The sequence below is a fragment of the Bos mutus genome, chromosome X, assembly GCF_027580195.1.
Source record: "Bos mutus isolate GX-2022 chromosome X, NWIPB_WYAK_1.1, whole genome shotgun sequence".
Classification (NCBI taxonomy): domain Eukaryota; kingdom Metazoa; phylum Chordata; class Mammalia; order Artiodactyla; family Bovidae; genus Bos; species Bos mutus.
Window position 1 is genome coordinate 115,580,871 of NC_091646.1, and position 137,290 is coordinate 115,718,160.

General features: G+C 41.4%; 2 protein-coding genes across 3 annotated transcripts; one reads left to right on the plus strand and one right to left on the minus strand.

Annotated features, from left to right (window-relative positions):
• Positions 1–53,476: 53,476 nt before the first annotated feature.
• On the plus strand, positions 53,477–75,028 carry RBBP7 (RB binding protein 7, chromatin remodeling factor). Of its 2 annotated transcripts, none has more exons than XM_070366221.1 (12): positions 53,477–53,795; positions 54,600–54,744; positions 59,462–59,607; positions 63,160–63,306; positions 64,341–64,456; positions 68,399–68,559; positions 69,302–69,428; positions 69,547–69,624; positions 70,445–70,521; positions 72,028–72,085; positions 73,766–73,876; positions 74,586–75,028. In XM_070366221.1, exons 1-12 carry the CDS (start codon positions 53,780–53,782, stop codon positions 74,652–74,654), a joined length of 1,251 nt encoding a protein of 416 aa, XP_070222322.1. In that variant the 5' UTR covers positions 53,477–53,779; the 3' UTR covers positions 74,655–75,028. The 2 variants fall into 2 exon arrangements, with proteins under 2 accessions (XP_070222322.1, XP_005910003.1); XM_005909941.3 differs by having other exon boundaries at positions 53,479–53,795; positions 63,133–63,306.
• A 1,208-nt stretch (positions 75,029–76,236) lies between these two features.
• On the minus strand, positions 76,237–120,050 carry TXLNG (taxilin gamma). The gene is made up of 10 exons (XM_005909943.3): positions 119,892–120,050; positions 99,837–100,140; positions 97,299–97,390; positions 92,972–93,142; positions 91,532–91,726; positions 88,903–89,022; positions 87,211–87,285; positions 81,925–82,017; positions 80,292–80,387; positions 76,237–79,435 (listed from the first exon to the last, which is right to left on the minus strand). Exons 1-10 carry the CDS (start codon positions 119,991–119,993, stop codon positions 79,145–79,147), a joined length of 1,539 nt encoding a protein of 512 aa, XP_005910005.2. The 5' UTR covers positions 119,994–120,050; the 3' UTR covers positions 76,237–79,144.
• Between the last annotated feature and the right edge of the window lie 17,240 nt (positions 120,051–137,290).

The following is a 137,290-nucleotide window of genomic DNA, read 5'->3' on the forward strand; positions in this document are numbered from 1 at the left end:
TGCTGGAGAGGGTGTGGAGAGAAAGGAACCCTCTTACACTGTTGGTGGGAATGCAAACTAGTACAGCCACTATGGAGAACAGTGTGGAGATTCCTTAAAAAACTGGAAATAGAACTGCCATATGACCCAGCAATCCCACTGCTGGGCATACACACCAAAGAAACCAGAATTGAAATAGACATACATACCTCAGTGTTCATCGCAGCACTGTTTACAATAGCCAGGACATGGAAGCAACCTAGATGTCCATCAGCAGATGAATGGATAAGAAAGCTGTGGTACATATACACAATGGAATATTACTCAGCTATTAAAAAGAATGCATTTGAATCAGATCTAATGAGGTAGATGAAACTGGAGCCTATTATACAGAATGAAGTAAGTCAGAAAGAAAAACACCAATATGGTATATTAATGCATATATATGGAATTTATAAAGATGGTAATGATGACCCTATATGTGAGACAGCAGAAGAGACACAGAGGTAAAGAACAGACTTTTGGACTCTGTGGGAGAAGGTGAGGGTGGGATGATTTGAGAGAATAGCATTGAAACATGTATATTATCATATGTGAAATAGAGCATCAGCCCAGGTTTGATGGATGAGACAGGGTGCTCAGGGCTGGTGCACTGGGATGACCCTGAGGGATGGGATGGGGAGGGAGGTGGGGGGGGGGTCAGGATGGGGAACACATGTACACCCATGGCTGATTCATGTCAATGTATGGCAAAAACCACTACAATATTGTAAAGTAATTAGCCTCCAATTAAAATAATTTTTTAAAAAAAGAAAGATACAGTCTCTATAAAATAGATAACCAACAAAGAGCTACTGTATAGCACAGGGAACTGTACTCAATATTTTGTACTAATCTATAAGAATTATATATATTCTTTCTCTGATTCTTCACATTCAGAATATATATATACATATATATAAACATACACATATATATAAACACACACACATATATATGTATAACTGAATCACCATGCTATATACGTGAAACTGACTCAACATTATAAATCAACTATACCCCAATACAAAAAAAAAAAAAATAGAAAAGAAAGATATAGTCTCCACATTTGAGTATCTTAAGAGTCTACAAAAAGGGAAACAGGTTCCAGAAGAGGGACTGTTCAGTTCTATTCGTGGGGTGGGCTTCTCTAAGACAGTACACCTTTGTTGTCTTGAAAGATGTTAAAAAAAAGTCCACTGAACTTGCCAGACTAGATTACTGAGTTACTGATGCCAGCCTATGACTGTCTTTGAAATAATGCAAGAGGAAGAAATCAAGATCCTAACACTTTTGTTTCTCATCACCAGCTCCTGACTGTGAGCCTTCATCTTATATAAGCCCCTAGACTCCTTGTGGAGGAGGTCACAGTTCTTGAAGCATGAGCCTACAGCATTCCCCTCTCCACTGGCTGAGAATTAAAGCCAATTTTCTGTTTCCTCCAAACTCTGTCTCCATATTTTTTATTCAGCTAAGTGGGCAGAGAAAGCCAAGATTTTGGCCAGCAACACTATCTCCTGATTTTCCATCTTTTTAAATAATTGGATCAAAGAGCAAGAATATCTTGCTCAATACATATTATCAACTTTTTTTTTTGGCTGTGCTGCATGGCCTGTGGGATCTTAGTTTCCTACACAGGGGTTGAACCCAGGCCCCTTGCATTGGGAGTGCAGAGTTCTAGCCACTGGACCACTAGGGAAATCCCAGGGCTAGATGATTTCTTAAAGTAACTTTCTTCATATAATCTACACAATGGCTGCTTCCAAATTCTATATAGGGAAGTATCTAGAAGTAGTTATCTGTTTGAATCTGTGTTTGCACAGCAATTTACAAATACTAAGATGTCAGTTGTCCAAATCTAAGAATGGGTCAAGATTGCCAGGAGAAATATCAACAACCTCAGTTATGCAGATGACATCACTCTAATGGCAGAGTGAAGGAGAACTAAAGAGCCTTCTGATGAAGGTGAAAGAGGAGAGTGAAAAAGCTGGCTTAAAACTCAACATTCAAAAAACTAAGATCATGGCATCCATCCCATCATTTCATGGCAAATAGAAGGGGAAAAGTAGAAACAATGGCAGATTTTTTTCTCGGGCTCCAAAATCACTGCAGACAGTGACTGCAGCCATGAAATTAAAATATGCTTGCTCCTTGGAAGGAAAGCTATGACAAACCTAGACAGTGTATTAAAAAGCAGAGACATCACTTTGCTGACAAAGGTGTATGTAGTCAAAGCTATGGTTTTTCCAGTAGTCATGTATGGGTGAGAGAGTTGGACCATAAAGCTGAGCATTGAAGAACTGATGCTTTCGAATTGTAATGCTGAAGACTCTTGAGAGTCCCTTGGACTGCAAGGATATCAAACCAGTCAACCCTAAAGGAAATCAGCCCTGAATATTCATTGGACGGTCTGATGGTGAAACTGAAGCTCCTGTACTTTGGCCACCTGATGGAAAGAGTCGACTCATTGGAAAATACCCCGATTCTGGGAAAGATTGAAGGCAAAAGGAGAATAGGGCAGCAGAGGATGAGATGGTTAGATAGCATCACCGACTCAGTTCAGTTGCTCAGTCGTGTCCGACTCTTTGTGACCCCATGAACTGCAGCACACCAGGCCTCTGTCCATCACCAACTCCCGGATCTTACTCAAACTCATGCCCATTGAGTCAATGATGCCATCCAACCATCTCATCCTCTGTCGTCCCCTTCTCCTCCCACCTTCAATCTTTCCCAGCATCAGAGTCTTCGTCAATGAGTCAACTCTTCGCATCAGGTGGCCAAAGTATTGGATTTTCAGCTTCAGCATCAGTCCCTCCAATGCACATTCAGGACTGATTTCCCTTACAATGGACTGGTTGGATCTCCTTGCAGTTTAAGGGACTCTCAAAAGTCTTCTCCTACAACACAGTTCAAAAGCATCAATTCTTTGATGCTCAGCTTTCTTTATAGTCCAACTCTCACATCCATACATGACTGCTGGAAAAACCATAGCCTTGACTAGATGGACTTTTGTTGGCAAAGTAATGTCTCTGCTTTTGAATATGCTATCTAGGTTGGTCATAACTTTCCTTCCAAGGAGTAAGCGTCTTTTAATTTCATGGCTGCAGTCACCATCTGCAGTGATTTTGGAGTCCAAAAAAATAAAGTCTGCCACTGTTTCCACTGTTTCCCCATCTATTTGCCATGAAGCGATGGGACCGGATGCCATGATCTTTGTTTTCTGAATGTTGAGCTTTAAGCCAACTTTTTCATTCTCCTCTTTCACTTTCATCAAGAGGCTCTTTAGTTCTTCTTCACTTTCTGCCATGAGGGTGGTGTCATCTGCATATTTGAGGTTACTGATATTTCTCCCAGCAATCTCAATTCTAGCTTGTGCTTCATCGACTCAATGGACATAAATTTGAGTAAACTCCGGGAGATAGTAAAGGACAGGGAAGCCTGGCATGCTGCAGTCTGTGGGGTCACAAAGAGTGCACAGGACTTAGTGACTAAACAACAACAAAGAATTGTTCACATGAAGATTGCTGGCTGGAGGCCTAAACATCCCTCAAACTACTCCTTAGGGTTATCAAGGAAAAACCAGAGCTGGACAGTAAAGAGATTAAAAAGAAGAAGGAGGAAGAGAATAAAAAGGAAAAAGATTTTATTCAAGGCTACTACAATAGAGAAAAGAGACTTCAGTATAGAATGAGGTTAATTCTGAATACAGCATGAGCAAGTGGAAACCTATAGCCAAGAAGCATTCTGGGGGCCAGTGGATAGAAAATGACTAAAAACAAACAGCAAGGGGGTTAGGGAAATTGTAGCTAAACTCACCTAACAGGATTCTTTGCTGAAGACAAGCCTGGGTAATCAGACATTACCTGAGGGACAGAAGAGGATGCAGAACCAGTCAGATATCAAAGGGGACCAGATATGGAGGATGAGGAAAGTAAAGTGTTAGTCAATCAGTCATGTCCAGCTCTTTGTGATCCCATGGACTGTAGCCACCAGGATCCTCTGTCCATGGAATTCTCCAGGCAAGAACACTGGAGTGGGTTACCATTCCCTTCTCTAGGGGATCTTCTCCACCCACCCAGGGATCAAACCCCAGTGTCCCGCATTGCAGGCAGATTCTTAACCGTCTAAGCCATGAGGGAAGCCTGGAGGCTATAGGTTAAATTAACAAAGCAGGGTTTCTGCTAAAACTGGAAGTACACAGATGGGCCTAGGAGAAGGTTCAGGAGCTTGACATCAGTTTGGTGTGGTGATCTTCACCACCATCAACAGGAATTCACATAATATTGTTCCAATTCAAAGATGATTATTCAGAGCCTTGGAGATTTTAAGCAACTTGCTCTAGAGTCTCATGGATACACAAATGTCAGAGACCGAAAACAGAAATATCAGGGCCCAGTGAATGGGATTCCTCAGTTCATAGAACAAAAATCAAAAGAAGTAGCAAGAAGGATACTACGTCATTAGTCATTACAGGAGCTTTCTTGTAAGTCTCAAATATAACCACTTCTCACATCTCTACCACTGCCACCCTAGTCCAAACTACAGAGCAACTCAGCACAAAGACCACAGTCCCTCGACCTCACCCAAGCTCCTCCACAGTCCATGTTCCACATGTCTCCCAAACATTTTAGCAGTCTTCATGCTCCTTTGATTCATTTGGTAGACAAGAAAATAATTTTGGTCAGCCTCCTCTCATAACCCTTTAGTCCAGGTCCACTGCCCTCCCCCCAACCACCCCCCAGCACACAAGGGAAAGAAGAACTGAAAGTACCTGAGCTGACCTGTTTCCCTCCTGTAGACTCTGGGTCTTGCCCATGCCTGGGTGGGCAAGGTAGCCTGACACTGTCTCAGCCACCTTAGATAATCTCCTTCACTCTCCTTGTTCAATTCCCAGTCTGCCACTTGGAGGAGAAAAAAACCTTCACTTCAGTTTTCATCCCATCTTGAGTATCTGCTATGGAAGAGGTGCCACGCTATTTCCTAGGGACAGGATAGTGAAGCAGACACATATGGTCCCAGTATTTTGATACTGGGATACTGACAAACCAAGTCAATAAATAAATACAGAGAAAGTTCACCAGCCTGAGAAGCACTAGGAAGAACGTGGGGTGTTAGATTAGAGAACAGTAGGGAGGGAGCCAACTTAGATTAGGTGGTTGGCAAAAGTCTCTCTGGGAAAATGACATTTAAGCTAAGACCGAAGGGAGGGTGAGGTTGGGGGTGTAAAGAGGCAAAAAGAGAACTTAATAAGTTCAAAGGCTCTGAGACTGAACAAACAATTGGCAAGTTCAGTAAACTGAAAAAGACCAGAATGCTCTTGCTGCACAGTGAACATGAAATTTCTTGAGAAAGAATCAGGAGTCCAATTAGATAAGGCCTTAGAGACAATGAGGTGGCTTCCCAGGTGGCTCGGACTGTAAAGAATCCGCCTGCAATGCAAGAGACGTGGGTTTGATCCCTGGGTTGGGAAGATCCCCTGGAGAAGGGAATAGTAACCCACTCCAGTATTCTTGCCTGGAGAATTCCATGGACAGAGGAGCCTGGTGGGCTGCAGTCCATGGGACCGCAAAGAGCCAGACACGGCTGGGTGACTAACACACTTTACAGACTATGGTAAGGAGTCTGGATTTTATTCCAGGTATTAATATAATGGGAAGGTACTGAAGAGTTAAGTAGGGAAGAGAAATAATCAAATATTTCTTAATAGTTTGTGGGAAATGGATTTGAATGGTTAAGCGTAACACTGGAAGACCAGGTAGGAGGCTGTGGCTCTGGTCAAGTGAGAGATAATGCTGGCTGGGACTGGGCTGGTGGCAGTGAAGAAGGAAAGAACTAGAGAGATCTAAAGATATAATGTGGAAGAAGAATCAAATAAAAATGCTGTTTTAAAAAATCCACCTTTTTCAAATAGCAATAGACTCATTTATTTTGTTAATAAAAATTAAATATTCTCAGATACAAATGGCAATATATATATATAAGTAAAGAGTATTCTGGAGAAGGCAATGGCACCCCACTCCAGTACTCTTGCCTGGAAAATCCCATGGACAGAGGAGCCTGGTGGGCTGCAGTCCATGGGGTCGCTAGGAGTCGGACACGACTGAGCGACTTCACTTTCCCTTTTCACTTTCATGCATTGGAGAAGGAAATGGCAACCCACTCCAGTGTTCTTGCCTGGAGAATCCCAGGGATGGGGGAGCCTGGTGGGCTGCCGTCTCTGGGGTCGCACAGAGTCGGACAAGACTGAAGCGACTTAGCAGCAGCAGCAGCGAAGAGTATTCTAGGATTTTAAAAAAACAGAGACTCAGACTTAGACAATGAACTTACGGTTGCGGGTGGGTAAGAGACAGGGACCTTGGGATGGACATGTACACACTGCTATATTTAAAAAGATAATCAATAAGGACCTACTGTATAGCACATGGAACTCTGCTCAATGTTATGTGGCAGTCTGAATGGGAGGGGAGTTTGGGGGAGAATGGTACATGTATATGTATGCCTGAGTCCCTTCACTGTTCACCTGAAACTGTCACAACGTTGTTAACCAGCTCTACTCCAATATAAAATAAAGTTTTTGAAAATAAAAATAGAGTATTCTAGGACTTCCCTGGTGGTGCAGTAGATAAGAAACTGCCTGCCAGTGTGGGGGACATGGGTCTGATCCCTGATCAGGGAAGACATGCCTCATGCCGCATGCCTCAGAGCAACTAAGTCCATGCAACACTACTACTGAGCCCTTGTTTTAGAGCCCTCAATCACAACTACTGAGCTTGTGTGCTGCTGCTACTGAAGCCCACATGCCTAGAGTCTGTGCTCCGCAACAAGTGAAGTCACAGCAATGAGAAGTCTGTGCACTGCAATGAAAAGTAGTCTCTGCTCAACTAGAGAAAGCCTGTGCAAAGAAACCAAAGTCCAGCACAGCCAAAAATAAAAAAGCGAGAGTATTCTAGACAGATAAAGTATCCACCTGCAATGCAGGAGACACAGGAGACGTGGGTTCGATCCCTGGGTCGGGAAGATCCCCTAGAGAAAGAAATGGCAACCCACTCCAGTATTCTTGCCTGCAAAACCCCATGGACAGAGGAGCCTGACGCGTGACAGTTCCAAGTGTCACAAAGTTGGACATGACTGAGCAACTAAGCATGCACCTTCTAGAAAGAAAAGTTATATTTGCCATTTGTGATTTAAGTTTTTCTGAAGGTACTTAGATGAATTATGATATTTAAAAAACATTTGAACCTTTGTATGTATAAGTGCCACCAGATTTGGGAAAATATCGTTTTAATTCACCTGAAATAGAAAAAAAAAAGTTATATTCTGGCACTTAAAAGTGGATGACTGTTGAGTCACAAATTATTTAATCATTTAAAAACATTTTGAAAAAGAAATTGCTGATGGAGTAGATGGAGAAGGTAGAATCAAGAATGGTGCCAAAGTTTCTGGTTGAACAATCAGTTGGTTGGTATTTACTGTTTATTTAGTTTTTTTTAATATATCTGCTTTATTAACATATTGTTCATCATTTTCTAAAGTCTGAACATCAATAGAACAAGCTCTGATTTGTAGTGTTTATCAATCTCCCTGGTGTAAATACTCCCTCCATGACCCATCTCAAGATTTTTTTGTTTTTGTTTTTGTTTTAGACCATTTTTAAAGCCTTTATTGAGTTTCTTACAATATTGATTCCATTTTATGCTTTTGGGGGATTTTTTTTTTTTTTTTTGCCACGGGTATGTGGAATCTTAGCTCTCCGACCAGGGATGGAACCTACACTCCCTATATTGGAAGGCGAAGTCTTAACCACTGGACCGCCAGGAAAGTTGGTATTGGCTTTGAATGAGATAAGGACAACTGAACAAGATACGAGGTAAAGTTGTACAAAAGGATTAAAAGTTCAGTTCTGGACATGTTAAGTTGGAGATGGGCTTAGTCTTCTTGACTCTGGATAAGGTAAACCCAAAATGGTTTTGATGAAAACAAATGTGTCTTAAACTGACACAACAAATTAATAACGAAGGGAAATGTGTATAAAACTTTGCAAAACTTAAAGCATCCAGAACGGCTGTGTTTCTTAGAGATTTTATTTATCTAAAACTTGCAACTAATGACACTATGATGTAGGTACACGATTTTTGCTCTCTTATAGATGGGTAAACAAAAGAATGAAAACTTAACTCATCCAAACTATACAGCTAATAAGGGTAGGACTTACTATGGTATAAATTATAATAACATGATAAAGATAGAAGATTACCTTATTATTCTATGACCTTATGTCAGAGGGTATTTTTCCCCAGCTCCAAACCTGACCTACACATATTCTGGCTGATGATGCCAGAGAATTGCAACTCTGCAAACCACTTCTCTACCAGTAGGGGGAGCTAGCGAAACTGTAAATGAACAAGGAGGAAGAAACTCCCTCTCGCTATCTGTTCTCTACATCCTGGCAGCAGCAGCTCCTTTACATTACAGCATCTGAACCCAGCTGGCAGTTTTTCCAACATTTGCAGAAGAACCAGTTTCATCATCACTGCATCTCAACCCCCGAATAGCAGCCTCAGTTGGCAATGCCCCTCTTTCCTGAGGTCTGGGTCCCAGTTCTCTCCTCTCAGTTTCTAAGTGTAAGCAATTTTAACCTCTTTATTTTGGTCAGCCATGACACCTCAGAGTTCTTTTTATCCTTTAATAGTTAACAATTCTTTATATGACATTCTTTTAAAAACTCATAATCTGTTATAACCTTTTATTTTTGCAGTGAATACAGTTACAGGATGTCCTTTTAACAGTGACTTTCCTAGGCCTGCTTAAAGCTAAAGAGATAATTACAATTTTTCAAGAATATTCTTTGTATAAAAACTGTCCTTTGCCTAGAAGAAAGACTAGAGAGCTCTTCAATTGATATCATACAACTCAATTTGGATTTCATACACAGAGAGAACGCTCTTCCAGGTGAACTTTTCTTTTCCCTCCAGAACTTATTTATTTTGCATAACTGAACTTTGTACCCTTTGACCAAAACCTCCCATTTTCCCCTCCCTCTGCCCCTGGTAACCACCATTTTACTCTCTCCTTCTATGTTTTTTACTATTCCACATCCCACATGATTGAAATCATGAAATATCTGTCTTCTGTTTTAATAACTAGTGTGGCTTTTTGTGGAGAAGGCAATGGCACCCCACTCCAGTGTTCTTGCCTGGAGAATCCCAGGGATGCGGGAGCCTGGTGGGCTGCCGTCTATGGGGTCGCACATAGTCGGACACGATTGAAGTGACTTAGCAGCAGCAGCAGCAGTGGCTTTTTGTCTCCTAACTGTCCCCGGTTGATACAGGACTGAAAGATAAATATTACCAGTCAATGTCACTTGTGAATACAGATGTTAAATTCTAAATAAGACTTTAGTAAACTTAGAAACAAAACAGTTAGAGGCATAGCCTGCAGCCACAGAATGGATCAACAAAGAGCAGCAGGTCTAATAACTAAACCATTCATTTAATACTAAATTCTGATGGAGCACAGCCTATACATGCAAGACTCAGTCAGGAACAGGCCACAAGACTGGAAGAAGACATTTGCAAATCAGATATCAGATAAGGGATTTGTATCTAGAACACATAAATAACACAGCTCAATAATAAGAAGCCAAATAACCCAATTTAAAAATGGGCAGAAGATCTGAATAGACCTCACCAAAGGAGATAAATGAATGGCCAACAGGCACATGAAAAGATGCTCAACATCATTAGGGAATTCAGACTGAAACTGAAGAACATATGGAAAACCACTAGGCCATTCAGGTATGACCTAAATCCCTTACGATTATATAGTGGAAGTGACAAATACAGTAAAGGGATCAGATCTGATAGACAGAGTGCCTGAAGAACCATGGACGGAGGTTCATTACATTGTACAGGAGACAGTGACCAAAACCATCCCCAAGAAAAAGAAATGCAAAAAGGCAAAATGGTTGTCTGAGGAGGACTTACAAATAGCTGAGAAAGGAAGAAAAGCGAAAGGCAAGGGAGAAAAGGAAAGATATACCCATCTAAATGCAGAAAGCGTTAGTCGCTTAGCAGTGTCTGCCTCTTCGCGACCCTATGGACTGTAACACGTTAGGTTCCTCTGTCCATGGGATTCTCCAGGCAAGAGTACTGGAGTGGGTTGCCATTTCCTTCTCCAGGGGATCTCCCCAACCCAGGGGTTGAACCTGGGTCTCCCACATTGCAGGCAGATTCTTCACCATCTGAGCCACCAGGGAATAACAAGGAGATATAAGAAAGCCTTCTTAAGTGAACAATGCAAAAAAAAAAAAAAATAGAGGAAAACAAGAGAATGGGAAGGACTAGAGATCACTTCAAGAAGATTAGAGATACCAAGGAAATATTTCATGCAAAGATGGGCACAATAAAGGACAGAAACAGTGTGAACCTGACAGAAGTAGAAGAGATTAAGAAGAGGTGGCAACAATACACAGAACAACTGTACAAAAAAAAGGTCTTAATGATCCAAATAAACACAATGGTGTGATCACTCACCTAGAGCCAGACATCCTAGAGTGTGAAGTCAAGTGGGCCTTAGGAAGCACTACTACGAACAAAGCTAATGGATGATGGAATTCCAGCTGAGCTATTTCAAATCCTGAAGGATGATGCTGTTAATGTGCTGCACTCAATATGCCAGCAAATCTGGAAAACTCAGCAGTGGACACAGGAATGCAAAAGCTCAGTTTTAATTCCAGTTCCAAAGAAGGGCAATGCCAAAGAATGTTCAAACTACCGCACAATTGCACTCATTTCACATGCTAGCAAAGTAATGCTCAAAATTCTTCAATCTAGGATTCAACAGTATGTGAACTGAGAACTTCCAGATGTACAAGCTGAGTTTAGAAAAGGCAGAGGAATCAGAGATCAAATTGCCAACATCCACTGGATCACAGAAGAAGCAAGGGAATTTCAGAAAAACATCTACTTATGCTTCGTTGACTATGCTAAAGCCTTTGTGTGAATCACAACAAACTGGAAAATTATTAGAGTGATGGGACTACCAGACCACCTTACTTGCCTCCTGAGAAACCTGTATGCAGGTCAAAAAACAACGGTTAGAACTTGACATGGAACAATGGACTAGTTCCAAATTGGGAAAGGAGTACGTCAAGTATTGTTACCCTGCTAATTTAACTTGAATGCAGAGCACATCATGCAAAATGCCAGGCTGGATGAAGCACAAGCTGGGATCAAGATTCCCAGGAGAAATATCAACAAGCTCACATATGCAGATGACACTGCCCTAATGGCAGAAACCGAAGAGGAACTAAAGAGCCTCTTGATGAAGGTGAAAGAGGAGAGTGAAAAAGCTAGCTTAAAACTCAACATTCAAAAAACTATGATCATGGCATCTGGTCTCATCACTTCTGGCAAATGGATATGGAAACAAAGGAAACAGTGAGAGACTTTATTTCCTTGGGCTCCAAAATCACTGCAGATGGTGACTGCAGCCATGAAATTAAAAGACGCTTGCTCCTTGGAAGAAAAACTATGACCAATCTAGACAGTGTATTTAAAAGCAGAAACATTACTTTGCCGACAAATGTTGGTATAGTTAAAGCTATGGTTTTTGCAATAGTCATGTAGGGATGTGAGAGTTGGACCATAAAGGAAGTTGAGCGTTGAAGAATTGATGCTTTTGGACTGTAGTGTTGGAGAAGACTCTTGAGAGTCCCTTGGACAGCAAGGAGATCAAACCAAGCCATTCTAAAGGAAATCAGTCCTGAATATTCATTGGAAGGACTGATGCTGAAGCTGAAATTCCAATACTTGGTCACCTGATGCAAAGAACTGACTCAGTGGAGAAGACCCTGATGCTGGGAAAGATTGAAGGCAGGAGGAGAAGGAGACGACTGAGGATGAGATGGTTGTATGGCATCACTGCCTTGATGTACATGAGTTTGAGCAAGTTACAAGAGTTGGTGATAGACAGGGAAGCGGGGCATGCTGCAGTCCATGGGGTGGCAAATAGTCGGACATAACTGAGCAACTAAACTGAATTGAACAAATGTTCACCAACTGATGAATGGAGAGACAAAATGCAGTTTTCTGAGGTACAGGTCACTGAAGAAAGCTGGATAAATGATTGGTTCTTTCCCTTTATTTACCAGCCTTAAAAAATATCATTTGATTGTCTAACATTTACCAAAGATGACCAATGAAGTTTTGTCAGTTTTTTTTTTTTCAAGTAATTGTAATGAGCTTATTGATTGATGAATATTTGATACGTTTTGCTTCTATTCTTGATATTTTCAAATTGATACATATTCATGTAAAATACAGAAGAAAAAAGTCATCCCAATCATTTGCCTGTATATGCATGCATGTGTGTGTCAAAGTCATTCATAACTGTATGAACCTCTGTTGACATTTTGGTTTGTTTCCTTCTGGCCTTATTTCTATGCATATAGTTTTATCAGATAAAAATGTACTAGATTCCAAATATCTCAGCATTTCTTCAGCACGAGTGTGAACACTGACATTGCTAATGAGCAGTAGGGAAAGAGCTAAAAGCCAATCTCTGGCCTTCTGAGAGCTCAATGTAGTGGTCCTGTTCTCTTAACTTGACAGTTAAGATATCTTAATGTGACACAGTAATTTTCCTATGAATTCCAGGAGTCTGCAGTCTAACAAGCAGAAAGTACAAATAAATAACTATAACTTGAGGTAAAAATATTAAGTGGTATGAAAGGAAAATTCTATGGGAGAGACGATTTCTACTGATCCTCTTGCCTTCCTAGGGTATTGCTCTGTGGCTTCTCTTCATATGTTACTATGATTATCTAAAAACAAAAAGAAGGACTCTAAATCAGGTCTTCTTGGCCACACATTAGAATCATCTGGGGGTACTTTTAAAGATCTCATGCTGCACCACAGACCAATCACGTCCAAATTTGGGAAGAGAGACTCAAGTATCAGCATTTTTAAAAAATTCCCCAGAGAATTCCAACATGCAGTGAAGGTTGAAAATTGCCAAATGACTACTGTATTCAAAACTCTATGCCAAATTTATACAGTACCATAAAATCCATTAAATATATGTATGTATATGGAAGCATTTCACATTTTTACAACATGCTGTTCTTACGTCAAGTCATTTTCCTTGTACATTTGTGTCCATTCAAGCAATTAAAGATAAAGGGGTTAGCCATTTGAACTCATAACTAATTGTACCTTATTAATTGCCCACTCTAACAGTACTAGTGAACTTAAGATGCTAATCAGAACTGCAAGTTCAAAGTCATGAAAAAGTTAATGATCCATCCTCCTTTCTGTTGTTGCAGAAAGATAAGTATTTGATAACCCTCATGTTTATTCTGGAAGCAAAGGAGATGCCTACTGTAAAGAATGACCCCAATTTCCATTCTAGATTTAATCTAGAAGTCTAGAATTGTAGCTGCCTTTTTCTAAAATTTAAGTATAGTTGACTTACAATATTGTGTTACTTTCAAATGTAAAGCAAAGTAATCCAGTTATATTTTTTCAGATAATTTTCCATTATAGGTTATTAAAGGATATTAAATATGGTTTCCTGTGCTATACAGTAGGTCCTTGTTATTTATTCTATATAGAGTATTCTATATAGAGTATATATTCTATATAATGTATATCTGTGAATCCCAAACTCCTACTTTATCCCTCCCCCTCCCCCTTTGGTAACCATAAGTTTGTTTTCTATGTCTGAGTCTTCTGTTTTATAAATAAGTTCCTTTGTATCATTTTTTTTTTAGATTCCACATATAAGAGGTAACAAGTAATGTCTGTCTTTCTCTGCCAGACTTACTTCCCTTAGTTTGATAATATTTAGTTCCATTCATGGTGCTGCAAATGGTAATATTTCATTATTTTTTATGTCTGCAATTGCCTTTAAAACTTTTTATTGTGAAATAATTTCAAACTTACCTAAAAGTCGCAAAAACAGTATAAAGAAACCCCTCATATATGCCCTTCATGCAATTTCATCAATTGTTAACATTCTACCACCTTGGCTTTATCATACGATGGATAGATAGATAATAGCTAGATGTGTAGAGAGATACAGATGGATAGTTTTTATGCTTACAAGAGTAATCATAACATTATCATGTCCTTAATCCCCTAAATATTTAGAGTGTATTTCCCCTTAGAATAACCCTTAGAATAAAAACATTCTCTTACAAACCACAAATCAATCACAAGAATCAGAGAATCTAGAGTTTATAATCAAATTTTCCCCACTGTCTCAATCATGTCCTTCAGTTCAGTAGCTCAGTTGTGTCTAACTATTTCCACCCTATGGACTGCAGCATGCCAGGCTTCCCTGTCTATCACCATCTCCTGGAGCTAGCTCAAACTCATGTCCATCAAGTTGGTGATGCCATCCAACCATCTCATTCTCTGTCATCTTCTCCTCCTGCCTTCAGTCTTTCCCAGCATCAGGGTCTTCTCCAATGATTCAGTTCTTTGCATCAGGTGGTCAAGTATTGGAGTTTCAGCTTCAGCATTAGTCCTTCCAATGAATATTCAGGACTGATTTCCTTTAGGATGGACTGGTTTGATCTCCTTGATGTCCAAGGGACTCTCAAGAGTCTTCGCCAACACCACAGTTCAAAAGCATCAGTTCTTCAGTGCTCAGCTTTCTTTATGGTCCAACTCTCACATCCATACATGACCACTGGAAAAACCATAGCTTTGACTAGATGGACCATTGTTGGCAAAGTAATGTCTCTGCTTTTTAATAGGCTGTTAAGTTGGTCATAACTTTTCTTTCAAGGAGCAAGTGTCTTTTAATTTCATGGCTGCACTCACCATCTTCAGTGATTTAGAGCCCCCCAAAATAAAGGTTCTCACTGTTCCCATTGTTTCCCCATCTGTTTGCTGTGAAGTGATAGGACTGGATGCCATGATCTTAGTTTTCTGAATGTTGAGCTTTAAGCCAACTTTTCCACTCTCCTCTTTCACTTTCATCAAGAGGCTCTTTAGTTCTTTGCTTTCTACCATAAGGACGGTGTCATCTGCATATCTGAGGTTCTTGATATTTCTCTTGGCAATCTTGATTCCAGCTTGTGCTTCACCCAGCCTGGCATTTCACATGATGTACTCTGCATTCAAGTTAAATAAGCAGAGTGACAATATACAGCCTTGACATACTCCTTTCCCGATTTGGAATCAGTCTGTTGTTCCATGTCAAGTTCAAACTGTTGCTTCTTGACCTGCATACAGATTTCTCAGGATGTAGGTCAGGTGGTCTGGTATTCCCATCTCTTGAAGAATTTTCCACAATTTGTTGTGATCCACACAGTCAAAGGCTTTGGCATAGTCAATAAAGCAGAAGTAGATGTTTTTCTGGAACTCTCTTGCTTTTTAGATTATCCAACAGATGTTGGCAATTTGATCTCTGGTTCCTCTGCCTTTTCTAAATTCAGCTTGGACATCTGGAAGTTCATGGTTTATGTACTGTTGAAGCCTGGCTTGGAGAATTTTGAGCACTACTTTGCTAGCGTGACAGTGAGAGCAGCTGTGTGGTAGTTTGAGCATTCTTTGGCATTGCCTTTCTTTGGGATTGGAATGAAAACTGACCTTTTCCAGTCCTGTGGCCACTGATGAGTTTTCCAAATTTGCTGGCATATTGAGTGCAGCCTTTCACAACATCATCTTTTAGGATTTTAAATAACTCAACTGGAAGTCCATCACCTCCACTAGCTGTATTCATAATGATGCTTCCTAAGGCCCACTTGACTTTGCATTCCAGGATATCTGTCTCTAGGTGAGTGATCACACCATCATGGTTATCTGAGTCATTAAAGATCTTTTTTGTATAGTTCTTCTGTGTATTCTTGCCACCTCTTCTTAATAGCTTCTGCTTCTGTTAGGTCCATACCATTTCTGTCCTTTATTGAGCCCATCTTTGCATGAAATGTTCCCTTGGTATCTCTAATTTTCTTGAAGAGATCTCTAGTCTTTCTGATTCTATTGTCTTCCTCTATTTCTTTGCATTGATCATTGAGGAAGGCTTTCTTATCTTTCCTTGCTATCTTATCTTATCCTTCTCCATCAGAAGGCAGACAGAATGAAAACCACAATCACAGAAAATTAACCCATCTGATCCCATGGACTGCAGCCTTTTCTAACTCAATGAAACTATGAGCCATGCCATGTAGGGCCACCCAAGGTCATGGTGGAGAGTTCTGACAAAATGTGGTCCACTGGAGAAGGGAATGGCAAACCACTTCAGTATTCTTGCCTTGAGAACCCCATGAACAGTATGAAAAGGCAAAAAGATAGGACACTGAAAGATGAACTCCCCAGGTCAGTAGGTGCCCAATATGCTACTGGAGATCAGTGGAGAAATAACTCCAGAAAGAATGAAGAGATGGAGCCAAAGCAAAAACAATACCCAGTTGTGGATGTGACTGGTAGTGAAAGTAAAGTCCGATGCTGTAAAGAGCAATATTGCTTAGGAACCTGGAATGTTAGGTCTGTGAATTCAGGCAAATTGGAAGTGGTCAAACAGGAGATAGCAAGAGTGAACATTGACATTTTAGGAATCAGAGATTTAAAATGGACTGGAATGGGTGAATTTAACTCAGATGACCATTTTATCTACTACTATGGGCAAGATCCCTTAGAAGAAATGGGAGTAGCCATCATAGTCAACAAAAGAGTCTGAAATGCAGTACTTGGGTGCAATCTCAAAAATGACAGAATGATATCTGTGCATTTCCAAGGCAAACCATTCATTATCACAGTAATCCAAGTCTATGCCCTAACCAGTAATGCTGAAGAAGCTGAAGTTGAATGGTTCTATGAAGACCTACAAGACCTTCTAGAACTAATACCCAAAACAGATGTCCTTTTCATCATAGGGGACTGGAATGCAAAACTAGGAAGTCAAGAGATACCTGGAGTACCAGGCAAATTTGGCTTGGAGTACAAAATGAAGCAGGTCAAAGGCTAACAGAGTTTTGTCAAGAGAACGCACTGGTCATAGCTAACACCCTCTTCCAACAACACAAGAGACCCCTCTACATGTGGACATCACCAGATAGTCAATACCAAAATTATATTGATTATATTCTTTCCTACCACAGATGGAGAAGCTCTATACAGTCAGCAAAAACAAGACCAGGAGCTGACTGTGGCACAGATCATGAACTCCTTATTGCCAAATTTGGACTTAAATTGAAAAAAGTAGGGAAAACCACTAGACCATTCAGGAATGACCTAAATCAAATCCCTTATGATTATACAGTGGAAGTGACAAATAGATTCAAGGGATTAGATCTGATAGAAAGAGTGCCTGAAGAACTATGGATGGAGGTTCGTGACATTTTACAGGAGGGAGTGATCAAGACCATCCCCAAGAAAAAGAAATGCAAAAAGGCAAAATGGTTGTCTGAGGAGGCCTTACAAATAGCTGAAAAAAGAAAAGACGTGAAAAGCAAAGGAGAAAAAGAAAGATACACCCATTTGAATGCAGAGTTCCAAAGAATAGCAAGGAGAGATAAGAAAGCCTTCCTGAGTGATCAATGCAAAGAAATAGAAGGGCCTTGCTCAGTAAATCTTTAATCCAATTTTCTGTTGATGGGCGGGGCTGTGTTCCCTCCTTTTTGTCTGACGTGAGACCAAACTATGGTGCAGGTAATGAAGATAGTGGTGACCTCCTTCAAAAGATCCTTTGCATGCATGCACTGCCGCACTCAGTGCCTCAACCCTGCAGCAATACACCGCCAACCCACGCCTCCACCGGAGACTCCTGGACACTCACAGGCAAGTCTGGGTCAGTCTCTTTTCAGGTCCCTGCTCCTTTCTCCTGGGTCCTGGTGTGCACAGGGTTTTGTTTGTGCCTTCCAAGAGTCTGTTTCCCCAGTCCTGTGTAAGTTCTGTAAACAAAGGGACAATAATGTCCTTTCTAGCACTCTTTTCTGATCCAGGACCCAATTCAAGAGTATTATGCATGACTTTTAGTTTCATGTCTCTCCCATATCCTTTCATCTGAAATAGTTCCATGGCCTTCTTTGCTTTTCTTGCCATTGACAGTTGTGAAGAGTACAGGCCACTTGTATTATGGAAGGTCCCTCAGTCTGGGTTTGTGTCCAGTTTTCTCAGGATTAGATTGAGTCTTGTGCTTTTGTTTGTTTGCTTGTTTGTCGGCCATGGTGTTTGGCTTGTGGGATCTCAGTTCCTGGACCAGGGGTTGAATTCAGGTCATGCAGTGAAAGCCCAGAATCCTAACCACCAGATCATCAGAAAACTCCCTGAGTTCCACGGTTTTAGAGGAGGATACCAAATAAGAGCTCCTGTCTCACTGTCAAGGTACCACAGTAAGAGCATCATGAAGTTGGCTTATTTCATCACTGGTGAGGTTAACTTTGATCACTTGGTGTCTGCCAGTTTCGTCCACTGTCAAATTACTAATTTTCCCCTTGCAATGTCATTTTGAGAGACCTGCAGGGCAGATATTAAGATGAGGTGAGCAAGGCACTTAGGGCACAAAATGTTGAGAAACTCACTCTCAAGAGGGAGTGCAAGTGCAGGTCTAGCCCCTGATAGGAAGATCTATTATCCCTTTTCTGCAGTGAAAGCAAGGAGTCCTAAGCACTAGATTGACAGGGAATTTCCCGACTGTCCCTTTTAAAACTACCTTGTTACATAAGCAATTCCTCTGCCATCTCTTGGGGGGTTCAGGTGACAACTCCGCAAACTTAATGTTATGATATCAAATTTGAAAAATAAAACTGAAATAAAATTCTGGCATCAAATTTAGTCTCAATAAGAAAAGGAATCCAGGTGGATAGGGGTTAAAACAGCAAAAACAAAGCAAGTGGGAAACAGGATGTTGAGAAAAACCACTGGTGTGAGGAGCAGAGCGTAAGGATCCCATTTACTGCGCCTGTCCCCAGGCTGGACCCTTGAGTCCATCCTAACAGAAATACCTGTTGTGCCTTCAAAATTCCAAGGGCCATCATGTGAATCCTCTGCTCTGGGAGTGAAAGGTCAATTGCTTAGCAGGCTGGGTAGGAGCTGCCCCCACTCATCTCTCTGACCTCATCTCCCACCTCCTGCTACAGCTCAGCAGCTCTGCTAGAACAAAGTCATCTGGCCTCAGGGACTTCATGCTAGTTTCCTAGCACAGCACATTATGTTCCAGATCTCCATATGCCTCCTGCAGATTTCTGCTCAACCTGGTCAGTGAGGCCTTCTCTGAGAACCATCAAAGTTACTGCCCACTCACCCCTACTCCCTGCCTCCCTCCTCTGCTTCACATTTCTTCAGAGCACTTAGGACCACATACTTACAAACATGTTTCTTTGTTTTATCTATTTCACCCCTGCTGGAATAGAGAGTTTAGGCAGGATAGGCATTTTTGTGAGTTTTGCTCACTTCTGGATCCCCAGTGTCTAGAACATGCCTAGTACATAAGAGCTCACCAAATATGTGTGAGTGTGTCTGTGTGTGTGTGTCAGAGATAGGAACAGAGAAACAGAGAGAAAGGGAAAGGTCCACAGATAATGTTGAGAGGTAAGTTGGAACTGATGCTCTTGCCTCTAATAGGATGGGTTTATCGTGAAGCTAATAAAGCTTAAGGAAACGTCCTAACATATTTACACAGCCATATGCTGAAATTTGTAAAAGTAAAATGCTTAAACTTCAGTTAGTTCAAAATAGCATCTCTCTCCACTCTGGCACCCCCACTCTCACACTTTCTGTAGTGGCTTTGTCCTTCATCAGCTTAGCTAAGCTGGAACCACATTCTCTTTTCCACATGCTTCCAGGTTAGGCATAGAGACATTTTGTGGGAGGCAGATGTGAACCAGATCAGATTTTTGAAGCTCCAAAGGTGAGTTCAGGGTGCCAGGCACTGTAACAGCTTGCACTCAAGTCACTGATCGGATCTCCACTTAGATGGCACTAGGTAACACTCTGCCACTAAACCTTCTTCCACATAGCCAGTCCCACTGACCTACAGCAACTTTGGGCTCAACAGCAGACACAGGGACAGCAGTCCACACGATAATCAGACCCTATTATGAGTCCCTCACTCTATGTCACTCATGGCAGTTCTGCTTCTTTGATGACCCCTGACTATTACACCTCCTATGGGGCTCAGTGACACTGGAGTGGTCAAAGGAACTCCAGTGGGGGCCAGCTGAAGGAAAATTGAGTTGGGTACATATTTCACTAGGATTCAGAGAATTATACTCACAATGGTTTACAATCACTTCCTTGAATGGTTGGGTCATTTATAGCCACCCTAAATATGAATGGCTCCCAGGAACACACTGATGGTCTGCTGTCAGAAGGCATATGGCAATATGATCATGTCTTAGGGCACCTGGCATCAGAAGCATGTGGGGTGTGGACAAGAAATGAGGTTTAAAATGTATAAAGCCAGAAGCAAATCTGTGGGAAGTTCTTTCGATCATATTATGCAATTTTTTCAGATTTTGTGATACTTCTGGCATTTGTGAGCTTTTTAACAATCTTACTTTGCTATAATTTCTTTTCTCATTCCAAAGAATTGTCCACTTTTGTACCCAATGTTGTATTATTAAGTTTCTATTACAGTTGCATATATTGGGTTAGCCAAAAAAAATTGTTCAAGTTTTATGAAAAAACTCAAATGAACTTTTTGGCTAACCCAATAAATTGAATAAATTAGGACACACCCTCTCACTATACACAAAAAGAAATGCAAATGGTTAAGTTAAAGACTTAAACATAAGATACCATAAAACTCCTAGAATAGATCATAGGTAAAGCATTCTCTAATATAAATCAGACCAATGTTTTCTTAGGTCAACCTCCTAAGGCAATAGAAATAAAAACAAAAGTAAACAAATGGAACCTAATCAAACTTACAACCTTTTTCACAGCAAAAGAAACCATTTAAAAATGAAAATACAACCTACAGAATGGGAGAAAATATTTGCAAATGATATGACAGACAAGGGCTTAATTTTCAAAATATACAAATAGTTCATATACCTCAACAACAAAACAAACAAACAACTCAATGAAAAATGGGCAGAAGACCTAAGTAGATATTTCTCTAAATAACTACAAATGGCCAATAGACACATGAAAAGATGTCAACATCACAAATTATTAGAGAAATGCAAATCAAAACTACAATGAGGTACCACCTCACACTGTTCTGAATGGTCATGATTAAAAACTCTACAAATAACATCAACATGAATTAGCCATAAATGTACATATGTCAATGCTTCCCTGGTGGCTCAAATGGTAAGGAATCTGCCTGCAATGCAGGAGCCCTGAGTTTGATCCCTGGGTTGGGAAGATACCCTGGAGAAAGAAATAGCAACCCACTCCAGTATTCCTACCTGGGATATCATATGTCCCCACCTTTTTGAACCTCACTCCCACTTCTCACCCTTTCCTACCCTTCTAGGTTGTGTATCCTTCAATTAAAAATAAACAAAACAAAAAAAAACCTCTACAAATAACAAATGCTGGAGAGGATATGGAGAAAAGGGAACCTTTCTCCACCATTGGTATGAATGTAGGTTGGTACAGCCACTGTGGAAAACATTGTGGAGGTTCCTCAGAAAACTAAAAATAGAATTACCATACAATCCAGTAATACCATTCCTGGGCATATATCCAGACAAAACAATAATACAAAAAGATATTAGGTTGGTGCAAACTAATTGTGGGGCTTCCCTGGTAGCTCAGATGGTAAAAGCGTCTGCCTACAATGCGGGAGACCCGGGTTTGATCCCTGGGTCGGGAAGATCCCCTGGAGAAGGAAATGGCACCCCACTCCAGTACTCTTGCCTGGAAAATTCCATGGACCGAGGAGCCTGGTAGGCTACAGTCCATGGGGTCGCAAAGAGTCAGACACGACTGAGTAACTTCACTTCACTTTACTTCAAACTAATTGCGGTTTTCCATTGTTGAACTTTGCTGTTTGATATTGGAATACATTCTCAAATAAATATGGTTAGTTATACATCATTTTAATGCACATTTCTCACTCTATGCTTTTGCTAATAACTTATTGTTATTTTTTTAGCTGCTCAGTCATGTCCAACTCTTTGCAACCCCATGGACTGTAGCCCACCAGGTTCCTCAGTCCATAGGATTTTTCCAGGCAAGAATACTGGAGTGGGTTGCCATTTCCTTCTCCTAGGGATCTTCCTGACCCAGGGATCAAACCTGTGTTTCCTGCATTGGCAGGCAGATTCTTTACCACTGAGCCACCAGGTAAGCCCAATGACTTTTTACTTGCTGTTTATTTTATATTTTAGACTAGGGAAAATGATGTTAGACAAAATGCAAATTCGAGCAATTTTCTTAGCCAAGTTCAAAATGGGTGGTAAAGCAGCAGAGACAACTTGCAACATTGACAAAGCATTTGACCCAGGAACTGCTAATGAACGTACAGTGCAGCAGTGGTTCAAGAAGCTTTGCAAAGGAAACAAGAGCCTTGAAGATGAGGAGCGCCAAGGCTGGCCATTGGAAGTTGACAACGACCAATTGAGAGGACTATCAAATCTGATCCTCTTATAATTATTAATACACAGAAGTTGCCAAAGAATTCAAAGTCAACCATTCTATGGTCATTTGGCATTTGAAGCAAATTGGAAAGGTGAAAAAGCTCCATAAGTGGATGCCTCATGAGCTGACACAAATTAAAAAAAAAAAATCATTGTTTTGAAGTGTTGTCTTCTCTTATTCTTTTCAACAACAATGAACCATTTCTCCATCGGATTGTGATGTGTGATGAAAAGTGGACTATATACAACAACTGGTGATGACCAGCTCAGTGGTTGGACCAAGAAGAAGCTCCAAAGCACTGTCCAAGGCCAAACTTGCACCAAAAAAGATCATGGTCACTGTTTGGTGGTCTGCTGCCCATCTGATCAACTACAGCCTTCTGAATCCAGGAGAAACCATTACATCTGAAAAGTATACTCAGCAAATCAAAGAGGTGCACTGAAAACTGCAATGCCTGCAGCTAGCACTGGTCAACAGAATGGGTCCAATTCTTCTCCACAACACCACCTAACCACACGTGGCACAACCAACACTTCAAAAATTGAACGATTTGGGGTACAAAGTTTTGTCTCATCCACCATATTCACCTGACCTTTCACCAAATGACTACCACTTCTTCAAGCATCTCAACAATTTTTTTTGCAGGGAAAGTGCTTCCACAATCAGTAGGAAGCAGAAAATGGCTTTCCAAGAGTTCCTTGAATCCCAAGGCACAGATTTTTACACTACAGGAATAAACAAACTTATTTCTCACTTGCAAAAATGTGTTGATTGCAATGGTTCCTATTTTGATTCATAAAGATGTGTTTGAGCCTAGTTATAATGATTTAAAATTCATGGGCCAAAACCTCAATTACCTTTTCATCAACCTAATATATGCACACCTATATTCATAGCAGAACTATTCACAGTAGCCAAGATATGGAAACAACCTAAGTATCCATTGACAGATGAACAGATAAAGAAGATATGGTACGTATATACAATGGAATACTACTCAGCCATCAAAAAGAATGAAATAATGCCACTTGCAGCAACACAGATGCAACTAGAGAGTATCATACTAAGTAAGAAAGACAAAGACAAATACCATATGACATCATTTATACATGGAATCTAAGATATGACACAAATGAACTTGCCTATGAAACAGAAACAGACTCACAGACATAGAGAACAGACTTGCGGTTGCCAAGGGGGAGGCGGTTGGGGGACGGATAGAGTGAGAGGCTAGGGTTAGCACATGTAAGCTATTATACATGGAATGGATAAACAACAAGGTCCTACAATATAGCACAAAGAACTATATTCAGTATCCAATGATAAACCATAATGGAAAAGAATATTTTAAAAAAGAATGTATATATACATTGTGTGTGTGTGTATGTGTGTGTATAACTGAATCACTTTGCTGCACACCTGAAACTAACATGACATTGTAAATCAACTATACTTCAGTAAAAAGAAAAGTTTGTTCTGTTGTTCTTAAAGAGGGACTCCAAACTGCACAGGCTTCAGGACCCATGACACCTGGACCATCCCCTGCTTCTAAATATGAAGCTGATGAAATTGGCTTTTATCCTGAAAGCAATCAGGAACCACCACAGGATTGCGGTAGAGGACCTGTATCAATAATCAGACCTGTGCCAACTGGTGGTGTACTTGGAGCAGGGTCACACCGGCTTGTGAGAGCTAACTTAAATTTTCAGAAATTTCACAAAGTGGTTGAAATCATAATGGCAGCTTAAAATCATCCACTGTGGTAGTATTTATAACTACACAAATTGGCAAATGCTACAAAGCAGGCCTTACTCTATCCCCACCCCCAGGGAACCCAATTTTAAACTTATACTGCTGGTATCAAGGGATTTCTTGGTCATAAATCCTCATGAGAAAATATGACCATAATTAATCTACTCTCAGGTGTAGCTGAGATACAGATTAGATGAAGAGTAATAAAGGAAAAGGATGGAAAACTCTCTCAAGACAAACAAAACTGTACCTACCCATCCACTTTGAACCTTGCTTTTAAGATTAACCCTGCTGATATTCAGTTCTATGGGAGAAGGGTTGGGGTTCACTAAAGTGGAGATTTTTGAGTTTGTGTGTTGCATGCCATGCCTCAGTTATGTCTCAGCCAAGCACTGATTATGACAAATACTATTTAATATTTTAAATTGGATTTAGAATCATATAGAAGGTCATTGCTTTTGCTTCTGGGGGGATTTCAAAGTGTATATTAAAATAAATATAAAGATAAATATTTTCATTGATAGTCTAAAATTACACAGACTATATTTCATCTAGTCTAAAGTATCATGAATTTAAGACATTTTATATGTACAACTAAGGAAAAATGCTGCCAACTGTGAAGTGCCACTGTCAGTCAATTATGTTAAAATGTGAAGAAGTGTGAGTCTCAGAATCCATGAAATATGAAATGGCCATTGGCGATTTCCTAGGCTAAAAGCATTGTTTAAGAAATGAGGAAATTTAAATAAGGCCCTACTGTATAGCACAGGGAACTATATTCAATATCCTAAGATAAACCAATAATGGAAAAGAATATAAAAAAGAATATGTGTGTATACATATATAAGTCATTTTGCTGTACAGCAGAAATTAACACAATATTGTAAATCAACTATACTTCAACTTAATAAATAAATAATAACAGAAATGAAGACACTCTAGCTCTGGAAGGGCAAACCATCTACTTAAGGTCATAGGCTTGCTGCTGCTGCTGCTAAGGCGCTTCAGTCGTGTCCAACTCTGTGCAACCCCACAGACGGCAGCCCACCAGGTTGGTTACTGACAAAAGTGGAAATGGAATCCAGTTACCTCCTGCCTAGATCAAAGCTCGCAGTGATAATTTCATACATCAGAGACAACACTAAGGGTTAGTCTTCCAACTCTAGGAACATGATGTGCAAAAATGTATGAATCATCCTCAGATAAATCAGAAAATGCCGGGCACAGTAGCTGGCCAACGGCGAGAATATCACTGTTAGTGTCCTTTACCTCTTAAGTTATTATTGTTAGATTCAAAGTTGTTTAAATGCCAACATAATAAAGCCATTCAGAAAAACCAATATTCCTATAGAGACTAGTCTTCTAGACTTGCATGGACCAACATGGCAGCCACTAGTCACATGTGGTTATTTAAATTTATAATTAAACTAAATAAAGTAAAATTAAAAATTTATTTCCTCGGGCACAGTAGCCACATTTGAAGTGTTCAATATCCACAGGTGGCTAGTGGCTGATCCACTGGACACCACAGCCACGGGACACTAACATCACGGCAGAAAATTCTATGGGACAGTGATGGTCTACATTCATAACAAGAGTACTATATTGCTCATGTTTTTTTGGTTTGAGAGCTTTTTTTTTCCTCAACCCAAGTAAGGCTCTTCCCAAAATGTTTTACCAAACTTAACTTGATTAATGTATTTGTGCGCCCTCCTGTGGCTAGAGATGGAAACGAGTTTGCTTTAACTGAGGTGAAGCTGCATATTTATAAAAGGGATAGTTTAGAAATCTTTAGCAATCTCTAACACAATACTGGGGCTTCCCAGGCAGTGCCAGTGATAAAGAATTCACTTGCCAATGCAGGAGACACAGGAGACTCGGGTTCAAGCATTGGCTCAGGAAGATCCTTTGGAGGAGAATATAACACCCCATTCTGACATTCTTGCCTGGAAAACTCCATGGGCAAAGCCTGGCTGACTACAGTCCATGGGGCCGCAAAGAGTCAATCTGAGCACAACACAATATTGTAAATCAACTATAATTTTTTTAAAAATTTAAAGAAGTCTTTAGTAATCTGACCACTAGCAAGAAATGTTACATAAAACAGTATATACATTTTGAATTCACTAGAGACTAAAGAAAATCTACTACATTTGAGAAGGTCTGAGCCTCAGCCTGAGAAACCTATATGCAGGTCAGGAAGCAACAGTTAGAAACCTATATGCATATAGAAACCTATATGCAGGTCAGGAAGCAACAGTTAGAACTGGACATGGAACAACAGACTGGTTCCAAATAGGAAAAGGAGTACGTCAAGGTTGTATATTGTCACCCTGCTTATTTAACTTCTATGCAGAGTACATCATGAGAAACACTGGGCTGGAAGAAGCACAAGCTGGAATCAAGATTGCCAGGAGAAATATCAATAACCTCAGATATGCAGATGACACCACCCTTATGGCAGAAAGTGAAGAGGAACTCAAAAGCCTCTTGATGAAAGTGAAAGTGGAGAGTGAAAAAGTTGGCTTAAAGCTCAACATTCAGAAAACGAAGATCACAGCATCTGGTCCCATCACTTCATGGGAAATAGATGGGGAAACAGTGGAAACAGTATCAGACTTTATTTTGGGGGGGCTCCAAAATAACTGCATATGGTGATTGCAGCCATGAAATTAAAAGACGCTTACTCCTTGGAAGGAAAGTTATGACCAACCTAGATAGCATATTCAAAAGCAGAGACATTACTTTGCCAACAAAGGTTCGTCTAGTCAAGGCTATGGTTTTTCCAGTGGTCATGTATGGATGTGAGAGTTGGACTGTGAAGAAGGCTGAGCGCCGAAGAATTGACGCTTTTGAACTGTGGTGTTGGAGAAGTCTCTTGAGAGTCCCTTGGACTGCAAGGACATCCAACCAGTCCATTCTAAAGGAGATCAGTCCTGGGTGTTCTTTGAAAGGAATGATGCTAAAGCTGAAAGTCAGTACTTTGGCCACCTCATGCAAAGACTTGACTCATTGGAAAAGACTGATGCTGGGAGGGATTGGGGGCAGGAGGAGAAGGGGACGCCAGAGGATGAGATGGCTGGATGGCATCACCAACTCGATGGAAGTGAGTTTGAGTGAACTCTGGGAGTTGGTGATGGACAGGCAGGCCTGGTGTGCTGCAATTCATGGGGTTGCATAGAGTCGGACACGACTGAGCGACAGAACTGAACTGAACTGAACTGAGCCTCAGCTTGTGAGATAGACACTCCCTGTTTAAACAAAGGATAGTACTATATAACTGCTTAAAAATGAGGAGAGACAGCCAGAATTATTCGATGAATGATCCCAGGAACTCTCTCAGTGGTAGCTGGCAACAAAGAAGCTGGAACCCATGGCTCCGCCAGTGTGGTCTCACGGGTGGGGAGGCTAAACTGAGACCCAGCTTTCCACTAGATGAAGGGGATTCCTGTTTCTGCGTGCCAGGCACGTGGCATTTCCTAACACTCCCCTACACAGCTGGCACCTAAACTCAGCTTCCTTGGTGTCTGATCCCCAGAATTTATTCTCCAGCTCTCCACTTGTTATGGCAGGCTGTTCAATGTGCCTGTGCAATAAAAACAGAGATCAGGAGGGGAAGGTTGAAGCTTTTCCTGCTGCAGTTGGTGCCATAATTCAGCAGCCCTAAACCAAGCTCAGGAGAAGGCAATGGCACCCCACTCCAGTACTCTTGCCTGGAAAATCCCATGGACGGAGGAGCCTCGTGGGTTGTGGTCCATGGGGTCGCACAGAGTCGGACACGACTGAAGCGACTTAGCAGCAGCAGCAGCAGCAAACCAAGCTCACTCTCCACTGACTGCACACACAATGGGACACCCGGGCAACCACTGAATCTTCTGCCCAGAGTCCAGCCTTACCACTGACACTCCTGGTATGGAAAAAATGAAAAAGCTAAAGTCTTTGTAAAGGTTTATTTTTTTCTTAAGACAACATTAACACGTAATTCCCAACAAAAACAAGAAATCAGAGAGCTTCTGGGTGGAGGTGCTGAGACCGTGGCACCTGAAGAGGGCATGGAAGCTCTGTGACCCTCCCATACTTTGCCCTCTGCATCTCTTCCATCTGGCTGTTTGTGAGTTAGATCCCTTTATAACACATCAGCAATCTATAACAGATTACCCCTGTACTACTCAACCAACAAGTTCCAAAAGCATGCAAACTCTCTAATTCATTTTATGAAGACATTATAACCCTGAAATCAAATCTTGAAAAGTTTACAGGCATATCTCAGAGATACTGCGGGTTCAGTTCCAAACCACAATAAAGGGAATATCACAGTGAAGAGTCATGCGACTTTTTGGTTTCCTAGTGCATATAAAAGTAATGTTTACACCATACTGTAGTCTATTAAGTGTGCAATGGCATGAGGTCTTTTTTAAAAAGTACATATCTTAATTTAAAAATTTGTTATTGGGAATTCCCTGGCAGTTCGGAGATCCAACCAGTCCATCCTAAAGGAAATCAGTCCTGAATGTTCATTGGAAGGACTGATGCTGAAGCTGAAACTCCAATACTTTGGCCACCTGATTCGAAGAGCTGACTCACTGGAACGACACTCACTGACACGACTGAGCGACTGAACTGAACTGAACTGGCAGTCCAGTGGTTAGGACTCGGTGCTTCCATTGCCAGAGGTCAGGTTCAACCCCTGGTTGGGGAATTAAGGTCTCCCAAGTTGCATGGTGCAATCAAAAAAAAAGTTATTGATAAAAAATGCTAACCATCATCTAAGCCTTCACTGACTCATAAACTTTTTGTAATAGTAACATCAAAAACCACTAATCACAGATCACTATAACAAATATAATAATAATAACAAGAAGGTTTAAAATATTGTCAGAATTACCAAAATGTGACACACAAAGTGAGCAAATGTTGTTGGAAAAATGATGTCAATAGATTTACTCGAGGCAAGGTTGCCCAAAACCTTCCATTTGTTAAAAAAAAAAAAAAAAAACGCGACACCTGTGAAGCACAATAACAGTGAAGTTCAATAAAAATGCTGCTGCTGCTGCTGCTAAGTCACTTCAGTCATGTCCAACTCTGTGCGACCCCATAGACGGCAGCCCACCAGGCTCCCCTGTCCCTGGGATTCTCCAGGGAAGAACACTGGAGTAGGTTGCCATTTCCTTCTCCAATGCGTGAAAGTGAAAAGTGAAAGTGAAGTCGCTAGGTCGTGTCTGACTCTTAGCAACCCCATGGACTGCAGCCCACCAGGCTCCTCCATCCATAGGATTTTCCACTGAAGTGGGGTGCCATTGCCTTCTCCGTCAATAAAATGAGGTATGTTTATAGTTTGGGGGAAGAAAAACCCAAACAGAAGACCAAAGCTCTAGCTGAAAAACTATAAATAGAATAATAGCAAACAATTCAATAGTAGGTTACAGAATCATTCACCATGACCAAATAGGATTTAGTGCACAAATGCAAAGACTTCTGTTTTTCAGATTATTTTATTAAAAAATAAATAAAATCTTGCAGATTAAAAAAATCAGAAAATATAGATAAGTAAAAGAAAATAAAGATTACCCAGAATTTTGTCACCCAAAGAGAATCACTAGCTAATACAGCTAACTAGAAGATTGCACTATACTCAGTTCAGTTCAGTCACTCAGTCGTGTCCAACTCTTCGTGACCCCACGAATCGCAGCACACCAGGCCTCCCTGTCTATCACCAACTCCTGGAGTTCACTCAGACTCACGTCCATTGAGTCAGTGATGTCATCCAGCCATCTCATCCTCTGTCGTCCCCTTCTCCTCCTGCCCCCAATCCCTCCCAGCATCAGAGTCTTTTCCAATGAGTCAACTCTTCACATGAGATGGGCAAAGTACTGTAGTTTCAGCTTTAGCATCATTCCTTCCAAAGAAATCCCAGGGCTGATCTCCTTCAGAATGGACTGGTTGGATCTCCTTGCAGTCCAAGGGACTCTCAAGAGACTTCTCCAACACCACAGTTCAAAAGCATCAATTCTTCGGCGCTCAGCCTTCTTCACAGTCCAACTCTCACATCCATACATGACTGCTGGAAAAACCATAGCCTTGACTAGATGGACCTTTGTTGGCAAAGTAATGTCTCTGCTTTTGAATATGCTATCTAGGTTGGTCATAACTTTCCTTCCAAGGAGTAAGCATCTTTTAATTTCATGGCTGCAGTCACCATCTGCAGTGATTTTGGAGCCCAGAAAAATAAAGTCTGACACCGTTTCCACTGTTTCCCCATCTATTTCCCATGAAGTGATGGGACCGGATGCCATGATCTTCGTTTTCTGAATGTTGAGCTTTAAGCCAACTTTTTCACTCTCCACTTTCACTTTCATCAAGAGGCTTTTGAGTTCCTCTTCACTTTCTGCCATAAGGGTGGTGTCATCTGCATATCTGAGGTTATTGATATTTCTCCCGGCAATCTTGATTCCAGCTTGTGTTTCTTCCAGTCCAGCGTTTCTCATGATGTACTCTGCATATAAGTTAAATAAGCAGGGTGACAATATACAGCCTTGACGTACTCCTTTTCCTATTTGGAACCAGTCTGTTGTTCCATGTCCAGTTCTAACTGTTGCTTCCTGACCTGCATACAGATCTCTCAAGAGGCAGGTCAGGTGGTCTGGTATTCCCATCTCCTTCAGAATTTTCCACAGTTTGTTGTGATCCACACAGTCAAAGGCTTTGGCATAGTCAATAAAGGAGAAATAGATGTTTTCCTGGAACTCTCTTGCTTTTTCCATGATCCAGCGGATGTTGGCAATTTGATCTCTGGTTCCTCTGCCTTTTCTAAAACCAGCTTGAACATCAGGAAGTTCACGGTTCACATATTGCTGAAGCCTGGCTTGGAGAATTTTGCACATTACTTTACTAGCGTGTGAGATGAGTGCAATTGTGCGGTAGTTTGAGCATTCTTTGGCATTGCCTTTCTTTGGGATTGGAATGAAACTGACCTTTTCTAGTCCTGTGGCCACTACACTACACATTGTGGTAATGCTCCTTCCCACACTAGTTTACACAGCTTTAAACGACATGAAATAAGCAATGTACGTGGCCAAAAAGCAACTGCCTCCAGGGGATCAGGCATAGTTTCTGGGTCCCTCCACCACATGGAGCATGCTCAGTTGCAACCATTGGATTGTACCCAGTGCTGAGTACAACTCTGGGCAGCCACCCTTTCAGTTTAACACCTATGTGTACAGTATGCTGGGTGCTTTGTCTCTGAGATTAAGTGCCAAATCACATCCCTCCTAGTGCAGCTGCAACTCATCAATCAGGGCTTTCACAATGAATGCTTTTGAAAAGCAGGTACAAGCTGACCCACTAACATTCCACATTTATCTTAGTAAACTACATTCAAGGGAGCAAATACATATAGTGTTGCTTTTATTTTAAATATATATATATATATCTTTATTAAGATATAATTCACACTGTACAATCGCCCATTTGAAGCATACAAATGACTAGGTTTTAGTGTATTTATGTTTGTGCAACTATTGCCACAATCTAATTTTAAAACATTTTCATTCTCCCTGAAAGAAACCTGAATTCATTAGCCGTCACTCCCCATTTCCCCCCAAACCTCCCAGCCCTAGGCAATCACTAACCTACCTTGTGTCTCTATTCATACATTTCATTTAAACAGACTCATACAACATATGGCATTTTATGCCTGGTTTCTTTCACTTACTATATTTTCAATGTCTATCCATGGTGTAGGATATATCTGTACTTCATTTCTTTTCACTGCCAAATAATATTCCATTTTAATAGATATATTGCATTTTACATAGCCATTCATCAGTTGATGGACATTTGGGTTGTTTCTACTTTGTGACTACTATGAATAATGCTGCGATGAACAGTCATGTACAACTTTTTGTGTACATCTGTGTTTACATTTCTCTTGGGTACATATCTATGAGTGCTTATTGGTGACAGAGTTTAGGACATGCACTAGCCCAGTTTATTATTCTTAGCTCATATCCTATTTTTCTTATTACGTTTTCCCACAACTCTCTGCTCTTCATAAAACTTAGCATAAACACATTCATGTTTAAACACTTCTTCAGGTCTTCATTTCCCTATCAAAGCTCCTGTGTCACATAAAACTTGTAGTAAATAAATTTGTAAGCTTTTTTCTTGTTAATCCATCTTTTGTTATAGGGGCCCCAGCTGAGAACTTATAAGGGTAGAAGAAAAATTCTCTTTCTCTCCCCTCCCCTATCTTGGCTATTTGTACATCTTTATTGGAAAAAATATCTATTCACATTCTTTGCTCATTTTAAAATTGGGCTATCTTTTATTATTGAGTTGTAAGAGTTCTTTATGCATTTTGGATACACTCTCTTACCAGATACACGGGTTCCAAAAATTTTCTCCCGTACTGTGGGTTGTCTTTTTACTTTCTTGATGTATCATTAGCACCATCAGTTCAGTTTGGTTCAGTTGCTCAGTTGTGTCTGACTCTTTGTGATCATGAACCGCAGCATACCAGGCCTCCCTGTCCACCACCAACTCCCGGAGTCTACCCAAACCCATGTCCATTGAGTCAGTGATGCCATCCAGCCATCTCATCCTCTGTCATCCCCTTCTCCTCCTGCCTTCAATCTTTCCCAGCATCAGGGTCTTTTCAAATGAGTTAGTTCTTCGCGTCAGGTGGCCAAAGTATTGGAGTTTCAGCTTCAACATCAGTCCTTCCAATGAACACCCAGGACTGATTTCCTTTAGGATGGACTGGTTGGATCTCCTTGCAGTTCAAGGGACTCTCAAGAGTCTTCTCCAGCACCACAGTTCAAAAGCATCAATTTTTGATGCTCAGCTTTCTTTATAATCCAACTCTCACATCGATACATGACCACTGGAAAAACCATAGCCTTGACTAGATGGACCTTTGTTGACAAAGCAATGTCTCTGCTTTTCAGTATGCTATCTAGGTTGGTCATAACTTTCCTTCCAAGGAGTAAGCATCTTTTAATTTCATGGCTGCAAAGCTGCACTCACCACCTGCAGTGATTCTGGAGCCCCCCCAAAAAATAAAGTCTGACACTGTTTCCCCAACTATTTGCCATGAAGTGATGGGACCAGATGCCATGATCTTAGTTTTCTGAATGTTGAGCTTTAAGCCAACTTTTTCACTCTCCACTTTCACTTTTATCAAGAGGCTCTTTAGTTCTTCTTCACTTTCTGCCATAAGGGTGGTGTCATCTGCATATCTGAGGTTATTGATATTTCTCCCAGAAATCTTGATTCCAGTGTGTGCTTCCTCCAGCCCAGCATGTCTCATGATGTACTCTGCATATAAGTTAAACAAACAGGGTGACAATATATAGCCTTGGTGTACTCCTTTTCCTATGTGGAACCAGTCTGTTGTTCCATGTCCAGTTCTAAACTGTTGCTTCCTGATCTGCATACAGGTTTCTCAAGAGGCAGGTCAGATGGTCTGGTATTCCCATCTCCTTCAGAATTTTCCACAGTTTATTGTGATCCACACAGTCAATGGCTTTGGCATAGTCAATAAAGCAGAAATAGATGTTTTTCTGAAACTCTCTTGCTTTTTTGATGATCCAGCAGATGTTGGCAATTTGATTAGCAGCATAGAAGTTTTAAATTTTGATGAAATCCAGTTTATCTTTTCTTGGGTGGGAGTCATTTGTTCTTTTGGTGTTATATCTCAGAAATCATTGCCTAACTCATGGTCTCAAGATTGTTGTTGTTTAGTCACTAAGTCCTTTTGCAACCCCATGGACTGTAGCCCACCGGTCTCCCCTGCTCATGGGATTTCCAAGGTAAGTATATTGGAGTGGGTCGCCATGCCCTTCTCCAGGGGATCTTCCCAATTCAGAGATCAAACCCATGTCTCCTGCATTGGCAGGTGGATTCTTTACCACTGAGCCAACAGGAGAGCCCTCTCAAAGATTAACTCTTATCTTTTCTTCTGAGAGTTCTACAGTATGAGTCCTTCAAGTTTGTTCAAAACTATTTTGGCTTTTCTAGGCCCCCTGATCTTCCATATGCACTTGAGGGCCAGCTTATCAATTTCTGAAAAGTTAGCTAGGATTGTGATAAGGATTGCACTGAATCTATAGATCACTCACACTGTTTTGTAACCTGCTTTTTATCCCAATTAAGTATACTGTGAACATCTTTCCATTTCAATACTTTCAGGGCCATGATTTTTTATTCTTATGTAATAACTTAATAAAAACTTATTAAACAAATACAAGACACAAGGTGGTCTGATTGATGGTTATACCAAGATGAATCAGGCACATATCATATCTGAAAAAGGAGCTTTCTACCTAGGAAGGGAATTAAGACATGAACAAAAATAACTGGGCTTCCCTGGTAGCTCAGTGGTAAAGAATCCACCTGCCAATGCAGGAGACGTGGGTTCGATCCTGGGTCAGGAAGATCCCCTGGAGAAGGAAATGGCAACCTACGCCTGGGAAATCCCCTGGAGAGGGGAGCCTGGTGGGCTAGTCCATGTGGTCGCAAAAGAGTTGGACACAACTTAGTGACTAAACAACAACAATAATTAATAACTGTATTCCAAGTATGAGAAAGAGCTAGATTAAATGCTACCAAAAAGAAAAAGATTATTTGCAGATATGAGGAAGGAGGTAAAGCTTCCATGAAGATATAGACAGTTAGCTAAAACTAGGATTTCTTACCCTTTAGCACTATTGCTATTTGGGGATCATTCTTTGCTGTGGAGGCTGTACTGTGCACCATGGGATGTTTGGCAGCATCCCTGGCCTCTACCCACTAGACACAAACAGCACTCCCCTCCCCCAGTGTGACAACCTAAAATGTCTCTGGCATTGCCAAATGTCCCCTGAGAGGCAAAATCACCCCTGATTGAGAGCCACCGAGCTAGAACTTAAATCATCATTGTTAATGGCTGTGTAGTACACTGCATAGATCATCTACAAGTTATGGAGCTAAGACTCTGTAATTGCACATTCCTGTTGGATCTAATTTTCCACTATTTTTTTCCTTTAAGTAGTACTTTTATTTTATGTTACTTTGGGTTTCCCAGGTGGTGCTAGTGATAAAGAATCTACCTGCTAATGCAGGAGACACAGAGACTTGGGTTCAATCCCTGAGTCAGGAAGATTCCTTGGAGTAGGAAATGGCAATCCACTCCAGCATTCTTGCCTGGAGAATTCCATGGACAGAGGAGTAAGGCGGGCTACAGTCCATGGGGGTGTAAAGAGCCAGACATGACTGAGCATACATATACATGTTATATTATTTATTTATTGCTATGCCATACTGCCTGTGTAAAGAACCCACCTGCCAATGCAGGAGAGGTAAGAGACATGGGCTCAGTCCCTGGTTGCAGAAAATCCCCTGGTGGAGGGCATGGCAACCCACTCCAGTATTCTTGATTGGAAAATCCCATGGACAAAGAAGCCTGGGGGGCTACAGCCCATGGGGCTGCAAAGAGTCGGACACAACAAAGCAACTCAGCATGCACACACATGCTGCATGGGAGATCTTAGTTCCTCGACCAGGGATTGAACCCATGCCACCCGCATTGGGAGTGTGGAGTCTAAACCACTGGACCACCAGAGAAGTCCCTCCACTATGTTTTATAAAACATAACTTTTAGAAGTATGACATGACATTGGCTCCTTAGGATAAGTAGCTAACATCATGCTAGATTTCTTTTTTACTATAAAAGTTATACATGTTAAAATTAGTCTTTCGAAGGCAACCCTCAGAATGGGAAAAAATAATAGCAAATGAAACAACTGACAAAGGATTAATTTTCAAAATATACAAGCAGCTCATACAAGTCAACACAAGAAAAACAAACATCCCAATCAAAAAGTGGGGAAAAGACCTAATTAGACATTTTTCCAAAGAAGACATACAAATGGCCAACAAAAACATGAAAAGATGCTCAACATCACTCATTATTAGAGAAATGCAAATCAAAACTACAATGAAATATCACCTCACACTGGTCAGAATGGCCATCATCAAAAAGTCTACTAACAATAAATGCTGGACAGGGTGTGGAGAAAAGGGAACACCCTTGCACTGTTGGTGGGAATGTAAATTGATACAGCCGCTATGGAAGATGGTATGGAGATTTCTTAAAAAAAAAAAAAAAAACTAGGAATAAAACCACCATATGACCCAGCAATCCCACTCCTAGGCATATATTCTGAGGAAACCAAAATTTAAAAAGACACATGTACCCTAATGTTCATTGCAGCACTACTTACAATAGCCAGAACATGGAAGCAACCTAGATGTCCATTGACAGATGAATGGATAAAGAAGCTGTGGTATACATATATACAATGGAATATTACTCAGCCATAAAAAGGAACACATTTGAGTCAGTGCTAATGAGGTGGATGAACTTAGAACCTATTATACAGAGTGAAGTAAGTCAGAAAGAGAACGATAAATAGTGTATATTGATGCATATATATGGAATCTAGAAAGATGGTACCAATGAATTTATCTGCAGGGCAGCAAAGGAGAAACAGACATAGAGAATAGAGTTATGGACATGGTGTAGGGGGAGGAGAGGGTGAGATGTGTGGAGAGAGTAACATGGAAACTTACATTACCATATGTAAAATAGACAGCCAATGGGAATTTGCTGTATGACTCAGGGAACTCAAACAGGGGCTCTATATCAACCTAGAGGGGTGGGATGGAGAGGGAGATGGAAGGGAGGTTCAAGAGGGAGGAGACATGTATACCTATGTCTGATTCATGTTGAGGTTTGATAGAAAACAACAAAATTCTGTAAATCAATTATCCTTCAATTAAAAAACATTTTAAAAATTAGTCTTTCAAACAATTTGAAAAAGTAAAATTAAAAGCCTTGTTCAATTACTGTCCAGAAATATAGTCTGTGGTATGTCAATTTTAAATTGTTATATGTATTCAGAAGTGAAGTGACAAAAGCCTTCTTTTAAGGCATTTTTATCATCACATGGGATACTCTGGTCTATTCACTACAAATTTCATCTGGAGCTCTCCAAGCCACAGTTTTTAAAATACAGGTCTTGGCCCATACGTGAAACCAACTTAAAGGATCATGATTAACATTTTTAAAAAATGAAAGAGAACAAAATAGATCAGATCAGATCAGAGTATATTACACACAGTGAGGAGAGGTACTACTTTGTAAGAATTTTGTTTCAGTATCATAGAAAGATAGGTGATAGATTGAAAGATGATAGATAATGTAAAATGTAGATGTTGCTGTGGATTGCAGCCAAGAAAAAATTTAAAGCCACCGCTTTAAGCAATATATATATACATATATACACACACATACATACATATATACATATAAAACACTCCTTTATATATTATATCATCTCTTTATATATTATATATATAAATATATATATAACATTCCTTTTTATAATGGGAGTGAAGTGGTAGGTGATGCAAGCCTATTTTTTTCTTGACCAAAAATAACAATAAATATAATGTAAGCAAGAATACTTAATGTTAACAATTACTTCCCAGAAAAGGAACACTGAATTCCATACTGGATAATGATTCATGTAAATTTAAAGTCAGAGCTCCATCAATTCAAATTCCTCTGACTTCTTAGGAATTAAATGATTCAGTAAGAATCACCTACAATGCTTTTATATGTTTACAGTTTAAACAGTACTAATATACATTAAGATGGTTGCTGATAATAGATAACCAACAAGGATCTACTGTATAGCACAGGGAACTATACTCAGTATCTTGTAATAACATAATGGAAAAGAATCTGAAAAAGAATATATATACGTATACCTGAATCACTCTGCTGTACATTTGAAACTGCTAAGTTAGTCGTGCCCGGCTCTGTGCGACCCCATAGACAGCAGCCCACTAGGCTCCTCTGTCCCTGGGATTCTCCAGGCAAGAACACTGGAGTGGGCTGCCATTTCCTTCTCCAATGCATGAAAGTGAAAAGTGAAAGTGAAATCGCTCAGTCGTGCCCAACTCTTAGCGACCCCATGAACTGCAGCCTACCAGGCTCCTCCGTCCATGGGATTTTCCAGGCAAGAGTACTGGAGTGGGGTGCCGTTGCCTTCTCTGACATTTGAAACTAACACATTGTAAATCAACTATATTTCAATAAAAATTCTACTCTCTTAGCAAATTTAAATTATATAATACAGTAGTATCGACTATATAGTTACCACACTATACCTTAGATCTCCAGTCAGACCTTATTCATCCTACAATGGAAAATTTGCACCCTTTTACCAGGTTCTCCCTCTCTCTCTCACCATCCATCCACCGGCAATTACTTTGCTTCTCTGTTTCTATGAGCGTGACTTTTTTTTTTTTTCCTTTTTGATTACCCATATAAGTGATAGCGTGTAGCATTTGTCTTTCTCTCTCTGGCTTATTCCACTTAGAATGATGCCCTCCACATTATAAATGACAGGATTTCCTTCTCTCTTTCTGGCCACCCTGCAGGATAATCCAATCAGGGAACTTAGTTCCCATGGCCCCTGAAGTGGAAGTGTGGAGTCCTAACCTCTGGACCACTAGGGAATTCCCAGGATTTCCTTCTTTTTAAAGGTTGAATGATATTCCATTGTACATACATACCACATCTTCTTTAACCCTTCAGTCATTGACTAACTCTTAAGTTGTTTATATACGTTGGTTACTGTGAATAGTGCTGCAGTGAACATGGGGGTGCAAATATCTCTTCAACTTAATGATCTAGGGACTTCCCTAGTGGTCCAGTGGTAGGCACTATGTGCTTTCACTGCTGAGGGCCAGGGTTCAATCCCTGGTCAGGGAACTAGGATCCCACAAGTTGTGGACTGCAGCCAAAAAAAAAAAAGATTTGGTTTCTTTTGAATATAAACCTAGAAGTGGGATTACTGAATCATATGGAAGTTCTCTTTTTACTTTTTAGGTATCTCCATACTGTTTTCCATAGTGGCTATACCAGTTTACATTCCCACCACCAGTCGACAAGGATTCCCTTTCTGCACATCCTCACCAGCATTTGTTATCTCATCTTTTTGATGATAGACATCCTGACAGGTGTGAAGTGATATCTCAGAACAGTTTTGATTTGCGTTTCCCCACTGATTACAGATGTTGAGCTCCTTTTCATCTATCTGTTGGCCATTTGTTTTCTGGGAAAATGTCTATTCGGGTCCTTTGCCTATTTTAAAAATCTTCTAGGGATTTTAGTTTCGCATTTAGGTCTATTATCCACTTTGAGTTAATATTCGCAAAAGATGTATGATCTGCATCTCAATTCGATCTTTTGCACTTGACTATCCTGTTCTTCTCACAGCATTTGTTGAACAGACTATCCTTTGTCCACTGAATTGCTCTTGCTTCTCTGTCGAAGAAAGGGTAAGACATTTTCAGTAACACACTCAGGTGCTCTTTTTGTGTCAGCTTTTTCTGCTATAAACCAACTACATCTGCATTTAAGGGAACAGCAATGGAGTCAAGGATCTAGTGTTTATTTATTTATTTATTTGGATCTAGTGTTTATTAACATAATCTGCTGCTGCTGCTGCTAAGTAGCTTCAGTCGTGTCCGACTCTGTGTGACCCCATAGACGGAAGCCCACCAGGCTCCCCCATCCCTGGGATTCTCCAGGCAAGAGTACTGGAGTGGGGTGCCATTGCCTTCTCCGTAATATAATCTAAGCTCCTTCAATTACAAGCTGTGAGATCAGGGGCAAGTTACTTCTCTGAGCCTCAGTCTTCTAAAGTATATAATGGGTTTGATAATAATAGATTGATAATAATCATAGGGTTATCATGAGACAAATTAGATAATATATGTAAAATAACTGGCACATACTAACTGCTCAATACATGTTATTATTACAGGGGCTATTCTTATTACAGTACTCTAAATTTAACTTGCTTCCTGTTTCAGGGACTCACCATCAAAATATATCAGACAAGAAAATACACATATTTTTCTTCATTCTCTAGATTTCTTTCTAATTTTTATAAAATCGTGTACCATTTAGGTTTGTTGGTTCTTTTTTCAAAACCACATTCTCTGTCAACTCATCTATAGTGACAGAAAGCAGATCAGTGCTTTTTCTCTGGCCAGAGATAGAGGAAGGAACACAGTGAAACTTTTGGGGACAATTAAAATGTTCTGGTTTTTTATTGTGGCAGTGCTTTCATGGGTGTTTACATCTGTCAAAACGATGAATTGTATACTTTAAGTGGGTGCAGTTTATGGGACATACACTGTATCTGAATAAAGCTAAAGCACGTACCTCATTATGAGACAAGTCAGGAAATGTAAATGCTATCTGGACACTGATATCAAAGAATTTTACAAGTTTTTTTGCATGTAAGAATGTATTGCAGTTATTTTGAATTTTTTGAAAAAGAAGCCCTTAGAATCTTTATACACTGCTGATGAGAATGTAAATTGGTGCCGCCACTTAGGGAAAACAGTGTGATTACTCCAAAAATTAAGGTTTTTTTTTTTTTTTGCCACACCACACGGCTTGTAGGATCTCAGTTTCCCAACCAGGGATTGAACCAGGGTCTAGCAGTGAAATCCTGGAATCCTGGCCACTAGGCTGTTAGGGAACTCCCCCGGCTATTCCACTTCTGACTATTTATGCAAATGATACAAAAACACTAATTCAAAAAGATACATGCACCCCTATGCTCATCTCAGTATTATTTACAATAGTTAAGTGCCCATCAGTGGATGAATGGATAAAGAAGATATGATCCATACATATACACACACACACAGGAATACTAATCAGTCACAAAAAGATGAAATCTTGCCATCTGCAACAACATGGATGGACCTTGAAGGTATAATGCTGAGTGAAATTAGTCAGACTGAGAAAGAAAAATACCACATGATTTCACACATATGTGGAATAAAACACACACACACACACAAATAAATGGACAAACCAAACCAAAACAAACACACAAAGAACAGTGTAGTGGTTACCAGGGGGGAAGAGAGGAAGGGAAAAATGAGTAAAGGGGGTCAACTGTATGGTGATCCATAGAAGCTAAATTTTCAGTGGTGAGCACACTGTAGGGTGTAGAGAAGTGAAAATATAATGCTCTACACCTGAAACATACATTCTAAACCAATGTTAACCTCAATGAGAAAAAATAGTAAGGAGCCACTGTATTTTAGAGATGCTATAGAAATATCTACAGGTGAAATCATATGAGATGTGATACGTGCATCAAAATAAATGAGGGACATCAGGACTGGGTGGGGGTTTAGATGAAACACATTTGACCATGAGCTGATCATTACTGAAGGTAGGTGGTGTCTACAGGATCTTCATTACACTATTCTCTTTTGTGTATGCTTGAAATTGTCTGTAACTTACAATTTGAAAAACCCCACTAGTAGATGAATAACACTGAAAGTATCCCTAAGGTTTTCTTTATTGTTTCTGCATACCATTTTTTTTTTTTTTTTTAGTTTAGAACAGAAAAAGGTTTATTGCACAGCCATGCAAGGATATGGGCAACTCATACTTTAAAAACCCCAAAACTTCGACTTTCCTGATGGCCCAGTGGTACAAATTCACCTGTAAATGCAGGGGACACGGGTTTGACATATCCCTGGTCTGGGAAGATTCCACATGCCGTGGAGCAACCAAGCCCATGCGCCACAACTACTGAGCCCATGCACCTAGAGCCCTCGAGCCACAACAAGAGAAGCACCGCAACGACAAGCCCAAACACCAGTAGAGAGTAGCCGCTGCTCACACCAACTAGAGAAAAGTCTGCACAGCCATGAAGACCCAGCACAGCCAAAAATAAATAAATAAATTCAAAAAAACTCCCCAAAAGCTTTCAGCAGAGTCCTTTTCTAGGATAGGGGAGGGAAGGGCAAACGTCTTGGTGTCAAGACCTGTTATTGAGGTCAGGTGACAAAGTTCCTGCAGACCTCCACCAAACAAGTATTATTCTCTGTTCTCACAAGAAGGGGCAAGGTTCCAAGACTCAACATTCACCCTCAGAGCTCCAGGTCCTGGTTGACAGGAGCAGGTCCCTGTGCCGGCTGGTCATCCTGCCCTAAAGCGTTCAACCAGCACCCAGGCTGGGTCCTTCCAACCAGTGCCAGGCCTGGTTGAGGAGACAGATCTCAGCTGGCGGCACCCTCAGGGCCGGGTCCCCAGATCTCGCTTAGCCATCCTCGCTGAGGGAGCCAGGTGCCCAGGGCCCAGCCAGCCCTCAGGCTCCTCAGGTAGCCAAAATCGGGGGGCAGTCAGGACCCACAGTCTGTGACTCATGCAGTCTGTGACTTATGCCGCTGCCATTAGGTCGCAGAGACAGGAGAAGGTCACTGCCACCTCAAGGGCTGGGCCCGGCCAGTGGGCGGCCTTGGCCAGGGCTCTGGAGCCCTCCAGGACACAGCCCCCACCCTGTCCCCTGGGCTGCCGGTCCCCCCAGCTCCCCCGCAGGCTGGTGGACAGGTGAGCTAACTGCCCCCTCAGAGGGCTGGGATCTGCCTCTTGCCTCAGTCTCCACCTGCAGAACGCCACTCCCCAACCGTTGGCCCACCAACGGTCATTCGGTGACAGCTGCTCACTTAGGGAGGGGCCCAGTGTGGTGCTCACCAATGGCTAAGCAGGACCACTGCTGGTTGCTCATGACAGTTGCTCACTTGGGGGGCAGGGCTGAGTGACCCTTAGTGGTCTCACGGTAACCACGGCCTGGTAATGGGGCCTGCACACCATTTTTAACTTTCATTTGTAAGTAAAAATGTTGAGGTAACTGTGGATTCACACACAGTGTAAGAAATATCATAGATACAGCCTTCATATACTGTGCCCAGTTTCCTCCAAAGGTTAACAGCTTGGAAAATTATAGATGTTGTTCAGTCACTAAGTCGTCTCTGACCCTTCGTGACCCCAGGCACTGCAGCACGCCAGGCTCCTTTGTCCTGGACTATCTCCCAGAGTTTGCTCAGATTCATGTCCACTGAGTCAGTGATGCCATCCAATCATCTCATCCTCTGCTGCCCCCCTTCCCCTTTTACCTTCAATCTTTCTCAGCATCAGGGTCTTTTCCAATAAGTCAGCTCTTCTCATCAAGTGGCCAAAGTACTGGAGCTTCAGCATCAGCATCAGTCCTTCCAGTGAATATTCAAGGTTGATTTTCTTTAGGATTAACTAGTTGGATCTCCTTGCTGTCCAAGGGACTCTCAAAAGTCTTCTCCAGCACCACAGTTCAAAAGCATCAATTCTTTATCCAGCCTGGTATTTCGCATGATGTGCTCTGCATATAAGTTAAATAAGCAGGGTGACAATATACAACCTCGACGCACTCCTTTCCAAACTTTGAACCAGTCCGTTGTTCCATGTCCAGTTCTAACTGTTGCTTCTTGACTTGCATACAGGTTTCTCAGGAGACAGGTAAGGTGGTCTGGTACTCCCATCTCTTGAAGAATTTTCCAGTTTGTTGTGATCCACACAATCAAAGTCTTTAGCATAGTCAATGAAGCAGATGTTTTTCTGAAATTCTTCTTTCTCTATGACCCAACAGATGTTGACAATTTGGTCTCTGGTTCCTCTACCTTTTCTAAATCCACCTTGTACATCTTGAAGTTCTTGGTTCACATACTGTTGAAGCCTAGCTTGAAGGATTTTCAGCATTACTTTGCTAGTGTGTGAAATGAGTGCAATTATGCAGTAGTTTGAACATTCTTTGGCATAGCCTTTCTTTGGGATTGGAATAAAAACTGACCTTTTCCATTCCTGTGGCCACTGCTGAGTTTTCCAGATATGCTGGCATACTGAGTGCAACACTTTAAAAGCATCATCTTTTAGGATTTGAAATAGCTCAGCTGGAATTCTATCACCTCCACTAACTTTCTTCGTAACCCCAGTTTTACCTGTATTTATTTTTGTGTTTGAGTGTCTTTGTGTATTAAGTGCTACATAATTTTATTCCTGTGTAGATTCATGTATCCATCACCACTGTCAAGATACCGAACAATTCCAATGCCATAAGCACAAGGGTTCCTCCCTCATGTTGTTGTTTTATAACCACACTCAACATTCCTTAAACCTTACCCCTAATCCCTAAAGTCTGGCCACTACTAATCTCTCCTGGATTTCTAAGGTTTTGTCATTTCAAAAATGCTGTATGAGTGGAATGATAAGGCATGTAACCTTTTGGGATTGGCTTGTTTTGCTCAACATAATTCCATATAGATTCACTCAAGTTGTGTGTATCAATTGTCCCTTTCTTTTTATCGCTGAGTAGGATTCTGTGGTATGGATTGTAGAACGGCTTGTTTAACTATTCACCAGCAGAAGGACATCTGGGCTGATTTCAGTTCTTGGCTCTTACAAATAAAGCTGCTATGAACGTTCACAGATGCATTTTTCATCTAACATTTTGTTTTGCTAGCAGTATAATAATTTCTCTTATTCATTAATCTTAGACTATTGGTAATTTTCCAAACTTTCCAAGTAAAATCTGTTGGGTTAATTGCTTTATACATTTTAAGCATGCGTAATTTCCCTTAAGTGAGATTATGAAGTATTTTCTAAGTGGTATTATGAATTTCTCTGATTTTTCTTCTAACATACTCAGAAAAGCAGGTCTCAATAGAAATCTGCAAATGACCTTACAATTATAGACCTCTTGATGACTATGACAGCTTTACATTAGTGCTGGTTTCTTCTTTGCAAGAATTAAATGAAGCAATCTTGCTGTAACTTCTGCACCTCATAAATATGTATTAGGAGACACATTTTCCAACTGATACATTTAAATGCCATCACTAAGGGTCAGAGAACATGTTACAGGTTTGAAATTTGTGCCCTTGGGTCTTTAGGCATAAAGTACTATAATGACATAATTTACATTCAGCCACAGATACACTGAAAATTGCCAAATACCAGGCTATTCTGTTTTCAAAAACCACCACTGATCCTTTTAAAGGCAAAGTATGTTTTTGTTGTAGTTATTTACCTGCCTGTGCTCTAAGCTGACCCTTTTAACTCTGCTGTGATACCAGGGCTGGGGCTCTGCAAACTGCTTTTCCAAACTCCCAAGCCAGTTCCCTTCCCATTAGGTTCTGTCAGTGGAGGTTCTGATGGAGGACTAGAAGGAGGGAAAATGGACCTATGGTTGCCAGCTTCCATCAACAGCCCCCTCTCCCCCAACCTCATGCAGGGCTCCAGCATCCAGCTTCTTTCAGCCTTCCCAGCATCACCATACCATGGCCCCACAGAGGTACCAGTGCCCACCAGCCACACCTTCTTAGGGGTCTGAGCAGGGGCTGCAGGAGTGCACCCACCAAAGGGTCCATGCACCAGCCTGTGCAGGGCCTCTCTTCCAAGCTCTGAGGTCCTGGTAATCCCACTTCTTTCCTTTCATTCTCCAAGCCCTAGGTGTGGGAACTGCTTCTTGCAGTTACTAATATCAGCCCTAGGGGTACAAGAAGCAGTGACAAAAATTCAAGTTGCCTTGTTATCTTTTCTTCCAGTTGTGCATCCAGTTCTCTGTATTGAATCTGCTCTGTTGGAAACACTTTGTATGCCTTTCTGTTTTCCTGTAGCTTTCACAGAATTGCAAATACACATATGCAAAGTTTTCAATACCTTATCTCTTTGCTTTCCAACTGCAAGGGTCATAATCCTTATTCAGTAGAATACCGAATTAAATAGTTAAATTCAGGCCTTGGAGGGGGAAGGGGTTAGGTGAACATCAGACATTCTTTGGTTGTAAGCAACAGATGGACTCAGGCTAACTTCAGCAAAAAGGGAATATATGGTAGGGCCTGAGGAGATGACAGAATAAAAGAGCTATTCTAAACATCCCAGAAGCAGGAACCAGTGGCCAGCACTTTGGGGTGCTTCACCAGCAATAGTCTAGGGAATCCACATTCCAGAAAGGGTGTGGTTGATTGGCCCCTGGGGGTTAAGTACCCCCAGGGTACTTTGGCTTGGCTGCTGGAGAGCAGGGTATCCTGATGCACAGTCCTACCAAACTGTAAGAAGTCTGGAGAAGAAAGTGGAGCTCACTCTGGAGGAGGAAGAATGGACACTGGCCAGCAATTACCGAGTCCAGTGAACTTCAGAGGAGGTCTTCAGCTGTAAACTAAAATGTATTATATACTAAAACTTTGAATAAAAGAACATGCTAGGGGTAGAATTGTGCGGTAGCTTGAGCATTCTTTGGCATTGCCTTTCTTTGGGATTGGAATGAAAACTGACCTTTTCCAGTCCTGTGGCCACTACTGAGTTTTCCAAATTTGCTGACATATTGAGTGCAGCACTTTCACAGCATCATCTTTCAGGATTTGGAATAGCTCAACTGGAATTCCATTACCTCCACTAGCTTTGTTCGTAGTGATGCTTTCTAAGGCCCACTTGACTTCACATTCCAGGATGTCTGGCTCTAGGTCAGTGATCACATCATCGTGATTATCTGGATCGTGAAGATCTTTTTTGTACAGTTCTTCTGTGTATTCTTGCCATCTCTTCTTAATATCTTTTGCTTCTGTTAGGTCCATACCATTTCTGTCCTTTATCGAGCCCATCTTTGCATGAAATGTTCCCTTGGTATCTCTGATTTTCTTGAAGAGATCCCTAGTCTTTCCCATTCTGTTGTTTTCCTCTATTTCTTTGCATTGATCGCTGAAGAAGGCTTTCTTATCTCTTCTTGCTATTCTTTGGAACTCTGCATTCAGATGTTTATATCTTTCCTTTTCTCCTTTGCTTTTCGCTTCTCTTCTTTTCACAGCTATTTGTAAGGCCTCCCCAGACAGCCATTTTGCTTTTTTGCATTTCTTTTCCATGGGGATGGTCTTGATCCCTGTCTCCTGTACAATGTCACGAACCTCATTCCATAGTTCATCAGGCACTCTATCAGATCTAGGCTCTTAAATCTATTTCTCACTTCTACTGTATAATCATAAGGGATTTGATTTAGGTCATACCTGAATGGTCTAGTGGTTTTCCCTACTTTCTTCAATTTAAGTCTGAATTTGGCAATAAGGAGTTCATGGTCTGAGCCACAGTTAGCTCCTGGTCTTGTTTTTGCTGACTGTATAGAGCTTCTCCATCTTTGGCTGCAAAGAATATAATCAATCTGATTTCGGTGTTGACCATCTGGTGATGTCCATGTGTAGAGTCTTCTCTTGTGTTGTTGGAAGAGGGTGTTTGTTCTGACCAGTGCATTTTCTTGGCAAAACTCTATTAGTCTTTGCCCTGCTTCATTCTGTATTCCAAGTCCAAATTTGCCTGTTACTCCAGGTGTTTCTTGACTTCCTACTTTTGCATTCCAGTCCCCTATAATGAAAAGGACACCTTTTTTTGGGTGTTAGTTCTAAAAGGTCTTGTACGTCTTCATAGAACCATTCAACTTCAGCTTCTTCAGCGTTACTGTAAAGTAATGCTCAAAATTCTCCAAGCCAGGCTTCAGCAATATGTGAACCGTGAACTTCCTGATGTTCAAGCTGGTTTTAGAAAAGGCAGAGGAACCAGAGATCAAATTGCCAACATCTGCTGGATCATAGAAAAAGCAAGAGAGTTCCAGAAAAACATCTATTTCTGCTTTATTGACTATGCCAAAGCCTTTGAACTGTGTGGATCACAATAAACTGTGGAAAATTCTGAAGGAGGTGGGAATACCAGACCACCTGACCTGCCTCTTGAGAGATCTGTATGCAGGTCAGGAAGCAACAGTTAGAACTGGACATGGAACAACAGACTGGTTCCAAATAGGAAAAGGAGTACATCAAGGCTGTATATTGTCACCCTGCTTATTTAACTTATATGCAGAGTACATCATGAGAAACGCTGGACTGGAAGAAACACAAGCTGGAATCAAGACTGCCGGGAGAAATATCAATAACCTCAGATATGCAGATGACACCACCCTTATGGCAGAAAGTGAAGAGGAACTCAAAAGCCTCTTGATGAAAGTGAAAGTGGAGAGTGAAAAAGTTGGCTTAAAGCTCAACATTCAGAAAACGAAGATCATGGCATCCGGTCCCATCACTTCATGGGAAATAGATGGGGAAACAGTGGAAACAGTGTCAGACTTTATTTTGGGGGGCTCCAAAATCACTGCAGATGGTGAGTGCAGCCATGAAATTAAAAGACGCTTACTCCTTGGAAGGAAAGTTATGACCAACCTAGATAGCATATTCAAAAGCAGAGACATTACTTTGCCAACAAAGGTCCATCTAGTCAAGGCTATGGTTTTTCCAGTGGTCATGTATGGATGTGAGAGTTGGACTGTGAAGAAGGCTGAGTGCCGAAGAACTGATGCTTTTGAACTGTGGTGTTGGAGAAGACTCTTGAGAGTCCCTTGGACTGCAAGGAGATCCAACCAGTCCATTCTGAAGGAGATCAGTCCTGGGATTTCTTTGGAAGGAATGATGCTAAAGCTGAAACTCCAGTACTTTGCCCACCTCATGTGAAGAGTTGACTCATTGGAAAATACTCTGATGCTGGGAGGGATTGAGGGCAAGAGGAGAAGGGGACGACAGAGGACGAGATGGCTGGATGGCATCACTGACTCAATGGACGTGAGTCTGGGTGAACTCCGGGAGTTGGTGATGGACAGAGAGGCCTGGTGTGCTGCGATTCATGGGGTCGCAAAGAGTTGGACACGACTGAGCGACTGAACTGAACTGAGGGGTAGCATGCTCAGAGAAAGTTTTCTAAAAGGAGGTTCTATGTGAGAAGACTTCTCGTCTCTGCTACGGATTGGGTAAAGGTCAGGAGGAATTTCCTATTCAATATTTTTCATTTGAGAAGTATTTATTTACTTCGCCCCGGTGATTCCAAGTCTAAGCCCCAGGGATTCTGGTCTAGGTCATTTCCTTGACTCACTGTCACCAGTGCAGAGCTCGACTGGCTTAACCTTAAAGGCTAGCACAGCAGGGTAAACTGGCCTTTCAGAAATCTAGAGGGATACTCCACAAGGGTTAAATATTAACTAATTTATAAATATAAAAGAATTACTTCACTCTAATATCACAATAGTAAATGAAAACAAAGTACAAGTTCAAACAAGTAGAGTGTGCTTTCAATTTTATAATAATTTTCCTCCAACTCCCTCTCACACAATTGCATTAAATATTTTAAGAGAGATTACTTAGAATTGTTTCACACTAAAGCAATTCTGTCCATTTTTCTCCATCACTCATCTACCATTTCTTTTGATATTTTTTATAAAATGTGTGGGATTTATTCTGTTTATAAGACTAACGTCTGTCCATTGAAGAAAACTTTTATATATAGAGCAACATATAAAGAACAAAACAACCATCATCCATAATATCAGCAACCAAGAGACAATGACTATTAATATTTTCGTGTATTTTCTTCCACTCCTAATGATTTGGATAAAAACAATTTGACCAGAAACAAAAATTGGTATTCTTTATGTGATGGACAGGGAGGCCTGGCGTGCTTCGATTCATGGGGTCGCAAAGAGTAGGACACGACTGAGCGACTGATCTGATCTGATCTGATGTACTTCTTTTACTTGTGTAATTTTCAGATTTTTCTGTAATGAGTTTTCCTTTCTTAACAAGAAAAACAAACAACAAAGGGATGTATAAAAGAGCAGGAGAGTTGTGTGTTGTTCATTCCAGGTACCTCCAGTTCCCATAACACTGCTTGGCACACAGTAAGAACTGTAACATCTTTTTGAATGGCTATGATTTTTTGCCAAAAACTAGTGAGAAAGAGTTGCTAATGAACAGATTCATCCACAGCTACGTCAGGATATTATTTCCCTCTCTCATTCCTTTTGGTTAACAGTTCATTTTATCACATACAATCATTTTTTCTGTCTTAATAGAAGACCAAGTAAATACAACTTCCAGCTCCAACATTCACTATGTGACCTTGGCATTGTTTACCTGAGCTTCCTCGTCTGGTAAGCTCTGGTTCAGTTGCTGGGGGTACACCAAAACAAAGATCCTGCCATTGATTTGCATTCTAGTGTAGGAGAAAAAGCCTATGAACAAACATTTGTCAGGTGAAAAAAAAGGAAGGGGCCAGAAAGTGATTACCTGTAAGGCAGATGAGAGTGTGTTGCTGTTTTATAAGGGGCGCTCAGATAAAGAACAGACTTGCGATTGCCATGTGGGAAGAAGGAGGGGAAGGAAGGATTGGGAGTTTGGGATTAGCAGATGCAAACTATTATATATAGGATGGATAAACAACAAGGTCCTAGGGTATAGGACAGGGAACTATATTCAAAATCCCATGATGAACTATAATAGAAAAGAATATGAAAAGAATATATATATATATGTGTATATATATATATATGTATAACTGAATCACCTTGCTGCACAACAGAAATTAACACAACATTGTAAATCAACTATACTTCAATAAAATTTTTAAAAATTCATAAAGGGTAGTCAGGAACCGGCTACAGGTTTCAAAAAATATACTAGTGACCAGTCTCAAACCACAACTTGTGACTCATCGCAATCACGAAAGCAATGTAGGGAGTCATTTGAGTATTTTAAAAAATGAAATAAAATACCAGAGTGCACTGCACATATTAAAGGCTAGCACTGTGTGGTATAACTTGTTTTGGTTTATATACAAGTGTACTGATCTGTAAAACACAGTTGGCATGGAGAAATTGGTGGTTAACACTATAGCAACTTTGAGGTAAGCAGTGTTAGAAAAAGGTACCTAAACAGGGCATCTCTTGGTTAAGACAATCCACACCTTGTGAGCACACTAGCTTCAGTCCTGTCCAAATCTTTGCGACCCTATGGACTGCAGCCCGCTAGGCTCCTCTGTCTATGGGATTCTCCAGGCAAGAATACGGGAATGGGTTGCCATTTGCCATTTTCTCCTCCAGGGGATCTTCCCTATTTGATTAGTAGACTTAGCTAAGTGCACGAGAGACAAAAAAACAACCACAGAGAAAGTAAGAGAAAAGATTAGGACCAGAGCTAAGTAGGTGGGGTGAAAGGCAAAAAAACATAACTTAACAGTTTGCAATTCAAAGGAGAAAAACTGCTATCACATTTTTGAGGCAAAAAAGTACCTAGCCAGAAAAAAGACCAAAAAATTCTGGAGAAATAAAACTGGCAGATTCAATTTAACAACAACAAAATCCAGAACACAGTATGCTGTACCAGATACTTTTGGATTAAGTGTATGATAGCGCCCGAATATTTTCACAAACTCCCAAAATATCTGTTCTGTATTTCCTACTCAGACACTTAGTGAGGTGGACAGCATAAGGATTTTAAAATCATATCGTCTGGAAAGATTTCTTTCAATCCTTTAAACATTTAATAGGTTTTAGAAATCATGCTTACCCATCAGAAAATAAGTAAAATATATTAATGGGAGACTGGAAAACAGCTGCCAAGCCTTCAATTATTCTAGAACAAGGTGGGCAAACTACAGTCCTCCACCTAAATCTAACCTGCCACCAGTTTTTGTAGGGCTCAGGAGCTCAAAATTTTTTTTCCATTTTCAAGCGGTTGAAAATAATCAAAAGAACATTTTGTGACTCGTGAAAGTTATATGAAGTTCACATTTCAGTGCCTATTAAGTTTTATTGGAATACAGCCAGGTTCACCCATCTTGTCTAGGGCTGCTTTCTCGCTGTAACACTGACGAGTACTTGCCCCCAAAGACTGAAATATTTACTATCTGGCCCCTTTTAGAATAAAAAAAAAAAAAAAACACACACACACACATTTACCAACCAGTGTTTTAGAACAAGAGGGCTGTGTTTAAACACCCTTCCAACCCTCTTCCCTCTCCAGCCGCTCCTCCCTTCCCCAGCTTCAGTCACTAACATTCCTGGGCCTGACATGAAAGGGAGAGCGTTATAATAATGAATTGTATCATATCGGAAACCAGAGACACCAGACAGTAAATTTCTATATAAGGTAATACGAGTGATTCTGCCATGGACTAGAGGAATGCCTGGGTTTGTTTCCCGATCAGAAAAGTGGGCATCAGAGCAGCAACTACCCGATTTCTTTTGAGAATCACCATCGTCGCTTGCAAGAAGGGACTTGGAAAATAGCACAGCAGCAAATGTTCTGGGGCAGGGGTGCTTTTGCAGGGAGGGCCTCATCTCAGAGTCTGGATGTAGACTGAGGTTGCCTTTGCGCTAGGCTCCTCGGCCACCTACTCCCAGCCCGTCCCTTTTGCTCCTGGCCCTCATTTTCATTCCCTTCCGGCCTTGCAGCCTGCTTTCTCCTCACCCCTGAGTACCCCTCAGGGGCTACCAAGTTCCAGGGCAGAGCAAGGCTCAGGCAAGCCGGTCCCAGTTCAGCTCTACCCAGCTCTTTCCAGCTTCGCCAGCCTAGGGTGGGGTCACCCTGGGACCCCCGCAGGTGACAAATATGACTCAGCAAGGCCCAGGGCTAGGACGGATACAAGAATGGCAGTGCAGGAACAAAATCCTCTGCAGTACGACAGGACTCAAATACCATTTTAAAGACTCGCATTTGTTAACAAAGACGTAACTCAAATCAGCCTCCGGGCGCTGGCGGCCTGTGCTTGAACAGGCCGCAGGTTTAGCCTACAAGGCAGGCCCAGCGGCTTGAAGAGTCGGAAAACGCCCGCGGCCTCTGCTAAAGGCCCCCCTTTGCCTCCGACAATCCCACTTCGGCTCGACCAGGCCCCAGAAAAGGCCAGTCGGCTGGAGGGAGAACTTTCAGAGTGCACAGACTTATGCATGTCCGTGGCTGTCAGGGAGACTTTGAGGGCACAGTAGTCTCTCGAGACTAGAAACCATTTTCCTCTCTAGCGCTGAGATTTTGCTTGGCTAAGCGGCAGCAGCCTCCCAGCCCCCCAGCCCCCCACCCCCACCGCCAAAGCCGCAGCAAGCAGCCACGTCCCGCGGCCCCAGGGCTCGCCGCCCCGGGGCTCGCAGCCCCCACGCAGCTTGCACGCCGCGCCTCCTTTCGCCCCACCCCCTCGCGCCCCCATCCGCCCCCGCGGCCTGCCCTGGGAGCGCCAGGCGAGCCCTCGCGCCTGCGCCTCGCCAACTTCCTGCCGCGGAACGCCCCGCCCACCCCCAAAAGCCCGCCTCCGAACGCCGCGTTAAACCTGTCTGCCGCCAGTCATTGGTCAAAAAGACGAAGCCGTTGGCTCCGAGGCCCGCCCAAGCCACCGCCTCTCACTTTTCCCAGGGCGGATGCGCCTGCGCTCAGCTGCCTGGGCGGGCTGGGAGGCGCGGGTTGAAAAGTCTCGTTCCAAGTTTGGAGAGAGAGAGAAGAGCGCCTCAGACCTCGGTACCCGCAAGCGGGGAGGAGGCATCAGAGAAGGACGCAGCGTCTGGGGAGCTCCCAGGCTGTAAAACGGAGCTCAGGCTTCGAGAGCTAGAAGTGTGTGACGCGCCTGGGAAAGGCAGGAGCGCTTGTGGTTGGGCTGCTCTTGGCTAGCAGGGGGAGTCCGAGGCGGCGGCGAGGGGCGAACGACCCGACGCAAGATGGCGAGTAAAGAGAGTAAGAGGCCCCGCGGGGCGGCGCGCGGCGGGGGGCGGTGAGCGTGCGAGGCCGCGGCACGCGCCGGCGAAAGGCGCGAATTGGCGTGAGGAGCAGGGGGCGGGGCCGGGCGCGAGGCAGGGCGCGCGCCTCGAGGGGCCTACGCGGGACCGGGCCGCGGCGCGAAGGGTTCCGAGCACTTCCGGAGCCAGGCGCGGGGCCGCAGTTGGGCCCCCTTCCCGCTACCCCCCGCCGTCACCCCGCTCTGGCGGCGGCGCTTGCTCTGCACCCGGGCGGAGGCGGCCTCCGTCGCCGGAAAGCGGGCACGGCACCACCTTCCACGCGCGCGCGTCGACCGCCTCGGGGTCGCGGCCCTTGTCCGGGGGATTCTGGAACCCGCCGACTTATGGCTGCCGGCTCGGGTTTCGTGGGAGCTGAGGCCTCTTCTGGTGGGGGATGGGGGGAGCGGGCCGATGCGTTTCTGCTACACGTGGATTCGTCTCGCCGGGTGGGTCGGGGAGCCCCTTTACATACGGGTCGTCATCTTGGAACAGGTGCGAACAGCTGTAACCGGCAAAACAATTGCGATGTCTATGTAATTAATTGCCCAATATTGTATACGCAGGCGGTATTGATTTCAAACTGCAAAAAAATAAGCTTCCTGGTGTTAATATTCTCGCGTTCTGGAAGACCAGTGAGTTGCTCGTGTCCAATTTAGTGGTTAAGAGAAAGAGGAGATTAGGTGTGGCCGTCTCGAGGTGACCTCCAGTATAGATTTCGATCCCTTTTAGACACTTAATCGTGTGGGCTTTGTCCAAATTTCAGTGTTTGAAGATACTGTGGAGGAGCGTGTCATCAATGAAGAATATAAAATCTGGAAGAAGAATACACCGTTTCTGTATGACCTGGTTATGACCCATGCTCTTCAGTGGCCGAGTCTTACCGTTCAGTGGCTTCCTGAAGTGACTAAGTAAGGGTTTTTGTCAACTCTTATTTTGCATAAATTTTGCTGTTAACCCGAATCTCCTAGTTTTTCGCGTTTTATACATAGAACATAAGCAAGTAATCGAGTAAGCCTTTGGGTGATGTGGCAGGTGATTTTTATTTTCAAAACTGATTTATAGGGTGGTTTCTGACGTATAAATGTGGAATTAAAAGGGGACAGAGAATCTGTTCTGAGATTAAGGATATTTGTAGGATGCACCAGATATATTTGACATTTCTTGAACTTAAATATAGACGCTGGGTTTTCTTTGGACCCCAGACTAATGGATTTCTTTAAAACTCCGTGGGAAAAGTGCACGAATCATAAGTGTATGACTTGATGAATTTTTGCAAAATGAATACCTCCTTGTAACCAGCCCACAAGACGAATACGTTTTAATTGGCAAAGGAGAAAATAATTTCGCAGCAGTTCACCAACGAAAAGGTGGTGTAGTATGGGATACACTTTGAGGTTGTTGTTGGTCTTCACCTCTTTGTAAAATTTCTCTGGTAATAATTGCTGACATTTGCTGAGCACATCTAAAGAGTTTTATGTCCTATTTGGTTTAATACAACAGTACAATAATTATTTTTTATTATTCTCTTCTTTTTAATCGATGTGGAAATGGGCTGAGATGTTAAGTAACATGCCCCAGATCACACAGCTGTTAAGTGGTGGAGCGGGCTTTGGAATGCAAACCAGGTGGCCCCAGAGTTGAGGCAATCTCTGCACTAGGTTATGGTTCTCATACACTTGCACTTTTCCTAGTAAGAACCTGGCCATGTACTTTAAAAACGTATTAAATTTGATTGTTGTGTGTATGTTATTTAATGAGGATTTATTAAACTCTAAAGAAGTTTTGCAACAACTTTTAAAAATAAGAGTAAATTACTTTCGTATAAAACTCTCATAATGGCTAGATTTTCCATATGTGAACATTGACTTCTAGATTGTTAGGGACTTCAATGGACTTTTCAAAAATCTCAATGTAAATATACAAATGTGGGAAGAGGAGCCAAGAACTAAATAATGGAGACTTCTAAGCATTGACATTTACAGCTTTGACCATCAAATGCTTAAGGGTATTGAGGTTCTGATGTAGTGCAGCATGGGCATTTGACTGTGTCTTCCTATTAAGCAGATTTAAAACTTAAACAACTTAATTTACATTTTCTTGAATCTTTTTGATCTTTGACAGTAGAAAAGAGCCCAGGCTTTAAGGTTAGAGATCTGAATTTGAATCCTGCTCCTTGCTTCTTAGCTTTGTGAATTAGGACAAATTGATCAGTCTCTATCCTGAAATAGTCTGGTCTGTAAATGGAGATGCTGAGAGTTCTCACAGCCTACATCTAAGGAAATAAATAAGATCACACATGTTAAAATGCTGGCACAGAATGAGTACACAGTAAGAGGTGACTGATGGTAATTCTCCCACCTTTTCCTATTCAGAAATAAGTTGTTAGGGTGGAATAGCTCTGTTTCCATTTGTATTTCAATGAAAGCTGCTTACTGAAATCTTTTTAAAGATTTCACATTACCTATTATGTTTTTTGTGTAAAAGATTTTAAAGAGAATAGATCTGTGTGTTCTCAGCCCAGATACTACTTTTATATTAACACTTAGGAACTTAACAGAAAATACTTTATATATTCCATGGGGTTCTTTGCATACAAAGAAGTGGGATCTGGTTGTGGGATGGGCAGTGGCTCTGGGAGTGCAAGAAAATGCCAGCCAGCCTGCATTCTTGTGTGTGGAAGACGGCTGAGTGGTGCTTTGCAGGTTTCTGTTTGGACTATGAAGGCACTGTGATTGTGTTTTGTCACTATGTAGGACAGTAGAAATGTTGGATACTCTTACAGCCTGGTTCTTTGAGAGGTAGGCCCTACTCAACCTCATCTGGCTGGTCTTCTGTATACATGCAACATGCTTCCAAATGATTACTTGCACTTTCTGAGCTGTTGCCCTTAAATTCAGTTAGGTGATCATCCAAATAATTGATTTGGCTCTTTAAATTTTTTTTAGGTATCTCTAAGAAACTATTTTTCAAAACCAGTAGATCATTACTTCATATGTCTTATTGAATAATTTCTTAAACATATTGAGACTTAGGCTCTACCTAAAAATCTATGTATGCATTCAAATTCAGATGATACAAAGCTGCATAGAGTGAAGACTAAGTTCCCCTTCCACATCCTCTGTTCTCCTGGTTGCCTTACCCAGAGCAGAAACAGTCATTTGTGATTTCTTATCCATCCTGCCAGCATGAAGAAGTACATGCTATGTCCCTCCGTCCTCTTTTTCTGTTAGGAAGTTGTTGACTTGACTTTGGATCTTAGTTCCCCAACCAGAGATCGAACCTGTGACCCCTGCAGTGGAAGCTTGGAGTTTTCTAACCACTGAACCACCAGGGAAGTCTCTGTTCACTTGATTTTTTAAAGTAGGAGTTTATATTGGAGACTTTTTTCCTATACGCATGCTTAGATATATGCTCTTTTGTTTTAAGGGCTCGGTAGAATTCCTTTATGGATATACCACTGTAACTTATGTCACCAGTTCCTTATTGATGGATATTTGTTTTCAGTCTTTGGCTATTTCAGGCATTACTACCAAGAATAACCTTGTGATGATAATCTGTGATTGTCAGGTGAATTTCTCAGCAGTGGAGTCTTAAGTGGTCAAAGAATTCTGGCACTGAAAATGGACAAGGTCTTTTATAATAAGTGCTTCTGCAGCCTTAGGTACATCCAGTATTCGAAGAAAGCAGTGAGATATTGATGGGCTCAGAAAAGTAGGCTTGTTTTTTGATGATGGAGATGAAAGAATTTGTAATAAAAAGAAAAATCCTTATACGATGATGGAGTCAGAGGAAACTGGAATAACTGAATTTTGGTGTCAAAAGGAGCTTTTCAGACCCTCTAGTCCATGTTGTAATTCTACTCCTTAAAAAGGTCATATGATGAACTGACGTGTTTGACCGTAACTTTACCTGTAGGTCTTAGAATTTTCTACTTAACGCCATAAAAAAACAAGTCACTTTTCTTCCTTTTATGTCAGCCCTAATATTGCTTTGTGGTGCCTCCTTTCTCTCAAGTATTCCTATTTCTTTTCAAATGGTTCTCATGAGATATGTTTAAGTTCCCTTTCACTTCAAGCCACTGTTCCATGTAAAACTTTGATTTTTGCCTAAATCCTTCTAAAGTGCATTGCCTAGAGCTTAATTTTCTAAGTGTGGTTTTTCCAGTTACAAATTAATAGATGAATGCCCATGTGTATTGCCTCTTCCTACCCTATATAAATTCATGTAAGATGAAAGTAATTACATTTTTTGATAACCACATCATATTCTTGGCCACTGAACACACATCAACTCAGACCCATGTCTTAATTTTTTAAATAGAAGATTCACTTTTTTTATTTTTTAAAATATTTTATTTATTTATTATTTATTTGACTGTGCCAGATCTTGCAGGATCTTTGATCTTCATTGCAGTCTGTGGGATCTTTAGTTGTGGCATGTGGGATCTGATTCCCTGACCAGGGGTGGAATTTGGCCCTCTTGCATTGAGAGTGTGCAGTCTTAGCCATTAGACCACTAGGGAAGTCCCAATGTCCTTTTTCAAATGAACTCCTATTGCTTAGCCATGGCTGCCTTATTCTGTTCTTGGAGTTTTTGTGTATTTACTGCTCTTTCATACCCTAAGCCCAATCTTGGTAAAATTTAATCTTGTATTTTTTAGTTATTACTAAATTATATGCCTGGAAGTAATTCACAAACCTTTATTTTAAACCAATGAATCCTTTGTACAGCTGGAATTTAGAAACAGATCGTCTAGTTTTTTTTTTTTTTTTTTTATGTTGGGGCTCAGAGCCGTCCTTCTCAGCCTGCCTTACTGATGTGGAACCATGGGACACAGGTGAAAGTTGTTGTGAATAATACAAATGGGAATGCATTGTTAATAGATACAGATGCAAAGTCATCACTTGGATTAAGTGCCAAGAGGCATCAGTGGTTTCTTTAGCCACAAGGAGTTACCATAGAATAGGGTAACAGAGAAGACCCTTCCCCTGCCTTCCCCTGTAAAAATGGGAGTGCCTGTTTTATAAACATTAAGCACCATAAATATAAATAAGGGGTTTTCACATCATGTCATTTTTACCCATAACCTGTTTTTTAGGTGAAGAAATTGAGACCCACGGGGAAGTTGTCATTTAAGGAATCACATATAACTAATTTTAGTTTGAGCCAGGGCTTAAACCCAGTTTTTCTTGACTCAGCACTTTATTTTGTCCATTCTGCCTTTTTACCTGTTACTGGGAAACCAGAAATACCTAGTGTATTAAAATTGAAGGTTTTTTTTTTTTAAGGTGAGAAGTCATGATTTATGAAAACAGGAGTTGGTGATAGACAATTTGTTAGCAACTGATTTCTTATAGGATTGTGGTGGGGGGGTCGAAGTTTTAGTCGCTCAGTCATGTCTGACTCTTTGTGACTCTGTGACTCCTTGGACTGTAGCCAGGCTCCTCTGTCCATGGAATTCTCCAGGCAAGAATACTGGAGAGGGTAGCCATTCCCTTTCCAGGGGGTCTTCTTGACCCTGGGATCAAATCTGGGTCTCCTGCTTTGCAGGCAGATTCTTTACCATGTGAGCCACCAGGGAAGCCCCTTATAAGATTAGTATGACTTATTTTCTTTCCTAAACAGACCGGAAGGAAAGGATTATGCCCTTCATTGGCTAGTGCTGGGGACTCACACATCTGATGAGCAGAATCATCTCGTGGTTGCTCGAGTCCATATTCCGAATGATGATGCACAGTTTGATGCTTCCCACTGTGACAGTGAAAAGGGTGGTAAGTAATCCATATATTCCAGCATTGGTGTCTGAGGAGTAAGCCTCTAATTATATATTAACTTTATACCAATATCTTTTGGGTAGTTGAACCTCCACTCTGAAATTTTACCTTCACACGATGAGATAAATCTCTATGCACTGGTACGGAAAGATGTCCAAGATAAATTGAGTAACTGATATGTATGATTATAACAGTTTTGGTAATAGTAAGAATATGTGTTGGTGTGTGCATAGAAAAAAAAGTCAGGCATTTACACCAAATGGTTAATAGCTTTTTTATGAAAGTTGTTGACTCCCTTCCCCCAAACCAAACATAATTCCCCTGTTTGGTATTCCCACAACCACCCAAGTTGATGATTTTGCTAGGAGGACTCAAAAGACTCAGCAAATTATACTCAAGGCTAAAGTTTGTTACAATGAGAAATGAACAAAAGCAGCAGGGAAAAGATATACATCAGGGAGTCTAGGGAGGTCCAGCACAAATCTCATCCAGGGCCACACAGGATGTACTTGGTTTCTGGCAACAAATAACAGGGAGACATGTGGGCTATCTCTGCTCAGGGGAACCCATTTGAGGGTCAGGGTCTCTGTCTGTCTTGGGGGTTGGTTGTGTAGGCAAATTATACTGGCAGCCGTGGCAACTGAATCTTGAGACCCCAGTAATGAACTCAGGTATGTATCATCAATCTTGATATTTGTACAAAGCCACCCTGACAAACTGGTACAGCATGGTCCATTGCTTCAGGTATACACCACAAAATCAACCCATCAGTGACATAGAGGACATTCTGAGGTCCATGTTCCCAGGAGTTGATCAGGGGTCAGTCATGGTCCCAGTTTCCATCAGAGTGGCGAGGACTAAGCAAGCAGACCTGCTGGATTAGTGCTTCCCCACAACCCCACGTGGTTGAATAGATCTTAACATTGTCCAGTACTTTTTAAAAAATAAAATACTGCTTTATAGCTAAAATCTTGCCAACCCTGCTCCATTCCTCTCTGCTTTCCTTTCCAGAATTCATCACTGTCCTGAAATTAGTGTGCCATTTTCAACTATTTTGATTATTCACACACAATGCTGTACAGTTTGCTTTTTTCATTCAGTTCTGTGTGTGTGTGTACCATGTAAATATGTCTAGCTCATTCTTTTTACTGCTGTGTAGTATTCCATTATACTTAAACCCCCATTTATTCTGTCAAGGGGCAGTTGGGTTATATCTCTGTGGGTATTTTGTTCTTGGAGCAGTGCTTCAGTGAATATCCTTGCCAAGTCTTCTCGTACTTGTGGGAGAATTTATCTAGTGGAATGGAATTGCTGAGTTGTGTGGTGTATTCATTCTCAACCTAAAATAATATAAAAGTTTTCCAAAATGATTTACTCAGTTTACCATTTTCACAATTCATAGTCCATTACCGTACAGCCTTATGCATTATTTCTGTAAATATTGTTGTAATCAGAAAATTTTTAATGGCTTTTAGTCCTAAGTGAGTGAAAGTCGCTCAGTCGTGTCTGACTCTTTGCAACCACATGGACTATATAGTCCATGGAATTTTCCAGACCAGAATACTGGAGTTGGTAGCCTTTCCCTTCTCCAGGGGATCTTCCCAACCCAGGGATCAAACCCTCGTCTCCCGCATTGCAGGAGGATTCTTTACCAACTGAGCCACAAGGAAAGCCTAAAGTATGTAGTTAATTGGGCTTTCAGCTTAAGAATTAGTCTCTGCATAATAATATGGAGATATTTAGTTATTAGTCACTTGTCCAGTGAATTATATTCTAACAAGTGACTGCAATACTTAGTTGACATCAAGCTTTTTAAAATTTTAGTTATGGTTTTGTTTTTTTTAGTTACAGTATTTTTAATGGATACTATTATTATTAAGATAGTGGTTTTTTCAGACTTTTCCTTTTGAGTTTTAAGAAAGCTCTGTGTACACAGTAAATCTTACCTGAAAGCCCAGTTTTTATTAAAGGAAACCTGTTGCGTTTGTTTTCACTAAAGGAATTGGGAAGCTTAAGAATCTTTGTAGCAGAAGAGTGAGAGAGAGAGTGTCCCACTGTGGTGGGAGGTTGAAAATACAGAAAAAGCGACAGCTTTGGAGCAGGGTCTCAAGAGGTAGCAAGTGGTGGATCAGGAGGGGTGTTCTTAGAGAGACCGAGGCATTTTCTTTCATTGACACGATGGGAAGGGAAAGTGCACAGAGGGAAATGGGTGATTGCATATGGTTGTGTGAGAGGAGTTGTGTGAAATGGGATATGATTTTCAGCCCCAGAAATAATAAGCAATGGTGTTTGTCATAGAGAGGAAGAAGGGCTAATTTCTTTTTTTTTTTTTTTTAATTTGCCTGAGTGACTTGTAGGACCTTAGTTCCCCAACCATGGATCCAACCTGGGCTCCCCCAGTGAAAGCACCAACTGCTAACCACTGGACTGCCAGAGAATTCCCAAGAATGGCTAATTAAGCCTTGGGAGTCAGTGTTGATTATGCATTCCCACATAGAAAAATGTGGCTGAAACTGAGAAAAGGCTTATGGATTTCAGTGTGATTTCACCAGGCCCCAGCTAGTCTATTTTACTTGTTACCTCCCTGGCTCCGTTAAACATTTGAGTTAGTGTTACTTGACCTGAGATACAGAGTGAGCGAAAAAGCAATGTGCAAAGAAGAAGTGACAGGTCAGGAAGAAATAACAGTTATAATGTCAAGCCTCCAAGCTTTTAATGTGTCAGCAACTAATTCGTTTTTATCTATGAGCATAGGAAAGAAAATATTCTTGTTTGCTATTTGCTTAGATGTTCTCTACTTATATTCTTTCTGCTATCATCTTACTGCCTGTCCGAAGTTATCATACTTTTTTGTGTGGCTTTGTCACTTTTCCGAGGTCTTTTTAATAAATATTTAACATACAGTCATATTCCCACACCAGATAGAAAGGTTAGCCCACTCATTTTAGCTTTGGCACTCCACCAGCAGTTGAACCAATGTGCTCAACTGGATTGAGCAGATGTGTTCAAGGATTCTGGTTGAACTGACTAGTGCGTGTCTGTGTCTTGGTGTTGGGTGGAGGTTAGTCAGCATGGGTTTCTGATATGAGGGTGTTTTTGACTTTAGACTCAAGGAGTGTTCATGCTCCTGAGGATGAACCTATCTTAAAGAAACCTAAAATACGATTCTAATTTCAGCACTTCCAAATGAGTTGTGTTTGAACTAAAAGGCTGAGGTGTGTTAATTGCATGGTTATTTTACATCATTTTCACAACTGAAAGAAGCCGATTTTTAATTGTTTTAAGTCCAAAATGGAACTGAATTAACTTGCAAGAATAGGTATCAGTATTTTCCAATTCAGATGGACTTGAATAAATTAATTCTAAGGGGAAATGAGTCTATATTTTTCTGTGCTTGCTTGGTCTCACTCTTGCTCTTAGCAATTTGTGTTATATTCCGTCAGATTAAAATCTCAGGTTGATTAAGTGACTTATGAATTTTAATCGTAAGTATATGTGTTTATTTCTTTCTTCTCACATTAGAATTTGGTGGCTTTGGTTCTGTAACAGGAAAAATTGAATGTGAAATTAAAATTAACCATGAAGGAGAAGTAAACCGTGCTCGTTACATGCCGCAGAATCCTCACATCATTGCTACAAAAACACCATCTTCTGATGTGCTGGTTTTTGACTATACGAAGCACCCTGCTAAACCAGGTATGCATTAATAAAGTCAGACCACTGCTTGATCCTTCTTGATTCGAAATAATTGCTTTGATGTCATACAGACTAGTATACTCCAACTTTTAGAGGTTTAGAAATGGTTTCAGGGATCCAAAAACCATGCTCAAATTCAGTGATTTAATGCAGGACCTCACACCAGGTTATATTCCTGGCTAAGATTTATTACAGCAAAGGATATAGAACAAAAAAGGAGGAAAAAACTGGCTAAGGTTTGTTATTACAAAGGATACAGAGCAAAAACAAGAGGAGAAAGATACACATCAGACAGAGTCCAGAGAGGTCAGGCTTAGACTTGTGAGTCCTTTTCCACTGGGGCCACACACCACGGGGTAGAAATGTCTCTGTCGAGGGAAGCCCATTTGAGTCTCAGTGTCTGGGGTTTTTATGGCAGTCTGGTCACATAGATATATCCTGCTCTGTGACCAGCCATGGTAAGGGAAACTCCGGACCCCAGCAGTGAAGTCAGATGCTTCATGAATCTTGCTCAACAATCCTTCAAGTCTCAACAAGCTGCCACAGCATGCCGCACTGCTCTGGGCGTAAACAGCTACATCAGACAGTGACATGAAGAATTTTGTGAGGGTCACATTCCCAGGGGTTACGAGGTCAGTCATGGTTGTAGGCTACTCTGGAGACATGCAAGGACTGAACATCCAGACTTGCTGCTTTCTTCAAAAAATTGTTTTAAAAATTGACTTGGATTGTCACCATGTAAATTTGTGGGCTGGTACAGTTTTCAGTGTTTTGTGTTAGAATGTAGTACTAGGTTTTGCAAAGGAACCAGTCATTTTATTGGTTTACATAGAGTATTTGAAATGTAGCACAGAGAACAGCTTTTCAGGGTGGCTGTGGGTCAGACCAAATCCTTGTTTGTGTGCAGTGCTTTTGTAGGCATTATAATAAATGTTAAGACTTACTCAGAAGTGAGAATTTGCTCTTAGCAGTTCTCATAAACAGATAATCACTTAGTAATCAATGTTATTTCTTTTTCTTTCTTTTTTCTTTAGACCCAAGTGGAGAGTGTAATCCTGACCTTAGGCTAAGAGGCCACCAAAAGGAAGGCTATGGCCTTTCTTGGAATTCCAATTTGAGTGGACATCTCCTAAGTGCATCTGATGACCATGTGAGAAACCTGTTCTTCCTAATCTCATGTACTAACAGTTAAAGACTGAAGGAGACTAATAGATGAAAGGTTTTCTAAGATAATACTGATTGTTCTGATAACATTTCCACAGGTTTTAGAACATTGGTTATCACACTGCCCTTTTGGAGTCTTAGAATTCCACAAATCTCTTTTGAAGCAGCCATAGAATGGAGGGAAAGTGGGCAAAAGGTGTTCCATTTAAAAGTGGACCTCTTGAAAGAGGAGACCACCTCTTTAATGGAGACTCTTTAAAGCATTTGTAAGGCCTGATTAATACATTTTAGTTTAGTTTTTTTTTTCCAGTTTTTTTAAGTGTACAATTCTCTGAGTTTTACTTTATTCACAAAGTTGTGAAACCATCAGCACTAATTAAAAACCATTTTCATTAGATGTCACAAAAACTAACTCCATATTCATTAAGCAGTCTACTCACTCCTTCCTTCTCCCGGCAACCACTAGTTTACTTTCTATCTCTGTAGATTTGTTTTTTCTTGATATTTCATATCAATGGAATTATTTAGTATGCAACTTTTTCTGTCTGACTGCTTTTACTTAGCATGATGTTTTCAGGGTTCATCCGTGTGAGCATATGTCAATACTTGATTTCTTTATGGCTGAACATTACTCCATTATATAGATATACCACAATTCATTTATCAATTGGTAGACATTGGGTTGTTTCCAGTTCAGGCTACTTTGAGTATTGCTACTGTGAACATTTTTGTACAGGTTTTTGTGTAGATAAATGTTTTCATTTCTCTTGGGTAGTCACTTAGGAGTGTAATTACTGGGTCATATGGTAACTTTAAGTTTAGCTATTAAAAGAACTACTAAACTGTTTTCCAAAGCAGCTGTACTACTTCACATCCCTACCACCAATGTACCAGTGTTCCAGTTTCTCCATGTCCTCACCAACAGTTGTTATGGTCTGTCATTATTATAACCATTCTGTTCTTGCCTGGAGAATCCCAGGGACGGGGGAGCCTGGTGGGCTGCCGTCTATGGGGTCACACAGAGTCAGACACGACTGAAGTGACTTAGCAGCAGTGGGTTTAAAGTGGTATTTCATTGTGATTTTGACTTACATGTACTAATGATGTTGAGCATCTTTTCATGTGCTTGTGGCCATTTCTGTATCATCTTTGGAAAAACTTGTATTGAAATCCTTTGTCCATTTTTAAATTTTTTTATGGTTGAATTTTAAGAGTTTGTTTTAAAATATATTCTAGATATGAATCCTTTATCAGATATGTGATTTAAAAAATTTTTCTCCATTCTTTAGGTTGTCTTTTCACTTTTTTGATGATTTCCTCTGAAACAAAAGTTCAGTTTATGTATTTTTCACCATTTTGGCTTTTGATATCATATCTAAGAAGCCATTACATAATTCAGCATCACAAAGATTTACACCTATGTTTTTTCTAAGAATTCCACAGTTTTAGCTCTTATATTTAGATCTTTGGTCCATGTTGATATGGTGTGAGGTAGGGGTCCAGCTTCATTTTCTGTGTGTGGATATCCAGGTTTTCCAGCTAATCTTTCCCTATGGAGTTGCCTTGGCATCCTTTAAAGTGATTTAATAATGAAAAAGTACCACACAGATGCAAAGTGATCATGTTAATTTATTACAGACCAATGTTTGTAGCATTCTTGCCCCATATTTTCTTTCATGGTTCCCATACTGCAAGCATAGTATTTGGTATGATTCCAAGCACAAGCCAAAAGTAGACTTCTGGAGCTTTTGAAAGCTCATGTAACTTGGCCACAGTTTGCATTTTATGTCAGCCACGTGAAAATAGGTTCCCTTGCCTTCTTGTTAGTATATTCTCATGTATATGTCTGTTAATGGCAATTTCTATTAAGCTTTTTGAAACACTGAAGTAGGTAATTGGCCCAGTCAAAATTGTTTAGTTATAGGCAACAAAAACCAACTTTGGGTGCCTGGGGTTTTTTTTTCCTTTTTCTTTTTTTTTGTAAATTTAAAATTTTCATGACTTAGTTTTTATTTTTAAAGATAATCTTCAGGTGGATGTTCTGAGTGATCTTTAAAAAACATCTAGTTTATTTTTTAACAGTAAATGTATACCCTCTTTACCTGTTTCTTCCGCCCTCTACTCCTGGCAACCACCAGTCTGTTCTTTGTATCTATGAGCTTGTTTTTTTGTTCCTGTTGTTTTTAAGTTTCCATATATAAGCGAGATCATATGGTATTTGTCTTTCCCTAACTTATTTCACTTCGCATGATGCCCTCAAAGTTCATGCTGTCATAGATGACAAGATTTCCTCTTTTTATGGCTGAGTAGTGTTCCATTGCACACATATAGCACATCTTCATCCATTCATGCACTGATGGACACTTAGGTTGTTTCCATGTCATGGCTACTGTAAAGAATGCCACCATGAACATGGTGCATATATCTTTTCAAATTAGTGTTTGTGTTTTCTTTGTATAAATGTCAAAGTGGGATTGTATCATGTGGTAGTTCTATTTTTACTTTTCTGAAGAACTTCCATAAATACTGGGTTGGGCAAAAAGTTTGTTCAGGTTTTTCCACACCATATAATGAAAAAACCTGAATGAACTTTTTGGCCAACCCTGTATTTTCCTTGGTGGCTGCAAAGAGGGTGCTGACTGATTTAAACAGAAAAGGAATTAATTGGAAGGGCATTGGGTAGGGTAGCTCACAGAATCACTGTGGTGGCGAGAAAATGGCCTGGAAAAGAGGAGAGGCCAGGTTGTTGACCCAAATTAGGCCAGTGAGGATATCACTCTTGCCATCCATGGAAAGTGGATGTAACACTCCCGTGCCCCTCTAACCCATCATCAGAACAGATTCTCTGAAAGAAAGCCTTCTTCTGTTTCCCTCAGAGTGGACATAGGATAGTCTCCCACACAGGGAGGACGGGCTATACTCAAGAACTTAATTACTAGTACTTTTTGAGGACAACAGGCTGGGAGTTGCTAGTCATAATTAATAGCTGACGTTTCCTAAGGGCTCCACATATGCGAGGCATCTTGGTAATTTTCCCAGGATCTTTCTGAGGTGAGGAGCAGGTAATGGCAATATTCCACCTTTTCCGTGCATGTAAATTGCGTCCAAGTGTGTAAGTATCAACAGAGACTAAGGGCCACATGTATTGTGTAACAGAAACCCTTTCAGATAATAAAATGATTGATGAAGAGAGGAAGCTGATACTAGTGTCAGTGAAATTAATTTGAATATATCTTAATGGAATTACCTCATACTCCATTGAGGTGACAATCAGTGCCCTATAGTTTGCAATATTTTTTCATAGAAACTTCAGACTTTTCTCAGCTATTTTTATGGCGAGATGTTAAAAAAAGACTCAGACTCTCAAAGCCTGCGGATCTGTAACCTTTGAGGTCTGGGCAGGCCCTGTGGTCTCTTCAGTAGCCTTGTAGGGGTTTCTAGGTTGTTCACCTGTTGCACTTGCTGATGTATGTAGTGGTTTCTGCTGTGAAGTGACAGTTGTCCAAAAGCTTTCACTTTTATTTAAGAGGCATGTTTTAGTTTTAATTTCCAGTTTCCCAGCCCAGCATGAAGTTTTAAGATATGCATTTCAGTTTGGTGGATATTGAACCCCAGGCTCTCTGTGTTGTGTAATCTAGGTGAATTTTAGATACTTGATTGAATGTATGTAGGTAGAAACTCTAACCAGGATGTTTCTTGCCTGCCACCATGCTATCCTCCCATCCCCATTACACTGTATTTTCCTTCCCCTCTGCATCTCAGATTGTGGAAGCTACACCCATACACTTTTCTGTTTATGAAACTTCACTTTTTTTAAAATAACTTTCATATAGTAAGTAGCTTTGTTTTTAATAAAAGAGTTTTAAATAAGGTGTTAGCATTTAAATTCAGTCTCTCAAAACTAACTCTTGTTTTGTTCCTTCTTCAGACCGTCTGTCTGTGGGATATTAATGCAGGACCAAAGGAAGGCAAAATTGTGGATGCTAAAGCAATTTTTACCGGCCACTCGGCTGTTGTAGAGGATGTGGCCTGGCACCTGCTGCATGAGTCCTTGTTTGGATCTGTTGCTGATGATCAGAAACTTATGATGTAAGGTGGAAAATTGAGTGGGGTTTTGTTATATGGGTGTCCTGAATGACCATCAGTGATTGTGGTGGCTTTTAAATTGTGTCTGGGGCTTCAAAAAAAGAAAAAGAAACAGCTTTAGTGAGGTATAATTGACATGATAAGCTATAAATAGGTATGGCCTTTTTACATAAAAGTTACTGTGCTGTATGATTGAACACAACTTTTTATTTAGAAAAAGAAAAAAACAGGTACGTGCACATGAAGAAACATGCTTGGGGCAGTGGTATGTATCAAAATCGGGGATCAGGGTGACTTGCATTGAAGTTGAGGGAGGAGAGTGATTGTGCGTCAAGGCATGGCTACAGGGCTGCATTCAAGCACCTGGAATGCTTTTTATCTCATAAACTAGCATCTGAGGCAAACAAAGCAAAATACTGAATTTGACTAGGCTAGGTTATACATACCAAACAGTAGTCTCTAGTATTTTGTGCATGCTTGAAATAGTTGGTAATCCAGACAGGAACATACTGAACAAGAAAGCAGAGATAGCCCTAGTTTGTTCTGCGCAGGTTTAGAGCATATCACCTAGTGGTTGGAAGTCCAAGTTGCCAACTCTGCATGGTTAGTGTCCCTGAAGAGGCAAGTTAGCGAGAGAACAGTGGCATGGCGTGGCGCTGATGTGGGCACAAGTGTGGGGGAGAGAGGCGGGGCAGGGTTGAGTGGCCTGCTCTTGTGCTGTGTGCCTTGTACCTTTGTGTTTTAGATGGGACACCAGGTCCAATACCACCTCCAAGCCGAGCCACCTGGTTGATGCGCACACTGCCGAGGTCAATTGCCTGTCCTTCAATCCCTACAGCGAGTTCATTCTCGCAACTGGCTCTGCGGATAAGGTTTCTAAGTTTTTGCATTTTTGGTGTTTACAAACCTAGTTGTCTTTGTTACTACAATATTTTAAAATTCTTACGTAAAGTGCAGAAACAAATTCCTTTTCATTTTATTTTTCTTCAGACTGTAGCTTTATGGGATCTGCGTAATTTAAAATTGAAACTCCATACCTTTGAATCTCATAAAGATGAAATTTTCCAGGTACGTGACAGTTTTCTGGTGTCTCTGTCAGATTTTAGTAACTTTTCACTAGAGGGAAGTTTATAAATTTTTTTCTTTTACATAATGGACTTGGGACATCGGGTTTTTTTGTTTTGTTTTTGGCTATGCCATGTGGCTTGTGGGATCTTAGTTCACCAACCAGGGATTGAACCCTGGCAGTGAAAGCCTAGAGTGCTAACCATTGGACCACCAGGGAATTCCGTTTTGTTTTGTTTTTTTTTTTTAAGCTCCTTGCCTACTGTGTAAGTAAACTAGTGAGAAATAACTTGGAGTTTTCTATATATTGTTAGTTCAGAAGTAAAGGAACAATTTGCAAAATAGGATCAGTTTAAAAAGTGAAGGTAGTTTCCTGGTAGTCTAGTGGTTAGGACTCAGCACTGGCATTGCTGTGGCCTGGGTTCAATCCCTGGTCATGGAACTGAGATCTCAGAAGCTGAGCAGTACAGCCAAAAATAAGTAAATTATTTTTTTAATGAAATATCTTGTATATAGTTTAAAATAGAGCTGTGCATAGGCTAAGGTACACTTCATTGGAAATGTTAAAAGCTTCTGGGATGGTTTGGGGGCTAAGTTTATTGGGAGCCCTAGCAGAGTTACCCTTGAGGAGTATGACCTTCCCAGGGGTAGGCTGAAGAGATGTGGCATTTAAGAGCACCTGAAGGGACAGCACAAAGAGAGAGAAGGCTTGTAGGCCAAACAAAGGGTACAGAAGATGAAATGGGAAAATATCTAGGATTAGAACAATAGCCACAAACCCAGTAATGGATGATTCTTTATATTTTCAAATATGTATTGCTAGGTCCACTGGTCTCCACATAACGAAACCATTCTGGCTTCAAGTGGTACTGATCGCCGCCTGAATGTGTGGGATTTAAGGTAACTCAGGATCTGGTGACAGAAGTTGCATAAATATGCTAATATAGCAGATTATGTAATAATTCATAGACTAGAAGAGCAATTTGCTAACCCCAGTTTAATAAGTCTAAAATAAATCTTCAGTACCTTCCTAAAGAGTGTTCCATAAAATAGAAGTGAATCAGCAAATGGAATGTGAAAAAAAACTGATACAAATGTGAGTTTTGATTTTCTTTGTAATTAGGACTGAAGTCAGGGTTAGGGGTGCATGTGTATTTTAACATCCAAACAACGGTATTGAAAAAACTCTAGCTATAGAAAGGGGTAAAGACATCAGCTGTTTGTGTTCAATGTCCATCTGCAGGACTAATCTTTTTCAGTTGTTTTTTCCCCACAGGTATGAGCTCTTCTGTGGGTTGTGTAACTGCTGAGGATGAGAACAGGATAAGCACAGCCAATGCCATCAGAGCTTCTTGTTCTTCTGGGGCTTCATTATGGAAACAGTTTCTCCCAGTTTTTAAAGTTCTTGACTGCAGGGTTGCTATTCTAAGAATTTCAGACTCTGCTTTTTTTGAGCTTTTAGAGCCATTAATAATGTTGCTGTATTATGTATCTCTCCGTAGAGGTGTTCTTATCTGGAATCTAAATCATAACATTTCCCAAAATAACTGCTTTCCTACCTGTATTGCTTTGAAGTGGACTAAGTTTTTAGACAAGGCGGCCTTAATTACAAAGACAGTATACCCACTTTTCAGTGTATGGAACAGTAAAACTGCTAAACTGCTAATGTCTGCTAATGTTCTATGTTCTTACGGAAGAAACCCTAGTCGTGATAGATGCTTGAAAATGTGGAGAATCTTTAAAACAGACATCTGAGAATATTCTTTTTTACTTGAAAACAAACTAGCAAAGTCCACCTGTGGAATAGGTATCAAGGATGATAATGGTGTGTAACTTGAGTGATTTCACTGTCGGAACTGCTAGCATATTCTACAAATTGAAGTTCTGGGGGGTTGTGTTTGTTTTTTTCATTGAAATTAAGATAAGAAAAAATTAAAACTTAACCTGTCCTTGGCTTATACATTCCATATTTAAAGTTGTTTTGTTGTCCTACCTTTAGCAGATCTGCAGTACTGGTGTGTAGTTGTATTTCACTCCTGGGATGAAAAAGGGTTTAAGAGTGAAGTGTAGGGATTAGGCATCAGTTCTTCTGTAAATATTTTATATACTTTCCACCTTTTAATCCTAATTCAGGAAACACCTCAGTTAAGATATTGAATGAATTCTAAATTAATGTTTTATTAACAATAATTTCTATTCTGCAGCTTCACTTATGAACAGCTGTTATTACCATTTCCAGAAAGTAAACACCCTGCCCTCCCACCAAATAATTAATACAAAAACTCTAACTGATAACAGTACAGAAGTACATTGCTTTAGGATGGGATTTCTGGGCTGATGCTGGCTTTGCAAACTTTGTTGCTAGAAGAATTTGAATACTGAAGGCATTATGTTTTTTCTCAATAGCAAAATTGGAGAAGAACAATCAGCAGAAGATGCAGAAGATGGGCCTCCAGAACTCCTGGTATATATTGACTTCTTCTTATGCAAGATGAAGTGTCATACGCAGACTGGACTATTTGTCATTGTTTCATGTATTTGAAAAAGGAGTCAGGACGTTCAGATTCTGTCTCTTGAGGATGATTTCAAATTGGAGGTCTTGGAGGTTATTGTGATTTAGTCTGAAAAGTCTTGTTTTGTGATGCAGGGCTTCATAAATTTTAAGTCTTTTTTTTTAGTTAAAGTGTTGTTACCAACTATTTTTACTTTGGTAATAATAGTTTTTTAAACTTTGGTAATACTGGTTTGTTCTCATTTTGGGGGGGTATTTGACATTCCCCGACCAGGGATGAAACCTGTGCCCCCTGCATTGGGAGCAGAGTCTTAACCACTTGACTGCCAGTGAAGTCCCTGTAACTGTTCTATTGAGATAAAATTTACAGATCATACAGTTCACTATCTAAACACTTCAGTGATTTTTAGTATATTCATAGAGTTGTACAACCATCACAAGTCAATTTTAGAACATTTTTGTCACCTCCGAAAGAAACTGTACTTTTAACCATCACCTCTCAGTCTTCTTTTGTGAGCCCCTGGCTACCACTAACCTACTTTCTGTCTCTCTAGATTTGCCTGTATTAGACATTTGATATGAGAGGAAATCACACAGTATGTGGTCTCTTGTGACTGATTCTTACTTTATATATATATATCTATCACAGGGAGAGGACAGTGTATAACTTTGTATTTAACATGTCTAACAATTTTGTGGTCCTTGAGAAAATTCACTAGGATTTTGCTTTCTGTTTCTTGAGAGTCTGAAATCAAGGGACATTCATATTGATTGTCCTTATAAGAATTTTTTTAATTTTTAAAAAAATTTTATTTTTTGGCATTGCTGTGCAGCATGTGGGATATTAGTTCCCCAACCAGGGATGGAACCTGTGCCCCTGTAGTGAAGCCAGGAGGCTTAACCACTGGACTGCCAGGAAGTCCCAAGAATTGTTTCTTCTGAATCTTAATTCTAAGATATATAAGGCCCTGTGCAGGAAGTAAGATTGCTCCCTTCCACATTTTTTAGCAAATACCTCGGTTTAGCCCTAATGGGGACTTTGTGGAGTCCTGGAAATTTTTTTCCCCCCAGCCTTGGGGCAGTGTGTCTTGGGAGAGATTGAAGGATGGCTGAGAGGTATGCCTTTCCTTTACTAAGGGGGAGAAGGGGATCCTTCAGGGGGCCACAGAAGAACCAGCAGTCTCCAGGTGTTCCAGTTTCAGGAAGGAGTATATGACATCCTGGAAGTGTATTACCTTGAGTATTTTAACCTAACTATATATCTGCTAATAAGGCAGAATTTGAGTGTTGATTGTATTAGGTATGGAAACAGCACTGTGGTCGTGAAGGAAAATGTCATTTCAGGTGATGTAGGCTGAATGAATATTTAGGGGTAAGGTATGCTACCTGCAACTTTTTGGTGGCTCAGCCAGTGGTATGTTAACAGTATTTGGGGCATCTAGGTGAAGGTTATCCAAGCATTTGTTGTACTGTCACCTTTCTGGAGGGTTTGGAAATGGGCAGAGTGGTGGAGGGCTAGATTACCACCCTCCCTCCAGACTGCAGTTCAGCAACCCATTTCTAGACTGATGCTGTAAAAACTAGCTTCTAACATAAGATATGAAACCAACACTTTTTTGTTCTTATTAACAGTTTATTCATGGAGGACACACTGCCAAGATATCAGATTTTAGTTGGAACCCAAATGAGCCTTGGGTCATTTGCTCGGTGTCTGAGGATAACATCATGCAGATATGGCAAATGGTGAGCTAAAGTGTTTATTTTTCTTCAGTGACTATCTTGAAGAGATTTTTACTAATGATATAATAGAAATATTTCAAAGTATATCAGTGCATACTACATGAAATTATTTATAGAAGGAAAGTAATAAGACCTTTCTGCATTTTATCAAGTCTGTAATTCAGTGTGCACGTGTAGACATAGCACCAGCTCCAGTTTTCATGGTTATGACTCTTCATCACCTGGGCTCTTGGCATCATTGCTCCATGTCCAGTGTCTGCTGTCATGCAGTGTATTCACACTGAGATCCTGAGTTCTGTGATGCGCACTTGACATTTCTGAGACATGGTTTACCAGCCCTTTCATAAGCTTCAGGGCTATCTATTGCTCCATCTAAATGCCTGAAACGTTTTAGGAAAATGCCTTTTTTGGACAACTTAAATAAGTAGTGCATGGTCAGCTAGATATATGTGTGAAATTATACCCTGGCAAATAATTTTTGAGAACACTGGCCTGCCTTTTCCTCGTTAAATTTATTAAAGTCTGAGAGTAAAACACAAAAAGTAAACTATGAAGTTTACTCTTAAGTGTTTCCACATTTAATTTCCAACACTAAATCACACTGGCCAGTGATACCTAAAATCTGGATAGAACTATAAAATGCTGTTTTTAGACAGTCTTGTAAAATTTTTAGGGAGTTTTACCTCTGATTTTATTTGGTTATTATCTCCAGGCTGAAAATATTTACAATGATGAAGAGTCAGATGTCACAACACCGGAACTGGAGGGGCAAGGATCTTAAACCCAAAGTACGAGAAACGTTTCTCTTGAATGTAATGCTACACGAATGCTTGACTTATCAAGCGCAAAAACAGCATTGTATAGTAGGCAGTTGAAGTGGGTGGCATATGGCGTTCTTTACCTTCTGATCCTAGCACTTTCAAGTGAGCTATTGCGTACTGTATCATATTGTAGCTTTTAGGGAAGAATGTTGCTTAAGAAAGATTATCAGCTTTGTTTTAAAATACAAGTAAGCAGGGTACTGCCTTTGATTTAACTATAAGTCCTTGTTTTCTCTTAAGTGCTTGCTGTTCCCAAATATGCAAGAATAACTTTTACACTTTTTCCCTCCAACACTTCTTGTTTGGCTTTGCAGAAATAAAGTTTTAAAATAAACTTTGTTTTATTATTTTAGACCCTCAGTTTGGGGGGGGGATGCGTATGGATGGATGTCCCTTTTTTATGAGGCAGCTACTGGGTATACACTACACGCCGAGAACGTACTGAATTTTCTTTCCAGGGTACACCACATCCTAATACAAACATGGGGAGAAGTCAGGTGTTTGGTTGATTGGTGAACCTAGAACTACCTCCCTTACATGTCATTTGACCCACATGCCATTTGGGCCTTAACTTGGGCGGCTTTAAACAAAAATACAAGCTTGTTTGCTTATGTGGCAGGTCAGCAGGGGGGAACAAACCAGCCTGCAGCTTGGCCCTCAACCTCTTTACATTGATTTTTCTTTTATCAAAATTTAAAAACAATTTTTTTTTGCCATACCACAAGGCAAAATCCCTGGGAGGGACTGGGGGCAGGAGAAGGGGACGACAGAGGATGAGATGGCTGGATGGCATCACTGACTCGATGGACGTGAGTCTCAGTGAACTCTGGGAGTTGGTGATGGACAGGGAGGCCTGGCGTGCTGCGATTCATGGGGTCGCGAAGAGTCAGACACGACTGAGCGACTGAACTGAACAAGGCATGCAAGGTCCTAGTTTCTCAACCAGGGATTAAATCTGGGCCCCAGGCAGTGAAAGTGCTGAGTCTTAACCACTGAACTGCCAGGGAATTCTCTACATTGATTTTTAAAGGTTGTTTGGGAAAAAAGCAGCACACTAATCCTAAACTACTTTTGACTTACAGAAAAAGCTTGCCAACTCCTTACGATTGTGCTTAAATACTTATTATTTTCATTTTTGTGTGTGTGTGTGGTTAAATACTTTTGCTCACCATCAACTAAGGTCTTTCCTATGTGCCTCTGTGTACATACACTCTGCTAGTCAGATAAGTAGCACCTTGGAATGTGCTAAGAGTTGGCCAAACTGAAGAAATCTATAGTCCTTCTGGATTTTTAAAGCTTTGACGACAGCTACAGTGCAGATTTTCCTAGTCCTCTGTTTTAGAGGTTAAAAAAAAGTCCTAACATGTCTGGCTACATAAAACTTGTTTTCTGTCCCCAGCCAGAGTGGCTGGGGTACCAGCCCTTTTTTCTTAAGTCATACAATAATGAAACTACCTTTTAAGGCACAAGGACAGTATCTACAACTGTCTTTGGATTTGATAGACATTAAGGTCACACAGGCAACAAAATACACAGAAGCTGTTAAATTTATCATACATATTTACTTAATCTATACAGAATTGAGTAGATAAAATCAGATTCACATTAGTGAAAAATCTCTACAAAATGTCTTTGAAAAGCAAAACAAGACTGCCTCTTAAACAATTCGTATCCTCATGAAAGACGTGGGCTGTAAAAATAAAGCAGTGTGTTTAGCACAAACTAGAAGATATCTGCATCATTTTTTCACAGTTATTTCCATCTACAGTCTGAAAGAGGTAGATTTTTCTGCAACACCTGAGAATTGAATTGATAACCAGGTGTAATAAAGGCAGTTGCATACGTAACTAAAAAATACTGGTCTCGAGACCAAGAAATGTACTCCTACAAGTCTGAGGATGAAATGGTCCATTATCCAAGACCCAAGTTTTCTCTATTCCTTGGAGTCTCCTGCCACTATAAATAATACACATCAAGACTCCATGATGGTGCAACAAATGCAGTTGAAGCAAATTTGACATTTGATCTTTCCTGGGCCAGCCTTAGTAGCATCTGTGTTCTAGAATGTGGTAGAAATGGAGCGTGCTACAAAGCCACAATGCTGGGCTGGCGAGGTGATTGCCCTAGGAGCGTGTCCTCCTCAGAGGGTCCCATTCGTATTTATTCACAGGGTAATGAGAGGAAAGATTCTGAAAGGATACCAAATGCACCCAGACAGAATCCATGTCCTTTAAACACCATGAGAGCATCTAGCTAAAAATACATAGCAAGCCAAAAGCAGCAGGCCAAGTACTGTTAATCACATCGCTTTATAAAGCCCTTGAAAATATGCAACAGGTCCGAGCTTTACGCTCTTCCACACAGGACAAGCACCACAAAGAAACGCGGCGGCTACACAGATGGCTTAGGACAGTAAGAGCTGTACATCCAGCAGAGCGCTTGTGAGATGGGACCATTAGTACTAATTTTACAGTAGAGTAGAGTTCTGGTATATACCTCCATTTCCTCTCAGGGAAATGAGTCCAATATTTCATTTAGTAGCCAAAGGTGGTGTTTATAAAAGGCTGTTGGAGAAGGATGTTTGTTTTTGCTTCCGACTCATTTTGACAGTAATTAGATAACAGTGGGTTTCTTTTCCTCCACTGCCTGGCCCTTTGATTAACATGACCAATGGTGGAAGCTTAGACGTAATCCTCCACTCCAGGCGCTGTTGCCGACAATTTTCAATTCTTTCAACCCAGTTTAGACCACGAATGTGACAGGACAAATAAAACTTTAACAAAGAGAAAAACCCTTCTAACTGGACAGAAGAGTTTGTTCAGTCCAGTAAGCAATTCAAGAAGTGTCAGTTTGATAGTTTTGCTCAGTGGAATGTGCTAACATCAGTTCTAGTAGAACCTTTTTATTTCATAAAGTATTTCAATGCAAATTATACCAGGGACAAAGTCAAATCTTGTCAGTGCAGCCTGGTTAATGATGTGTATAAACTCGACCACATTTGACATTGTGAAGAACAAAGGAAAGTTATGAAAGAGCAAATCCAAAAGTGATGTGCTACATTTCCGAAGTCCCCCATTCCAAGTGTAGACACCTTGATAATACTGTTTTGTTTTTCCATAAAAAAGAATAAAAACTACGAAAAGGGTGAGAAACAGACTGAAAAGCGTAAGTAATAAATAGATCCTGGCTACTTAGCTCTCTGCCACATTTCCTTTAAATTAAAAACGCTGGTTCCAGTCTGTTTTAGACATGAAATAAAATCAGTTTCAGCTAGCATGTTCATAATTAAAATTCCCTTTTAAAAACCCTGGAGAACTGTGCTAGTTGGACTCAGAATAGTTGGGCACCAACTTTCAAGTAGCCAGAAAGTAGTGGAGGGACTTCTGCTTAAGTAAAGCTACACAATGGTTTACCCTCATTGTCTTAAACTGACAAAGGACTGTTAGTGGCAATTCTCCATGGGAAGTGGAGGATGTGCACCCAAAATCCCAACTGAAAAGCAAACCACCAGGCTGCCCACCCTGTAGGCTTTCAGGTGGTCCAACCAGGCGCTTCTAACCTGAAAACGGTGATGGGACTATTTTTTAGTCACATAAACAGTAAGCCTGTTTCTCCAATAATTTGCCTATATATACTACTTTGTTTAAATTATACCTCTATGTACAATATTCTGCCAAAACAGAAGTTCTAGGCTTGTGGACATCTCAATTTGTCAAGTGATATATCAAAAAGCTAATTTGAATCAAATATGCTGTGCTTGTTTCTGACCCAAGCCTTCAGTTTTATTGGCATTTAGATGGACAGGGAGGCCTTGCGTGCTACATACAGTCCATGGGGTTGCAAAGAGTCAGACGCGACTGAGTGACTGAACTGAATCATCTTGATTTTCCTTTTGTTTTTTTTTTGAGTTATATTCTTGGCAGGGGTAGATATTTAAATGAATATTGTTTTCACATCAAGGAACCATTATCAGGGAGTTCACTGGCGGTCCAGTGGTTAGGACACGGTGCCTTCATTGCCGAGAGTACGAGTTCAATCCCTGGTTGGGGAACTAAGATCCCACAGGCCACAAAGCACAGCCAAAAGAAGAAGGAAAAAAGAAGGAACCATTATCAGAACAAAGTTCCCTTGTAATGGTCAGCCCTGGTGAATGAAATTTTAATTCAGACAAAATTCTGTGCAAGGAGCAAGGGAGAGGGGAAAAAGGCAATGAGCACATGCATTCTGATGAAGGGGGATGAGGCAGATGTGCAACATGGCTGAGGAAAATGTTAGAGTAAAACTATTCAAACCTGCCAAGCAGCCTCCTGTACCACTTAAGTCCAGTAGTTCTAAGAAAATACAGATATGGTAGAAAAAGTAAGAAAATTTTCACCACAAAACCAAGTTACTACTAACAGAGGAAGTTATACACAAAATAGAACTCTCAATACAGTGATCATACTTGGTCTCAGTCAACTGACTCGATGCCGGGCCCGGCTCCCAGGGACCCGGCCTCAGGGATAACCCGGGTGGCACTCTGCCAGGTGGCACCGGACTCCTCGGGAGGAGCCGAGGTGGCGCAGGGCTGGGCCTCGGGTGGTGCTGGGCCTCCACCTGCCGCCCTCCCGGACACCTGCTCCTTCAGCACCTCCACCTTCTCGTTGAGCTCGTTCCTCTCTGTCTGCAGAGCCCGGCACAGCTTCTCCAGCCGTTCCAGTTTTATTTGAAAGGCCTTGTACTCTTTATCTCGGACAGTTTTCTATAAAAAGGAGAAAAGGCAGGGTTTATTTAACCTAACTGAATATGAATTACATTACTGGATACAACAAATTAAGTCTTTTGAGCCACTTGTTGGGTCACCTGAACATGTTCAATTTCTTCAAACACTTCCTAACATCCAGCTAGCTGTGTTCTGCACACTTAACTATGGACACCAGTTAACATGCTTCTGATGTGACAAAATGAAAATCCCTCTGTCATGTTTCTTAAAAAGAAGCAAAGTAAAAAAAACACACCAGTCTACCTTTAATAACATTCTGTATTGATAAATTAATAAGGAAATTCAAGATATTCACCACCAAAGACTAGCAGATAAAATAAGGGCTTGCTTAAAAACAGAACTCATTTCCATATATATTTCTCTCATTTTACCAGTCCTCAGATGAGAACAAGATTCAGGGTGTGTTATTTAGTGTTTGCAAACCTCAGCTTTGTAAGACTGGCAGAAAGTACTATGCTGCTTTTTTGTAAGGACTTAAGGTAGAGACAGGCACCCGAGTTGGTGGCCTGTGCTCCCACTGAGAAACCTGATCCAGCCAGGTGGGTGCCTGGCGAAAAGGCAGATTCCCTGACCCCCACACCAAGTGAATCAAACTTGCTGGAGCCCAGCAACTCAGGTCTTACAAGCTGGGGATCGTAGCAGGCTGGGTGGTAGGAAACCCAACACCTCACTCAGGGTCCTCCCTACAGCCTGAGTCCTGACGGGACAGACTGCACTCAGCACCACCCCTCTCTGCCCAGCTCTGGCCAGTCCTCAACTGTGACAGCAGTGTGGCAAGGTGGCGTGCTTCCCTAACCTGAACTAATCACACCCTCCTCGCGGGAAGCCACCTCACCTCTTCAGCCATTTGCAGAAGTGCTTTGTTATTGTTTTCCCACTTGGTCCGCCATACGATTGTTTCTTTTTCCAGTTTTTTAATTTTCTTTGTCATCTGTGAATTGACACAATTGCAAATTTAAATTCAAAATGCCGTTTCTTATCTCTACAGCCAACCCCAAACCCTGACCGGTCCTCCCTGCCCACCCCAGAGTACCGCTGGGTGCAGTGTTGGGGGTGGGTAGAGCTCATCTCTCCAACTCCCAGGGTGGTGGTGGCCAAAGCGGGGTTCATACAATGAGAAAAACACATCTCAGCCCCTCATTTTTCAGAGGCAGCGACACCTGGTGGAAGCTGCCCACCAGCACACTCAGCGCTCGCTTGGGCCAAGAGCAACCATCCTCCTTCCCAAGTTGTACCAAAAACATCTGTTCCTGAATTTTCTGTGCATTAACAACTTCATGTGATTCTTGGAAGGAATGAGGTTCCCCCTCCTCCCCAAGATGGAGAGCTCGCCTCCACCCCAACCTCAGAGGCTGCAGCCATCTGGGAACCAGAAGCAGCAGAGGGGACCGGGGACCAGGGAAAAGTCATTAACCAGCTTCCCTAATACGATGACGACCCACTGCTTCAGGTTTTGCTAAAAAATAAAATGGATCCAAAAATCAGAGGAATGTTCTTAACCAACACCGCCAAAGCCCAGTTTTCAGAAATTAAGGACGAGATTTCACTCTGGCGCCAACGAGCTGGCACAAGGACAACCACCCGCCCGCCCCGCCCCCCCCACTGTTGCCATGCCTCTGGCCACAGTCTCTGGGTTCCCCTGATACCTGAAGGGGGTCACCAGAGCCCTTGCCCCCGCCAAGCACTGCCTGAAATACGCCACTTTATGAAGGGCAAGCATTTCTGATATTTGTAAGGAGGAAGGCAGAGAAAGGGCACAGAACTCGCCTCCAGTCACACTGTGGACCTTTAGCCCAGGGCCATGGTCCTGCCACCACCATCTCCCCCTGGTGGTGGCAGGGGGAAGCATCTCCCCCTATGCTTCCACCCCTAAAAGCCCCCGGTGTAAGGATGGACGCATGGGCACAGGTATAGACACTGGGTCTTAGTTTAATATCCAGGATACAGCTCTCCTTATTGTAGGCAGGAAAAAGAACCAGAGCCCAAAAAATCACTCTGGTGGAGGGAGAAAGAATTTAGTGGGAGTATAAAAGAAAAAAAGAAACCTAAAAAGGTAGAAATACCAATGATTATCAACCAACCAAAATACGTAGCTAGCATTCTGAGCTTGGCTTGTCATTAAATACTTTACTCTTCAAGGACACCATGCTTTGTGAAAAGGATTGGAGGAGGGTTGGGGGGTATCACCTGAAGCCAATACAACAGATACAACAAACAAAAAATAAACCACTTTATTGCTAACAACAAATGGTATTTAATAGAGGAGTTAACTTTGGTGGCCTAGAGGGCACTAGCTACATGTGGTACTCCTGGGGGCACAGTGACAGGATACGCCGCCACCGGAGGATCAGAAGAGAGGAAGAGAGCACCATAAAAACAGGAATGCACCCAGGCCACGAACATGCTTAAAACGGCTTCTTATATAAAGTCCCTTTTAGGCAAATACTCCACTTAAAATAGGAAAATACCTTTTCCATTTCCTGCCGGAAGGTTGTAAACAGTTCATTGCTTTTTGCCATGGTAGTCTGGAATTCTTCAAACTTATCCATATAAAGAGAAAGCTACAGAAAACAAGTATGAATAATTTAGATGTCTAGGTAAATGATTTAAAATCTCAGACTTTCAAAAAGAACATAACATGGTTAAACATTAGTTACCTGTTCTAAGTGACAGAAATAAGAATAGATGCACACCCAATCCTCAATCCCAGACATCAATGGCTGCAGTTCTAAGAACCTACTGAAATGCACTAAAACTTAGGCGGTTATGTTGATCTCACCATCTTTATATTTAAGTGTTTAAAATATACAAATATTAGCTCCATTCCACCAATTATAATAAAAACTGAAGGAGGTGGAATAGCTTTTAAATTTCATATAACAAATCCTTTATGAAATACCTCCTTTCCTTATATTTGAAAAACTGATCCTTGAAAAAAGATCATTCTTTTGGAATACCACCTGCATAGTTCTTAGCTTGATATCAGAGATATCTCTTTTTTAACGCAGGCAAGATAATGAAACAGAAACCAAAGAACTGGTTTGGTTGGGAGAGAAAGAATTCAGTGGGAGTATAGTTAAGAGGAAAAAAGATAAAAGAGGTATAAACATCAATATTTCTTTTAACTCCCACCCTGAAGGAATTTTTATTCTAGCTGGGAAAATAACACCAACTGACAAGGCAAGCAAAATGTGGAACACGAGTCACTTTTTCCTCCCACAGGATAGGAATTCACAGAAGCCAGGGCTGGAGAAGGCACGGGAAGGGTCAGAAAAAAATTGCTGCTTGTGGCTGAAGCCAGAGCTAGGTCTCAAGGGCAGGCTGAATTTTTTCATTTCAGACAAGGAAGGAACCCTAAGAGTCCACCTAATGTAACTGCATTAGTTTAGGATGAGTAAACAGGCCCAGAGGAATAAAGTGCTTTGCTCAAGATCACACAGTACATACAAAGAAAGCAGAAAAGAATAAAAGACCACCAGAGGCCAAGAAGCAGTATCAGCGACGCCTTTCCACCTTCAGCAGTGCTGTGTTCATAGCAGCAGAGAGAAGCCGTGACCAGGGAGGGGAGGGGCGATGTGCCGGCACAGAGCGGGGAGGCTGGTAGCAAGACAGAGGCCAGCTCTGCTGGCTGAGGAGATGCAGACCTAAGGCGAAGCTACCAGTGGCATCAGGCCAGAGGAGGTGATGATAAGACAGCCAAAGCGTGCCCGTGGAAGGGTGAGGCCAGGGGCCAGGATGAATAGAAATTTCAGGGCCAAGAGAAGAGCACAGAGGATTTCTGCACAGAGCAGCTCATAGAGGGGCGCACGGTGAGAGAGTCTCTGGGCTGCTGGCCTGGGGTCGGGAACGGCGATGAGGCTCAGGCGGGTGGACAGAGCAGTCCTGGCACTTGAGGGAGATTCTTAGAATGGTCTGTTTTTATCAATACGGAACATCTGGGTGGACTGTCCCATCAGAGTTCAGTGCTGCCCCCCTCTGGGTAATCAATATGTGACAACTACCATCTTGGACGTAGGAGCCTAGATTACAAAACGGTGGTCAAAACACACCAATAAGATGAAGAGTTCATCAACAAAGCCTGGAAACGGACATGGCAAACAAGAACAGAGGACAAGATTGACTCTTGGGAAGAACCGCACATGTGGGAGCAGAAAAGGAGGTGGCAGCAAAGGAAACAGTAATGATCAAATAACATGACTCAGGACAATAGCCATCACAGACAAGAGAAGCTGCACTCCTAAGAGTACAACAGAACTTGAGCTGCTGTGAACTCGGTAGAAGGGCCCTCTGGGGCCTTGCGTTAAAGTCCATCTTCTGAAGCCATATATAGACTTTTTATATGTTTTCCACATCGATTCTCTTCTCCGTTTACATGGACAACTGACTTTATAGGGCTAATAAGGGGTTCAAATTTCCTAGAAGCACTGTAGCACAATAATTTATGGTGGAAAGTTCAAAAGACTTCTCCAACTGTCACTTTAAGTTAGGCTAGCTTTTCAGGAAATGAGTGTCACCACATAGTAAAACATGCTCAAAGACCAAGAGCACTCAAAAGATGTGTTCAGGGCTTCCATAGTAGTCCAGTGGTCAAGAATCCTGCTAACACAAGGGTCAGGGGATCGATCCCTGCTCCAGGAACATGCCATGGGGCGACTGGGCCCAGGGACCTAGAGCCTGTACTCCACAACAAGAGAATCCGCAATGAAGAGTAGCCCCTGCTCGCCGCAACTAGGGAAAGCCTGAGTGCAGCAATGCAGACCCAGTGCATCCATAAATAAACAAACAATTTAAAAGAAAAGAAAGATGTGTTCATAAAGATTCAGGCCAGTCTGCGTTTTAGAACGAATCTAGAGTTCATACGTTAAAGAAACTTGTTACATGATAAACTTTCAAAATGAGTAATACATTTTTCATCATCTAGCCAACCTTTTCTGAGAAAGGATGAATTATTGCTACAAATACCTAATTTCACCTGTCTGTAAAGACATGGGAATTCCTTCCTGCACCTCTTTTTTGAGTAGGGATGAAGCATCTGTTACCTTCTTCCACACAAGGCACACACAGAGAAAGACTGCATTAGAACAATCCTAAGGGGTCTGGATTAAAAAGTGGGGAGGCAACAAAGCAAAGCCTAAAAGCCCAGACAGCTTCATGGGTAAATTCTACCGAACACTGAAAGAACTAATACCAATTCTTATCAAACTCGTCTCAAAAAGTAAAGAGAAGGGAATACTCCCAAACTCATTCTACGAGGTCAGCATTGCCCTGGTACCAAAAGACAGTACAGGCCAGATAAGAAAACTACAAGGATGGTTCAAATAGGCAAATCAATAAATATATCACATTAACAGAATAGAATGAAAGACAAATCATATGATCATCTCAACAGATGCAGGAAATGCATTTGGTAAAACTCAACACCATTCATGATAAAAATGCTCAATAAAAAAAGCTCAATGGGAAATTCCCTGGCAGTCCAGTGGTTAGGCCCCTGTGCTTTCATTGCTGCGGGTACTGATGCAATTCCTGGTCAGGGAACTAAGATTCCACAAGCTGTGTGGTACGGAAAAAGAAAAGAAAAAATTTCAACAAACTAGGTACAAGGAGGGAACATAAGATAATAAAGGTCATATATGACATACCCTTAGCTAACATCATACCCAAGAGTCAGTGAAAGGTTGAAAGCTTTCCCTCTAAAATCAGGAATAAGACAAAGATGCCCACTATCACCACTTCTGTTCAACACAATAGTGAAATTCCTAGCCTGTGCAATTAGACAAAAAATAAACAGCATACAGATCAGAAAGGAAGATGCAAAACTCTTTGCTGATGACATGATCTCATATACAGAAAATCCTGAAGACCCCACCAAAAAACTGGTAGAATAAATTCAGTAAGGTTTCAGAACACAAAATCAATACACAGAAATAAGTTGTTTCTATACACTGACAAAACATCTGAAAAAGAAAAAAGAAAGTCAAGACAAAAATAAGTGGAAAGATACTCTGTGTTCATGGATCAGAAGAGTCAGTATCATTAAAAAATGTCTATACTAGTTAAAGCCCTATCAAGATTCCAATGGCATTTTCCAAAGAAATAGAAAAAATAATCCTAGAATTTGTATGGAACCACAAAAAAGAAAAAAATTGAGAGCCCCAAAATAAACCCTCACAAATACAGTTAATAATATTTGACAAGGGAATCAAGAATACTCAATGGGAAAAGGACAGTATCTTCAATAAAAGGTATTGGGAAAATTGGATAACCATATGCAGAAGAATGAAACTAGGCTGTTATCTCATACCATTCACAAAAATTAACTTGAAATAGGTTAAGAACTTAAAAAGATCTTAAACTGTAAACTCCTAGAAGAAAACATAGGTAAAAAGCTCCTTGACAGCGGTTTTGGCAATGAATTTTTGGATAAGACATCAAAAGCAAGAGCAACAAAAGCAAAAATCAACACATGGGACTACACTGAACTAAAAAGCTTCTACACAAAAAACAATCCAGAGTGGAAAGGCAACACACAGAATGGGAGACAATATCTGCAAACCATATGTATCTGATAAAGGATTAATATCCAAAATATATAAGACACTCATACAATTCAATAGCAAAATTAATTAAAATTTGTAAAAATCTAATTAAAAAACCAGCAGAGGATTTGAATAGACATTTTCCCAAAGACATAAAAATGGCCAGCAAGTACATGAAAAGATGTTCAATTGTCACAAGTTATCAGGGAAATACAAATCAAAACCACCTGTCAGATTGGCTAAAACAAAAAAGACAAGAGATAACAAGTGCGGGTGAGAGTGTAGAGAAAAAAGAACTCTTGTGCACCGCTGGTGGATTAAATTGGTGCAGCCACTACAGAAAACAGTAAAAAGGCTCCTCAAAAACTTCAAAACAGAACTATCACGTTATTCAGAAATTCTGCTTCTAGGTATGTATCCAAAAGAAATGAAAATAGGATCTCAGGTATCTGCACTCTGGTGTTCCTAATCTGCGTTATTCACAATTGCCAAGGTATGAAAGAAACCTAAGTGTCCATCAACAGATAAATGTATAAAGAGGATGTGGTATACGGACTTCCCTGGTAGTTTAGTTGAGACTTTGTGCTTCCACTGCAGGGGGCATGGATTGGAACCTTGGCTGAGGAACTAAGATCCTGCATGCCATGTGGCACAGTCAAAAAGAAATTTTTAAAAAATATGTGGTATACATACACAATGGAATATTGTGCAGCCATAAGAAGAAAATCTTACAATGTGTGACCACACAGATGGACTTTGAGGGCATTATGCTAAGTGAAATAAGTGAGACACAGACAGACAAATACTAGATACTGTATGATCTCACTCACATGTACAATCTTAAAAAGTGAAACACAAAGAAACAGAATAGAACAGTGGTTGTCAGAGGCAGAGGGTGAGGAGAAAGGGGGTCAGTACCAGAGATCTCACACAGCATGGTGGCTACAGTTAGGGCCCTGCAGACAGTGGGGCCAACTGTCCCATCTGCCTGGTTCCTGGGACTCAGGACTTTAAACCAGGAAGGTCCTAGGCAGGTCAGGTGGAGGGGGTCACCCTAAATGAAGAGGAAAACTCCAAGAGGGACGTGTGGTCTACTCTCAGGTCTGCTGGGAACAAGCAAAAGCATCTGAGACGAGATTCAAGGTACATGTCAAACGAACCATAGATTTTTTTTTTTTCCCCTTACAAATTCTACCACCCCCGCTGTCAAGTTACCTGCTGTTTTAGTTGTATTTCTTGTTGTTTCATTTGTTCATATTTGTGTCTTGATTCCGTTGCTTCTTTTAATAACTAGAAAACAGAAATATTCTGGCAAAATACTAATAGTAATTAAAAGATGACTACAAGGCCCAATATCCAGATAGTTGGGCTTTTTTAGCAAGAACCATGAGATGTTAGATCATGAAAAAGTTGATATTACTACATCTATGAATCAAATAATCTGTCACATCAATTGCTAAATACCTGTATCTTTGATTTGTTCCACTGTTAACATTCACAAATGTAGGAATACACTTTTATTCCTTAGAGAAAGTACCTGTGAGGCCTAATAACAAGTTTATAAAACTCAGGGTTAAATTGTATTTTTTTAGATGAAAACAATTAGAAGTCTAACAGAAAATATGTCTAGCAGAAAATATGGGTGGGAATCTTGACATTATCTGGGTCATTCAGAAAGTCTCCCTGGAACTTCCCTGGCAGGTTTGATCCCTGGTCAGGGAACTAAGATCCCACATGCCACACAGTACGGAAAAAAGAAAAATTAGAAAGCCCTTCTGCTCCACGAGAGGCAAGATGAGGCAGAGTGAGAGGGTAGGGAGCAAAAACAATGAAATCAGAGAACTGGTTTCTGATCACTTTTTTTTTTTTCAAGTGGGGGAGACTAATAGAATGGAAGCTTTAATTTATATACTTGAGTTTAAGAAAATTATATCATGAAATTACAATGTAGTAGGCAGCTGTAAAATTCAGTTCCTGAAGTAAAATGTCACACTTAGTCCATTAGTCTTGAAAAGTCTTTAAAAATAACCAGAAATACACGCATCATGTGTGCATGTATGACATTTCTACTCCAACTGGGGAAACGACAACTGTCTCTTCAATTATGCAGAGGATGGCACTGTCAGTTCATGTGAAAGTAGACGCTGTGCAAAAAATACATCTCTCTTAACCCTAGACTTGCACTCAGCATGACACGTTCTCATCATGAGGCCCCACTGGGATCCGAGTCTTCATATTTGGCTCACCTTGGGGCCTAAGGGACTTGAGTGAAAGCTGCATGGGACACTTTTCATTACTGTAACCACTTCTTCTGACTTTATTTTTTGGTTAAGCAGGTAAAGTTGAATTTGCATGTATTAAGTATATATACCCAATGAGATTCCACTGTACTCACAATTATTGACAGACAACATAATCTGAGTACATATTCTGGGAATAATGCTGAGTGATTAGGGTGTAGAGAATTCTGTTAAATTTTTATCAGAAAAGTATACTAGAATAAACAACTTCCCTAGTTTCAAGTTACCTGTTTGGAAACAAAATCTAACAGTATGTATCAATAGGACATCCATGTTTGTAAAACTTGCTATTAAAATGAATTCTCGAATATAATGTGCTAAATACTGGTATAATCCTTAAACTTGGTAGGCATTATCTAAAAAGTGAAATAAATATTCCAAACACAGACAAGTACAATGAATACAGGTCTTTGTACTAAGTTGGTCTAATTCCTCCAGTGTATCTTCTGTATGTAAAGTTGAATAGAAAGAAAAGGCTAATGCTTTCTAACACACGTGCCCTTTATAATCTAGAACAAAAAAATTAGCACCTAGTGCTACCTGAAACGCAGAATGGCTTTGGTCACAATTTTGGCCATCATTTCTTTTTTTAAGAAAAAGCACTTACAAACTCTCGCTCTCTCTGATGTTTCTCATCAGCTTCTTTTATCAGCTGTGTCGTCTGCTGCAGTTTGGCGTCCACAAGTTGTTGCTGCAGTTCCTTATGCTTGAATACTTTATCAATGTGCTATGGGGAAAGGACAATTTCTTCCGTCACTTCATGAGAAGAGGGACAGAATGACAAGGACACATGAGACAAGTTACAAGACCTCACTCGTGAGGCTGCTCTTCCTGCCAGGGCTAACACCAGTGGGAGCCTGTCTGAGAGCTGTGCTGGCAGCAGCCTGTGCTCAACACGCCTCCCTCTGGAGATGGCCCATCGGCGCCTCAGTAGCTGCCCTGTACCTCCTATTTCAGCCCTAAGGTGAAAATGAAGCTCAAACTGTATCCAGAAAAAGATGGCTAAGGAGATCAAACTGTTAAACTCATCCATCATACACATAATTCCTGGATAGTTTTTTCTCCCCATTAAAATTTCCTGATTTCTCAGTTGGAGGCAGAATGCTGTTACAGGAGGAATGGCACCAATCAAATTCTCCCCTCTCTGGGGGGAGCCATACGAACAATGCAAAGTTGTAAATGCCAGTGCAATGGTGGTACTGTGTAAGGTGCTTGGTACCTGCCACTTACCAGATACATTTGGCAAAAGGTCATTATTATTTCCAGGTGAAAGTATTTAGTGGTTATTTATGTATGATAAAGTCATCAGAACATCTCTCTCTGACCAAGGAAAGAACATTCAATAATACTTGAATAAGGCTCACAGTAATGTGATTTAAATATACATAGCTTGCAGATTTTCTATATCATTGTCATATTAAACAACAAAACTAAAAGAATAATTTTAAGAAAAGTGAGAGCTTTATAATCCTATAGAAAGTTTATTCTCTAGGACAAAAAATGTTTCTTAAATAAACACACTAAGAACTTAAAAAAAGAAAAGGAAATCTTTAGAGATTTGAGACACATCAACCGTAAAACAGACGGGTTTTATTTGGATCTTGATTCAAATAGCTTCTCTTTTTTTAAAAAAGGATGGAGACAACCAAAAAAATTTAAATGATGACTAGATTTTAATATTATATAAATACTCTTAATTTTTTAGGTGTGAATATAGTATGCTGGAGAAGGCAATGGCACCCCACTCCAGTATTCTTGCCTGGAAAATCCCATGGATGGAGGACCCTGGTAGGCTGCAGTCCATGGGGTCACTAAGAGTCGGACACGACTGAGCGATTTCACTTTAACTTTTCACTTTCATGCACTGGAGAAGGAAATGGCAACCCACTCCAGTGTTCTTGCCTGGAGAATCCCAGGGACGGGGGAGCCTGGTGGGCTGCCATCTATGGAGTCACACAGAGTCGGACACAACTGAAGCGACTTAGCAGCAGCAGCAGCAGTATAGTATGCTAGTCACACCTAAAAACAAATCCCTCATCTTGATGAGGTCCACCCTCAAATATACATGAATGGACTGATACCTTGGATTTGCTTCATAATAACCCAGGAGGAAGTGATGGGAATATAGCTGAAACTATAGTTTCATCTGCTAACACCAGGTGATACAGTCTCTACTCTTCTTTGTAATTTTCCATAATGATAAGAATAAAAAAGGTAAGCAAAAAGCATCGAAAGTGATAGAAAACCTTTTTAAAAACTAAGTTTTTGAAGGGCCATATGTAAAACTCTAAATTAATAGAATCTAAAATTTGCCTTGAAAATTGGATAAAATAACCCAAAGAGATGCCACAATCTGTTTTTAAAATCAGGTCTTTTAATCTATCTGTGTAAGTGATACAACACACATAAGAGAACAATGTTTTACTAACTTAAAAGGCAGGGTATCTTTCATTTAAAAAACCTAACCCTTTATTCCTACCCATTTGACCTCTAAAAGGGAGGAATTTTAAAAAGCACATGATCATCTATTTGCATTTAATCTAGACACCATACCCAGACTTCCCAACTAGCTTGTACAAGTCTTAGTTTGGAGGCCAGCGACCAAGATAAGCAGCCAGAGATTCTTCCAGTAAATTTTTTACTTCAACTAGGTGTAAAAAGGTTTAGAAACAGGTTCTTTTTTTCCTCCCCCAAATGGTATAAAACCCCCATTAAAAAAAAATTGAAACACAGGTATAATGCAATGGTGCTTAGTCACTTAGTCATGTCCGACTCTTTGTGACCCCATGGACTGTGGCCCGCCAGCTCCGCTGTCCATGGGGATTCTCCAGGCAAGAAAACTGGAGTGGGTTGCCATTTCCTTCTCCAGGATGCAATGGTAGTGTAGACCTTATAGATTATTACAGATGTCTAAAATACAGCATATTTGGGGGCCAGGTATTTACTCATTTTTAGTCTAGATAAGGGGGGGTGGGCGGAATCTATGCCCAAGTCATAATCTTCCAGAATCACATGGAAGACAAGTTGTGCTTAACACCGTCTCCAAGAAATTGCTTCACAGACCCAAATCTAGTGACTTCTGGGCCATCCCTAAGAATCCTGCGAGGAAAGGATTCCACTACACATACATAAAGGTTCTAAAACACCCCAGAATGAGTGCTTCAGTGAATGGTTCTGGTTCATCATGACAGGGGACAGTCCCCGCTAGCGTCGCCTAAACACCTGGTCGCCCCTACCTCCTCCCGCAGCGCGTACTGCTCAATGAGCTTCTTCAGCTTCTCGCCCAGCTCGATGTTCTCCTGGCGGAGCTTGGCGTTGTGCATGTCATGTTGCTCCAGCTGGGCCTGGATTTCATTCAAAGTGATTTGGAAGTGTGCAGTGGCTTCTTTTCGTCTTTCTTCCTCCTCTCTGGCCTGCTGCATATTTTCTTCCTTATTACCCCAAAAAATTTCTGTTAATGGTACAGACCTAGACATAAGATGCTCACAAAAGACACTGCTGCCATGGGGGTTCACTGCTTGCTGCCCTGAAGTGGTGCTTCTAAACTGGAATTCCTTCCCTTTATTTACGACTGGAAGGCTCTCATTTGAAAGCAACCAGGTTCTCCTAAACAGATAATCAGAGACACAGGCTGCCCCGCTCTAAAGTGCCCTGTGGCCATCTAAAGCGCTCTGTGGCCATCTAAAGCCCACCGTGCTGAGACGAAGGAGCTTCCCCAGGCAGCCAGCTACCTCCACGCAGGCTTCCCAAATACCTGCTCTCACTGGTCTCACAGGGCAGCATCTCAAATCAGCCTGAAGAGGGAAATCCCTTCTTGCACCTTATTTTCGGGGTTATCCCTTCTACTCCCTAGACAGCAAGGGGCAAAAGGAACATGTATCTTAAAAGCTTAGTCCCAACTCTTGCTCAGATACAAGTGCTAAGAGACCTTTATGTGTCTACAGCATTATCAGTCCAATCAAAGTGAATTTGCTGCTATGGGGAAAATACTACCTAGTTTCATGAACAATGAAATCCAAGGATTCAAAAACAAAGAAAAACTAACGGCTTCCCCATCAGGTGAAGGTCCATTTCCTGAGGGTTCCTATTCCTGTGTTCTAGGACCTTGGGTGTCTGGCGTGCTGGGGGAGTCTGATGAGCGGTCCCGCTCAGTCACATGAGGACAGGCCCACCTGCACCCCTGCCCCTTTCTCTTCTTCCCTTATTGGTACCGACTACCTTTTGGGCACCCACTGCCTCATCTTTTAATCAACCAAGGAATAAGTGTTCTTCTACTTGTCAGTGGGGAGCTGGAATGGGCAAGGGCAGCTGGCGATGCAGCCAGTGAACAGCCCTTGAGGAGCTCAATGGGGCCTTTCCCTTCCCTCAAGTCTGCTCCTACTCATTTCGGTCCACATTTCACACATGCTAAAAAATGACTTCAGTGCTCAGCCAGAAACTGAAAATTTGAGCTCTCTAAGCCATGGCTCTTAGCAGGAAAGCTGTGGTCTAAACATCAACCTCATCTATATTCTCCATGAGCAAGTACGAGGTGTGGTAAGAAGCATCAGGCCAAGCAAAATAGAATGGCGGCTGTCTCCAAGGAGACACAAGGATTAAGTTCAAATAGATACACGGTGACTATAAATTCAGCTAAGTCAGTCTCTCCTGAAAAACAGAAAAAGGAACCAACTCACCTTTAACGTCTTATTGTGACGCTGAAGTTCCCTGCAAAGAGACTCGAGCTTGCTTCTTGCCAAGATAGCCTTGCTGTGTTCACTCTGCAAATGAACTTTCTCTTTCATGATCTGGGCTTGCTTCTTCTGCAGAATCTTCATTTGCTTCTGAACGTTCCTGCTCTCCTCCAGCTAAAATTAACAAGCACTTTACATTTAGGAAATACAGTGAAAACCTTTGAGTGATGGCTGGAAGAATTACAGTAAGAACCATGGAATACATTTCCCAAAACCCACAGTATTGTAGTGTAATATTTTATTTAAATTGTTTCGTGCTATGCTATGGTAAGAAAGTAAGCAAATGATTTAGCGTAGGAGAAAAACAATCTTCAGTCCTTCACTTATTTATTAAAAACAAAAAATGATGTTTTGGACAGCTTTTCAGGAATCAACACCATAATGTTTTACTTTCTTGAAAAACACACTCAAGCTACTTTATTAAACTGATCCTCCAAATTAAGAACTTAATAAGCAGCAATCAGTGTTCCTTGCAAGTGGGAGGGGAATCACTCTCCTCCCACTTGTAGGTTTGGAGCAAATGTGTCTGTTTCAAGGTTAAACCAACACTAACAGATAAGATGGCAGCTTTACTGACCTATCACTGAAGAAGGAAAGGATGCTGAGTCACTATTTCAAGAGCAAGAGCGACACCTTGTGGCCTCTCAAAACACCACGCATCCTTGCAAGCGAGATGCTTACAGCTATTAAAAACACCTTTATGGAAATTCCCGCCAGAAAATAATTTTTTGTAAAATACCCTCATAATCTTACTCAGGAGATGGGGGGCGGCAGGATCTGCACACACTATCAATAACTCCACTGAGAACTGGAACTCCCCTTGGCCTCCCCCATTCAAGGTAACCACAATCCTGAATCCTGGGGTCCCTTCCTTTGCTATTCCTGGTATTTTATGTCATCCGTGCGGTGTCCTAAAAGAACTTGTTTTGATTTTAGTTTTTTTGACTTTATTTGCTACTGCAACCAAGAAACCCCATTTTAAAATTTTCTTTAAATGAATTCAAGCTTAAATGGCCACATGTGGCTAGTGGCTACTGTTTCGGACAGCACAGCTACAGATTACACTGCCAGGACTCATCTCGCTCCTTTGCATGTAGCTACAGAGCAGGGACCAGCAAACAAACTCTGTAAGTGGCCACAAAGGAAATATTTTAGGCTTTGCCTGTTTTGCTGTCGTTGTCTTTTAAACAGCATTTAACCCATTCTTAGCTTGTGGGCAGTACAAAAACAAGCCTTGCAGGCTTTGGCCCACAGGTTGCATAATATTTCACTTAAAAAAAAAATACAGCACACAACACACTTTGTTGACCCAGTCTCTTGTCAGTAGGCATTTGGGTGGTTTCCAGGTGCCATTACAATTTGCACGTTCTCACACGTGTGCTTCCTGGTGTAATACATGCCACGCAAGAATTTCTTCTGGGTACGAACCTAGAACTAGGGTTTTGGGGAAATGATTTCTAAATGTTCTGTTGCACATGACAAGGACACAGCTTTCCCGAGCAGCAGGCACATTTACTCCCCCACCAGCAACGTATAAGAGATCAAATAGATGTACTTCTTCTCTAAAACATCAATCACCTTTCTTCATTTATGCCACTTATAATGGACACAAAGTAACATCTCGCTGTGGCTTCGATTTGCATTTCTCTGAGTATTCATAAGGTCAAATATCCCTCATATATTTATGTACCTTTATGTTAAGATATCTTCACATCTTGATGTTTTTCCACTTCTATGAAATACCTCTTACACGTGTCTGGCCCAGTTTTCCACTGGGCTGATTGTCTGTATCATATTCATTTGTAGATTTTCCCTAGCTATTCCTGACATAGAATCTTCTGTTGGTTATTATTTGTTGAAAATATGTTCTCCCCAGTTTGTGATGTGTCTTCTCCCTCTCTTTTAAAGTGTCTTCTGATGAAGAGAAAGTCTTAATTTCAATAGAGCCAATTTCTGAGATGTTGTCTCCAGTAGTGCTTTTTGTGTCATAAAAAATGCTCCTCTTAATCCAAGTTTGGTAAAATATTTGTCTGTTAATGTATTTAAATAAACCTAAACAATATCTAAAATTTTAGGTTCTTAATCCATTTGGAATTCATCACTGCATATGGTGTTTAAGGATCTAATTTCATTTTTTTTCCACATAAGGATATCCAGTTTTTAAGCTCCATTAATTTCTGAAGGATGGTATAATTCTCCTTAAATGCAACTATAGTTTATATAAGATGCTCTTCAAAATCCCCAAGGGGTGTTTTTTCCCATGGAACTAATAAGCTTCTAAGAATCTAAAATTTTATAGAAAGTAAAGTGTCAAGAATATCCAAGACACTTCTGATGAAAAGAAGATATACCTACCCAACCAGGTAATCAAGATTTATTATTATGCTATAATAATGTACACAACTAAGGAACGGGAAAGAACAGCATCATTATGTACTTAAGGACCATGTTACAGGACCCACACTTGGCCAGTGAAATGTGGCGATTTCATAAACCCATGTTATCCGGTGAACGTGGCAGCCACAAGCGCCAGTGATGTCAGATGAAGCTGTGACAAAAACGACAGAGGACTGTGATGGCAAAATGGAAGTTTCTGGAGTAATCCTTGGGAAGAAGGCTACTCCCTCGATGGTCTCACTGCTGTATAATCTATATGCTCTACCTTCTTTTAGAAAATGAGTTTTGTATCAAGAAACAAAGCTTGATAACATTTTTTGAAAACAGCACACATTTCGTCCTTCATATGTTTGGCACAAATCTAAATCAAAGAGAGGTTGCTCACTGAGCAACATCCCAAATGTACGTACGTGTCACATCCCAAAATGAATGTAGCCATTACTGGTGCTTTTAAAAAAGTAACCATGCCACGCCACCACACACACACACACACACACAAAACAAACGCCACGAAGAAAACAACTTAGACCCTTGCTACTTAGCAGTGCTATCCAAGAAGCTGAAAGCACCGTCATCAACCTCACGTGGGAGCCTGTTACAATGCAGACTCTCAGGCTCCAGAGAATAACAATGTGCTTTTGAACAACCAAAGTCCCAACATCTGTGTGAGCCTCGGAAGGACTGCTGAGACCACCATCTGCCCCTTCTGCTAATCCACGTGTGGCTGTCTGCTGTTGTCCCAACACTGGGTCAAGCAGCTGATCTGCTACGCTGCTTTTTTCTCTTTTCCCTTGTCTTCTTTTTCCACCACTTCTCACACAATTCTCTTCATGTGGATAAAACCAACAGGACTGTCTTCCACAACCAATGTTCCTGAAGCCAGCAATCTGACCTCCTTGTGTTTTCTGCACTCTTCACACCTGTGAATGTTCTGGGCTCTTTTTATTGATGCGTGGGGCTTCCCACTGCTCCAAACAGAAGGTGCCAGACTGCTGAATGCCAGCTAAGTGGAGGCATACAGACTCATTTGTAAATAAATACACCTGTAATTCTTTGAGCAATAATTCATTTTCAAAGCTGGTCACTGACACAAAGTAGCGTTTACAACATGGAATAACTGCCTTAACAACAGATGAAAATGTATAAAAATTGTCTGTGATAATTCACCTAAGTATTTCACAAAAGATAGTAATTTAGCATATTAGAACCACTCATTCTAAAAGTTTCCCACAGCTCTTACTTCAAAGGGCTTTATGGCTTTCCTATTCCTCAACTTAAAAAGGACAGCAGAGTTTCCATATTGAGAGTGCTTTCATAATTTTACAAAGGGAATTAATGTGACTTAAAATAACATAGGGGCAGAACAAATGAGGTTAATTTCTTTGAAAGATGGAAAAAGGAATGCCTGGCACATAGTGGATGCTAAACAAATATTTCCGAGACACAGTACTGTTTTAGTAGACTCTCACCTAACTCACAATTATTTCAATCCCAATGGTTAAGAGCCTTTATCTCTAGAATTCCCTTGGAAAAAGTTAAATACAGGAACCACTACCCTCCAATGACTGGCATTTAAAATATCACAACACAGGAATGGAAAGGTAGACTTAGAAATACTCTAAGATTGAGTTTCAAAAAAAAAAATCTATGCTGTATCTATAGCATTATAATGCTCTATAAATGTGTTATCTTATAAAATGAAGTCATAGAAGCAAAAAAAGAAAAGCCATAAGAAATCAGATTCTCTTCAATTATGGAGTAAAATACAATTTTACATTTAAAGCTATGTCAAAATCATTTTAAAAAGCTTATCAAGCACATACACATTTTGCTGTATTTTATATGGGCCTCACCCCTTTGATTCAATACTCACAAGATCAGCATATTTCTTACAGAGAGCTGCCAGCTTCTCTTCTGGAGTTGAAAGAGTGTTTAGGGCTTGCATCAATAATAAGACTTCTTTTCCTGGTGATTAAAAAAATAAGAAAGAAGTCCCAGAAGAATGTGATCAAATCTAACCTGTTAATTCTAAGTAGCACTTCCTATGTTCTGACATCCAGAGTAAAATAATTTATGCCCATAGCTAGAAATAAGAGATTTACTAGCTAAATTAAGAAAGCTATTTTTAAAATCTGGATCAGCAGGCACCCCTTCCTCCCCATCTCTACCCCAAATTTCTCCACTCAATAACACTGTGAGCTATCTGTGAAAAGAACGTGCTGAAGGCTTAAAAATTCCCTTAATTACTGATATCCAAGTTAAGACAAAGGGCAAGTTACAAAGGGCAAAATATTTTTAAAAGCTTCCTCCTGACCAAGTACGAATACAGAAGGAAGTTCAAAGGGAATTTTGGCTGGTACTCTCTGCCTATCTAAGACGCTCATAATCACTGGTGACACAGATCTTTTCCTTTGAGCAATTTAAATAACTTCTCATGACTTAGCAAGCATGTTCCATGTGTTAACCAAATTTAGTACTAAAAAAAAAAAAAAAAAGGATGTCAAGATGGCACTTCCCTTGGGAAAAAGAGTTGAACACAGTATTATTTTAAGGACTCTGGCAGGGAGAAGCAGGTGGCTGAGATAGGAGGGAACAAATGGTGTTTTAAAATAAGTGATACATTTTATTTCTTCAGCTGGGTAGTAGGTACCATTTTTATTTTTTTAAATGTTCACTCTTTCTGAAGGGTATTTCATTAAAAATACGTATGTGGGGGACTTGCCTGGTGGTCCAGTGGTTAAGACTCCATGCTTCTACTGTAGGGGGTAGGGGTTCAATCCCTGGTTGGGGAACTAAGGCCATGTAGTGTGGTGAAAAAATATATTATGTATATTGAACATGACTTTGGTATATACGGTGTACAGATTGCTATGATGAAAACAAGCAGGCTAACTTCAAAACAGAATGCTTTCCTGTCCACAGAAAATTTGAGTAATAAATCCTTTCTCACTTGGCCCAAGATCAGTAAGAATTTTTAAAGAAATGACTAAATATGATCATTGAATACAATTAGAAATAATAAGGTAACCTGCAATTTTTATGAAAATTCACTGTTTTTTTCTGAGATACAATTGACAGACCATAAAATTCACCCTTTTAAAGTGAACAATTGAGGATTATCACAAAGTTGTACAACTATCACCACTGTCTAACTTTAGAACATGCTCATCACCACAAAAAGAAATCCCATGCCAATGAGCAGTCACTCCCCAGGCTCCCTCCTCCAGGCCCCTGTTAGCTACTACTCTACTTTCTGTTTCTGTGGATTTGCCAATTCTAGATATTTCATATTAAGTGCAACTGTGTAATTTTTGGCCATTTGTGTCTGTTTGCTTTCGCTTATTATCTTCAAGGTTCACCCACCTGCATATCAGGATACATTCCTTTCTATGGCTGAGCACTCAAGCACTCCAAAATACGATTTTGTGTGCACACGTTTTCAACCCTCTTGGAAATATAACCAGAGGTAGAACTGCTGTGTCATATGGTAACATGATATGTAACTTTCTAAGACTCCTTCTGCTTTTACACATTTAACTGGGGTGGCTGATTTTGAAGAAATTTGTCTTGTTTGCAAGGAATTAAGATTTTTTTCATATTTCTACAAATTTTTAAGTTCTCCAAGTTAACAAAAAATGGATTTAATAAGGAAGATCATTCCAACTCAACATATAGAAAACCAAACAAATAAAACACTGTTATCTCAGGTAGAACAAGTATGAAAAACTTAGGAACAACCAGTAACCTTAAAATAAAAGGGAAAATCAGATTTCCTAATGAGATTTACCATACCACAATCTTAGTCCTAAATCTCAAACACAACAGGAAAAAGAAAACATATTCTTGAAAACCCAGTCTTCACCCACTTCCTGAACTATACATCTCTAAAGTTTTGCGACTAGGTTTGAAATAAAATGATCAAATAAATCTATAGTTTTCACAGTAAATTTTGGTCAGACTACATTAAAGATGCAAACAAGGCAAGTCAAATACTACTTCTGGGTGGGAACTCTCTGGTGGTCCAGTGGTTATGACTCTCCACTTGCACTGCTAAGGGCATAAGTTCAACCCCTGGTGGGGGAACTAACATCCTACAAGCAAGGCAGCATGACCCCCCTGACCCCTCCACCCAAAAATACTACTTCTGTCAAGTTGTCCCCCAGATTTCCTCCACAAAAGCCCATTCCTGACTACCCAGAGAGAAGTAATTCCTCCTCTGCTACCTTGGCCCCCACATGCCACTGCAGCAACAGGCCACCTGCCTCGCTGAGAATGATCGAAGTGTTAGCTGAGCAGCATCACTCTCGACACTGCCGTGTTTATCCATCAGTGCCTGTGCTGCTGGAAACACAGGTCAAAGGAGCAACATGTGAAGCGTGCAAGCCCCAGGCAGAGGCGATGAGGCCATTACCTAAGGCTTTGTCTTTGCTCCTGCTGCACTCTGAATCCTGCTGGCCATCAGGGGGATCTGTTCGAGCCTCTCGCCCGGGAATTTCCTCCCGTGACTCCCGTGTGCAGTACGCCGGGCTCACCAAACTCCTGCCCTTTGTTATAAAGTCACTGCGTGCATCCTCTTCCAAGGAATGCTTGTTACTTGTACTACCACAGTGTGAGTCTTGATGTTGAAGAATATCATTGGACTGAGAGTTATGCAGCATGTCCGCTTTCACCCCAAGCCCGCACATTCCAGCTTCTTCCATTGTGCCAATCACAAACTAGAGGGAAGGGAGAGGAGAAAAAAAGATGGGAGAGGGGGAGTAAATTAAATGTAATCAGTGTTTACAATCAATTACACACCACAGGTTGACAGCTTTTTTCTTTCTTAGTCATTTGTAAAATTGATGTAAATATGGTAGTTTCTAAGCTTCTATGCTGCTACTGCTGTCACTTCAGTCGTGTCTGACTCTGTGCGACCCCAGAGACGGCAGCCCACCAGGCTCCCCGGTCCCTGGGATTCTCCAGGCAAGAACACTGGAGTGGGTTGCCATTTCCTTCTCTAATACATGAAAGTGGAAAGTGAAAGTGAAGTCGCTCAGTCGGGTCTGACTCTTAGCGACCCCATGGACTGCAGCCCACCAGGCTCCTCTGCCCATGGGATTTTCCGGGCAAGAGTACTGGAGTGGGGTGCCATTGCCTTCTCCCAAGCTTCTATGAGAGGTGACCTAACTGTAAAGAGTAAGAAAATTCAAGTTAAGATGGCCAAAAAGCACATGAAAAGATGCTCAACAACACTAACTGATTAGAGTAACATCAAAACCACAATGAGGTACCACTTCACATCAGTCAGAATGGCCATCATCAAAAAATCTGCAAACAATACATGCTGGAGAAAGTGAAAGTGAAAGTCGCTTAGTCGTGTCTGACTCTTAGCGACCCTACGGACTATACAGTTCCTGAAATTCTCCAGGCCAGAATACTGGAGTGGGTAGCCTTTCATTTCTGCAGGGGATCTTCCCAACCCAGGGATCAAACCCAGGTCTCCCGCATTGCAAGTGGGTTCTTTACCAGCTGAGCCACCAGGGAAGCCCACACACGCTAGAGAGGGTGTAGAGAAGAGGGAGTCCTCCTACACTGTTGGTGGGAATGCAAACTGGCACAGCCACTATGGAGAACAGCATGGAGGTTCCTTAAGAAACTAAAACAGAGCTACCATATGATCTAACAATCCCACTGCTGGGACTATATCCAGAGAAAACCATAATTTGAAAAGATACATGCACCACAATGTTCGATGCAGCACTATTTAAATAGCCAAGACACGGAAGCACCTAAAAGTCCGTCAACAGCGGAATGGGTAAAGAAGACGTTGTATGTATATATACACTGGAATATTAACCATAAAAAAAAAGAATGAAATATGCCAACTGCAGCAACATGGATGGACCTAGAGAATGTCATACTGAGTGAAGTCAGTCAGACACGGAAAGACAAATATAACATGATATCGCTTATATGTGGGATTTAAAAAATGGGTACCAGTGAACTTATTCACAAAACAGAAGTAGAGTCACAGATGTTGAAAACAAACTTACGGTTACGAGGAGGAAAAGGGAGAGGAAGATAAACTGGGAGTTTGGGATTGACATATACATGCTACTAAATATAAAATAGATAAAAAAGGACCCACTGTATAGCACAGAGAACTCTAACTCTATTCAATACTCTGTAATGACCTATATGAAAAGAATCGAAGATAAAGAGTGGAGATATATATATATATATATATATAAATATATATAAAACTGATTCACTTTGCTGTACACCTGAAACTAACATAATATTGTAAATCAACTACACTCCAATAAAAATAAAAGTAAAATAAAATTAAAGTTAAAACAAATCATACAACTGAGTGGTATCAAAGGAAACAAGAAATGCCATTTAGTTGTACATCTAAACTTATTTCACACACACAAAATAAACTTACTTCCTTATAAAGATTCACCACTTAAAATAATTAGTACCTTAAAAGACATGAAATTATCCCAAGTTAATGAGTGTTCTTTTCTCAGGTCTTAGCCTCTAGGACACATACAGTAGAGACGGCTCACTGACTGTCCAGCAGTAACCCAGGCGCCTCCAAAATCCTGCACAGCCAGGACTGCTGGTCGAGCGCTCAGAATGGCCGACATTTCACAGCCCCTTTCGCATGACTCTCATTCGAAGTTCCCATCAATAAAACGTGAGCCAGAGGAATGACTTTGCCTTCTGCAACAAAACTTTTCTTCTGAGAAGCACACATTCTTTCTCCCTCATCTCCTTCCCACTCTGGCTGGACAGAGGTCTCCAAGACCCTAAGAGACGGCAGAGCCATAGGGTGAAAGCAGCTGGGGCCCCTAAGCCCACACACATAAAGCCACCCTTCTTACCAAGAACACCCACACTGGACTACTAAATGAGAAAGCAAATACCTTGCTCTCTTCAAAGTCACAGACATTGTGAGAATTAGGTGTTAAGCAGCTCCCCCTGCTCTAACAGACAGCAGGCATGGGAGAGCAGGCTTCATTCTAGTATTTTATTCTCCACCAGTACTTTAAACTTACTTTCTCTTCTATCATCCTGGCCAACCCATTTACTCATGGGGGAGGTGGTGGTTTTCTCCTTTTTAACACTACTTGGTCATGTGATGGGGCACAAATTTTAATTGTGTACATTTCCTCTCTGCATAAAAGACAGCCTCTTCCTTTTCTGAAGAACATTAATGGGGAGGTGGCTAATACCTTTCTATTATCACAAGTGGACAAACGCTGCATTACAAAGTTAAGAGAACAGAGATTTACTATTTCAAATTATTCAATAGTATTCAATTGAAGAAATGAAGATAATTTTTAAAGAAGATAATTTAAAGTATCCAAGTAGCAGGGAATTGAGAGGTTATAGGAACTAAATTCTTATCTTTTATAGTTGAATGTTGATAAATCAAGAACTCTGCTTTTGCAAGAATAAACTGGTGCAGCCACTTTTAAAACCTCTTTCGCAATATGGCTACCTTCCAACTCAGTTAATTCTACCCCAAGGATTTTACCCTAGTATGTACAGATGTGCAGCCAAAGGCCAAGAATCTTAAAAGCTGTACTATTTGTAATTGCCCCCAATGAAATCAACCCAAATTTCTATCAACAGAAGAATGGCTGCATTGTAGTGTGTTCATACCATCCACCAAAGAGAACCAAGTACTGCTAGATGCAGCAACAGGGATGCGTCTCACAGAAAACATGCTACAGGAAACCGTTTACATATAAAGTTCCCAAACAGGAAAGCCAGTCATTGGCGCTAGAAATCAAGGCAGTGTTGACCGCTGACTGCAGGGGCTTCTGAGGCGCTCAGTAACAGCTAGATGGAGTAACACAGATGTTCACTTGGCGAAAATTCGTTAAGGCTAAGCTTTTACAATGTGTATACTTTTCTGAATGTATGTTTTACCTCAATAAGGTTTATTTTGAAAGCTTCAATTTACATATTAAACAGGAATCAGAAAAGCAATACAAGTCTAATCTCTCTCCCCAGAGGAAAATATTTCTGTTTAGGGTGAAGGTTCCAATTTCTCCACATCTTCATCAATACTTGTTATTGTCTGTCATTTTGATTACAGCCATGGTATTTGGTGTGACGGTATCTCACCTAATGACTAGTGATGTTGAGAACCTTTGCATATGCTTATTGACCATTTGTATACCTCTTCTGGAAAAACATTTATCCAGCTCCTTTGCCCATTTTTTAATTTGGGTTATTTGTTATTTTATAATTGAGTTATAAGAGTTCTTTATACACACCTAGATACAAGTCTCCTATCATATGTATGATTTGCAAATATTTTCTCTTATTGCTGTCCTTCATTCTCCCAATTTTGGAGAAAACTCACAGTATATTCATCAACCTATTTCAAAATGTCATAGGAAATTTAACTAAAAGTTACTCTGGAATTCAGATTAAAAGCATATAGGTCAATTATGACTACCACAGACAGGAAAAAAAAAAAAAAAAGTTTAGAAAGGCCAAAATGTTCAACTAACTCAAATTAACAGCTGGTGGCACCGAGCATAAATAAGGATATTAGATTAATCTGTATAGTGCACAGCCATTACATCTCATGTTATCCTTCTAATATTATTTCATCATTCCCTATTTTTAGTTAACACTATCTTTTTGTCTTTCCAGATACTCCTTTCACCTCTAAACTCCTGTCACACATATTATGTTATCACTTATTTGGTATGTCCATGCTCCTAGATAGTGGCAGCTTATGTATAAAAGGTGCTCAAGTACCACCTAAGTGGAAAACACAGGGGTCAAATGGCTACTGAAAACAAACCATGGGAAGCGTCTAAGTGCTACCACACTAGTTTGAGAAAATATCACTATTACTATTTTGTCATTAGAAGCAAGACAGTATTACATTTCCATTCTCTCCTGTACAATTAATTTTGATTTACTCTTAACATTTGCTAATGAAAGACACTCTGGCTCTATAAAATCTTTGGTTTATGAATAAGTCCAGTTCCAGCTTGATTATCTTGATTATTAACAGTGTACAAGTACTCTTGATACAGCAGGCCCCAACTTTTCCTACTTGAGGTTCTGCACTGGACCATTTGATATGAAGCAAATTCTTAGGGCCAATAAGTTCATTTAAATTGTAAATGATTTCTCAGTCTTCATCTCCTTAAGCACAGAATTCTATATCACACAGCCTACTCTGCCCTTTCTGACAACCATTCTGGACATCTTTGCTTGGAGCAGCAACAGCTAACACTTATTCAGCAAATACTACAGCCAGGCACTATGGTATGCACTTTCTGTACTCCCTAATTTAATCCTCACAACTATGCTGAGACAGTTACCATTATTATCTCTGCTTTACACATGCGCAAACTGTGGCATGGTAATGTTAAGTATCCTGCCAAAGTGAAAGTGAAAGTGAAGTCGCCCAGTCATCTCCGACCCTTTGCAACCCTGTGGACTGTAGCCCACCAGGCTCCTCCGTCCATGGGATTCTCCAGGCAAGAATACTGGAGTGGGTCACCATTTCATCCTGCCCAAGGTCATAGAAAATTGCAGGGCAAAGATCTGAACCCTGGCCATCTAACTTGAGTCCATGCTCTTAACCACAGCAACATACTGCTTTCTGACAAGCCTATGTCTACTGTACAAACATCCACGCCCTGCCTGACCTTCTAGTAAATATACAGCAGTCTATTTAACAATGGGGAGAGATGCTCCCAAAGTTTACATATAAAAAGAAATTACAAAACAGCATGTACCATGTATTATGTATATATACATACACACGTAGAAAGCACTGGGAGGAAATACACCTAGAAACAGATGGTTTTGGGAATTCCCTGCGGTCCAATGGTTAGGACCTACACTTTCACTGCTGAGTGCTTGGGTTCAATCCCTGGTCGGGGAACAAAGATGTCCTGGGCCACATGGCATGGCCCAATAATAATAATAAAAGTTTAAAACTTTCACTTGGGACTTCCCTGGTGGTCCAATGCTAAGACTCCACGCTCCCAATGCAGGGGGCCCCGGGTTCAAGCCCTGGTCAGGGGACTAGATTCCACATGCCACAGCTAAGAGTTTGCCTGTAGCAACTAAAGATCCTGCATTATGCAACTAACAGACATGGCAAAGCCAAGTAAATAAATAAAAACTTAAAAAAACCACCCACAACAACTTTCACTTCTGCTCCTTCAAATATTGTTGAAGTTAAAGAACCATATTTCTTTGGCTTATTTTGTTTCAATGTTTTTAATGATGGCTGTTCTTTTACTAAGACCAGTCTGAAGGAAAAACAAAAAAGCTAACACCCACATTCGCTTCCTAATTATTTCAAGTACCATCTGCTCAAACCAGCTTGAATGCCTTCGGCCAGTGCCAGGCACGTGCTGAGTGCAGACACTTGGTCCTGGCCGGTCCTGCCCATGAGGGTTGGGTGGCCGCAGGAGGCGCAGGAGGAAAAGGCTGCATGCACAGATGCATTTCCTCACCCCTGGCAGAAATCTTGAGCTCGCCTCTGGTCCCCAGAGTCTTGAGAAACTTCTCAAGTAGGTAACGGGAACCTTCAGAACTTACAAGCCCCATTACTTCTCCACTCCACTGAGAGGTGGGCCTCACTATTTCCAGACAAGGAAAATGAGACTCAGTGAGTCTTGCCCAAGATCATCTTCAGGTCAGTAAAAGGGGATGAGAAAACTCAAAACCAGGTCTGTCAAACTCAAGAGCCTATGTTCTCACCATCACACTGCTCCCCTCCCTTCACACATAAGCCTTGGAAAATAAAAGTTCAAAGTCAAACATGCAGTTACAAAAGAAATCTAAGACATTAAGCATCTTTAAAAAAAAATCTAGCATGCTAGATATACCAGCATGAATTTAGGAAAACACTGGGAAAGGGCTGGAATTTTTAGTAGTAACTAACTCTGGGATTTAGGGAGGCGAGACAATACTAATCTGGGGGTAGAGATATCTTTAAATACTTTCAAGTGATTGTATTTAAGACACTGAGAGGTTTTCCTAAAACTTTTTTGTCTTAGGATTAAACTAAATTATCTCTAAAAATATCTTCAACCCTATGTTTCTAATAATTTCGTCTAGGAGTCATCCACTACGAAGAAGGAACGTGAAGACAGAGCACACGCCTGCCTGGCCACAAGGTGAGGAAAGAAGCCACAGACACCAGGCACTTCCCACTCTCAGCATGGCCGAGACACGTCTTCTTTGGTTTTGAAAATACAAACCTCTTTCCTAAGTTTCCTGTATTTTGAAAGGCTTTTTCCAAATACAAATTTTTACAAACAAATCTATTATAAAACTTCCATTTTCATATGTGGTTTTTTTTTTTTTATACTATTTCTTTAAACGGATGGAGTTGGTAGATTCATGCACTTTTGAAATTAGAAAAGTGGCAGGAGATCTAAATAGACATTTCTCCAAAGACATACAAATAGCTAAAAGGCACACAAAAAGATGCTTAACATGGTTAATTGTCAGAGAAATGCAAATCAAAACCACAATGAGGTATCATCACACACCAGTCAGAATGGTCATCATCCAAAAGTCTACGAAAAATAAATGCTGGAGAGGGTATGGAGAAAAGGGAACCCTCTTGCATGGTTGATGGGAATGTAAATTGATACAGCCACTATGGAGATTCCTTAAAAAACTAGGAATAAAACTACCATATGACCCAACAATCCCACTCTTGGGGATATACCTTGAGGAAACCGTAACTGAAAGAGACACGTGTACCCCAACATTCACTGCAGCACTATTTACGATAGCTAGGACATGGAAGCAGCCTAGATGTCCATCTGCAGATGAATAAAGAAGTCGAATATTACACAGCCATAAAAAGAAATGCATTTGAGTCCGTTTTAATGAGGTGTGAGAACCTAGGGCCAACTATACAGAATGAAGTAAGTCAGAGAGAAACAAGTATCAATTTAATGCATATATATAGAATCTAGAAAGATGGTACTGATGAAGCTATCTGCAGGGCAGGAATAGAGATGCAGACATAGAGAACACACTTGTGGACACAGTGGGGGAAGGAGAGGGTGGGACGAAAAGAAAGAACAGCACCAAAACACACACATCGCCATATGTAAAAGAGACAGCCGGTGGGAACTTGCTAGATGACCAGGGAGCTCAGACGCGGTGTTCTGTGACAACCTAGAGCTTTCTCAGAAAACTCAGAAGCTAATTTATTTTTTTAAAGAAGAGGAAAATCAATTTACTAAATATTAATTGGAAACTTCAGACTAGCCAGAAGACAATATTCATAGGGCTTCAAATGACTCAGAGATCCAATTTTCAAGGATTTCGGAATAATCCGATTACAGTTAAAGAAAATGCCCAACATATGAAAACATGTTCAACCTGGATTTCCCTGGTGGTCCAGTGGTTAAGACTCTGCATTTCCACTGTAGGGGGCATGAGTTTGATCCCTGGTCAGGGAACTAAGATCCCATACACTGTGTGGCAAAGCCAAAAGAAAAAAAAAAAAGTTCAACCTCATTCATAATTAAAAGAAATACAAATGAAAATAGAAATCAAAGGAATACTGACCAGATTTAAAAGGATGATTTAAAACAAACAAAACTTCATGTGGGCAAACAGGCTGCCCCAGTATAGTCCTGGGAAGTCTATCTTGGTAGCATATTGGTTTTGCAGAGGTATTCAGCAGTTATTTCTGAATGTCTGAATGCACATTCACTTTCACCAGTGAGTCCACTGAAGTTTATTCCACAGATATTCTCACTCAAGGGCAAAGGCTACTCAACACACCACCACTTGTTGCTACGCACAGGAACCAGATGGTCTACCGATGCAGAACTGGGTAAATTAATAATGGTCATCCATACAAGGTAAAAGGAGGCAGTTATTCAAGAGACTAAGGCAGTGCCATGTCAATAAGGACCAATCTCCAAGGTGTAATTAAGGGAAAAAAAGCATTTGGTCCTGGATGGACATGTGAGTATAAAAACATATTCATACAGAAGCCAGTGAATGTAGGAAACTTTTCTATAAAGTTATCTCCCAAACTATGTGCTAGACATTTAAATCCCTCACCATGCCCAGTATTATAAGAAGTATTATAAAAAAGCAATACTGTTTATTTTCACTATTCCACCACACCCCAGGCTCAGAGTCCGAAGACTGCAGGAGTTGGTCTTGAGTCATTTCATATCATCTTCTCCCTTCACCCTGCTTGATAGACCTCTGGGTTTGTCCCCCCAAATCTTTACACTACATTATAGAAAGAAATTGGAATTGGATTACTGGGGGGGGGAGGATCTACTAAGCATGAATTTTTGCAGCCATTCTGATTTATCTCCTTCTTAAAACAATTCTGAAAATTGAAACAACTCATTTAAACTTGGCCTCAATTTTAAAGTACAGCTAGACCAGTCACTTCACCAGTTTAAAAAAAAAGGTTCATCATGGATAGTTAACTCTTCCCAAGTAGAATCAGTTTGAGATACCTGGAATACACAAAAGAGTGTTAACAGTGTATATAAGGCTAAGTTCTCAGTGGAGGGAGGAAGGAAGGAAAAAAAAACCTAACATTTACTACTTGCTAAGTGCTGGACATTTAAAATACACTAGTTTAGCCTTACAATTCTAAGATAGTGACAGTATTACTTCATTATACAGATAAAGTAGGGAGCAAAGTAAGAAGTGAGGGAAGAAGCAGCCGTGATTTGAGACCTACATGTACAGAGCCTGGAATGGAGGTAGTGTTTCTACAGGAAATGTCCTAAAGAATCACATCTAAAGTTAAGAAACATAAAGAACACCCAAACGCCCATCGATGGATGAACTAATAAAATAAAATATGGTAAAGGCATACCTGATTTTATTATGCTTTGCAGATATCGCACTTTTTACAAACTGAAGGTTTGTGGCAACTCTGCATTGTCAGATGATTAGCGTTTTTTTCACAATAACGTATTTAAAGTATGTACATATTTTTTTTTAAGACATAATGCTACTGCACACTTAACAGACTACAGAGCACAAAGAATCATAGTAAACAACCATACGCACTGGGAAACCAAAAAATTCGTCTGACTCACCTCACTGTATTATTTGCTTCACTGCAGTCGTTTGGACTAGAACCTGCACTATCTTCAAGGCGCGCTTGCATCTGACATTAGGATATTATTTAACCTTAAAAAGATCATTCTGACACATGCTGCAACATGGATGAACCTTGAATAAGACATTATGTTAAACGAAAAAAGTCAAACAAAAGAATGTAGTCTGATTTCACTTACATGTTATCTGGAGTAGTCAAATTCATTAAGCAAGGAAACAAAACAGTGGCTTCCAGGAGGAGAGGGAATGGAGTCAGAGGTTCAGTTTGGGAAGATGAAAAAGTGGTATAGCTTGCACAACACTGTTAATGTCTTAATGCTAATGAACTGTACGCCTAAAAATGACCAAGTTTATGTTATGTATATTTTACCCCACACACATGAACAAAGAATCATGGTAAATCATGATTTCAAATATTCAAAAACCTAACTTTATACTGGTCATCAAGAATTAATATAAACATATTCCAGTTGCTTGGATTACTGAATTGCTCTATTAGCAAGACAAAGCAATTGAGTTAGTGATAATTGGGATGCCACACTCCTCACAAGTCTTAGGGAAAGGCCCATGAAAAATAAGCCTATTCTCTTCTGACAGAATAAACAACAAAAAGCAGATGCCACTTCTGATAAAACTGGAGGGCGGTGGTTCTCAAGTACAGTCTGTGGACCCTTCCAGGGTGTCTGCAAGCTAAAAAACTATTTTCATAATAATACTAAAATGGCATTTGTCTTTTTTGGTGTTGACATCTGTACTGATGGTACAGAAACAATAATGAGTAACACTGCTGGCTCCTTAGAATAAATCAAGGCAGCAGCACCAAACTACACTAGGAGTCATGGGTTTTGTCCTGCATCTTGATGTACCGGCGGTGGGGGCGGGGATGACTACTCTTTTACCTAACAATAATTTCTTTTAAAGACAGCTCACCGCTGTTTATTCAGACTTGGGTATTTGGCAGGTATATTTTCTCCGATATATATGACCAGAGTCTGTCACTTAAAGGCAAACAACTGACAGTATTTGTTGCCAAAGATAAAATTTGAGTTTTCAAGCAAAATTCAGAATTTTTGAAAACTATCTGCCACTGGAAGCTTCCAAATACTTAAAGACTTTTCTGATGAATTCTGTGATTTTGATATTGTAAAAAGTGTGATAACATTTGGAATATCAACACAATCCAGTAAACCAGTATTTTCTAAATGACTAATAGATGATACCACAAAATGATGCATGAGAAAAAACATCCATTCAAAGTGCAAAGTAGACCCATAGTTTTAAAACAGTAAAAAAAGTTACATAAGATTTCAGAACCCACATTGGCACCTAACCTTCAAGAACTATTGCTTGCTGAGTTTTGGTGTAGTATCAAAGAATTCCCACAATTATCTAAAAAGGCTATTAAAATACTCCTCCCTGTTCCAACTACAAATGTGTGTGAGGCTAGATTGTCTTCACACACTTCAACTAAAATGGCATGTTTCCACAGATGGAATGCACAAGCAGATCTGAGAATTTAGCTATCTCCTACTAAGCCAATCATTAAAGAAATCTGCAAAAATGTAAAGCAATGCCATTCTTCTCAATTTTTATTCTGGAAAACAAGCTACTTTTAACTTTTAAAACAACACTATTTATAATGTTAATGTGTGGAATGCAGTTTCTTCCTCCTACTATTCATGACCTTGTAGAATTCTCCTCCTTCCCCTTGAGTGTGAGCTGGACCTACTGCCTGGCTTCTAATGCAGAGAGAATTTGGCAAACATGAGGTTGTCACTTCTCTGGTTATGTGACAAAAGACTGCAGCTTCCTTCTCTTTTGTGCTGGTGCTCTGTCTTGCTTCATTCGATGAAGTCAACAGCCATGCTGTGAGATGCCTAAGGAAAGGCCCTGGTGGCAAGGAAGCAAGGGAGGCCTCCAGCCAGCAGCTCATGAGGAACTGAGGCCCTGGTCCACCAACCTGCAAAGCACTGGATCCTGCCCACACCACATGAATGTGAGCTTGGAAGTGGATCCTGCCCACTCAAGCCTTCAGATGACTGCAGCCCATGAGGCCCTGAAGCACAGGACGCAGTGAAGTCACTTTCAGACTCCTGAATCGTAAATGTTGTGTCAGGTGCTAAGTTTGGGGACAATACGTTATACAGGAGGAACGGATAACTAGTACAAGGCCAGTTGATTTTTTAAGTGAATAATAATTTAAAATTGTTTCAATTTGTAAACATGGGAATCATTATGATATATAACCCACATAAACAAAAGCTTCTTGGGGTTTTCAATAATTTTTGAGTATGCAATAAAGCCCTAAAACCAAAAAGCTTGAGAACTGCCACCCCGGCCATGGTGGAGCAGGGACAGAGAGATGAGAGGCCAGCTCAGTGAAAGCAGAGTCTGAGACAGCTCCTGAACCCAGCAGATCCATCTCTAGGGAACATGCCCTGGGATTGGGTGGGAGGACCACGCCTAACAAATCAGCCCCTTTCCCTTTTGGTTAGGGCACTACAGTACCAACACTATAATCCACACGGGTGGGTGAGGGAGACTTGGTATAAGCCATTTGCCCTTGGCCTTTCTTTGTTGTTCCAGTTCATTCGGAAGCCTCTCCAACAGTACTTGATATACTTCTTCACTGAATCCTCAAAATTATCGTAAAGGGTGGTATCTTAGCTCCTGGACCAGGAATCGAACCTGGGGCCCTGGAAGTGAGGGTGCCGAGTCCTAACCACTGGGCCACCAGGGAAATCCCGAGTTGTTGTCCCAACTTGTAACTTTAGGCAGCAAAAGGCTCCAGAATGATTGTCACAGCATGTAACGAACAGGGGCATTAATGAGGTAAATGAGAAGAAAAGAGGGGCAAACCAGTGCTGAAGTTAAGGCCCAGGCACCTGATTTCTCCTACTGGTAAAGAAGCCAAGAAGGGGTCAGTGTTACTATCTATAGTGGTCGATGCTAACATCTTAAACTGTGCAGATCATCTGCCTTTTAATCCAAGAATGATGGCATTCGATTTCACATTTAACTTCTATAGCCATTTCTTTATTAAAACGAAGGGTGCTGGACTCTATGACTTGCAAAATCACTTCTAGCTCTAAAAGTGTAATTCAGCGATTAACAGCAATCTGAGAGATACCTATGTCAGCCTAAACACCTAAGCAGCAGAAGGATCAGGAAATGAGATTTTAATATATAAAGCCGCTGAAATGTGCTTGGGCCTAATCTATTTTGCAAAGGGACAGGGGCTGGGCCACACATTTAACATCTTCAAGCCACAGACTCCTGAGAGGTAGAGTGGTCCTCTCCTTTTATGAGTTACCTCAATGCAGCATCCCTGTCCTGACTTCATGACATCATCCTTCACCAGCTCCATGTGGACCAATCATGATGTACCTTTGAAACACCAAACCTTCTCTTTTTTCCTTTGGCCTTCTCTTTGTCTTATCCGACTTAAACCCGACTCGTTCAGCTCTTTGTTAACACTACATTGTGTAGACTTTGGCAGGGTCTCTCTCTAAACCCTCTCCTTTTCAATTCAGCCAAATTAAACTTGGAGGTGCTTTTACAGGGAGTCACACTGTAATACATCTCCTAAATCAAACATCTTAAGGTCAACTTAGGGCATAATAGGATGAAACAAAAGCTGTAAGACTCACAACTCCCCTGGTTCTTGGATTACTATAGCTTCCCTATACCCTCAAAGACCCAACCCCACCCTTCCTAATTTGTTTTCATTTAGCAAAATCTATTACTCATTTTTACATCATGAGAAACGCTGGGCTGGAAGAAGCACAAGCTGGAATCAAGATTCCCGGGAGAAATATCAATAACCTCAGATATGCAGATGACACCACCCTTATGGCAGAAAGTGAAGAACAACTAATAAGCCTCTTGATGAAAGTGAAAAAGGAGAGTGAAAAAGTTGGCTTAAAGCTCAACATTCAGAAAACTAAGATCATGGCATCTGGTCCTGTCACTTCATGGCAAATAGATGGGGAAACAGTGGAAACAGTGGCTGACTTTATCTTTGGGGGCTCCAAAATCACTGTGGATGGTGAGTGCAGCCATGAAATTAAAGGACGCTTTACTCCTTGGAAGGAAAGTTATGACCAACCTACACAGCATATTAAAAAGCAGATACACTACTTTGTCAACAAAGGTCCATCTAGTCAAGGCTATGGGTTTTCCAGTAGTCATGTATGGATGTGAGAGTTGGACTATAAAGAAGGCTGAGCACCAAAGAATTGATGCTTTTGAACTGTGGTGTTGGAGAAGACTCTTGAGAGTCCCTTGGACTGCAAGGAGATCCAACTAGTCCATCCTAAAGGAGATCAGTCCTGGGTGTTCATTGGAAAGACTGATATTGAAGCTGAAACTCCAATGCTTTGGCCACCTGATGCGAAGAGCTGACTCATTTGAAAAGACCCTGATGCTGGGAAAGATTGAGGGCAGGAGGAGAAGGGGACGACAGAGGATGAGATGGTTGGATGGCATCACCGACTCAATGGACATGAGTTTGGTTAAACTCCGGGAGTTGGTGATGGACAGGGAGGCCTGGTGTGCTGCAGTTCATGGGGTCGCAGAGTCGGACACGACTGAGCGACTGAACTGATTACTCATTTTACCTACTACCTAGTTTTACTCACATTCAGTGAAGAGCACATTTTTATTTACTATCCTCAAGAAATGTGTTTAGAAAGCACAAGACACATGGAATATGGCTAATGGCTTCGGAGCCCAAAAAGCCTGGCCTTTGAATATACCACTTAAGTACCTGCTGTGTGGCCACGGAAGGTCAACCTCTGTTTCCTGATCTATAAACTAGAGATGTACAGGACCTACCTTCTAGAGCTGTGAGAAGATTACAGTGAATATATATTGCTACCTTGCAACAGAACTGTTTAAAATAATATTTGAATAAAGATGCACTTGCAAATTATGCAAAATGCCTATGTTCTTTTTTTAAAATATTTATTTATTTATTTGGCTGCACTGGGTTTTGGCTGTGGCAGGCAGTAACTTCCCTGCAGCATGTGGGAGCTCAGCTCCCTGATCAGGGATCGAACCCGAACCCTGGTCCCCTGCGTTGGGAGCATGGAGTTTCAGCCACTGGACCACCAGGAAGTCCCCATTCTCACTTTTTTTTTTTTTTTTCATTCTCACTTTTAATATGACCCACATGTCAATCTAAAACATCCTAAATGAAACGTGCTTCCAAGCTACTGGCACATCTTCCTCATCAAACCATTCTACTTTGTTCTGAGTAGGGAAAGAAGAAAAATGAAAAAGTGGTAGCTTAGCAATATTATTCATGGCAGACTACAGAGTAGGAAGTGGTGGGTAATGAGGGTTGTCCTGGGGATTTGGAAATGTAATGCAGAATGCAAATCAGTACCCTGAGTGATAAATGTTAATAAAATTATGTCAACAGGACAACACTGGTGATTTTATATATGTTTCCTTCAAGTAAGAACATTTAAGAGAATTTCAACTAGGAAATAGACTGAATCATAAAAACATACTAGTGAAAAAAAATACTCAAAGTTCAAACTCTTAAAGGGTCACTTGACTTATTTTATCCTCTTCTAGAAATGCCCTGCTTGGGAAAATTCTAAACATAGCTAATTCTCAATGGTGGTGAATATTATATTAAATCTGTATACCACTTTGCACACTTTAAATACTGTCACATCTATTATAATAACTAAAAGTTACTGATAATCACGTTAGAACCAAACAAAAGCTGCGGGGAGGGAGAGGCACAGGGATTTCTTTGGGATATTAGGTTAAAACTCCCTGGGTAAGCAGAATCTGTCCATGCAGTCAAGTACGTCGGTTGCATTATCAATTACACAATTATATACCAGCTCTATGCCAACGTCACCAACTCTGAGCTCTGTTATTTAATAAGAGTAAGGTTTTCTGGTGGTTGTTTTAACACCCAGGGCTACCATCTATTCTGCAGAGGTAAGGAGATATTAGAATGCAAATACATTCTAAGTGTTTAGCGCAATGCAGGAAACGGTGAGTTCCTTTCCTTTGAAACACAACTCTGAAAAGTGTAAAATTGAACAGCATATCTACTGAAAAGAAAACTATTACAGTGACTCCTGTGAAGCATTCCACACAAAGGTAAATCACATGCACCCTGTTTTACAGAATCTGGATTTGGCATGTACATTTCTAAACAAAACTTCTCTAGTCAAGACCAATATAAATGACACAAAATAACATACACAACACCTTCCATAACATCATAAATGACTGTGACATACATATTATGATCTACAAAGGTGGCATGTGCTGTGTCTGGTCTCCCTTTTTACTGCTTTGCTTGTTTGCTTCTCCATGAAAATAAAATTTACCAAAGCTTGCTGAGAGAATTAGATGACAATGTTGTAAACAGAAGATCACTTTGAATGGCACCCCACTCCAGTACTCTTGCCCGGAAAATCCCATGGGCAGAGGAACCTGGTGGGCTGCGGTCCATGGGGTCGCTCGGACACGACTGAGCAAATTCACTTTCACTTTTCACTTTCATGCGTTGGAGAAGGAAATGGCAACCCACTCCAGTGTTCTTGCCTGGAGAATCCCAGGGACGGGGGAGCCTGGTGGGCTGCCATCTATGGAGTCGCACAGAGTCGGACACGACTGAAGCGACTTAGCAGCAGCAGCAATCTCTGTGCTAGGAGAGTGGAAATTCATCATCAAGTTTGCAAATGGGGAGAAAAACAAGATAATCAAATGGTTTCTTTCTATCCCATACTCTTGCCCCACCCTGACCTGATTTTTGCTCATTAAGTCGATCACAGAGAGATTCTGGGAAGAGGGAAGAATACAAAGGTTGGAAGATAGATTTGGGATTCCGAGGTGGCTCAGTGGGTAAAGAATCTGCCTGCAATGCAGGAGACCTGGGTTCAAGCCCTGGGTCGAGAAGATCCCCTGGAGGAGGGCATGGCAACCCACTCCAATATTCTTGCCTGAGAAACCCCATGGACAGAGGAGCCTGGCGGGTTACCGTGCATGGGGGGCAAAGAGTCCAACAGGACTGAAGCGACTGAGCGCTGAGAACACGCAAGACAGATTTACAGAATAACACCCTGAAAGCAACAGAAACTGCTCTTTCATATATGCTCCCCTCCAAACCAAGTAAAATTCGAACATGCCTGGCACTGTGCTGAACGTGTCACATCAACGCTTATGCTTCACAACAATCCTATGCATTAGGGATTAGCATCAGCCCCCTTTACAGATGATGCAATTGAGACTTGGAACGATTGCAAAACCTGCTCAAGGCTATAAAGCTACAGAGCTAATAAGCGGGAAGAGCCACGAGTCTTGACTTCAAATCCATACTATTTGCCCAGTGTTGTTTGTTATTCAGTTGCTAAGTCGTGTCCAACTCTGTGACCCCATGGACTGTAGCCCATCAGGCTCCTCTGTCTATGGGGTTTTCCAGGCAAGAATGCTAGAGTGGCTTGCCATTTCCTTCTCCGGAGGATCTTCCCAACCCAGGGATCTTCCAACCCAGGGATCTAATTTGTGTCTCCTGCACAGCAGGCGGATTCTTTACCACTGAGCCACCTGGGAAGCCCATTTGCCCACTACCACCTACTTATTACTGTAGTGTAGATCCATGGGGTTGCAAAGAGTCGGACAAGACTTAGAGACTTAGCGACTAAGCAGCAACATGATGAAAGGATACTGGGTTCCAGACTCAGCTTCACCCCTTGGGCTAATTCCGTGACCTTGCTGAGCAATCTGTCATCTATAAATGAAGATTATGACAGCTGCTCAGCCTTCTCCATAGCATGAGTGATGCTGACAGAGTTAATGTAGGTGCAAATATGCCATAAATACTACAGGTCACCACATAAATGTAAGATTTCATTAATTTGAGCACAGATCCCATATACCTTTATCCTTCCTATGGGACCTAAAAATAAGTTTGCTGCTGCTGCTACTGCTGCTAAGTCACTTCAGTCGTGTCTGACTCTGTGTGACCCCATAGACGGCAGCCCACCAGGCTCCCCTGTCCCTGGGATTCTCCAGGCAAGAACACTGGAGTGGGTTGCCATTTCCTTCTCCAGTGCATGAAAGTGAGAAGTGAAAGTGAAGTCCCTCAGTTGTGTCCGACTCTTAGCGACCCCATGGACTGCAGCCTACCAGGCTCCTCCATCCATGGGATTCTCCAGGCAAGAGTACTGGAGTGGGGTGCCGTTGCCTTCTCCTAAAAATAAGTTTAAAAGTAGTTAAATAATTTTTAACACTCCAAGCAAAAATCTAGGGGGAAAAAAATCAACCTTAAGACATTCTAAGAAATGGCAAAAGAATAGAGACAGTAAAAAGATCAGTGGTGGCCAGTGGTTTGGGGGAAGAGAGGACGGGATGGAGGTTTTAGGGTAGTAAAACTCTTCAGCATGATATCTGTAACGGTGTATATATGTCATTATACATGTGTCAAAACTCTTAGAAGGTACAGCACCAACAATGAACCCTAATGTAAACTATGCACTTTAGTTAGTAGGAAGGTTATCAATATTGACTCATCAACTGTAACAAATGTACCACATGTTGCAAGATATAAATAATAGGGCAAAGGGATACCCTGTGAACTCCATAATTTACATTCAATTTTTGGTAAACCTAAAACTGCTAAAAAAAAAAAAAAAGCCTATTAATTTTTGAAAACTCGCCTCAAAGGGTCATTACTTCTTGGTCCTTTAAAATGCTAGTTGGTTAAATCTCAGTTCCTAATTCAGACTTTTTATCCTTTTGCTAAGGGCATAAAAAGGAACTCATGTCCTCAATTACAGTGGCTTTTCATTGGAGTCCTCCTCTGGGGGACCTACGAAATCAAACACTGAGATTGGCTCCCCACCCTCAGAGAATAAGTGAGGTGTCCAAAGTGACAGTGTTGAATCCCTAGAGTTACTTCAGTCCACAGCTTCTTTTTCAGTCCTGCAAGCACTGGATCTTTCTTTTTGAGTACAAAGAGAAAGAAAGGTAATTGAGAAGTAGTGACACTCTCATGCAGAGACGTGAAAACACCTAACCTTAGAAACAGGCCCCCAAAAGCTAATTCTTGACATTCTGCACAGAGGGAAAACCAACCTTTGTTCTTTTTCAAGTTCACGAGTCGCATTAGAAAAATATTATTTCGTAATTTCCTAAAGGAGTGATCTTTATGAGTATTCAAATGCATAATTAATTAACATTAAACAGCCCCAAGCGATCAAGCAGGACGTCCAACAAGTTGAACGTTTCAATCTGTTCACCGGCAAAGAACAAGACGGAGATTCCACCTTTCCAGTCCGTTTCCCTGCACTTCTCTCTTCCTGGGCCCTGAAAACCCTGTACCCCGTTCGTTGTGCAATCTTTTTCGAACTCCACCCACTGACTCCAGAACAAGTAGAATTCTCCCATTCTGAAGGTCTTGATTTTCCTGTATCCAGGGAGACACTGAAAACTCCTTGACGTGAGTCAAGTAAGGCAAGGGGAACGGTCCAGCGCAACTCCCAGATTAAGAGAGACCAAAGGCCAATGTAGGGGAAGCGCTCCGCTGTCCGCTCACCGGGTGGGGGGGGGGGGGTCAATAAAGTAAGAAAAGGGGGAGAAATATAGGGGGAAGGAGGGCTGCATTGGGAAGACCGGCTATCCGCGATGTTCCTCCCAAGTCTGCGGGACCCAGGTCCTCCAGCATCTTCTCCCCACCGCCCGCCCCACGTGCAGCCATGCCCCTAGCACCGGGACACTGGCCCCAGGGCCTGGGTCCCGGGGGCCGAGCGGCCGCGCTCGCCAGCCGGCGCAGTGGCGCTGGAGAAGGGGGGCTCAGCGCAGCCCCGGATCCCGCGCCGTTATCTTACTGCGCAACAGCCTTGCCCGCGCCGCTGGGACGCACCCGGCAGCGCGCCCCACGCACCTGCCGGGCGCGAGGGCGAGTCCGTGACCCCCGGCAGCCCCTCGACGGTGGTGCCCAGCGCTAGGAGCACGGGAAGCACGCGGAGGGCGGGGGTTGGGAGAGGGGACACCTGGTGTCCGGGGTCCCGCGACGCCGGCCGCACGTGGCTGTCACACCTGGCGCGCCCCCGCCAAGCACCCCTTCCCCCTCTCACCAGGGTGCGCCCCCTGCCCTCTCTCCCGCCTCCGCCGCGCGCCTCCAGTCCCCAACCATCAGACCTCCCACCCCACCCATCCTGGTTTCACTCTGCCCACCTGCTCCCACTGTCGTCACCCCCGGGACCGGAGAGGGCCGGATGTTAGCCCCATGGCTAAAAGGTAACCCGAGAGAGTGAAGAGGTGGACCCCGCAACAGCTAGCCCCAGCATTTCCCCGGCCCGGCAACAAGGCGGGCAGCCCCCACACTGACCTTCTGCCGCGGGCTGCGTCGCCGTCCACCCCGTCCGGCCTCAACTGCCTCCTCGGCGCCGCCGCCTCTTCCCCGCGCAGCCTCCTCTACCCGCGTCGCCATGAGGTGACGGCAGCAGCCAAACAAGCGGCCCGACAAGGGGCACGGAACCTCTCGGGCCTCGCGCCCCGCCCCTGAACCCCTCCGCCAATCGCCGCATGCAGGGCTCCCACGTGACCGGAGGAGGTTGGCCCCCGAGGGGACAGGACGAGATGGGGGTAGGGAGCACTGAAGCAGGGGCTGGGCTTCTGCAGGGCCGAAGGGCGAACCGAGGCCGCGCGAGTCTGCGCGAAGGGAGAAAGGGACTCTGGAGCGGACTACAAGTCCCAGCAGGCAGCGCGGCCACGACTCGCAGACGCGGACCAGGATTGAAGCGTAATGCGGCGTTGCGAAGTGCGGGAGAGTAGCCACTGTGCTGTGTGTGCAGCCTCCTGGGATTTGTAGTTTCCTAGGAGCGATGTACCAGTATCTTTATTATTCTACGGGAAAAGTTCAGAAATATTTCAGTGTTTGGGAAGGAGCGGGATCGGGGACACATTGTTGTGTTTTTGTTTTGGTTGCTCTTTTCCGGAACTGAGGCCAAATGATTGGAGGATGAGAGAAAATACTTCGTGACTTTCAAGGCAGGAGAGTTGTAATGGCTTTCAGAATTTGCGGTTTCTGGCTCGGACACCTGTCCCGAGTCCTGCCCCTCCACCAGAGCTTTCAGCACCGCCTACCGATCCCGAGCTCCTGCGCAATGGGGGCTGCGTCATATTCGCCTTGGCTGAACCGCCCTAGCTTCTAGCACAGTTCTCCATCCACCCTTAGTTGGCGCTTAATACACATTGAACGTACTCCGCTTTTTCCGCCAGTCGTTTCGTTACTGAATTTTTTTTTTAGCAAACTCGGTTTGCTGAGTCCATTTTCTTTCTTGATGAAATTGGGGCAGGGATGGAGTTTTTCTCAGGAGTACTCCTTATTTATATCTGATGGAACCAGATGTCTAGTGACCAAGCTTCTTGATAGTCACAGACTGTCATGAAATCCTAAATTGTTGCCTTAAATAATTCATTATGAAAATTTGTGTAAATCGTATGCTATTTTTTATGAGAGAATACAAAGCAGTGGTTGCAGGCCCCAACGATTTAATAACTTACATGAGAATAAATTTCAATATTGGGGGAATTCCTTCTATTAATTTTAATTATTTCTGTGAATTTTGGGGAAAGTACCATTATTTTACTTCACAGGCAGAACACCTCAGTCCAGCTTTGACATTTCAAAACTAGAACAACAGATAATTAACCTAGACTCTATATAAAAATGCCTAGAGTATATAAAGCTGATGGCTTCAGCCACTATTCCTCACCTTCTGAAAAGCAAAAGTCCCAGCCAGATGCAGAATAATCTATTGGTAATGCTGCTTCTAACTGACCTGGGGAATTGAGTGTTAAAACAGACTGCAGTTAATTTATGGTACAGGAGAACACCATGCAGCTACTAAAAATGATAAACATTTTTTATTTTTATTTTTTATAATCATTTTTTAAATTGACCTAGAAAATCTACATAGCACAGTAAGCTTTAAAAAAATCCATTTTTTATAGAATTGCCTGTATGTTTATAAAGAGATGTTTAGAAGGACATTAATCAAAATGTTAATAATGTTTTTCCCTGGGAGGTGAAACTTGGGAGTATTTTTACTTCATGATTTTCTGTATTGTTTGAAAATACAATATTGAAAAGGCTAGCTTAAAACTCAACATTCAAAAATCTGAGACCATGGCATCTGGTCCTGTCACTTCATGGCAAATAGATGGGGAAACAATGAAAACAGTGGCAGACTTTATTTTCTGGGACTCCAAAATCACTGCAGATGGTGACTGCAGCCATGCAATTAAAAGACGCTTGCTCTTTGGAAGAAAAGCTATGACCAACCTAGACAGCATTCTAAAAAGCAGAGACATTACTTTGCCAACAAAGGTCCGTCTAGTCAAGGCTATGGTTTTTCCAGTAGTCATGTATGGATGTGAGAGTTGGACTGTAAAAAAAGCTGATTGCTGAAGAATTGATGCTTTTGGTGTTGGAGAAGACTCTTGAGAGTCCCTTGGACAGCAAGGAGATCCAACCAGTCCATCCTAAAGGAAATCAGTCCTGAATATTCATTGGAAGAGCTGATGCTGAAGCTGAAACTCCAATACTTTGGCCACCTGATGTGGAGAATTGACTCATTAGGAAAGACCCTGATGCTGGGAAAGATTGAAGGCGGGAGGAGGAGGGGACGACAGAGGATGAGATGGCTCGATGGCATCACCGACTCAATGGACATGAGTTTGGGTAAACTCCCGGAGTTGATGATGGACAGGGAGGCCTGGCGTGCTGCGGTTCATGGGGTCACAGAGTCAGACACGACTGAATGACTGAATTGAACTGATATATGGAACAAAAAAAAAAAATCAATAGTTATCTTTATTAAGAAAACAAAAGGACTATGCAAGTGACCTCAAGTCCTAAGAGGAATGAAAAATAGTTCATTGTATTTGTTTTAGTTGGTGGTGGTGGTTAGTCGCTAAGTCGAGTCTGACTTTTGCAATTCCATGGACTGTAGCCTGCCAGGCTCCTCTGTCCATGGGATTCTCCAGGCAAGAATACCAGAGTGGGTTACCATTTTCTTCTCCAGAGGATCTTCCCGACCCAGAAATTGAATCCAGGTCTCCTGAATTGCAGGCAGAGTCTTTACCCACTGAGCTATGAGGGAAGCCCTTTGTTTTAGTTATATACATTCTTATTTCAAAGGTATTTGGAAGGCTTGTAAACATACACACGATATGCCATGACGTACATATGTGTGTGAAGATACAGATATATGTCATATCATTCATTTATATACAAATAGGGAGAGAAAGAAATGAGAAAAAAGTGAAAATGATAAAAGGATTGAGAAAAATAAGATGAAGTCATGGGTGAGTTGATTACATGAAATATATGCCTTGTCCACAAGCTAGAGGTAAGCCAAATTTTTATTTTGAGCTTCTTGACAGCTGAGAAAAGAGGGAAACACAATTTACAGAGTGAGTCACAACATAAAAAAATAAAAGCAAACTGGGTGCTCAAGGTAAACATAGCTATTTTGGCTCCAGTGAGAAATATGAATTTCAGAGGTCTGCTTCTTATAATGTCCTTAATGGAGGTGGTAGCGTTTTAAAAATCTGTCCACAAGTTCCTTAATACCCCTCTCTTCAAGGTGGAGTCTACCAAAAGAAAAAAAGAAAAAGGTGGAGTCTGATTCCTCTATTCTTGCAAGTGGGCCATGCTTAGTGATCCATTTCTAAGGAAAACAACTTAGCAGAAGGGAGAGAGAAAGAATAGTTTCTGCCTGGCTCTCTGGGTCTCAGATGACTCTCTTCTTCCTTGGGGCAGACTAACCTGATTTTTTATAGACCCCTTCTTTGTTTACAATTTTATCTTAAATACTTTCAAAGAGATTACTGTCAAGCCTGAACCCAAGCTCTGGAAAGCACTATCCTCTGCTGAAATCATTGTTGAGTTACGTTTTCAGTCTTCAAGAGCTATCATTTCAATAAAACAAACAAACAAACAAACAAAAAAAAAGAGCTATCGTTTCTTTTTTCCAAGTCTTTAAAAGGCATCCCACGTTCTGTCTGCATTACATATTCTTACGTTTTTGCTCAAGGACTTATTGTTTTGGTTAAGAAGTGTTCCTGCCAGAAAGGTGAAGGTACAAGAAAAACAGCTCCTCACCAGTAGGGGGTATTCTCCCCTCCTCCTCCCTAAAGGCTATGCATTTACCTAAATATGGGCTCACTTATTTAGATGCTTCCCTTCTCTCAGACAATAAAGAATGTGCCTGCAATGCAGGAGACCTGGGTTCGATCCCTGGGCAGGGAAGATCCCCTGGAGAAGGGAATGGCTACCCACGCCAGTGGGGCTTCCCCAGTGGCTCAGCAGTAAAGAATCTGCCTGCAATGCAGGAGACATAGGGTCAATCACTGAGTCAGGAAGATCTCCTGGAGGAGGGCATGGCAACCCACTCCAGTATTCTTGCATGGAGAATTCCATGGACAGAGAGGATCCTGGGGGGTCCCACTCTCCAGTATAAGGGGCTTGGATTTTTTTGTTTTGTTTTTTGGCTTGCAGGATCTCTGTTCCCCTGCCAGGGGTTGAACCTGGGCCCCAGCAGTGAAAGCCTAGAATCATAACTAACCACTAGGGAACTCCCTTGAGTTGTTTCCTTTTAGGGCCTGTTGAATGGACTCCCCCCAGCCAAGTGGTAAATGAAGTGAAGGCAGGGGCTGTGCTCATGAAACTCCTATATTCTCAGCACCCAGGAGAATGCCAGGCTCAGAGAAAGCCCTCAATACGTACTTTTTGAGAAAAAGAGCCTCTGAATGGTGAAAATGCACTGACCACTTGGTTTTCTGAATCTATACAGATGAGGGCCAAACCTCCGATTGCCCATGTGATATCCTTTCTTGAGACCTCTCAGAGAGTTTCCTATACTGAGAAGACCTCAGGCAGCCACAGGACCAAGATCATCCCAGGGTAAACTTAGTGGCAACAGAAAGTGTTCATTCATCAGTTAAACATTTACCAAGCACCTACTACATTCTACTACATTGCATAAATGCTCAGTCGCTAAGTCTTGTTCAACTCTTTGCAACCCCATGCACTGTAGCCCGCCAGGTTCTTCTGTCCATGGGATTTCCTGGGCAAGAATACTGGAGTGGGTTGCCATTTCCTTCTCCAGGGGATCTTCCCAGCTCAGGGGTGGAACTTGCATCTCCTGTGTCTCCTGCACTGGCAGGTGGATTCTTTACCACTGAATCACCTGGGAAGCCCACCTACTGCATTCTGAGCCCTTAATTAGACACCAGGCATATCACAGTTTAGAATAAGGGCTCTCAGGCCAACAATGGAGGGTGATAACAAACAGTAAAATAATTCATCTGGAATAATCTATATGGAATAGAATCTTAAAAAAAAGTGGATATATGTATATGTAAACTGATGCAATGTACAGCACAAACTAACACAACATTGTAAATCAACTGTATTCCAATAAAGAAAATTGAAAAGAAAAACTAGCGTAACTCAGAAGATAGAGGTATTATTGCAAAGTAAGATCTTGAGCATATTTTCTACTAGTGAAGGGGAAGTTTAAGGAGGGTTTAAAATGACATCTAAGCCATATCTTGAAGGATCAACAGGTGTTAAAGTAACCATGCTAGTTTGACTTGTCTACCTCAGAGTATTTTCAGAGAAAGGAAAGCTCCTACCAACCTTTAAAATAGCCAAGGGTATTGTTTCAACGAAAGAGTCGAATTTCATGTTTCTTGCACACTATTGGGGTTGCAGGTCATGCAAAGGAGTATTTGCCTTTCTGTAGAGCAAAGAGGTGATTGTTTGATTCGATTACCCAATGCTGTCCTTGGGTGCTCACCCTGATTTTAGTCTTTATAAGAATTTGGCCAGTTTCAGCGTTTGCTATACACTTCCACGTTTCTGGCAGACACTGTAAGATTTTAGAAATGTTATTATAGCCAGATTGCTCAGGCATACTGGTGGCTGGCTGTGGAGGGTACGATTAGATTGGCACATGCTGGGGTGCCAGCTCCAGAAGGATCAGGATACTTCAAATAAAAACTCTTGTCCTGTCTGGAATATTGGGAGAGAGTACATGCATTTGAAAAATTCAAATACATATGTTGCATATATAGGCTTCATGAATTTTGTTCTGATTTATTTCCACAAGTCTCAGCCAGAATTACAGACTTTCAAGGAAATGAAAACTATGTATAAAGACAATGGTAACTGCCAAGTCACTTCAGTCGTGTCCGACTCTGTGTGACCCCATAGACGGCAGCCCACCAGGCTCCCCCGTCCCTGGGATTCTCTAGGCAAGAACACTGGAGTGGGTTGCAATTTCCTTCTCCAATGCATGAAAGTGAAAAGGGAAAGTGAAGTCGCTCAGTCATGTCCGACCCTCAGCGACCCCATGGACTGCAGCCTTCCAGGCTCCTCCGTCCATGGGATTTTCTAGGCAAGAGTACTGGAGTGGGGTGCCATTGCCTTCTCCGAGACAATGGTAAAGACAAATACAAAATACTTGTGAGGTTAGGCGCTATTGAAGGCCTTGATATAAAATGTCCTGGAGAAAATATTTATGACTTGAAATACTATCCTTCTTCATCAGTGTTTTCTAAAGTTGGTCCAAAACCACAGTTTCAAACTCTAGTAAGATGATAAAATGCAGATTCCAGGCCTCCTTCTAAGATTTAATTTGGAGAAGATTGGCATATTTAGAGATATTTGTCTTCCCATCCATGAATGTATTAGTATAGTATATCTTTCTTTTATTTAGATGCTCTTTAATATTTCCTTCTATGGCATATACATCTTTTGTCAGGTTTATTCCTAGCTACCTTATATTTTTTGCATGCTAAGTTGCTTCCGTCATGTCCAACTCTTTGTGGCCCTATGAGCTGTAGCCCACCAGGCTCCTCGATTAAAATAAAAATATTAGAATGAAAGATTTCATTAAGCTAAGATTTCAATAAGCTATAAAGCAAATACAATGAATAACTAACTGTAGTTGATGCATCAATCATGTCCTGTCAAAAGGCAGAAATAAAAATTATTTTCATAGGCAAAGTTTAATATAAAGAATGGTTAACCCATATATTGGAGAGCCGAAAAGGCAAAATGAAAACCCTAAGATAGCAATTGCTAAAAAAACAGCTATGGCCTCTAGAACTGGATGAAAAAAAGAGAGAGAGGTTGGTGTTATTAAGAATGATAAAAACAACAAAGATTTGCTGTATAGCATAGGAAACTATATTCAGTATCTTGTCAGAAACTATAATGGAACAGAATCAGAACAAAGAGAATTTCGGTATATACATATATATGCACAATCAAGCTAGGCTTCAGCAGTATGTGAGCTGAGAACTTCCAGATGTACAAGCTGAAATTAGAAAAGGCAGAGAAACCAGAGACCAAATTGCCAACATCCGTCGGATCATAGAGAAAGCAAGGGAATTGCAGAAAACCATCTACTTCTGCTTCATTGACTGTGCTAAAGCCTTTGTGTGGATCACAACAAACTGGAAAATTCTTAAAGAGATGGGAATACCAGACCACCTGACCTGCATCCTGAGAAACCTGTATGCAGGTCAAGAAGCAACAGTTAGAACTGGACATGGAACAATGGACTGGTTCAAAATTGAGAAAGGAATATGACAATGCTGTATATTGTCACCCTGCTTATTGAACTTATATCCAGAACACATCGTGCGAAATGCTGGGCTGGATGAAGCATAAGCTGGAATCAAGATTGCTGGGAGAAATATCAACAACCTTAGATATGATATGCAGGTGACACCACTCTACTGACAGAAAGTAAAGAGGAACTAAAGAGCCTCTTAATGAAAGTGAAAGAAGAGAGTAAAAACGCTGGCTTAAAACTCAACATTCAAAAAACCAAGATCATGCCATCCAGTCCCATCACTTCATGGCAAATAGATGGGGAAACAATGGAAACAGTGACAGACTACTTTCTTGGGCTCCAAAATCACTGCAGATGGTGACTGCAGCCAGGAAATTAAAAGACGCTTGCTCTTTGGAAGAAAAGCTATGACCAACCTAGACAGCATTCTAAAAAGCAGAGATATTACTTTGCCGACAAAGGTCCATCCAGTCAAGGCTGTGGTTTTTCCAGGAGTCATGTATGGATGTGAGAGTTGGACTATAAAGAAAGCTGAGCACCAGAGAATTGATGCTCTTGAACTGTGGTGTTGGAGAAGACTCTTGAGAGTCCCTTGGACTGCAAGGTGATCCAACCAGTCAATCCTAAAGGAGATCAGTCCTGGGTGTTCATTGGAAGGACTGATGTTGAAGCTGAAGCTCCAATACTTTGCCCACCTGATGCAAAGAGACAACTCATTGGAAAAGACCCTGATGCTGGCAAAGATTGAAGGCAGGAGGAGAAGGGGATGACAGAGGATGAGATGGTTGGATGGCATCTCTGACACAATGGATATGAATTTGAGCCAACTCTGGGAGATAGCAAAAGTCAGGGAAACCTGGCATGCTGCGGTCAATGGGATTGCAGTGTTGGACATGACTTAGCGACTGAACACCAACATGCATAACTGAATCACTTTGCTCTACACCTGAAACTAACACAATATTGTAAATCAACTCCACTTCAACAAAAGAAAATAAAAAGAAACAAACGGACAAAAAAGCTGACAAAACTTAGAGGAGGAGCCCAGATGTCTAAAGAGGGGGTGCTGTCAATGCCAGGGTCTTTGAGGACACTGTGGTGAGGTTGGTTCAAGAGAAAAGCTGTAAGAGGGAATCAATGGCAACCACTGAAGGCATTACAACCAGAAGACCACTGCTGAGTTTATGCTTACAGAACCGAGAAACAAGTCCCTTTCTGCTTCAGCCTGCCCTCTAGCACTTCCCAGTGGCAGGGCCTAAGAGGGAACAGTGGGCCAAGGAGAAGGGCAGGGCATGGCAGCTCCAGAGGAAAGCTTCACAACCAGCGCAGTTGCCCAACTTCAGCTCTGGGTGGGCTTTTGTGGTGTCAGCAGCCCGAATGACAGAGGGACCTATTTATAGTGTCATTATCCATGCTAAATTTCTAAAAATAATTTCTTAGTATCATCGGCTATCCGACTCTGATGCTGGGAGGGATTGGGGGCAAGAGGAGAAGGGGACGACAGAGGATGAGATGGCTGGATGGCATCACTGACTGGATGGACGTGAGTCTCAGTGAACTCTGGGAGTTTGTGATGGACAGGGAGGCCTGGTGTGCTGCGATTCATGGGGTCGCAAAGAGTCGGACACGACTGAGCTACTGATCTGATCTGATTTGATCTGATCGGCTATCCAGTTCATTTTCAAATTTACCCTATTGTCTCAAGGCTGTATAGAGTGTAATATATATCTAATAACACATACTATATTTTTTAATTTATTGACGTGAAAGTCACATCATATAGCTACTTTAAATTGAGCAACGCAGTAGCATTGGGTACATTCACAATATTGTGCAACCACCACCTCTATCTAGTTTGAAAACATTTCCATCCCTCCAAAATAAAACCCTTTACCCAGTAAGCAATTTCTCCCCATTCCTCTGCTCCCTCAACTATCAATCTTCCTTCTGTCTGAATATTTGATATAAATGCAATCATGCAATATGTGACCTTTTCTCAGGCTTCTTTCACTCAGCACACTGTATACAAATTTTTATAGGTACATATATATATATATAATTTTTAAAGTACCATTAATGTTGGAAAGGCAGCTGGCAGTGACTGTAACACTTTATCATTCCTAATATTATTAAGTTTTCTCTTTATTTTATTTTTTGATCAGTGTTTCATTGAGTCTGATTTTGGTTTATATTCATGCATTCATTTCTACTATCTTTTTTATTCTTTCTAGTTTTTTTGATCTGTAATGAAATTGCCTTATTGATGTTTCATATTGTGAAAGCAATATATATACTACAGATGGCCAAAATGCACATGCAAAGATGATTCACAACACTAATTATTAGATGGATACAAATCAAAACTACAGTGAGGTACTACTTCACCCTGGTCAGAATGGCCATCATCAAAAAATCTACAAACAATAAATGCTGGAGAGGGTGTGGAGAAAAGGGAAACCCTCTACACTGTTGGTGGAAATGTCAATTGGTACAGCCACTATGGAGAATAGTATGGAGGTTCCTTAAAAAACTAAAATACAACTACCATATGACCCAGCAATCCTAGTCCTCGGCATATATCCAGGAAAAAAAAAAAAACATAATTCAAAAGCATACATGCACCTCAATGTTCATTGCAGCACTATTTACAACAGCCAGGACATGGAAGCAACCTAAATGTCCATTAACAGAGGAATGGATAAAGCAGATGTGGTACATATATACAATGAAATATTACTCAGCCATTAAAAAGAGGAAAATAATGCCATTTGCAGCAATGTGGATGGACCTAGAGATTGTCATAATGAGTGAAATAAGTCAGACACAGAAAGACAAATATCATATAATATTGCTTATATGTGGAATCTAAAAATGGGTACAAATGAACTTATTTACAAAACAGAGGTAGAGTCACAGATATAGAAAGCAAACGTATGGCTACCAGGGGATGGGGGGGTCAACTGAGAGAATGGGATTGATATATACATACTATTATATATATATCTTTTTTTTTTGCCCACACCACACAGCATGTGGAACTTCCCTCAACTAGGGATTGAACCCATACCCCCTGCAGTGGAAGTGCAGCGTCTTAACCACTGGACCACAGAGGAAGCCCAACACTACTATATATAAGATAGATAACTAATAAGGACCTACTGTATAGCACAGGGAATTCTATTCAATACTCTGTAATGGCCTATATGGCAAAGAATCTAAAAAAAAGATTAATATAGAGTAAAAAATGACCACCTACAATCTTACTACCAAGACAGAGCCATTATTAACACTGTATTGGACAGCCTTCCAGTTTTTTCTAGATACACCAGTGGTAGGACAAACATGCATTTTTTTCAACTTTTTTTTTTTTAATGGTAAAATATACATAACATAAAATTGACCATTTTTAACTATGTAGTAATACAGTGATTTTGCATCCCTCGTGAATGGGTGAACAGGGAACTGAATATCAACAGGTCTCAAGGTCCACTGGGTGGGTGACCCAAAACAGCCACCGGGTAAGTTTGAGTCAACGTGATCAAAAGTGAGTGGGATCAAGCCTGGGCATCCAACTGCCAGTTGGCTGGAAATACCAAGGGGCGGGGTGAGTTACTCCTGGAACTGCACTTTGATTTTGCAATCAGAGACAGGCAGGCTGCAGAGAGCAGCGGAGTTAAAGGGCTAGGATTCCTCTATAGATAAATTGTAAAGAAAAGAAAGAGATGGAGGGGAAACTGCAGATAAAACCGACTTACAGGACACATAAAAAAGTGGACAAGACTAAACGACGGGTGAACCACAAAGAAACCTGACGACCATAGAAGTCTCCTGGGGAGGGAGAGGGCGGTGACTCAGCCAGGATCCTCACAGGGGATGGGGATGAGGGGGCTGGCAAAGCTCTATTTCTTGATCTGCACTGTGGTTACCAGGGTGTTTGCTTGAAAATATTTTATTAAGCTACACATTTGTTTGTGTGTTCTACTTTTCTTTCCAAGAAAAAAAAAAAAAAAAGGTTAAAAATAATCAATGGTTTCCAGGAATTCCCTGGCAGTCAGTGGTTAGAACTTTGAGCGTTCACTGACAGGACCCAGGTTCAATCCCTAGTCAGGGAACTATGATCCCACGTTCCCTCTCCATATATCCCCATCTCTCAATTCCCACTACGTGGAAGCCACCGTTCTCATCTCTAAACAATCTGTTTTACTTGCAATGATAGTTTGGACTAATAGGCTTGGGATTTTTTTTTTTTTTAAGCTCTCTTATGATTTTCAGTTTTAGATCATGGTAGAGACTTCTACCTGCCCATTTTGAGATCAATTCTTCCTTCTTCCTTAGTAGTAGGAATAACCTCAAAGTACCAGTTGGACACACGGACATCAAGAGTAAGACCATATTTCCCAGCTTCCTCTGGAGCTGAGCTGGCAAAGTGTCTGCAAGTGGAAACGTAGCGCGGCTGGTTTCTTCTTCCAGGACAGCAGATGGCGCCGTTTGCCTCTTGTCCCTGTCCTCCATCCAGACGCTGGGAAGGCAAGTAAATAACCCTTCTAGGCCAGCATCAGTCGTGTCTGACTCTTTGCGACTCCATGGACTGTAGCCCACTAGGCTCCTCTGTTCATGGGATTCTCCAGGCAAGAATACTGGAGTGGGTTGCCATTTCCTCCTCCAGGGGGTCTTCCCGACCCAGGGATCGAACCAGGGTCTCCCATATTACAGGCAGATTCTTAACCATTTGAGCTACCAGGGATTCCCCTCTAGGCCAACACACACATGAAAATATACTCGGCATCACTAATTTTTATTAAGGAAATACAAATCAAAACTACAATGAGATATTACCTCATGCCTGTTAGAATGGTTATTATCAAAAAGGCAAAAAATAACTAGTGTTGTTGAGACTGTGGAGAAAAAGGAACTCCCATACCTTGTGGTACCGTAAATTTGTGCAGCCACTATAGAAAACAGCATGGAGACTCTTCCTAAAATTAAGAACAGAACTACAATATGATCCAGCTACTCCACTTCCGGCTATTTATATGAAGAATACAAAAACACTAATTTGAAAAGAGATATGCACCCCTATGTTCATTGATGGGTTTCCCTGGTGGCTCAGTGGTAAAGAATGCAGGAGACACAGGAGGTGAGGATTCGATCCCTGGGTTGGGAAGACCCCCTGAAGGAGGGCATGGCAACCCACTCCAGTATTCATGCCTGGAGAATCCCATAGCCAGAGGAGCCTGGCGGGCTATAGTCCATAGGGTCATAAAGAGTCAGACACAACTGAAGCAACTTAGCAAGCACACACCCGCCATGGATCAGGAAAGGGAATACAAATGGAAGTACGCTCTGCTCAAGGCTGATTGACAGTTTTAAGTTGATAACAACAGGAACCCAGCAGAGGAAAAGGAAGGAAGATCCCTGCTCAAGAGAATAAATGGTCCAGATTGGAGTAAAGAAAGGTGTAAGATTTCTGGAGGGATGCTTCCTGAAGTAATTGAAATGACTAAATTACCTGTGGTATTGGAATATATTGAAAGTAGACTAACATTTCTAGCAGAGGCTCTGGAAAAGAGTGAGTAATAGGTGTATAGAACATCAAGCAAATAATAATTAAGACAATTGTTAAGTCAGAAACCAAAAGAAAAGTTGAAGAAAAGTAACGTAGGGGGACTTTCCGAGTCCACCTAGAATCTGCCTTGCAATGTAGATGACGCATGTTCGATTCCTTGTCAGAGAACTAGGATCCCGCATGCCGTGGAGTAACTGAGCCCAAGAGCCACCTCAGCAAAGGATCCCATGTGCCAGATGCACAACTAAGACCAGATGCAGCCAAATAAATAATTTTTTTTTTTTAAAAGAAAAGTAGTGTATTCATAGGTCACTTGATGGCTAGCTTGTGAATAATATTCACATGAATAACGTAAAAAAAGAGATTAGGTTAACAAAAAACAACTATATCTGGAAGATGGTGATGGGGAAAGGCCTATGTGTGTGCACACGTGCGTGTGTGTATGTGTGCTGGAAAAGTTTCCTTAGTTCTTTCTTAATTTTCTCCTTTTCATTTTGTGTTCTCTTTCTGGACTTCTTGTAGCTAGATATGGTACATTCTGGAATGAGCCCCTAATTTTTGTCCTTTCTCTCCCATTTTTTCTACCTCTTGTTTTGCTCTGTTTTCTAGAAGACAGTCTCAACTGTATCTTCTAATACTACTTCTAATGACGTTTTGACCTATAACATCACATTGCTGCCCCTTCTAATGCAAACACTGTTAGTAGGGAGGATGGAGAGAAATGATACTGGAGAGGGAAGCAGCCTGGCTAGCCACACTTTTATATCTTTGGTTATATCCTATATCTCATTCCTGCTATTATTTGTACCTTCTTGTTTTCTTTGATCAACTCTTTTAAAAACTCATTTTGGCTTCCTGGATTCTTTGTCTTGTATTTCTGCTATGCTTATTTATTCTTTCCTTTTTTGTTGTTGTTGGCCAGACCTCGACCAGGGATTGAACCCTGGACCATGGCGGTGACAACACCAAATCTTAACCACTAGACCACCAGGGAACTCTTTATCTTTGCTTATTATGAAATCCTTTTGTTAGGGGAAGTACACTGAAACTGCCCACCCTGGCCAAGCACCACAGTAACCATTTGTGTGAGTTATTTTAGACAGGAGGTCCTGGTAAGGAACAGGGAACTAACAAGCTGCCACCAACTGGAAGAATTCAGGAAAGGGCAAAAGGAGATGCCACGTGTCCTTCCACCTCCCAGAATCCTCCTCGCTGGCATCCATCTTGGCTGAGCAATGTGTGTGCCACTAGGAAGGACCCTGAGTCAGAACGATTGACCAAAGACAACTTGGAAATTAATCCCATCACTATAAAACAAAACAAACAAACAAAAAACACTGCTCCACCTTTTCAAGTCTTTGCTGCGGCAAGACAAAACAGAGGAAATTACACACTCTCCTGACATAACTTCCCTTGTAGCTCAGTCGGTAAAGAATCTGCCTGCAGTGCAGGAGACTCGGGTTCGATCCCTGGGTTGGGAAGATCCCCTGGAGAAGGAAACAGCAACCCACTCCAGTATCCTTGCCTGGAAAATCTCATGGACAGAGGACCTGGTGGACTGCAGTTCATGGGGTCGCAAAGAGTCACGACTGAGCGACTAACACTAACCGGACATAACTGGTTGCCGTGACCCGGAAGTAACCTGGCTGAAACAACCTCAGCTAGGCTCCAGTGAGGTGAAGACCAAGCACAGAAGCCCAACCCAGAGAAAGCTCATGCTCTGGAAGCTGAACGTGAAGGAAACACAGCACAGTGGAAGTAACAAGAAGCCTAGCATGCTGGAAAGCAGGACAGCAAAACCAGCTCGGCAGGAAGCTCACGCGGCTCAGTCTCAGATTCCAGAAGACCTCCGGTTAAGGTAGGAAGTCCTCGCCCCTATGGCTAGAAGGACATATGACTAAAAAAATCTTAATTCCTTTACGATTTCTTGTTTCTTGTTTCATCAAACCCCCTGTGAACAGGCAAGCAGCAGTGGGTGCAACTGAGGGACTCTGGCAGGAGCTACTCTTCAGTGTGTCCTGAAGGCTCCACTAACTGCTGTGGCCTAGTAGCTGTTGCCTAAGCGGGTGAGAGTTCTTCTGTCCTTAATCTCCTTTGTGCCAAGGATCAGGCCAATGAAAATTGTGGGCACAGGTCAGGCACTTAGCAGTTTTTCTGACAGGTTATTAAGGGGGTTTTTCGGCACGTTCTTCCCATTGCTTTTTCCTCCCGTCCTTCAGCTCCTCTCTCCATCTATGCCATTGTTTACAAAGTATTGGGCAGGTCATCATTTTTCCATTTCCACAATTCCAAAATTGTGCTTGAAACCGTTTACCTAAGATTGGGACTCGAACCCTGTGGGAAGGACTCTAACCCAGCCAGAATCCATGGTGCCTGGTTTCAGGACCCAGTGAAGCTCAGGTTCTTGATATCTCATTGCAGAAAGAATTCAGTGAGAGACAAAGCGATATGTAAGAAATGGATTTGTTCAGATCCATTCAGAGAGAAGCACACTCCACAGAGTGTGGGCCATCACAGAGGGCGAGTGAGGCAGCCATGAAATGTAGGGTGGTTAGTTTTTATGGGCTGGGTAATTTCATATGCTAATGAGTGGGAGGATCATTCCAACAATTGGGAAACCACCCAGTCCTTGGTCTTTTGCTAGTGCCCTGGAACTGTCATGGCGCCTCTGGGTGTGTCATAGCTTACAGATTGAGGATCAAGGTTTAGTTGAAGTAAACTTGACTGCCATTTTGGACCCTTTTGATTTTAATTGGTTTATGTTATGTCCTTGGGCTATGTCATTCTTTCAAAAGTTGTGCCCTGCCCCCGTCCCTCCTGTTTCATGCTCTTTTCATGAGCCCCATCTGGGCCCACAATGTTGCGTCTACAATCTTCTGGTGGGACAAACCAGAAAATAGCTGGCCCTTGGGAAGCAAATACTGTATAACATCCAATCCCTCTAGAGATTCAGGCCTTCATCTTCCATGTTTCCTACAACATATGTGGCAACAGCACCTCTCAGTGAACCTGGTAGGGCAGGTGACAGGCACACAAATGCCTGCTAGAAGTCTGTTAGTGGCATCCCTTCAAGGGCAATTGGGCTTCCAGGGACACGTTTGCCACTTTGGAGGTTAGCCCCACAGGCCATTTGTGCCCAAACCCTTACCACCCTTCTCCTAAAGCTGCGAACATACCCCCAGATCAAATCTCCACTCCACTTTTATGGGACAGCTGGTCTCTTGCCTCTTATCATTTTGCCCTTAAGCCACTTACTAACTCCTACAACCACGACCCTGCCCCCTCTGCAGGGAACATCCAGCTCCACCCAGCCTGTTATTAAAGCACTCTTAACCCCTAACAGGACCAGTTAACCCACTCCTTTGTCATTACTTCTGTTATTACCTAGAATGGGTCTATGACAATGAAATGTTTACCTTTGGAGACACTTTAAACTGTTCTTATGGAGGACTAGAGGAAGGAATCAGTGACTTATATCACCTTAAGAGGATTAGGCTTGGAGCTATTTTGCCAGGTTCCCGGTCTCAAAGGCACAGGCTTGGACTGCTTTACATCATGGTATCTTCCCATCCTGGGTGGACAAACCGGCAATGAGTTAAGATTACAGCCCCTTAATCCTACCCAGCACTAGTCACACTGGAGACCTTGGGGTCACCCAACTTCAATCTGGGGATCCCAGAAGGTTGACCTGCCTCAACCTGCCTAGGGATCTGGTCCCCTGGAGGTTGTCACGCCTCAGCCTGCTCGGAGATCTGCCAGTCCAGGGGTCCCAGGAGGTTGACGTGCCTTGACCTGCCTGAGGATCTGCACCCTGACCCAGGGAAGCCCAGCTCTCAGGTTGCAACAGTACTGGGTAGGATAAGCTTCAGAAAGACTCACCCCTAAGTAAGTCCACCCATGGAAATAGAAGGAAGCCTATTAGTTGTGGGACTGTGCCCAGTCTCAACAATAACTCAGGAGTCCAACAAGAACCCCATTGCCCTTCTGGAAAGTCTAAAAGAGGCCCTCCCAAAGTTTACCAATCTGGACTTAGACTCTTACGAGGGACAGGTGATTTTAAAGGACAAATTCCTGTCCCAGTATGCATCAGACATAAGGACAAATATACAACAGCTATAGCAGCAGGACCCTGCTGCCTCTTTAGATATGACGGTCCAGATAGCTACCAATACCTTTTATCACAGAGAATAGGAGAGGGAGTCCAAGGCCCCAGAAAGAGAGAGAAGGAAAGAGATAAGGCACGCCCAGATGCTGGCCGCCCTCTAGGGAAGCCCTATGGCAAACCCCGAGTCCTTGAAGGACAAGGCATGAGGCAAATGCCTAATCTGTAGACAGACGGGACATTGGGCCAAGGAGTGTCCAAACTTTGGCAAGTCTCCTAAAGTGGCTTGCTACAAATGCCATCAATTGGGACACTGGGTAGCACTCTGTCCTCAGGACCCAAGAGCCTCAAGGTCAAGTGCCAAGCCTTCCTTTATGATGGTTCAACAAGACTGAAGCAGCCCACTCCAGCCAGCCCACCGGTCACAGATAACCATCACGGGGATGGAGCCAAGGGTTCAAATG

What these genes read in the sequence shown, in the direction of transcription:
- TXLNG (XM_005909943.3), bottom strand. Translation starts at nt 119,993, where the DNA reads ATGGCGACGCGGGTAGAGGAGGCTGCGCGGGGAAGAGGCGGCGGCGCC. An exon ending in GTAAGAAATATGCTGATCTT is followed by an intron (nt 93,143 to 97,298) that starts GTGAGTATTGAA and finishes TGTTAATTTTAG; the next exon opens with CTGGAGGAGAGCAGGAACGT. An exon ending in GTCACAATAAGACGTTAAAG is followed by an intron (nt 91,727 to 92,971) that starts GTGAGTTGGTTC and finishes TGGGGTAATAAG; the next exon opens with GAAGAAAATATGCAGCAGGC.
- RBBP7 (XM_005909941.3), top strand. An exon ending in TGGCTTCCTGAAGTGACTAA is followed by an intron (nt 54,745 to 59,461) that starts GTAAGGGTTTTT and finishes TTTCCTAAACAG; the next exon opens with ACCGGAAGGAAAGGATTATG. An exon ending in ATGGGCCTCCAGAACTCCTG is followed by an intron (nt 72,086 to 73,765) that starts GTATATATTGAC and finishes TCTTATTAACAG; the next exon opens with TTTATTCATGGAGGACACAC.